Source organism: Salmo salar, chromosome ssa05, assembly GCF_905237065.1.
Source record: "Salmo salar chromosome ssa05, Ssal_v3.1, whole genome shotgun sequence".
NCBI classification, from domain to species: Eukaryota; Metazoa; Chordata; class Actinopteri; order Salmoniformes; family Salmonidae; genus Salmo; species Salmo salar.
Window position 1 is genome coordinate 54,068,661 of NC_059446.1, and position 144,179 is coordinate 54,212,839.

General features: G+C 42.7%; 3 protein-coding genes and 1 long non-coding RNA gene across 4 annotated transcripts; 1 reads left to right on the top strand and 3 right to left on the bottom strand.

Annotated features, from left to right (window-relative positions):
* Nucleotides 1-16,802: 16,802 nt before the first annotated feature.
* On the bottom strand, nt 16,803-50,396 carry LOC106605130 (mitogen-activated protein kinase kinase kinase 5). The gene is made up of 28 exons (XM_014200475.2): nt 49,897-50,396; nt 49,572-49,711; nt 48,645-48,832; nt 48,167-48,335; nt 40,086-40,192; nt 39,600-39,770; nt 39,067-39,179; nt 38,490-38,649; nt 34,934-35,084; nt 34,434-34,538; nt 34,015-34,067; nt 33,168-33,263; nt 32,446-32,530; nt 31,657-31,790; nt 30,686-30,813; nt 25,163-25,299; nt 23,271-23,376; nt 22,940-23,097; nt 22,453-22,645; nt 21,805-21,976; nt 21,274-21,445; nt 20,527-20,712; nt 19,974-20,079; nt 19,495-19,735; nt 19,073-19,185; nt 18,252-18,349; nt 17,854-17,930; nt 16,803-17,551 (listed from the first exon to the last, which is right to left on the bottom strand). Exons 1-28 carry the CDS (start codon nt 50,225-50,227, stop codon nt 17,470-17,472), a joined length of 3,972 nt encoding a protein of 1,323 aa, XP_014055950.1. The 5' UTR covers nt 50,228-50,396; the 3' UTR covers nt 16,803-17,469.
* Nucleotides 50,397-56,351: 5,955 nt separating this feature from the next.
* LOC106605131 (smad nuclear-interacting protein 1) lies at nt 56,352-68,279 on the bottom strand. The gene is made up of 4 exons (XM_014200476.2): nt 67,973-68,279; nt 58,853-58,976; nt 58,065-58,681; nt 56,352-57,614 (listed from the first exon to the last, which is right to left on the bottom strand). Exons 1-4 carry the CDS (start codon nt 68,137-68,139, stop codon nt 57,335-57,337), a joined length of 1,188 nt encoding a protein of 395 aa, XP_014055951.1. The 5' UTR covers nt 68,140-68,279; the 3' UTR covers nt 56,352-57,334.
* Nucleotides 68,280-69,220: 941 nt separating this feature from the next.
* Nucleotides 69,221-73,795, top strand: LOC123743120 (uncharacterized). The gene is made up of 6 exons (XR_006769907.1): nt 69,221-69,301; nt 69,865-69,915; nt 70,627-70,760; nt 70,883-71,069; nt 71,473-71,632; nt 73,691-73,795. It is a non-coding gene; the product is annotated as an uncharacterized lncRNA (long non-coding RNA).
* A 61-nt stretch (nt 73,796-73,856) lies between these two features.
* gnl2 (guanine nucleotide binding protein-like 2 (nucleolar)) lies at nt 73,857-104,730 on the bottom strand. Its single transcript, NM_001140379.1, is given in 16 exon segments — nt 73,857-74,514; nt 74,684-74,766; nt 75,497-75,573; nt 76,063-76,559; nt 77,110-77,217; nt 79,467-79,625; nt 80,387-80,491; nt 84,272-84,400; nt 85,142-85,255; nt 90,555-90,713; nt 94,336-94,402; nt 94,699-94,883; nt 103,258-103,397; nt 103,688-103,782; nt 104,037-104,127; nt 104,582-104,730. Coding segments are annotated over 16 exon segments (2,217 nt in total). The 5' UTR covers nt 104,646-104,730; the 3' UTR covers nt 73,857-74,370.
* Between the last annotated feature and the right edge of the window lie 39,449 nt (nt 104,731-144,179).

Consider the following 144,179-nt stretch of genomic DNA (forward strand, 5'->3'; position numbering starts at 1 on the left):
GCGGAAGGAGGAGGACTTGGAGCAATTGCTCTAGAAGGGACTTGAGAGACAGCTCTGTGAAGGCATAGACTATCTCCCAGTATCCCTCTGTTGACAGCTCCCTCTGGATCTCACCTGTCTGCCTTCTGCTGGGTAGAGCAGATTCAGACTTGAACCTGCAGGTCACTGAAGACAATGGGGTGTGTTCTGCAGAAGGAAGCTGCAAATCGGCTCCACCAGGTGGTCTATGAATGGCCGGAGGATGCCTGTGGATAGAAGGGTCTGAAGGCTTCTCTCAGCTGAAGCTGCATCCTTCCCTGTAGCCAACATATTTGCCATGAGGTTGGATACTGCCATGTTGGCCTTATCTAACACCTCTGACTGTGAGACTGAGCTGGTTGTGTGAACTTCCTGCCCTTTTCTCCAGTGCTTCAATGACCCTAAGGGTTCTATCCGTGAGTGAGGGTCTTCCCTGAGTCGTACAGATGGAGATGTGCTTTAGATAGCCTGGAGAAGGAGCTGAAAGCTGTCTCTACTCATTGTGTGTCACAAAGTCCAACACTAGCTTTCTCTGGCTTAACGGTCAAGCTGCTACTGCCATTTTGAGAATTGACAATGGCCTTCAGGGTACCATCAGAAGAGAAGATAGCAATCGTGGATGTTGGCTGGTCACATGGGATTATGGGCGTGGTAGAAGAGGTTGTACAACTCATGATAGATTTACAAATAAAATCAAATTTATGTATATAGCCCTTCTTACATCAGCTGATATCTCAAAGTGCTGTACAGAAACCCAGACTAAAACCCCAAACAGCAAGCAATGCAGGTGTAGAAGCACGGTGGCTAGGAAAAACTCCCTAGAAAGGCCAAAACCTAGGAAGAAACCTAGAGAGGAACCAGGCTATGAGAGGTGGCCAGTCCTCTTCTGGCTGTGCCGGGTGGAGATTATAACAGCACATGGCCAAGATGTTCAAATGTTCATAAATGACCAGCATGGTCAAATAATAATACTCATAGTAGTTGTCGAGGGTGCTACTAGTCAGTAACACAAGAGTAAGTGTCAGTTGGCTTTTTCATAGCCGATCTTTGAGAGTATCTCTACCGCCCCTGCTGTCTCTAGAGAGTTGAAAACAGCAGGTCTGGGACAGGTAGCACGTCCGGTGAACAGGTCAGGGTTCCATAGCCACAGGCAGAACAGTTGGAACTGGAGCAGCAGCACGGCCAGGTGAACTGGGGACAGCAAGGAGTCATCAAGCCAGGTAGTCCTGAGGCATGGTCCTAGGGCTCAGGTCCTCTGATCGAGAGAAAGAAAGAAAGAGAAAAAGAGAGAATTAGAGAGAGCATATTTAAATTCACACAGGACACCGGAAAAGACAAGAGAAATACTCCAGATGTGACAGACTGACCCTAGCCCCCCGACACATAAACTACTGCAGCATAAATACTGGAGGCTGAGACAGGAGGGGTCAGGAGACACTGTGGCCCCATCCGATGAAACCCCCGGACAGGGCCAAACAGGTAGGATATAACCCCACCCACTTTGCCAAAGCACAGCCCCCACACCACTGGAGGGATATCTCCAACCACCAACATACCATCCCGAGACAAGGCCGAGTATAGCCTACAAAGATCTCACGGCACAAGGGGGGGGCGCCAACCCAGACAGGAAGACCACGTCAGTGACTCAACCCACTCAAGTGACGCACCCCTCCCAGGGACGGCATGGAAGAACACCAGTAAGCCAGTGACTCAGCCCCTGTAATAGGGGTAGAGACAGAGAATCCCAGTGGAAAGAGGGGAAACCGGCCAGGCAGAGACAGCAAGGGCGGTTCGTTGCTCCAGCCTTTCCATTCACCTTCACACCCCTGGGCCAGACTACACTTAATCATAGGACCTACTGAAGAGATGTGTCTTCAGTAAAGACTTAAAGGTTGAGACTACGTCTCTCACATGGGTAGGCAGACTATTCCATAAAAATTGAGCTCTATAGGAGAAAGCCCCGCCTCCAGCTGTTTGCTTAGAAATTCTAGGAACAATTAGGAGGACGCGTCTTGTGATCGTAGCGTACGTGTAGGTATGTATGGCAGGACCAAATCGGAAAGATAGGTAGGAGCAAGCCCATGTAATGCTTTGTAGGTTAGCAGTAAAACCTTGAAATCAGCCCTTGCCTTAACAGGAAGCCAGTGTAGGGAGGCTAGCACTGGAGTAATATGATCAAATCTTTTGGATCTAGTCAGGATTTTAGCAGCCGTATTTAGCACTAACTGAAGTTTATTTAGTGCTTTATCCGGGTAGCCGGAAAGTAGACCATTGCAGTAGTCCAACCTAGAAGTAACAAAGGCATGGATACATTTTTCTGCGTCATTTTTGGACAGAAAGTTTCTGATTTTTGCAATGTTACGTAGATGGAAAAAAGCTGTCCTTGAAACAGTCTTGATATGTTCTTCAAAAGAGAGATCAGGGTCCAGAGTAACGCCGAGGTCCTTCACAGTTTTATTTGAGACAACTGTACAACCATCCAGATTAATTGTCAGATTCAACAGAAGATCTCTTTGTTTCTTGGGACCTAGAACAAGCATCTCTGTTTTGTCCGAGTTTAAAAGTAGAAAGTTTGCAGCCATCCACTTCCTTATGTCTGAGACACAAGGTTCTAGCGAGGGCAATTTTGGGGCTTCACCATGTTTCATTGAAATGTACAGCTGTGTGTCATCCGCATAGCAGTGAAATTTAACATAATGTTTTCGAATGACATCCCCAAGAGGTAAAATATATAGTGAAAACAATAGTGGTCCTAAAACGGAACCTTGAGGAACACCGAAATTTACAATTGATTTGTCAGAGGACAAACAAATCACAAAGACAAACTGATATCTTTCCAACAGATAAGATCTAAACCAGGCCAGAACTTGTCCATGTAGACCAATTTGGGTTTCCAATCTCTCCTAAAGAATGTGGTGATCGATGGTATCAAAAGCAGCACTAAGATCTAGGAGCATGAGGACAGATGCAGAGCCTCGGTCTGACGTCATTAAAAGGTCATTTACCACCTACACAAGTGCAGTCTCAGTGCTATGATGGGGTCTAAAACAAGACTGAAGCGTTTCGTATACATTGTTTATCTTCAGGAAGGCAGTGAGTTGCTGCGCAACAGCTTTTTCTAAACTTTTTGAGAGGAATGGAAGATTCGATATAGGCCGATAGTTTTTTATAATTTCTGGGTCAAGATTTGGCTTTTTCAAGAGAGGCTTTATTACTGCCACTTTTAGTGAGTTTGGTACACATCCGGTGGATAGAGAGTCGTTTATTATGTTCAACATAGGACGGCCAAGCACAGAAAGCAGCTCTTTCAGTGGTTTAGTTGGAATAGGGTCCAGTATGCAGCTTGAAGGTTTAGAGGCCATGATTATTTTAATCATTGTGTCAAGAGATATAGTACTAAAACACTTTAGTTTCTCCCTTGATCCTAGGTCCTGGCAGGGTTGTGCAGACTCAGGACAACGGAGCTTTGGAGGAATACGCAGATTTAAAGAGGAGTCCGTAATTTGCTTTCTAATGATCATGATCTTTTCCTCAAAGAAGTTCATGAATGCATTACTGCTGAAGTGAGAATTCTGAGGCCACTGTGTGATCAGACACACTTCTTGTCTCATTCAGACGAAACACAGGGGAGTTGTTCAGTGGTGCTTTGATGTATTTCTCAACAGAGGCATCATTGTTGAACACCGTTCCAACGCTGTAGAGCATGGAACCCAAACCTCTGTTTGTGAGCAGGGAATGATCTGAATCTCTGCCTTAGTTTGAGGTCAATCTTGTTTTGATCCACTTGTCTTTGTTGGAGGAGAGACTGTAGTTGCATCACTAGTGCATCTCTCCAGACTAGCAGCAGGTGCAACTACCTCCATTGAGTCAAAAGCTGAGGATTTAGGGGGACGGATGAACTTGTCTACCTTGACCCTCACTTTGCTATAAAATCAAGCGGCAGAGCGCAACCTGTCCTTGGGGAACTCAGGCCCAGTCTAGGGGTCAAAACATATTGAGCTCTTGGAAGGAATGAAAGTGCTCTCTGAGATCACAGCTTCACTCTGGTCTGCACTGACAGGTGTGGGGACAGACTTCTTGAGCCTGCGCAGGCTGACTCCTCCCCATGCTGTATGGCCAGTGATGATGGTGTGGCTGACAGAGTATCACTCTGGTCACTAATAAAGAAATCAGAGTCTGTAACTAAAGAGAATTTCGCTTACTGCTCTTATAGCTTTAGCCTGGAAGTTACAGTGATGCAAAATAATAGGGATACTCACTAATAGAGGACCCAGTTCTAGCACTAATAGTGATATCGTCAAAGTACGTCTCCAATCTCACAGAGTACCAATCATTTGTATCAGAGGAGGATTAATCCTTCATGTGGGACAACAAACTGTTTAGAAACATACTGACCTCCATGGAGGTTTCAGATTTTCTCTCCCAAAGATTCCTCTGTTGTATTCTCTGATAAGTAAGAGAGGACAATAGTACTAATAACCTTTTTGGTCCTTGTGTCTACGTGGCCTTGGTATGCCTCCTGGGCATTGGCAGACAAGGAATGAGAACTCTTGCTGAGTTTCTCACAAAGGGCCCAATTCCTTTACCTGGGTCTCTGAAAGTTTATCATTCTTCCTGGATGGAAGTATATAATTGATAGGAACAATGGTAATGGCCTCAGGTGTGGCTGTGTCTTCTTGAACTGGAAAAGGCATCTCTAAGTCCAAGTCTTTATCTAGTCTCAACATTCTGGGTTACTGATGACAACATTTGGAGTTTGGAGTGTCATGGGGCACTGATCTTGGTGGTGAGTAAGGCTTATTGAGGATCAGACAAGGACCTCACTGACACCACTAATGGCCATGGTCAAGTCCTCCATCGATGCCTGTTGTGCAACATGTTGGTCAACAAGGGAGCTGAACAGTGACTACTGCCACTAGCTGAGCAGCTATCTGGGCATTAGCCATTGGGAGTTCTAGCTATGTTGCGCTAATCCCGCTAAGGTTGGCCAGGGTCTGCTGTATACGGTCCGATATAAAAGCATTGATCTGCTTCACCACAGCTATGAGCTGTCTGATCTCCCAAAACAGATCTACTTCAGCTTGGAGAAGTGTTGTACTCACAATCCTGTCCACTATATACTCACGGCCCTGGCCTTTTTAAAGATTAGTCCTTGGTGACTTCGAAAAGCTTGTTTAATGGGTCGGCCAAAGCTCAGATGCAAATTGATTTGCCCTCTGAGATTCCAACATCCTAATTGTGAGCCTGGTCTTCTTCCGTAAGTGGTCTGCAACAGACATTCAAAATCAACATCATATTGTTTTGGAATAGGTTAGGTAGTTTAGACAGCACAATACAGCTCAGTACCACACTCAATTCCCCCAGGGGGCAGGAGCAACCTGGTCCAAGTGCTGAGCCTGGTTGATAAGCACATCAGGTGCTTATCAAAAGACCCCTGGTGGCATGTCTGGTGGGGTGTGTGTGTGTGTGTGTGTGTGTGTGTGTGTGTGTGTGTGTGTGTGTGTGTGTGTGTGTGTGTGTGTGTGTGTGTGTGTGTGTGTGTGTGTGTGTGTGTGTGTGTGTGTGTGTGTGTGTCAGAGCTGTGCGTGAGTTGACTATGCAAACAATTTGGGATTTTCAACACAATGTTTCTTATAAAAAGAAGAAATTATGCAGTCAGTCTCTCCTCAACTCTTAACCAAGAGAGACTGGCATGCATAATATTTATATCAGCCCTCTGATTACAAGGAAGAGCAAGATGTGCTGCTCTGTTCTGGGCCAGCTGCAGCTTATGCTGCAGCTATATGTTTTGACCATGACAGTTCACAATCTAAGGTAACGTCAAGCAATTTAGTCTCCTCAACTTGTTCAACAGCCACACCATTCATTACCAGATTCAGCTGAGGTCTAGAACTAAGGAAATTATTTGTACCAAATACAATGCTCTTAGTTTTAAAGATTTTCAGGACCAGTTAATTACTGGCCACCCATTCCAAAACAGACTGCAACTCTTGGTGATGGAAGATCCTTTACATGGGAAACCGTCCAACATCATCAGGACATCTTCAGACTTGGATCCTCAAGCCTCTACTTAGAATTTGTATTCTGAGCTGCCACTGAGGTACAATAGGACACTATCTGTATAAAGAGCATGATTTATAACTCTTACATTGGTCATTGTCCGTCATTGACTGAGAACACTTTGTTTACTAAAAAAATGATATGTTGGCTTGTATTTCTAATATAGTTATTCACCTGACTCGAAACTTGATGTAAACCCTAGAAACACACCCTAGAGACACTATTGACCTGGACCTATCAGAGAACAGAGGGACATACTTTACCTGTGCAATAACTTCTCAAATATACTCTGTGCGGTCCTTATCTACAGAACACTTTTGGGTAACATAACATGTACAAAAAACTTACTGGGTTTGAGAATAGCCTGATTAGATGTGTTTGCTGAAGGCAAGAACAACTATTCGAATCCAACATGCTTATTATTAGTTTTCCTCAGTCACCTGTAGCGCCAAAACAGTAAAAGCTATCAATACCAAAACAACCTTAAAACATGAAGACGGACACCGGTACTGTCGCTTGAAAAAAAACTCGCTCCCCAAGCACACATCAAAATCCACAAAGAAACGGTTAATTGACCATAAAATCATAACCTTGCAATGGCCATCTCATTCTCCGGACTTGAAACCCATTGAAAACCTGTGGTTTAAAGTGAAGAGGGCATTCTATAAGCGCAGGCAAAGCATATCAAGGATCTGGAAAGATTCTGTATTGAGGAATGATCTAAGATTCCTCCCAATTCTCCAATCTCATCAAACATTTCAGGGAAAGGCTCCGGCCGCTCAGAGCAGTTATCCTTGCAAGGTGAGGTATAGAAAGCTACTGAAAACAGGGGTGCTAATAATTTTGACGCCTATCTTTTTGAGAGAAAAAATATGACTTGTTAGAAAAATCTCTGAGCAATTGTATTAATATAAAATAATACATTTCCCCCATAAAATATAGCGTACAATATAGCTTATTATTTGTATTATTAATTCTATACAGTATTTTTTGCTCATCTTCATCAAGGGTGTCAATAATTCTGGACCTGATTGTACATATTTAGACATTGGGTCATATAATTGATGTCCCACGAGCGCTCTGTGCAACAACCCCTGCACCTTGTTTTCCAGTGATGATGAGTAATTCTATGTACTTATTTCATTTCTTGAGTAAGACTTAGGGTATCATGGGGTTTGCCACGTAATTGGGAGGGAAGCCAAGGGTTAGATGTTGACATCTGAATAACCTGGGGAACCCCAAGATGTGCATGGTGTACAATCCTAAACAATTCAGCACTATGGACTGTGACGCGACAATATACAGTTGAAGTCGGAAGTTTACATACTCCTTAGCCAAATACATTTAAACTCAGTTTTTCACAATTCCTGACATTTAATCCTTGTAAAAATTCCCTGTCTTAGGTCAGTTAGGATCACCACTTAATTTTAAGAATGTGAAATGTCAGAATAATAGTAGAGAGAATTATTTATTTCAGCTTTTATTTCTTTCAACACATTCCCAGTGGGTCACAAGTTTATATACACTCAATTAGTATTTGGTAGCATTGCCTTTAAATTGTTTAACTTGGGTCAAACGTTTCGGGTAGCCTTCCACAAGCTTCCCACAATAAGTTGGGTGAATTTTGGCCCATTCCTCCTGACAGAGCTGGTGTAACTGAGTCAGGTTTGTAGGCCTCCCTGCTCGCACATTTTCTTCAATTCTGCCCACAAATTTTCTATGAGATTGAGGTCAGGGCTGTGTGATGGCCACTCCAATACCTTGACTTTGTTGTCCTTAAGCCATTTTGCCACAACCTTGGAAGTATGCTTGGGGTCATTGTCCATTTGGAAGACCCATTTGCGACCAAGCTTTAACTTCCTGACTGATGTACGAGAAAAAATAAAAAAATAGAAAAAAAAAATGTACGAAATGAAATGCATGCATTCACTACTGTAAGTCGCTCTGGATAAGAGCGTCTGCTAAATGACTAAAATGTAAATGTAAAAAAAATGATGTCTTGAGATGTTGCTTCAATATATCCACATAATTTTCCTCCCTCATGATGCCATCTATTTTGTGAAGTGCACCAGTCCCACCTGCAGAAAAATGCCCCCACAACATGATGATGCCACCCCCGTGCTTCACGGTTGGGATGGTGTTCTTCGGCTTGCAAGCCTCTCCCTTTTTCCGCCAAACATAACGATGGTCATTATGGCCAAACAGTTCTATTTTTGTTTCATCCGACCAGACGACATTTCTCCAAAAAGTACAATCTTTGTCCCCATGTGCAGCTACAAACCGTAGTCTGGCTTTTTTATGGCAGTTTTGGAGCATTGGCTTCTTCCTTGCTGAGCGGCCTTTCAGGTTATGTTGATATAGGACTAGTTTTTCTGTGGATATAGATACTTTTGTACCTGTTTCCTCCAGCATCTTCACAAGGTCCTTTGCTGTTGTTCTGGGATTGATTTGCACATTTCGCACCAAAGTACATTTATCTCTAGGAGACAGAACGCGTCTCCTTCCTGAGTGGTATGACGGCTGCGTGGTCCCATGGTGTTTATACTTGCGTACTATTGCTTGTACATATGAACGTGGTACCTTCAGGCATTTGGAAATTGCTCCCAAGGATGAACCAGACTTGTGGAGGTCTAATCTTGGCTGATTTAAAAAAAAAAATCCCATGATGTCAAGCAAAGAGGCACTGAGTTTGAAGGTAGGCCTTGAAATACATCCATAGGTACACCTCCAATTGACTCAAATTATGTCAATTCGCCTATCAGAAGCTTCTAAAGCCATGACATCATTTTCTGGAATTTTCCAAGCTGTTTATAGGCACAATCAACTTAGTGTATGTAAACTTCTGACCCACTGGAATTGTGATACAGTGAATTATAAGTGAAATAATCTGTCTGTAAACAATTGTTGGAAAAAGTACTTGTGTCATGCACAAAGTAGATGTCCTAACCGACTTGCCAAAACTATAGTTTGTTAACAAGAAATTTGTGGAGTGGTTGAAAAATGAGTTTTAATGACTCCAACCTAAGTGTATGTAAACTTCCGACTTCAACTGTATCACTGATTCAGCTCCACGGTCATAGATAGCGTCGCGTACAGTTTTGCCAAGATGGCTCGCCTCTTTATTGACACTGCTGCCAGTTCCCATTCCCCTTCCACCTAAACTTAGGTTGTAAAATGGCGACACACATCTCTATGTGCCTGGCAGATATCTCAGCTTGGATGTTGGCCCATCACCTCAAGCTCAACCTCGACAAGACGGAGCTGCTCTTCCTACCGGGGAAGGCCTGCCCACACAAAGACCTCTCCATTACGGTTGACAACTCCACAGTGTCGCCCTCCCAGAGTGCGAAGAACCTTGGCGTGACCTTGGACAATCTTCCCAAGTTCTCCCATGTCACCCCGCTCCTCCGCAACCTCCACTGACTTCCAGTCAAAACTCGAATCCACTACAAGACCACCTCTGGTCTCTTGGCCCTCCCACCAGTCCAAGCTCTTCTCTGTCCTGGCACCCCAATGGTGGAACCAGCTTCCCCCTGAAGCAAGGACAGCAGAGTCCCTGCCCATCTTTTGCAAGAACCTAAAACCCTACCTCTTCAAAGAGAATCTTAAATAATAACCCTCCTCACCTCGACCCACCCCAACAAAAACAACTTCCTAAACCAACACTTGCACTTGACTGCCCCCCTTTCTCTAGCTCTGATTTTGCTGACAATTACTTAATTGAGGAAAAGTGTACTTACTGTGCCTGTGATATGTGGTTGTCCCACCTAGCTATCTTAAGATGAACTGTAAGTCGCACTGGATGAAAGCGTCTGCTAATTGACTAAAATGTAAATGTACTATTTTTTATTCTGAACTAATTTCTCGAGATGTTTTTAATTATGTGCTACGTGCAATAGCAATTGGGTAAAACACTCTTATAAAGACAAGAAAGGAGAGGAAATAAACATTTATCTAAATAAAAAACCGACAATACTGATATGCCTTTGTGGGTGTTTTTCATACATTAAAGTGAACCAAGCCCAGTCCCTAAATGACTTCATATCCCTTATGACGCAGTGTTTGAGTAGACTTATACTTCACTAGCCCTCTAATATTTCCAGCACTTATTGTAGTTGAAATAATTGACTTCATTGTCATCTCACCAATTGCATATAGGACCATAGAGAATACTGGGGAATAATTACACAACTAAATGAATGAACCACACACACACACACAGTGTGTAGACATATGGCCTGGGATAACAGGAAGGCCCAAACACTTGTCTCCAAGGTGATGTCAACAGTATGAAAACAGATGGGGAAGCGTGTGTGGAATTTTACAGTGTGGGCACCACTGCATCACTTCTTCCACCAGACTGTGTGTTTCTGTCTGTGTGTGTGCGTGTGTGTGTGTGTGAGAGAGAGAGAGAGAGAGAGCAGGGGCGTGTGTACACTATACACTCACACACAAATATAATCTTTCCTTCTATTAATCTTTCAGCATATGACAGCATGTGGGTCTTTCTATAAACTAGGGTACCAGTGAACATTTCTTGTAGTGGGCAACTGTTTGGAGCTGTTTTTAAAATATTTGAGTTAACCAATGATATTAGGCCATACTTGGCCATGATTACAAACACCTGTGTGTCTCTTGACACTATATAAATGACTCATCTCGCAGTGTTTGATGATACCCTGATGAAGACAGCTTCGCTGTCGAAACGTTGGTTATTACATTTTTGCATCTGAGCTCTTAGAGTGTGCGGCTTTCCTTTATTTTCTAGTGTTCTACTCCGCTAGCCAGCACCTCGCCTTTAAAGGTGTGCGTTTCTTTTTTCTAGATGGAGCTGTTACACAGTCATGAATAATACTCAGCTTTTTCTTCAAGTGAATACATTAAGATATAAAACGGGGAACTTACAATCAGTGGATAGTTTATTAGGTACACCACCCCGTTCACGAAAATAGTTCGCTTCTACAGACAGTGAGTAACGTGGCTTGCAATATAAAGCAGGCAGATGGGCATCGAGGCATTCAGTTACTGTTCGAACGAACGTTAGAATGGGCAAAACTAGTGACCTAAGAGATTTTGAGCGTGGTATGACCACCGGTGCCAGGCGAGCCGGTTCCAGTATCTCAGAAACGTCCGGCCTCGTTGGGTCTCCCGGTCCACGGGCCCATCCTGCCTGGTGCCAACAGTAAAGGCTAGTGCCCGTGGTGTAAAGATGCGGGGAATGTTTTCCTGGCACACCTCTGACAACCACAAACAGTTTTTATCCTATTAGATGGACATGCTTAATACTCAAGGGGTTCTTTTAACTTTCCTCATAGGATAATTGAATGCAATAACTTTGAGATGACAGCTAGTCGATGCAGCCTGCAACAGTGCTAACTGTCATGGCATTATGTGATGGATGTGGAAGTGATCACACATCACAGGAGCTACCTATCAATCTACACTGGTCCCATGTTTCATAAAAGATCCCAGTAATTGTCCAAATGCACAAAAAGCTTTTGTGCACAAATTTATTACATCCCTGTTAGTGAGCATTTCTCCTTTACCAAGATAATCCATCCACCTGAAATGTGCAGTTTTGTCACACAACACAATGCCACATGCAATTGGCATGCTAACAGCAGGAATGTCCACCAGAGCTGTTGGCAGCTAATTGAATGTTAATTTCTCTACCATAAGCTGCCTCAAACATAATTTTAGAGAATTTGGAAGTACGTCCAACCGGCCTCTCAAAACGCAGACCATGTGTAAAGACGCCAGCCCAGGATCTCCACATTCAGCTTCTTCACCTGCAGGATCATCTGAGACCAGCCAACTGGACAGCTGATGAAACTGTGGGTTTGCACAACCGAAGAAACTGTCAGAAACCGTCTCTGGGAATCTCATCTGCATGCTCGTCGTCTTCACCAGAGTCTTGACCTGACTGCCACTTGTCGTCGTAACTGACTTCAGTGGGCAAATGGTCACCTCGATGGCCACTGGCATGCTGGAGAAGTGTACTCTTCATGGATGAATCCCGGTTTGATGGCAGACAGTGTGTATAGCATGATGTGGGCAAGCGGTTTGTGGATGTCAACGTTGTGAACAGAGTGCCCCATGGTGGCGGTGGGGTTATGGTATGGGCAGACATAAGCTACTGACAGGACAACGAACACAATTGCAATTTATCAATGACAATTTTAATCCTCAGAGATACCGTGATGAGATCCTGAGGCCCAATGTCATGCAATTCATCTGCCGCCAACACCTTATGTTTAAGCATGATAATGCACGTCCCCATGTCGCAAGGGTCTGTACAAAATTCCTGGTAGCTGAAAATGTCCTTGTTCTTCTATGGCCTGCATACTCACCCATTGAGCAAGTTTGGGATGCTCTGGATCTATGTTTACGACAGCATGTTCCAGTTCCCGCCAATATCCAGCAACTTCACACAGCCATTGAAGAGGAGTGGAACAACATTCCACAGGCCACAATCAACAGCCTGATCAACTCTATGCAAAAGATATGTGTCGTGCTGCATGAGGCAAATCACACCAGATACTGACTGGTTTTCTGATCCACACCCGTACCTTTTTTTTAAGTATCTGTGACCAACAGATACATACAGTATCTGTATTCCCAGTCATGTGAAATCCATAGATTTGGGCCTAATTTATTCATTTCAATTGACTGATTCCCTTATATGAACTGTTCAGTATAATTCATGAGTAAAATAAAAACCTGTTTAAACCTTCTCTAATATTTGGAATATTCATAGATTTTGCAAAAATTGTGATAAAACACTACTTTTCTTTTTCTTACATTTATAATACTGTTTGTTATATCATATACTAAGCATTTAACAATTTACTTACACATTGAACTTGATCCTGTAAAATTCCTGGATATTGCTGTCGGACACTTTTTTGTATGGAGATCTCAGAAGTGCACTGTGACCTGGTAACATTTTGTATCTCTCTATATTACATTGTGAAACAGTTTTGATGGGCACACATATCCAAAATAATGTATGCGATTGAAAAATCAAATGCATCTAACAAAAAGAGTAACTTTAATATGATTAATAAATAACAAATGTGATACTATCATTAACAGGGTTCTTCAATAATTACAGTGGCAAGAAAAAGAATGTGAACCCTTTGGAATTACCTGGACTTCTGCATAAATTGGTCATAAAATTCTAAGTCACAATAATAGACAAACAGCCTGCTTAAACAAATAACACACAAACAATTCTACGTTTTCATGTCTTTATTGGACACACCGTGTAAACATTCACAGTGCAGGGTGGACAAAGTATGTGAACCCTTGGATTTAATAACTGGTTTGGCAGCAATAACCTCAACCAAAACTTTTCTGTTGTTGCGGATCAGACTAGCACAATGGTCAGGAGGCATTTTAGACCATTCCTCAATACAAAACTGTTTCAGTTCAGCAATATTCTTGGGATGTCTGGTTGAACCGCTCTCTTGAGGTCATACCACAGCATCTCAATCGGGTTAAGGTCAGGACTCTGACTGGGCCACTCCAGAAGGCGTATTTTCTTCTGTTGAAGCCATTCTGTTGTTGATTTACTTTGGTGTTTTGGGTCGTTGTCCTGTTGCATCACCCAACTTCTGTTGAGCTTCAACTGATGGACAGATAGTCTTACATTCTCCTGCAAAATGTCTTAAGAAACTTGGGAATTCATTTTTCTGTCGATGATAGCAAGCTGTCCAGGCCCTGAGGCAGCAAAGCAGCTCCAAACCATGATGCTCCCTTCACCTCGCTTTACAGTGTGGATGAGGTTTTGATGTTGATGTGCTGTTCCTTTTTTTCTCCACACATAGGGTTGTGTGTTCCTTCCAAACAACACAATTTTAGTTTCATCTGTCCACAGAATATTTTACTAGTAGCACTGTGGAACATCCAGATGCTCTTTTGCGAACTTCAGACGTGCAGCAATGGTTTTTTTGGACAGCAGTGGCTTTTTCCATGGTGTCCTGCCATGAACACCATTCTTGTTTAGTGTTTTACGTATCTTGGACTCATCAACAGAGATGTTAGCATGTTCCAGAGATTTCTGTGTCTTTAGCTGACACTCTAGGATTCTTCTTAACCTCATTGAGCATTCTGCGCTGTGCTCTTGCAGTCATCTTTGCAGGGTGGCCACTCCTACGCAGAGTAGCAAGTGTTGAACTTTCTCCATTTATAGACAATTTGTCTTACCATTGACTGATGAACATCAAGGCTTTTAGAGATACTTTTGTAACCCTTTCCAGCTTTATGCAAGTCAACAATTCTTAATCTCGGGTCTTCTGATATCGCTTTTGTTCGAGGCATGGTTCACATCAGGCAATGCTTCTTGTGAATAGCAAACTAACATTTTGTGTGTGTTTTTAATAGGGCAGGGCAGCTCTAACCAACATCTCCAATCTCGTCTCAATGATTGTACTCCAGGTTAGCGGACTCCTGTCATTAGCCTCGGGAGTTCACCTATTGAATGTTTAAATGATGTACTCAATATAGACAAGAATATATTCGTTTAAGCAGCTTGTGATTGTCTGTTGTTGTGACTTAGATGAAGATCAGATCTAAATCCAGATAATTCCAAAGGGTTCACATACCTTTTCTTGCCACTGTATGCACAATAGTTGTTTGATGCGCATTTGATGTCTAGCTGTTTAGTATAAGGGGACATTATCGCACTACATCATCTGATTCTGGATTTTTGTTGTTGTATGACAATCAAGCAATAAAGAGCTCGTTATACCGCATGTGATTGAACAACAGCCAAAATGCAGGAATTACTGTTGATCTACAGGATTGACAGAACATTGTGTCCATTTTGTTACGGCGGTCAAGATAATTAACCTACTTCGTGGTCAGGATTCCTGAGATAAGATTACAGTCAGTGTACATTTTCCTCAAGTTAAAATGGAGTGATCAGGAATGTGAAAACGGCCAATTGTTGTTTTGGAATAAAAATAAAAAACATTTAAAATGACTTTCGATGTTCATGTGTGGGGTTAAATATGGAATGCCTGTCATTGGTCAAGTGCACAGCTAACACTTCCTGTCCTTTCAAAGTAGGAGTTCACCCTTCCAACTCCATTCTATGCATCTATTATTTATGAATTACTCATCAGCTTCACAGAACAGATCAGCCTGATAGGGTGCCGTGGGTGTGTCCAGATTACACCTGTGCAAATCCGTGTGTACAGCAATGGAATTAAACAGCCAACCACGCATCAAGTGTTGTGCTGAAGGTCCACCACAAACCCGAAGGGTTGTGGGGTCCTGTCCAGAAACAACCCCTTCCCCTAGACACGTGGAGATCTGGGCAACAGGTAGTCAAGCGGTTAAGAACGTTTGGGCCAGTAACCGAAAGGTTGCTGGTTTGAATCCCTGAGCCGACTATGTGAAAAATCTGTTGATGTGCCTTTGAGCAAGGCACTTAACCCTCATTACTCCTGTAAGTTGTCTCTGGATAAATGTGTCTGCTTTATGACTATAATGTACAAATGTAAATCTGAGAATATGGGAAAAATTCAACCAAGGTGGATCTCTCACCATGTCACCACCCATGGGTATTATGGTAGCTTAGTCACTCACTGTCACTGTCTAAATCTGTCAAATACTTGCTTCCTCTGTCCTCGGAAGAATCTCAATTGCATTTCCTTGATTTGATTTGTCGCATCCCCTCTCAACTTTTTAATCCAATGGATTTTGAGGCGGCGGCGAGAGGACGTGAGGATGCAATTGAAATTCTCCCCTTGTTTCCTCACCTCCCTTTCAAAGCACAATGTGGGAGAGGAGTGAAGGATCCTCCCCTCGAGCCCCAATGCACTTTCAAAGAGAGGCAAGGAGTGAAGGAAACAAGGACAAAGGAAGCAAGCTGTCACGTCCTGACCATAGAAAGCTGTTATTTTCTATGGTAGAGTAGGTCAGGGCATGACAGGTGGTTTTTCTAGTTTAGATTTTCTATGTTGTTATGTTCTAGTTTTTGTATTTCTATGTTTTTTTGGGGGGATGATCTCCAATTAGAGGCAGCTGGACATCGTTGTCTCTAATTGGAGATCATACCTAAGTAGTTGTTTTTCCCACCTGGGTTTGTGGGAGATTGATTTTGAGTTAGTGTATGTTGCACCTCTTCGTCACAGTTTGTTGTTTTTGTTCTTTAGTTTATTTATGTATCTTGAATAGTTTCACAGTTCAATAAAATATGTGGAACGATACACATGCTGCACTTTGGTCCGCTCCTTCCGACGAACGACGTGACACAAGCATTTGATGGCTAGTTTTCAGACTCAGCCACACAAAATGCTTGATAAGTTTACTGATTATATAGATTTAATTATTGATCATCAATTTTCTTGACAGGACCCATTGTATTTTATAAACCATAAAAACATATAGAAGCTGTTTATCTTTTCCATTCTTCAGAAATGTTTAGCATGGCTATAAATTATGGAGAAGTTGACTAAAGCACAAACAGACCTGGCTACTAGGCATGACAAAGAAACATGCAGTGTCCATGTTTCATGTGACATTTTGAATGACATGTAGATGTTTTGTTGTTGCTAGGTGGCGTTTGTGTCATTATGCCTACCTAGACTTTTATTCCCCGTAACTACCCATGTGAAACTGAAAGAAAATCATATTTAAACATTACATTTTTAACATGAACATTGGCCCCTTTCTTTATCAAAAGACCCACATAAACATCTTACAGACACCACCAGTATGTACACCACTATTCCCGCTTATTTTAATGACCAGTCACTAGTGCACATTCTCGCAAAAGTGTATATTTACCATCAATAACATACCTTTTCTTCAAGCTTTAGGCCCTTCTAAGATCTCAGAAATGGTGTACATTAAAGAGGTACAATAGAAAGTAGTTACTTTGTTTTATACTACACACCAAACTAACAAAGGAATATAAAGTATCCATGAAGGTATGGAGTGTCTGTGAGGTAAAAATGTGACAGCTGTTGGCCCTAAATATTCCCCTTTCCCCTGCATATGTATTTCAAATATCAGAGAATTGTCAATGGTTTAGAACGCCATTTCAGCCAATCAGATTGCAGATTTCTCAGACCCGTTTTTATAACTATAGGTATTCACAATAAGAAATGACAGAAAAACATATCCTTTACTGTTCATCCATCTTTCTGTAACCATTTCAGTTTCAATATAACAACTTGGGGAAATACTAAGGTAGGTCCATTTTTATTGACATGATTATCTTGTTCTCAGAAAACCGCACCTGCGCGCACACACACACTCCTGCATCTTAACTATGAGATACATTCACAGACTCAGTAAATCTGTACCATGTTGTGCTTATAGGACCAGCCTATTCATGGAACATGTGACTACCCATCCGAGAATGTGTCCTCGCTCTCTTCAGTGTGTGCTGAGCTGAGATTTGAGCTGTGACTTCCTCCATGTTGTGATGGCCGCCCAGATACGACACAGCATCCCTCCTCTGTGGAGAAACAGTTACAGTAAAAAAATAAAACATTACAGTACAGACCCTTTGTGTGTGGGTGTGTGTCCATGTGTGTGTGTGTCACATCCATACACCCTCACACTGCACAGATCCTTAGTCACATCCACATGTATCCACATTGACACATCTCAGCGATTCACAGTACTTTCACAGTCCTTTGAATAACAACATAACAACCATCCAAACAGAAAACAGTGGGTTTTCCTCATTAGCGCAGATCAGTTGTTTCCTGTTTCTGCTTTAAGGATGTGTGAACATGATTGGAGGAGGTAGGTCACCTTATGGCACAGTACATCAAGTCATCCCTGCAGGCCATGGTGAGGAGACAGTCCAAGGTGAACTCGTGAGAGAGTAACTAGAAACAAAAGCACAGCATGAATTCTACTTACACAACATCAGTGAGAACAAGCCTCTAGCCTCACGCAAACACTGACTGAAACTGAGCTACATCATAAAGACAATTTTGTCATAATGGATTACTTTCTCTTTTTTCAGATTTTCCGTGGTATAGACTTTTGGGACTTGTCACATTATTATAATGTGAATAAGGCTCACTCTTTTCACCAGTTAGATGGTTTATTCCATGCATGTAGTTACCCATCAATCAATAGTCACACCATATTTTGGTAACCAATCCCACATCATTAAATCGCAAGGTATTTTTGAAGTTCCTTACCTTGTCTATGGTGTCCTGATCTACTGGGATAGCCTTCAGCCAGCAAACCAAGGACTTGACTTCTGGATTCGAACTTATCTGCAGGGACAACTCTGTATCTACAGGAGGATGAGAAGACAAGTCGGCATGATCTGGTCACCAGTTTGCACCATCATGCTACTAAGCTGAACATTATGAGAATTTCAAATGCAGATTTTCAGTAATGGTTAAGGAGTTAGACTGACAGTCACAGGGACTGAGGTTTTGAGTCCCAGTCGGGGCTATTTGCGACATTATCCGTTAACATGGGTAAAGGAGGTAATTAGGTTCTAAAACAAAAACAGTCCAACATTTTCCTATGCCAGTTTCTAATCATTATTATGACTGACACATCTGGTTCGAAGTCTCGAATCTCAGCAGCAATGAGCTATATGCCTTAAACTCAAACCAGTAGAGCTGAAATCCACTGCCTGAGGGTGAGGTGTGGAGAGAGATCTAGAAACACAGGGTGTGAATCACAATGCCTACCAATTTTCTCAATGGCACTACATCTCTCCATTTTAGGAATATTACAGTAGGCAGGCTTTAACTTGTGGGGCTTTGACCTCCTGTATCTACATGTATACAAAAACACACAGGATTTAACAGCTGATATTCATTACTTGTTGGGCAAGGAGTGTTCGGCCTTGCTACATACTAAGGTGTGGCTGAGTGACACAGAATTTGGCTCACCAAGGTACCTCACCCAAACCTACAATCTTTACCAACACACTAGCCTTAAATGTGCTGACATTAGCAATAGTCAGACTGCTTTGGGATGGAGTAGGAGCTGAAAACATTACCTGTGGGTTCTGATGTGTTCCTAGTAGTGTCGATCTGATCCTGTCTACTCTGGACAGAGTTCCTCAGTAGCGCCTGGTATTCCCTCTCTTTCTCACTCAGCTGGGTCAGCAGTCTAAAACACACTTAAGTCATTATGGACCAGGCCTGAAGTAACAGTACATTTCACTATTTACACATCACTTCACTGTCCATTTTGTAACTGGTTGCAATGTAATGCTTGGTGGTGTGCTGGCATTGTTCACTGAATCTGTAGGAATGACCATATTTTCTTTACATTTTAAAGCCCATTATACTAAGAGGTGAAAAAAAAAGGAAACCCCACGTTAAAAGGTGGAATAAAGAATAAAATGACAATACAAATGCATTTTTGTCATGCCAAAAAGCTATTGTAATATAAACAGCTAAGTAAATGGTACAGAACCTGCGCGTCTCCAGTCGTTGATCTCTCAGTTCCTGGCTGAGGGGACAGTTAGTGTTGTACTGGAGGCCATTGGGTAAGCAGGGGCTTTCTGAAACCTCTATGGTCTCCGTGTCGGCTGGCGCCGCCACCTGGTCATCTGAGAAGACTGCAGGCAAAAGCTCTGCTAGCTCACTGGGCTGCTGCTCTCTTTCTGGGCTACTCTCCTCCGTCTCAAAGGAAGACTGCAGCTGGAGCTTGAGCTCTGAAAGTCATCGAGGTGTTTGTGAGCAAGTGTGTGTGTGTGTGTGTGTGTGTGTGTGTGTGTGTGTTGTGTGTGTATATATATAGTGGGGGGGGAGGTGGTGAGGTCTTTGAATGGTGGACTCAATTCCAAATCCCAGAGTCATATCATGAAATTGAACTGTAGTTCTATGAGGAATTTCCATGTCCAATACAACTGATAGAAGTTGATGGAATTAGGCCTGACTGCTGGTTCTTACCTGGTAACAGCACAGTAATGGCGTCCTGTACGGCCTGCCTCAGCAGGTTATCCAGAGCAAACATCCAATGAGGTTTCACCTGCTGCTGCCTCAACACCTTTTTCACCTGCACACACACACACACACACACACACACACACACACACACACACGAGGGAGTGAGAAGAATGAGTTAGCACATTACTATTGGGTGTGACGCAGAGCCTGTGGTCGAGTGGTAAAACTCCTGCCTATTGACACATATACGACTCCCCCTGTTTAATCCCATGTCAACCCTTGCCTTGAGATTACTAACCATCTAATACTTGAGGAACCATGTGTGTGAAATATATGGCCAATCAATGACAGTACGCAATCTTTTACATGCAAGGGAGAAATGGAAACTGGCAGGGCTACTGCCCTCAAGGACTGGCTTTGCAACTCCTGGGTAATGTTCATTATGTACCAAATGAAAAAGAACAGGGAGGGACTACCCGGACTAGTCCAATAAGATGTTTATAATGTTTTCCGTTGCATACCCTAATGAACACAACCGTGACCTCCAGTGACCTACCGCATCCTGGAAGCTGAAGAGCACAGCTCGCAGGTTTTTGAGGGGTACTGCAGTAGCAAGCAGTGTGGAGCGCAACTTCACCAGGCTGTTGGTCAGGTGCCTTCTGTCTGGGGAGCGGATGTTCTCCCGCAGGCAGCCAATCAGCTCAGAGATGTACTCTGAGGTCACGGACCCAACGTCTGTTTGCTTAGAGGCAAGGAGAGAGGAAACGCGATAAAATATTTATAGGCAAAGAAACCTACAAATGTAAAATGTAGACATAAACAATCATTCTTTCACACCTAACATGTACAGCAGACTCCTGATAAGGGGATACTCCGTTTAAGGGCCTTGTGGTCCCGTGTAGCTCAGTTGGTAGAGCATGGTGCTTGTTACACCAGGGTAGTGGGTTCACTTTCCTGGGACCATCCATACGTAAAATGTATGCACACATGACTAAGTCTGCTAAGTGACATATTATTATTATTATTATTATTATATTATTTCACCATACATTGTCTTTAATTGCTCTGGATATATGCATGCTCTGATCGGTTGGGTGCATGCCCTCATAACAATCCTAAGCCATTGCATTTATCAGGAGTTGACTGTATCTCAATTAGGGATAGTCAAAGAGTAGAAGTACTGATCTAAGATCAGGTCCATCCGGTCTTATTCATTATGATCTAAAAGGCAAAACAGATGCTAGATCAGCACTCCTACTCTGACACGCTTGATACATACAGCCCGAGATCTCTCGCTCTCTACCTGAGGTAGTGTGTTCTGGATGTTGTGCACCACGTCGGTGATGTACTCAGTGAGGATCCTGTGCAATGTGGCCCTCCTCTCGCTGTCCTTCCTCAGTAGGAACAGGCCCAGGTTCTCCCCTGACGTGGCTGGACTAGCCGTCATGTCCACAGTACTGGGCTCCTCTGACACCCTGGCCACCACAAGGGGGAGACAGATATACACCAATGTCACATAGATAAAACATTCTGCCATACAAATATGGTCTTTGGCAATATATAGCATGGGCTCTCTCTCTCAATTTCTTGAAAATCTGACCTCTCCTCTACTCCCCCCCCTATCTGCAGTGATTGGAAAATAAGACAGCATGATGGAAGCTCAACATGGAGCAGCTGGATTTTTCAGACAATTTAGGAAAAGCCATAGTCTATCTTGAGGTTATCTATTGCATGATATTGCATTTTCAGTAAGGCAATGATCTACAATGAAGTTGTTTCCCAAATCTGACGTAATCGAATGGGGAACCAGAGGGTATAGGATGTTTTGACCTACGGCAGGAAGCCTCTGGTGCTGGGTGGGCTCTTTGTAATGTCCTTTCCTCTGAGGGGGGAGATGGCCCTCCGGAGGTCCCAGGAGCACGAAAGGTCCATCCTGTCAGTGTCCCTGTCTGTATCTGTCACACGTATAGACACTGGGACAGACATACTCCGCTGGTAGATGTCACCTACAGGACACAAAGCAGGGCAGAGTCATTAATTACCCCAATAATGGTGACGGAATGGCGATGAGCATAGCGTTTCTGAATTAGGAAAACTATACACAGACAAGGGCAATAATAATTAATATTTCAGACAATTATGAAAATAATGAGTGTGGTGATTGAAATTAGGATCCCTTTTGTATTTATATGTATTTTTAAAAGAACACAGACAGACAGACAGACAGACAGACAGACAGACAGACAGACAGACAGACAGACAGACAGACAGACAGACAGACAGACAGACAGACAGACAGACAGACAGACAAGAAAGGGATTGCTTTCTCATCGTCGGGGGGGTATGTGGTCCGTAGCAGGCAGTGCTACCACAAGACCGTACTCTAGCACTGATGATGATGACTATAAAAATGATGATGATTAAAATAACGTTACCTATGATTATGATGATAACTATAACTATGATGATGAAGATGACTCACCAGCATCCGTAGGCAGTGTGTCAGGCTCTGGCTTGGCCTTCCTCCTGGAGGTGGACTTGAGGAAGGAATCCTTGAGCAGCTCAGAGGCCGTGGCCCTGTTGTCTGGGTCCGGTGTGAAGCAGCTCATGATGCAGCCTTTGGCCTCAGCTGACATACACTCCGGCACCTCCGGGTGGATCTTGAACATACCAACCTAGAGGGAGACGGAAAGAGAGTACGTACACTTCAAGGTTGTGTTCAGTAGGGCACGCAACGTAAAACGTTTTGCAATGGAAACTGACAGTTTCTTATTGGACAAGTTCAGGTAGTCCTTCCCTGTTTCAGTATATCTTCAGTTTGATGCTTTATGAAAACAACCCTGGTTTCAGCTGGTACAATTCTTTACAGTCCAGTATTTACCTAGTATTCACAAGTACTAACAAAGTATAGGCTACAATGTAATAACATACTAATTATCAAACCTTTTGGTTTCTAAGAGAAAGATTACCTTGAACATGGCTGCCTGTGGGCTGCCCAGCTCGTGGAAGGGTGGTTTCCCCGTGGCCATCTCTATGATGGTACAACCCAAAGACCAGATGTCTGCAGGCTTCCCATAACCCCGCGGGCCCTGGTCGATGATCTCTGGAGCCATGTACTGCAGGGTCCCTAAAACACCACAGAGACGTTTAGACACCTGCCTACACAAACACGTAGGCAACACATGTAAATAATATTCATACCAACAAAGTCAAATATAATGTTCATATGCAAAAAGCATGGCCACATACCCAACCACACTCATACAAAACCAACATACACACACACACACACACACACACCTGTAAAGGTCTCTGTGCAGGGGTTGATTCCCGCCAGTCGTTTCGAGGTGCCAAAGTCAGAGATCTTGAGAACACCACTGTAGGTGTTAATCAACACGTTGTCACCCTGTGAGGAAATGACTCATTTTTTTACACTGTAGAAGTCGACCGATTAATCGGCATGGCCGATTAATTGGCGCCGATTTCCAGTTAAGTTTTCATTACAATCAATCAGTAATCGACCTTTTTGGACGCCGATTATGGCCGATTACATTGCAATCCACGAGGAAACGGCGTGGCAGGCTGAAACCTGTTACGCGAGTGCAGCGTCAAAAGGACCTTGTGGCTGCAAGGAGTCAAGGATAAGTTGCTAGCTAGCATAAAACTTATCTTATAAAAAACAATCAATCTTCACATAATCACTAGTTAACTACACATGGTTGATGATATTACTAGGTTAACTAGCTTGTCCTGCGTTGCATATAATCAATGTGGTGCGTGTTAATTTATCATCGAATCACAGCCTACTTCAACTTTGCCAAACAGGTGATGATTTAACAAAAGCACATTGTGCTTTTTTTTTCGGCAACCTTTGCACAAATGTACCTAAGCATAAACAGCAATGCCTTTCTTAAAATCAATACACCGAAGTATATATTTTTAAACCTGCATATTTAGTTAAAAGAAATTCATGTTAGCAGGCAATATTAAGTAGAGAAATTGTGTCACTTCTCTTGCGTTCAGTGCAAGCAGAGTCAGGGTATATGCAACAGTTTGGTCCGCCTGGCTCATTGTCAACTGTACACTAATTTGCCAGAATTTTACATAATTATGACACAACATTGAAGGTTGTGCAATGTAACAGCAATATTTAGACTTAGGGATGCCACCCGTTAGATAAAATACGTAACGGTTCCGTATTTCACAGAAAGAATAAACTTTTGTTTTCGAAATGATAGTTTCCATATTTGACCATATTAATGACCAAAGGCTTGTATTTCTGTGTTTATTATATTATAATTAAGTCTATGATTTGATATTTGATAGAGCAGTCTGAGCCGTGGTAGGCAGCAGCAGGCTCGTAAGCATTCATTCAAACAGCACACTACTGCATTTGCCAGCAGCTCTTAGCAATGCTTGAAGCACAGCGCTGTTTATGACTTCATGCCTATCAACTCCCGAGATTAGGCTGGCAATACTAAAGTCCCTATAAGAACATCCAATAGTTAAAGGTATATGAAATACAAATGGTAGAGAGAGAAATAGCCGACGTGCTATAATTCCTATAATAACTACAACCTAAAACTTCTTAACTGGGAATATTGAACCACCAGCTTTCATATGTTCTCATGTTCTGAGCAAGGAACTTAAACTTTTTTTACATGGCACATATTGCACTTTTACTTTCTTCTCCAACACTGTGTTTTTGCATTATTTAAAGCAAATTGAACATGTATCATTATTTATTTGAGACTAAATAGATTTTATTTATGTATTATATTAAGTTAAAATCAAAAAAAGTGTTCATTGTCCATTCAGTATTGTTGTTATTGTCATTATTACAAATGTAATTATAAAATAAATCTAAATAAAAATCGTCCGATTAATCTGTATCGGCTTTGAAAAATCATAATCGGTCGACCTCTATTCCACTGGATACACTTTCCCCATAAAGCATGGTAACACATTAGTAGTTGAGTAAGCAACATACACCAGGTTCATGCTCAGTAGGGCACAAAGCAGCAAAACGTTTTGAAATGGAAATAATAAAGGAGCATTTCTTAAGTCTAGGAAGTCCCTTCCTGTTTCACTCCAACACAACCAGCTCTGACTGTGTGAATTAAAATCTGCTGTGGCATTGGTACTTTTTTAATTAGCAGCAACAACAAACGGTATCCTTGCGGACACCTCACCTTGATGTCTCTGTGGACTATCTGGTGGTCATGGAGATACTTAAGCCCTTCAAGGATCTGCTTGGTGTAGAAAATGACGGTGGCCTCGTTGTCTTTCAGGGGTCCCCATTTGGAACGCAGAAGAGAGGACAAGCTTCCTACATGGGAGAGATGACATTGGAATGGGTTACAGTTAGATATGCAAGGGATTCAATTTAGGATTCGCAACACCTCTGGGCCTCGTTTCCCAGTTGCGATGTAACTTAAGCATTACGATGACGTACCAGACGCATCGTTATTTACGAACCAACTTCTTAAGAGTGTTTCCCAGACAACCACGTAAAGAGAACGTTTGCTTAGTGCGTTGTTATACCACGTATCGACACTGATAGAATCAAAAGAAAAGCAGCGCTGCTTTCAGGTCAGATTTCTCCATTCAAATCTTAACATTAAAATGATTCCACAATACTGACCAAGGATCAGCTCCTAGAGATATTACCACATACGGCTGCAAATAGGTTATTGAGGCAGCTTATTATGCTTGCATTACATCACAGATTGGGCACATTATTGACCACGTTGTCACACATCATGAAACACTTTTAAGCAAAAATAGCCTAGTTGACAATAGCCTAGTTGAAAAATAGAACTCAATTGATGGAAATAGCCCATGTAGGCTATGCATCTTTTAATGCAGTCATCTCGGTTTTCATTCCAAGCATCATTTTATTCTTCACTTGTTGTATTTATAGTCAACTTAGTTCTGAAAATAACAGCCGTCACAGTCAGACAGAAAAAATCTAGATGTTTATGCTGTGTTTAGCGAAGATCTTCGGTGAATAAAATGATGCGAAAGGGCAAAATAAAAGCACCTAATGATGCACTTTGGCTGTGCTACGAGTGGTCTGGATCACTAGATGTGCCACGTTACTAACGAAGGAACTGGGAAACGCCTCGGCTACTAAAGATACATCGTAAGAAGGTTCTAACGATGATCTTAACGCTACGAAGGCTCTGGGAAACAAGGCCCAGAATATTCACAATGATAAAATGTCCGAAGTTGAAATAAAACATTACTTTTTAAAGTATTTTCACTTTCTTTAACACTGGTACATCAGAGACTTGATTGCATTGTGAAATCAATTTTTCCTCTATCGCTGGGATACTGGAAACACCCACACATTCTGTGTGATATCCTGCCTGTAGCTATTGCACTGAGCTACACACACATCTAGACACACACACACAAAAGACCTCCAGACTTCCTGGAAACTAAAATACGATCATTTCGTAATATTCCAGTGGGCTTCACTAAGCCTTCACAACAGTATGTAGCTGAAATTGTAGGGATTTGTACCGTCCTTTTTACAGTGCATTCGGAAAGTATTCAGACCCCTTGACTTTTTTCCACATTTTGTTAAGTTACAGCCTTATTCTAAAATGGATTACATTTTTTCCCCCACATCAATCTACACACAACAATACCCCATAATGACAAAGCGAAAACAGGGTAAGACATGTTTGCAAATGTATTTTAAAAAATACCTTATTGCCATTAGTATTCAGACTCTTTGCTATGAGACTCGAAATTGAGCTCAGGTGCATCTTATTTCCATTAATCATCCTTGAGATGTTTCTACAACTTGACTGGAGTCCACCTGTGGTAAATTCAATTGATTGGACATGATTTGGAAAGGCACAAACCTGTCTAAATAATGTCCCACAGTTGACAGTGCATCAAAAACCAAGCCATGAGGTCAAAGGAATTGTCCGTAGAGCTCTGAGACAGGATTGTGTCGAGGCACAGATCTGGTTAAGGGTATTAAAAAATATCTGCAGCACTGAAAGTCCCCAAGTATACAGTGCCCTCCATCATTCTTAAATGGAAGAAGTCTGGAACCACCAAGACTCTTCCCAGAGCTGGCCGCCCGGCCAAACTGAGCAATCAGGGGAGAAAGGCCTTGGTCTGGGAGGTGACCAAGAACCCAATGGTCACTGACAGAGTTCCACAGTTCCTCTGTGGAGATGGGAGAACTTTCCAGAAGGACAACCATCTCTGCAGCACTCCACCAATCAGGCCTTTATGGTAGAGTGGCCAGACGGAAGCCACTCCTCAGTAAAAGGCACATGACAGCTCTCTTGGAGTTTGCCAAAAGGCACGTAAAGCACTCTCAGACCATGAGAAACAAGATTATCTGGTCTGATGAAACCAAGATTGAACTCTTTGGCCTGAATACCAAGCGTCACGTCTAGAAGAAACCTGCCACCATCCCTACTGTAACAATTGCTTAACACTATGGGCTACTATATGTTTAAGCTTAAACTCTATTGGACCAGTTAGGTTCGCTACTGGAGCAGTAGGGAGAAATGAAAACTGCACAACCGAATAATTTAGGATAAGAATGCCTGCTTGTATTTTGTAAATAAAAATACTTGAGTAAATATTGATATGTGAAATTTGTACAATGAGCTCAATATGAATGAAATACATCAATGGTACTATAGACTTAGATATCGGCCATATATCCGGCCTATAGTTTACTAGGGTGCACCCAACTCTATCTTTATCTGAGAATCTCTCAGATTTCAATGTTCAAAATTCAATAGCAATACAATAAACATGAATCCACAGAAAACACAAACCAATACACAAATACTGACATAACCCACTATGAGATGGAATCAAATGTGAGTAACTGTGCTTATCAATAAACACTAAGATTTTTAAGTGTAGCATGTGCTGAAAACAATCCCACTGCAATGTATGATGCAATGACGTCTTGCAAGAAAAATCCTACCACACCATAGTATGGCAGTGCAAATTCAGTGTTCTCCAAGGAAAATAAATCTTCGCATGCAAATCTTCTTATTTACGTCCTGGATTCGGGTGGCTCGCCATCCTTGGTGGAACTGAATCCATAATCATAAAACCTGACCCGTTTTACAAACAGGATCACACAATATATATATATATATATATATATATATATATATATATATATATATATATATATATATATATATATATATATATATATATATATATATATATATATATACAACATACACACACACCATAAGTACCTTTCATATAACCATTAATATAGTGCTTAGCTTTCATCTCTTACAGGACTAAGAAAATAAAACTTAGTCAAAATACTTTACATTTTTAACTACAGCACCAGGCTCACGTGGATTGAACAATAAACTAGCCCGGGTAAATGAAAAGTACTAGTGTTTACACATCATTTATTATAAAGTAATCTAAAACATAAGTGTACCAAAATGGATTATGATACTAGTTAATCACATTTTATAAAAGTATGAAAACGAAAATAGTTTGCCATGCATGATTAGCATGCTCACTAACGTTTGCTATTTCAATTGATCAATAGCTGAGCAAGCCTACATGTTAAATGCTTGTGCGTATGCACTTAGGTTGGAGTCATTAAAACAAATTTTTCAACCACTCCACAAATGTCTTGATAACAAACTATAGTTTTGGCAAGTCGGTTAGGACATCTACTTTGCGCATGACAAGTCATTTTTCAAACAATTGTTTACAGACACATTTTTCCTTTAAACAGCTTAAAAAATTCCAGAAAAATTATGTCATGGCTTTAGAAGCTTCTGATAGGCTAATTGACATCATTTGAGTCAATTGGAGGTGTACCTGTGGATGTATTTCAAGGCCTACCTTCAATCTCAGTGCCTCTTTGCTTGACATCATGGGAAAAACAAAAGAAATCAGCCAAGACCTCAGAAAAAAAACTGTAGACCTCCACAAGTCTGGTTCATCCTTGGGAACAATTTCCAAACGCCTGAAGGTACCACGTTCATCTGTACAAATGATAGCACACAAGTATAAACACCATGGGACCGTCATACCACTCAGGAAGGAGACGCGTTCTGTCTCCTAGAGATGAACGTACTTTGGTGTAAAAAGTGCAAATCAGTCCCAGAACAACAGCAAAGGACCTTGTGAAGTTGCTGGAGGAAACGGGTACAAAAGTATCTATATCCACAGTAAAATGAGTCCTATATCGACATAACCTGAAAGGCCGCTCAGCAAGGAAGAAGCCACTGCTCCAAAACCGCCATAAAAAAAGCCAGACTACGGGTTGCAACTGCACATGGGGATAAAGATTGTACTTTTTGGAGAAATGTTCTCTGGTCTGATGAAACAAAAATAGAACTGTTTGGCCATAATGACCATCGTTATGTTTGGAGGAAAAAGGGAGAGGCTTGCAAGCCGAAGAACACCATCCCAACCGTGAAGCACGGGGGTGGCAGCATCATGTTGTGGGGGTGCTTTGCTGCAGGAGGGACTGGTGCACTTCACAAAATAGATGGCATCATGAGGCAGGAACATTATGTGGATACATTGAAGCAACATCTCAAGACATCAGTCAGGAAGTTAAAGCTCGGTCGCAAATGGGTCTTCCAAATGGACAATGACCCCAAGCATACTTCCAAAGTTGTGGCAAAATGGCTTAAGGACAACAAAGTCAAGGTATTGGAGTGGCCATCACAAAGCCCTGACCTCAATCCCATAGAAAATTTGTAGGCAGAACTGAAAAAGCGTGTGCGAGCAAGGAGGCCTACAAACCTGACTCAGTTACACCAGCTCTGTCAGGAGGAATGGGACAAAATTCACCCAACTTATTGTGGGAAGCTTGTGGAAGGCTACCCGAAACATTTGACCCAAGTTAAACAATTTAAAGGCAATGCTACCAAATACTAATTGAGTGTATGTAAACTTCTGACCCGCTGGGAATGTGATGAAAGAAATAAAGGCTAAAATAAATAATTCTCTCTACTATTATTCTGACATTTCACATTCTTAAAATAAAGTGGTGATCCTAACTGACCAAAGACAGGGAATTGTTACAAGGATTAAAGGTCAGGAATTGTGAAAAACTGAGTTTAAATGTATGTAAACTTCTGACTTCAACTGTATATAGCCTCATTATTGTTATTTTATTGTGTTAACATTTCCTTTTATGCCATTTCATTGTAATTTTGTATTATTTTTTTAACTCTGCATTGCTGGGAAAAGGTTTGTAATTAAGCATTTCACAGTAAAGTCTACACCTATTGTATTCGGCACAGGTGACAGTTTCATAATTAGGGGAGCAGAGAAAGATGAGCAATACTGAAAGTATTGATGAGAGAATGAGTGAATACAGTAACAGAGTGTGTCAGTGGTAGACAGAGATTGAAGGAAGGAGAATGAGTAGTGGAGAGACACATAAAAACTGAGAAGACTGAAACCATTAGTTATACGGCAGTTTAAAAGTTAAAGCAGGACAGTATAAGATTACCAAAACTTCCGTCAGTGAGAGAATGAATGAATACTGTACATACTGAGTGAAGGAGTGATATAAAGACTTGTCTAAAGACTACTAATTTGTAGTAGACAGGCACAAAAATTTAAATTAGACCACTGAATAAAAGGGTTCTATGTGACCTGGTTTATGGGACCATAGAAACAGAATGAGATTTAATATAGAATTAAATAGAATCTATTTCTATGCTCTGTACCTCCAGGAACCTCCTCCATAAAGATCTTGATGAAGCCGTCCTGACTCATAGAGCCCAGGTACTGAACGATGTTCCTGTGCTTCAGCCTCTTGTGCAGAGCTATCTCCTCATGCAGAGGCTGGGAGTAACTGAGATTCACACACAGATGGGGAGAGAACCAACAGTTAGCATTGGCACTAGATTAGCATAGCATTAGCAAATGGGACAGTGTTCATATGCCGTTATAACAACATTGCTACAAAACATAAACAATGTTAGTGCTAGCTGTGCTGTCATTGAAAAACAACAAAATTCACACTCTAATCTTGCAGTTGTGCTGACATGGTGTAGCTGTGACCCATACATACTGTATGAATATGATGAGAGCTTTACAAGCACCCGTCATGTGCTGCTTTGGCCTATGTGGCCATTAGTTCTGCAGAGGAACTAAGTATTAACATTTCTTGGAACTATGGGGCTAAGCTCTTAGTCGAGGTCGAAGGCTCGTAAACAAGGAATGGGGAAATCTAAATAGACATCCATCTCTTCCGGGAGTAGATTCCGGTGTAGCTATGGGGATACTGGACAAACATTACACATTTGGAATGTTGAGGAAAACATATGCACATTCATTATTCTCATAATTAATCGTGAATCGTTTCGCTCACAATTATATAATATATTATACATAATATATTATACATATTAGGCTCAAAGAATAATTGGGATTTATGGTATAATGTGCAAAGAAAAGTAGCCTGGTCCCAGATCTGTTTCGTCGTGTCAACAAGTATGGTCATTGTTTGACAATACAGCAAAAACAGATCTGGGACCAGGAAAAAAAAAAGAAAGAAAAAAAGGGGGAAATGTAGCCTGGTCCCAGATCTGTTTGTGATGTCGTGTCAACAAGTATGGTCATTGTTTGACAATACAGCAAAAACAGATCTGGGACCATGCAAAAAAAAAAAAAAGGGGAAATGTGTTTTCCATACGTTCTGTCTTTCTCTGGGATCTCCTTGATGGCGATGCGGACTTGGTTGCTCAGGTCCCTCCCAGCATACACCACGCCATAGGTTCCTTTACCCAGAACCACCTTGTCGCCGTTTTCGCTGGTCTCATAGATAAACTGCAGGAGGTAAGGGAGAAGGTTTATTCAACAGGAAGACGGGTGTGAAACTAAATGTGTGTGTGTTTCATAAAAAATGTGTTTTAGAGTGTGTAGGTTAGAAATATTGTAAAGAATTTCACAGGCAACCACAACAGAAAAGGTTGAGTGAGAGCGCGAAGCAATGGAAAAATATGCTAATTTAGAAACCTTCTGCTGTTCTGAACTACAGTGAACTGAAATACTATTTGAAATTATTTCAAATTGTATTTGAACCCAGGTTTGCTGGAGTGACATGCTGGACTGAATCCAATGTTCTGTGAATACCAGGAACTTAACACACACAAAAATGAGGGGTCGGGAATACGTTAACCATTGGGGAGCGGTTAAGGGAAACTTTTCACCTTTTGACCCCATCATGACAGGCCTTGTTTGTGTACTGGTAGGGTAGAAGGGGGGGGTCAAAAACAGAAAAGCAGCCTCGAGAGGGAGGATTCTAGGCTTCTATGGTCCTATCTCAATTTGTCTCTCCGCAATTCCTTGAATCCTTTCCAACCGTATTGGAGGAGAAGGTCCAATGTCTCTCCCCTCAAACCCTGGTTTCCAATGCGTTTTCAGAAGGAAGCAAGAAAAGAGGAAATCGAGGAAAGATGAATTGAGAAAGAGCCTAGCTGACCTCCAGTAATCCTCCAGTGAGCTCGCTGGGGTACTCCACTGGGGATTCTGCCTGGCTTAGGAGAGAATTGACCAGCTCACAGAACCTGACGGAGAAACAGCACACACAAGAAACTAAATCATATGGAAAGACAGTCATATATTCATGGACCTCACAGGCAAATCATAGATAAGACCTGCTGAAACACACGCAAACAAATTCAGTACACAGCACTGTTATCAATCTTATATGTCATGACATATTAAATGGGACCTTTCGATTGCCAGTTATTTGCCTTTCACTGATTGCACAAATACTACTATGAAAACCACTTCCTATTTCCTTCCTTCTCAGAAAGTCTTGGATAACACTGGGTATTTACTGTATCCCAATACACAACACCTAGATAATAATGTACTGTATTAGCACACAATGTAAAATTCATACACCTATCAATCCACACAGAAAGGGGAGAGAGAAGCAGGCTCTATTTCCATATGCCAGAGTAAAATAAACATTAACAGTTGTCATGTCAACACAATCAAATAATGTGATAATGGTTGAATGAACAGGCCCAATCTGTATGTAAGTTTTATGTGGGGAATGAATCATTGGTTGATATGGTTGGTTGTTACACCAGTTCCTGCTAGACAGCTGGGCTAAAGGCTGTCTTTTGGTGTGTGTTTGTGCGTGCGTGAGCGTGTGTCTGTGTATAAGTGTGTTTGTATGCGTGTGGGACTCACCCTTTACAGTGCAGCTCGCTGGGAAAGCAGAGTTGGAAGTCATCCGAGTTCTCCAGGACATACAGGAAGCAGCTACGCTCGTCAAACTTGGAAACACTGAACAGGTCAAAAAGGTTAGAGAGGGGGATTAGGAACTACACAACACTTCAAAGCGAACAGCGGCATCACAACGAAATAACAACAAGTATTCTCAAAATAGCAATGCAGGCAAACAAAGTTTAGGGAATATGAATCAAGACAAGAAAAGCCAATAATAACACATTCAATACGTGGCTCTGCAATTCAGAGAAAAACTTTTTCTTTGTATCTCGTATAGATTGAAATACTGATAAGTTTCAAGCCACCGGGTGATAGTGTTGCAAATACAAACTGAAATAAAATAAATCTATCTACTGCCCTGTAGGCAGTTCGGTAAGCAAAACAAGGGTAAAGTACACAGTGACCTCCACAGCCAAATAGACACGGACTCACACGCACACATATCCAGTCACAGTCTTTTAAAAGAGCACAGACAAAAACACCCTGATGGCCAGTGGCCAAGTCCGCCAGACAGTTAAAGTGTTCAGACTCAGTAGACCGCAACCTGGGTTCAAATACTATTTGAAATCCTTTCAAATACTTTAGCTGGGCTTGACTGAGCACAATGGAACCAATAGAGTAGTCGCAAACCTGCAAACTCCGCCCATCTGGAACTCCAGGCAGGCTAAAGCAAACGCTGAAATATTTCAAATAGTATTTAAACCTAGGTCTGGTAGACTAGCCCTGATGATATGCATCTGCTGCAGTTGTGAACACCACACACCCACACATCAAATGTTAGCACACTCTGTACTGTCTGTTACTGTACCTCACTCCCCGGATTTGCGAGGCTGGGAAAGTCCACTGGGCTTTCTGGCCTTTCTATGGAAGGGAAGACATGGCAGACTGTCAAAATGCTCACTCAACAGTATGCACGTGCCTGCACACACTCGCGAGCACACTTCCTCATTAGGCGTTTAGGCGTGTCTTTCTTTCCCGTCACTGATGTGCTGCCGTTAAGAAAACACTCCACGCCTATTCTAGTTAGTTAAACACACCATTCTGTCTCACACTATTCCTGAACTACCATTTTCAATGTCTTGACAGGTTGAAAACTGTAGACCTGTACAGTATAACTCAGTAGTTAAATATCTACAAGGCGGTAGGGGTCTGTTTACCTGGTCCCAGATCTGCTTGTACTGTATAGCCAACTCTTATGGTCATTATCATGCCAAACATGGTCTGTACCTTCAGGGGTGTGATGTGGTTGAGCTGAACCGTGCAGCTGTCGTCCTCCTCACTCACACATACTATGGTGGGTTGGAGCACTTTGGTCGGCTCCAGGATCAGAACCTGAGGAACGGCAATGGTTAATGGTGATAACAGTTTTTAGCATTAAAAGGTTACTTTTTCTAAATACTTTTGCTGCAGAAAGGCACTGTACATTGTTAATGTGACAAACTATCCCGGCAGGGTGACGCCAAGTGCCAACTTCATTAGCAATTATCTAACCATGACGGTGCAGTTAAAATACATGTTAAAGCAAATATTTTTTACTGCTCTGCATTTGAATGCCCAGAACTGTTATATACTAGACAGAGAGAATCTATTGAGATCTCATAAAGCAATGTGGGTTTGAGGAACTGGGAGTACTGGGAGTGGTGGAGTCTGACAGAGTGTCTTGGCAACGGTCAAGACACTCCAACTAAATAAAGCTGAATGTACTGGGAGCTGTGGTGAGGTCTTACTGGGCAGCGGTCAGTGGAAACAGTGGGCTTGCAGGCTTGCAGCATCAGCTCCATCCAGAAGTCCACAGTCTCCTGTTTAGACAGTTTCACCTCCGGGGGCTTGGTGAATTGACGATACAAGATGAATGTCTCCATGATCGAGCCCACATACCTCAAAAGAAAGATGTGAATAAGTATTTGAAAATCAAAATAAAGTTGACCTTAAAGAGACATTGACATTGACCTTAAAGAGGCCATACCAATATTTTTCTTAGTGGAAAGGGGTCCCCTAAATGGACAGTATCTTTAACATTAAAGGCCCCGCATAAAATCATGTTTTTCATCAAATGGATGATATTTGGATGAAACCAGATCAGAGTTGGATGACCAAAGTATGAAAAATTACTGTTGCTGATACATTGATCAAGTCTGATCATAAAGTTACTGGTCCCCTCCCCGTGTCAAAAACTTGAATTCAGATGGTGGGATTATTTAGGGTTTTGTGTGACATCACATAAAGCCCTAATTTGAATATACCAATGGTAATGTCTTATTCTCTTACCTAATTTAAATAAGTACCGCCTCGTAACCATCAGCGCAGAAAGTGTGTTTGCAGAAGGGTGTGGTTTACATAGCTAGCTAGTCTACTGGTGCCAAAACTTGACTGCAGGGTGACATCAGATTACAGGTTTCTCCTATTCATCTATGGCAAAAAAAAAATATAGGTTTCCCCTTTCATCTGTGTCTGGTGTTTGCTAGTTACTGGCTAGCTAGTTCTTCAGCCATCATGGAACAAAAAGGGGGGAAGGGTCATTCAAAATTCAGACGCAGTTGTCATGTAATATATCTGTCAGTGCTGCTGTAAACTGCAACAGAAGAGACATGCCAAATGGGAGATTTTGACATCATTGATAGTCATGGTTTATGAACATGGTCTGGCAGTCAACATATATATATATTTTATGAGGCATACCCAGACCTCAGCCTGTCCAGTTTCAACTGAAATTGTCCAAGACGAACTAGCTACAAGATGAACAAGCTAACTATCTTCATGATCTCACTGCAACACTGCTGTCATGACGTGGCCCTTTCTGGTTGTAGATCATGGCTTCCCCCTCTCTTTCTCTCACTTTCTCCCAGGTTTTATTGCCCCAGGTCATAAATACCACAGAGACTCTCCCTGACCATGCAATTGAGAGAGAGTTTCACAGTAAGACAAATGGATTCTCCCGCCCAATTCTACTACGTCCCAGAATTTGAGAATGGAACAATATTCCTATTTTGGAGAATGTGTAAACGGTCGGTGGAGAAGCCAGCTACGACCCGGTCCGTTTTGTTTCATGTTTGTGACCTCATGAAAGACAAGTGCCTCAGTTATGAGGTTTGCATCTAATTGTTGTATAAAATGAATAAGTAAAGATGAAACTATTTGTGAAATTATGTAATGTGAGGTTAACCTTTAATTTGAGAGAATTGTATTCCCTGTAACGTTTCATTAGTCAGTGGCCAGGTCCCCATGAGCATGCCTTTTCTATTGTTACGAGTAAAACCCACTCCTGAGGAAATTCACATCAGACCACGCAAACCCTGGTGTAAGCTAAGGTTGCAATGGTTGTTGAATTCCTAACCATACCACGTGGAGCATTGGCTACACGGCTGGAAATGGTTGAACTCTGAGACTATCGATCCCTACAGAATAAGAGCAAATCTTAGATACGAATTACTGGACTGCAGCTAGAAATTATGTAAACCGAGGATGCGAATACCGACAACCGCTGAAACATCTATTCTAAGAACAATGGACGCCTGATGTATCCAATACAACAGACACTATCAGGAGCTGCTGATGAAGCTACCACCATGAAAGACATTATGACTTCTGGGGAAGTAACCAGAGACTCTCTGATGAACTGACTCTCTAGCAGACGGACCGACGATTCCAACAGAGAAGACAACAACGACACCCGGGCGTAAATATATTTATTGCAATTATTCCCGAATGAAAGGCTGTTCATGTGCTAAGGGATTAGTATTTTAATGACTATAATTATCCACTGTGTGTAGTGATCCATTGTGTCTTTCCCACTCCTTTATCAGTCCACACCCCATTTCCTTTGTATACCAAACCGCCGTCATATCGGTTTAGCCCACTGGGGAATCTTCCTTATCATCGTTAGTAACCAATATCTACTGTTCGTTAAGTATTTCTGTGATTATTTAGTTAGTTAGTAAATAAATAATTAAGCCAATTGGTCTATGGATGATTCATGGTGTAGGCTGGGTTCGTGCAGATAACCAATAATTCTACGACGTTTGAAATGCGACTGACATGAGGTAAAGAATAATTCAGTAATTGAAGACTAATTGATCAGATATTAAAATATCTGAAGAGTTATATTTGGAAAATTATAACTTTGTAATCTGAAGATTTTCCGTGGTGCCCTGACTTCCTAGTTAATTAAATGTACATGATTAGTTTGATCACGTAATAATAATTACAGAGAAATGATTTGGTAAAATAACAGTCTTCACCTTTAATGATAGCCAGAGACACGACACTGCTCATTACGTCCAAGTTAAACATAAGTATTTCAAAGAAATGTCAGTCAAGGTGAGCTCCCTCCCACTCAGCCTATTAGCTCCCTCCCCACTCAGCCTGTCTTTTCAGCCTTACTGATAGTTAGACATTAGAGGAAAAGTGAATTTTCTCAAATTCTGAGCATTTTTTAAAAATCGGGAAAAAAATATAAAGTCTATTTTACATGGTAATCCGAATGACTGTGTGGGCCCTTTAACAAGATATTTTGAAATGTGCCCTCTCATTCTGGTTTCTAATCATCTCAATCTCAAAAACAAGGTTCAAATAACATCAGTGTTATTGAGTACATCACTGGGGCCAAGCTTCCTGCCATCCAGGACCTATATAATAGGCGGTGTCAGAGGAAAGCCCATAAAATTGTCAGAGACTATAGTCACCCAAGTTATAGACTGTTTTCTCTGCTACCGCACGGCAAGCGGTATGGAGTGCCAAGTCTAGGACCAAAAGGCTCCTCAACAGCTTCTATCCCCAAGCCATAAGACTACGGAACAATTAATAAAATCGCCACCCGACAATTTACATTGACACCCCCCCTCCCTTTTGTACACGGCTGCTACTGGCAGTTTATTATCTATGCATAGTCACTTCACCCCCACCTACATGTACAAATTACCTCAACTAACCTGTACCCCCACACACTGACTCGGTACCGGTGCCCCCTGTATATAGCCTCGTTATTGTTATTCTTATTGTGTTACTTTTTATTTTAGTCTACTTCGGAAATATTTTCTTAACTCTTCTTGTACTGCACTGTTGGTTAAGGGCTTGTAAGTAAGCATTTCACGGTAAAGTCTACACTTGTTGTATTCGGCGCATGTGACAAATAAAGTTGGCTTTGATTTGAATCTGTTAGAATGATATGCTCATATATTTCACATCAAGAATGCCTGTCTGGTCCCAGATCTGTTTGTCCTGTCTCGAATGTTTGCAGTGACAATGACCATAGGATTTGACAAGATGAACTGTGACTCCTCTCACCACATGGGTGCATTGAGCCGGTAGAGTTTCTCTGAAGCCTCGATGACCTTCCTGTGTTCGTTAGCCAGGATGCTGGCTCCCAGGTAGAAGCCTACGTCCCAGTAGTCCTGCATCTTCTCCAAGCTGCCCTTCCTCCCCAGGAGGCTGCTCAGGGTCACGCCTGGATACACACACACACACACAAACAAACACAGATGGGCGCAGACAGACACACGTTAGATAGTGAGAATATTATATTTATATTTTCAGGCTAACAGTATGGCATCGAAATGTAACAAAAGAAAAAGAGACACATGACATGGCACAGAAGCCCAAATAGAATAACAGTGACATGCATTGATACATAATGTACGGGTGTAATTATTTAGTGTCTTTATGCAGGCTGTTAGCAATGATGATAAGTGATTGGCAGGGATTACGACTGCACCAACAATTAGCCCACACTCGGTTGATCACAGACATGGATAAAAAATAAGGCAATTGTAGTTTACTTAAGCAATTAAACAAAACATGAACACACAAGTTCCATTTGACAGGCTACTGATTCAGGGCAGTGGATTGTCTGAGAACAATGTACCTATTTTCCATAGCTCGATGGAGGTGTCAAATTCGTGGCCGGCAGCAATCAAGAGGACAACGTTGTTGATGCCGGAGTGAAGGGTTGGCTCTGTCTCGAAGGCTTTGCCGTACCTGGGGGAGAATCCGTGAAGGGAGATTAAAACTGATTCATTCATTAATTAATACATATTGCTGCCTAGTCAATGAGCTGACCTAAGCAATGATTTGTTTAATAACAGCGTATCATATAGTATCAGGTGTGTCATGACTGTTTATGCCATCTGCAATGTCTTCATTCTAACAGTGTTATGCATTTTTTATGACAGAGGACTCAAGTAAAGTGTAACTGAAAGGATGGAGGGAACTCAAAGGGATAACATAACATAGACTGATGTAGAGCCCTAGTAAGGAGGACTTGACTGGAGTGAGTGAAGGGATGCTGTGTCTACGGTGTACATATTAGGACAAATTACAAGTCCAAACTGCCTTTGATACAAACTCCTTGTGACTCTAAGGCTGTACTAATATGGACACTGTAATGGTGTGTCTCACCAGTAGCAGGCCTGGTCTCGACTGCGATGGTCTTTAAAGCCAGAGCTCATGAACATGTCTTTGTAGATACGGCCGCAGAGGCAGTGCACGTCCGACGCCACCCTGCCACCTGACTCCACAATGGGCAGAATCACCTCCAGGGCCTTGGCACGGTCACCTGGACGATTCCTCCTGAAGGTCAAAGATTAGGAAAAATTATGACAGATGGAATCCTCAGAATCAACAGCCTGTGTTCTGCTGCAAGTTAAAGTGGCGGGTAAATTTCTTGAAGAAAATCTGTGTGCTTGCTTCAAGCTGTCTAAAATAATAAAGATAGGAGAAAAACAGTAGTGTGCTTTCAGAAAGCCCACTAATTAAGTGTTAAAATGGGGGAAGGCTTTAACCCATTTAGTGTTGTATACACGTTATGTCCTTCTATTATATAATGTGAAAGACTATCGTCAAACAGAATATGTGAGCAATACACAAATGGAGGAACAATGGTACCTGTTTAAAGCAAATATGTAGTGAAATTTGATATTCTGCTGGGCAGCCACCAAGCACATGGGCAAGTTGTTCAGAGTCTCTACCAGTTTGATAATGGCATCGTAGTCCTGAAGTCAGAAAGAGGACTGGATTACAGCAAACCCTTTATCAACATTATAATAACATCTCTGATTTCAATGAATTATAAATTAGGCATGGCTACAGACACCTTTAATATTTTTAAATAGACATACAGAGTGAAGTGTCACGTCCTGACCCTTGTAAGAGGTCATTTTCCATAGTAGAGTGGTCAGGGCATGACAGGTGGGTGTTTTAGTTTTCTGTTTCTATGTGGGGTTTTCTAGATTTCTATTTCTATGTTTTTGTTTTCTATGTTTTGGCCAGGTATGGTTTCAATTCAGAGTCAGCTGTCTATCGTCGTCTCTGATTGGAAGCCGTACTTAGGCAGCCTGTTTTTCATGTGTGGGTAGTTGTTTTCCGTTTTGTCAAAATGTACCTTACGGAACTGTTGTCGGTCGTTTTGTTGTTTTGTGCAAGTGTCTTCATTAAAAGTCAAATATGAGCACTATACACGCTGCGCCTTGGTCTCCTTTAGACGACCTCCGTGACAGTGAAGATCCTCATTCAAATTGATTTACTTTAACCCCTGCAGTACTTGTTAGGGTTGGGCGATGTCAACCTTTGTTCTAACTTGATTTAGTAGCCATAAAAAAAATTGTGACATAAAATGAATATCCCCCCTATTTGCCAAGCCAAAAATATATACAGTGCCAGTCAAAAGTTTGGACACACCTACTCATTCAAGGGTTTTTCTTTATTGTAACTTTTTTCTACATTGTAGAATAATAGTGAAGACATCAAAACTATTAAATGACACATATGGAATCATGTAGTAAACAAAAAAGTGTTAAACAAATCAAAATATATTTTACATTCTTCAAAGTAGCCACCCATTGCCTGGATGACAGCTTTGCACACTCTTGCCATTCTCTCAACCAGCTTCACCTGGAATGCTTGAAGGAGTTCCCACATAGCCTGCTTTTCCTACACTCCGCGGTCCAACTCATCCCAAACCACTTCAATTGTGTTGAGCTCGGGTGATTGTGGAGGCCAGGTCATCTGATGCAGCACTCCATCACTCTTCTTCTTGGTAAAATAGCCCTTACACAGTCTGGAGTTGTGTTGGGTGATTGTCCTGTTGAAAAACAAATGATAGTCCCACTAAGCGCAAACCAGATGGGATGGCATATCGACGCAGAATGCTGTGGTAGCCATGCTGGTTAAGTGTGCCTTGAATTATAAATAAATCACTGACAGTGTCACCAGCAAAGCACCCCCACACCTGCTCCTCCATGCTTCACGGTGGGAACCACACATGTGGAGATCATCTGTTCACCTACTCCGCGTTCAACAAAGACGGTTAGAACCAAAAATCTCAAATTTGGACTCATCAGACCAAAGGACAGATTTCCACCAGTCTAATGTCCATTGCTCGTGTTTCTTGGCCCAAGCAAGTCTATTCTTCTTATTGGTGTCCTTTAGTAGTGGTGTCTTTGCAGCTTGAAGGCCTGATTCATACAGTCTCCGCTGAACAGTTGATGTTGAGATGTGTCTGTTATTTGAACTCGGTGAAGCATTTATTTGGGCTGCAATTTCTGAGGCTGGTAACTCTAATGAACTTATCCTCTGCAGCACACGTAACTCTGGGTCTTCCTTTCCTGTGGCGGTCCTCATGAGAGCAAGTTTCATCATAGCGCTTGATGGTTTTTGCGACTGCACTTGAAGAAACTTTCAAAGTTCTTGACATTTTCCAGATTGACTGACCTTCATGTCTTAAAGTAATGATGGACTGTCATTTCTCTTTGCTTATTTGAGCTGTTCTTGCCATAATATGGAGTTGGTCTTTTACCAAATAGGGCTACAGTGAGGGAAAAAAGTATTTGATCCCCTGCTGATTTTGTATGTTTGCCCACTTACAAAGAAATGATCAGTCTGTAATTTTAATGGTAGGTTTATTGGAACAGTGAAAGACCAAATAACAAAAGAATCCAGAAAAAAGCATGTCAAAAATGTTATAAATTGATTTGCATTTTAAATGAGGGAAATAAGTATTTGACCCCTCTTCAAAACATGACTTAGTACTTGGTGGCAAAACCCTTGTTGGCAATCACAGAGGTCAGACGTTTCTTGTAGTTGGCCACCAGGATTGCACACATCTCAGGAGGGATTTTGTCCCACTCCTCTTCGCAGATCTTCTCCAAGTCATTAAGGTTTCGAGGCTGACGTTTGGCAACTCGAACCTTCAGCTCCCTCCACAGATTTTCTATGGGATTAAGGTCTGGAGACTGGCTAGGCCACTCCAGGACCTTAATGTGCTTCTTCTTGAGCAACTCCTTTGTTGCCTTGGCCGTGTGTTTTGGGTCATTGTCATGCTGGAATACCCATCCACGACCCATTTTCAATGCCCTGGCTGAGGGAAGGAGGTACTCACCCAAGATTTGACGGTACATGGCCCCGTCCATCGTCCCTTTGATGCGGTGAAGTTGTCCTGCCCACTTAGCAGAAAAACACCTCCAAAAGCATAATGTTTCCACCTCCATGTTTGACGGTGGGGATGGTGTTCTTAGGGTCATAGGCAGCATTCCTCGTCCTCCAAACACAGCGAGTTGAGTTGATGCCAAAGAGCTCCATTTTGGTCTCATCTGACCACAACACTTTCACCCAGTTGTCCTCTGAATCATTCAGATGTTCATTGGCAAACTTCAGACGGGCATGTATATGTGCTTTCTTGAGCAGGGGGACCTTGCGTGTGCTGCAGGATTTCAGTCCTTCACGGCGTAGTGTGTTACCAATTGTTTTCTTGGTGACTATGGTCCCAGCTGCCTTGATATCATTGACAAGATCCTCCCGTGTAGTTCTGGGCTGATTCCTCACCGTTCTCATGATCATTGCAACTCCACGAGGTGAGATCTTGCATGGAGCCCCAGGTCAAGGGAGATTGATAGTTATTTTGTGTTTCTTCCATTTGCGAATAAAACTGTTGTCACCTTCTCACCAAGCTGCTTGGCGATGGTCTTGTGGCCCTTTCCAGCCTTGTGTAGGTCTACAATCTTGTCCCTGACATCCTTGGAGAGCTCTTTGGTCTTGGCCATGGTGGAGAGTTTGGAATCTGATTAATTGATTGCTTTTATACAGGTAACAAGCAGCTCGTTACCTGTATAAAAGACACCTGGGAGCCAGAAATCTTTCTGATATAGAGGGGGTCAAATACTTATTTCCCTCATTAAAATGCAAATCAATTTATAACATTTTTTACATGCGTTTTTCTGGATTTTTTGTTGTTGTTATTCTGTCTCTCACTGTTCAAATAAACCTACCATTAAAATTATAGACTGATCATTTCTTTGTCAGTGGGCAAACGTACAAAATCAGCAGGGGATCAAATACTTTTTTCCCCCTCACTGTATCTTTTGTATATCACCCATTCCTTGTCACAACACAACTGATTGGCTCAAACGCATTAAGAAGGAAAGAAATTCCACAAATTAACTTTTAACAAGGCATACCTGTTAATTGAAATGCATTCCAGGTGACTACCTCATGAAGCTGTTTGAGAGAATGCCAAGAGTGTACAAAGCTGTTATCAAGGAAAAGTGTGGCTACTTTGAAGAATCTCAAATATATTTTGATTTGTTGAACACTTATTTTGGTTACTACATGATTCCATATGTGTTATTTCATAGTTTTGATGTCTTCACTATTATTCTACAATGTAGAAAATAGTAAAATAAAGAAAAGCCCAGGAATGAGTAGGTTTCCCCAAACTTGTGACAGGTTCTGTATATTTTCATTTATTTAAAATAAATACAATTATAAAATGGACACTAAAAAGACTGCTAAAAATATATTTTAGTAGCCTTTTCCTCTCCGTTGGAGCTGTGGCATAAAATAAATGTGTGTCTGTGTGTGCCGACACGCATGACAGCCTCGTGGGTTGTGCTTCTGTGATACTCTACTCAAAAAAATAAAGGGAACACTAAAATAACACTTCCTAGATCTGAATGTGTCACGGTTGTCGTCTGGAATGGAGGACCAAAACGCAGCAGGAATGTGGATGCTCATCTTGTATATTTATTTAAATAACAAGAACACCAAAAATGCAACAAAAGAAAACGAACTCACGAACAACGAAACAGTCTTGTCAGGCACATTCAGCAAAACAAGAAACAACCTCCCACAAACACTAAACCAAACACATACCCATATATAGGACTCTCAATCAGAGGCAACGAGAAAGCACCTGCCTCCAATTGAGAGTCCAACCCCCCATTAACCTAAACATAGAAACACAACTAACTAGACTAAACATAGAAATACATAAACAAAGAACAGTGCCCAAAAACCCCGGAATACATAAATCAAATACCCTTCTACAAAAAACACCACCCCGAACCACATAAAACAAATACCCTCTGCCACGTCCTGACCAAACTACAATAACAAATAACCCTTATACTGGTCAGGATGTGACAGAATGAATGAAATAATCTTATTAAATACTTTTTTCTTTACATAGTTGAATGTGCTGACAACAAAATCACACAAAAATAATCAATGGAAATCCAATTTATCAACCCATGGAGGTCTGGATTTGGAGTCACACTCAAAATTAAAGTGGAAAACCACACTACAGGTTGATCCAACTTTGATGTAATGTCCTTAAAACAAGTCAAAATCAGGCTCAGTAGTGTGTGTGACCTCCACGTGCCTGTATGACCTCCCTACAACGCCTGGGCATGCTCCTGATGAGTTGGCGGATGGTCTCCCAAGGGATCTCCTCCCAGACCTGGACTAAAGCATCTGCCAACTCCTGGACAGTCTGTGGTGCAACGTGGCGTTGGTGGATGGAGCGAGACATGATGTCCCAGATGTGCTCAATTGGATTCAGGTCTGGGGAGCGGGCGGGCCAGTCCATAGCATCAATGCCTTCCTCTTGCAGGAACTGCTGACACACTCCAGCCACATGAGGTCTAGCATTGTCTTGCATTAGGAGGAACCCAGGGCCAACCGCACCAGCATATGGTCTCACAAGGGGTCTGAGGATCTCATCTCGGTACCTAATGGCAGTCAGGCTACCTCTGGCGAGCTTATGGAGGGCTGTGCGGCCCCCCAAAGAAATGCCACCCCACACCATGACTGACCCACTGCCAAACCGGTCATGCTGGAGGATGTTGCAGGCAGCAGAACGTCCTCCACGGCGTCTCCAGACTCTGTCACATCTGTCACATGTGCTCAGTGTGAACCTGCTTTCATCTGTGAAGAGCACAGGTCGCCAGTGGCGAATATGCCAATCTTGGTGTTCTCTGGCAAATGCCAAACGTCCTGCACGGTGTTGGGCTGTAAGCACAACCCCCACCTGTGGACGTCGGGCCCTCATACCACCCTCATGGAGTCTGTTTCTGACCGTTTGAGCAGACACATGCACATTTGTGGCCTGCTGGAGGTCATTTTGCAGGGCTCTGGCAGTGCTCCTCCTGCTCCTCCTTGCACAAAGGCGGAGGTAGCGGTCCTGCTGCTGGGTTGTTGCCCTCCTACGGCCTCCTCCATGTCTCCTGATGTACTGGCCTGTCTCCTGGTAGCGCCTCCATGCTCTGGACACTACGCTGACAGACACAGCAAACCTTCTTGCCACAGCTCGCATTCATGTGCCATCCTGGTTGAGCTGCACTACCTGAGCCACTTGTGTGGGTTGTAGACTCCATCTCATGCTACCACTAGAGTGAAAGCACCGCCAGCATTCAAAAGTGACCAAAACATCAGCCAGGAAGCATAGGAACTGAGAAGTGGTCTGCGGTCACCACCTGCAGAACCACTCCTTTATTGGGGGTGTCTTGCTAATTGCCTATAATTTCCACCTGTTGTCTATTCCATTTGCACAAAAGCATGTGAAATTTATCGTCAATCAGTGTTGCTTCCTAAGTGGACAGTTTGATTTCACAGAAGTGTGATTGACTTGGAGTTACATTGTGTTGTTTAAGTGTTCCCTTTATTTTTTTGAGCAGTGTGTGTATAATATATATATATATATATATATATATATATATATATATATATATATATATATTATGGTTTGTAAATAATGAAGGGCCTAGCTGCAGAGCACGCAACTCTGCTGTCCCCAGAACTGGATAATTATTCAACGATTCGCATTTTTGACTAATCTTCCTCTCTTATTAGGCTAGTCTTCTATACGTTGTAGGTAGGTTCTGTACATTGTTAATAATAGGCTATTGAAATAGGCCTACTCTACACATCATTTCTTTCATAAGCTTGGCTCAGCTGTAAGTTTCCTTTTGACTTCATTTTTCCACCAAAAATATTGTTTGCACAATTTCACTTCTTGTTGCCTGTAATAGTTTCCATTCAAAATAAATCTGTATTAGAAAATCACCTATAGATTCTGACTTTCACAATTGTTTCCATTTGAAAGCTGCAACTTTAGGACATTAAACACTTTATTAAAATGGCCTACTTGGGAAATATTTTTTATAATGTTAACTTGTCTTAATGCTTTTGATAATCTTTTTTAATTAGTAGGATTTGGCTTTTGGTCATTTGGTTCGCAACAGCAAGTAGGAGGGATGACTCATTTATTTCAGACTAAGCATTGCTTAACTGTAAGGTTTGTTCAAACTACTCATTCTATTTTTCTATCTTGCTATTGTTTGTTCTACCTCTCATTATTACATTAGGCCTATCATGTTAAGTTATTCAAAAACAACTTGAAACTGTCTGAGAACTCTGTTAAATAAATGTATTGTTTGATCAGGAAGTAGTACAGCGGGAGGAGGCGGGAGAAAGCCAGCATGCATAAAAACGGATGTCATATTCATGTCAAATGGAGAGAAAATACAAAATTAGGCTTTTAAAATAAATTAGACACCGGATTGTCCGCTATAAAAAAAAATTATGGATAGGCTTCGGCTATATGCCCAGATCACCCGACACTGAGAGAAAAAAAATATGTTTCTGACTGGACATTTTGCGCTGCTTTGGTGAAAATCTTAGCTTTGTCTACATTGTTCTTTTGCATTCTATAAATTTTTTATAACATATTTATTGAAATAGGTTATGTAGGCTATAGCAAAGAAATAGGCCACTTGGCATGGCCCTGCTGTGGGTTGCCCGGGCAGCTCTTTACTGCGTGGTGCCAATCAAGTTGAAATAGGCTATACATTGTCTGTCACGTCACGATGTCATCACCATCAACGATGGCTGTCAATCAGCTTCGATATCCAATACTATCATTATATCAGCCAACCTCTACTAGACAGTGTTCTTGCCTACAACTGAGACCCCCGATAAGATGAGTTTATTTTTACTCAGAATGACCATGGAGGTTTGCCATCTAATCATTGTTAGCATTCAATCCCCTTTCTATTGGTCTTTGTGTTCGCAGACAAAGAGCATTAATGTTTCAATGAAGGAAACCGTCATGCAAAAACAGGCAACCATCATGCAAAAACAGGCAACCGTCATGCAGACTGTAGATCCGCCACACCAACGCACAGGTTTTAAAGGTAGATTCAGCGATGCATGTAGTAAACTGCAGAGTTGGGCCAATTTCCACAACAACAAAGTATGAGCACGAGGCTAAACTTCTCAGCTATTGTGGTCCTGCAGCTATCACATTGCAGCAGTTACACTGTGTGAGTGAACTGTCTTGCATCACGCTTATCTTCAACATGTGTGGTTCATTCCTCTGCTCGTGGTAACGTCACATTGCCGATTCTCTGTTTAAAAACACCACAAAAGCATTCCACAGCCATAAAAGTGAGCCCATGCCCAAAAATCTACTGCCCAAACACAACAGCCAGCATAACATAAATAAGGGCAGTCTTGACACTGGCAAACACAGTACCACTGAGCCCTCGGTCATGTTCATTAGGCACCAAATAGTAGGAACTACCTGGACTTGTTCAATAAGAAGCGCTCATTTTCATTTTCCATTACACAAAGCTTTGCTACAGTGTAACCTAATAAACATGATCCAGGTCCCTCGCTCCCATAGCTAAGCCCACCTGGACATCCCGGTACGACAGCAGTAGGTTCATGATGATGTCTGGGCTGAGCAGCTCCACCGTGTCAAGGCGCTTCTGGATGCGGCTCAGCTCCTGACTCAAATCCTGGCCACTGAAGCGCTCCCGGGCTGTGCGGATCTCATGCCGGATGGACTCCCGGAAGTACTCACTAATAAGAGAGACAGTTGTACCCTTAAGCAAGGCACTTAGCCCCTGAAACTGCTCTTGATCCAGAGGCATATATTGTATATAGCACGAATGACTGATAATAGCTCATGTCTAACTGAAAGACATTTGCAGTTGGGCAGTCTAGACATTTCCAAGCTTAACCTTGTACTTTATTTGCTGCTATTCTCCCACCCAACCAATCTATCAAACCAAGCAGTTTGGTTGAGCAAAACTAAGTGAAAAACACAACGACGGAGTGAGTCATAAGGGAATAATTAGACATGCAGTGTGGGTAGCATGACATGCTGACCTGGCATGAACGTGCACATTATCCAGCAGTTGGATGAGCCTCTCTACCAGTGGGGTGAGGAGGGGTTCCAGTTGGAAGCTTGGCTGCATCAGTTCTTTGATGCCGTTTAAGAGGGTTGCGTCGCAGGCAAACACCTTGCCCTGTGGCAACACTACATACGGGATGAACGTGTAGCTCCCACACTGCTCCTGAGGGAAGACAAACATACGGGCATTAACATACAAGCTCTCACACACAAGCGTTATCTATATGCAGCATACATAAACATTATGACCAAACCCCAGCACACTATTAGCAAACAGAAACATATAGAATTTTCACTTTGGTACCACTGTATTAACATGTGTTCAAATATTAGGAAATGTTTTTGCTTAATCACATCTCGGCAAAAGCTTAATAAACATAAATGAGGTTACGAACACTGTTCCACTGTCATATGCCTGCTTGAGGACTTATGATAATGGAGAATTCCCCTTGGTACCTTTTCCATACCAGAGTGGTATCATGCTCTAATAGCGGTGCTGCTTTAAACACACATATCTACTAAACACACACATCCACTTGATAGACTGAAGGAAATCCATTGACCTATAAACCCATAAAAGACTGCAATTCAACCTTTGTTCAACAATCCAGAGAAAACAACCCTAGGATCAACTTATATCAGAGAAATCAGGGCAAAAAAATATGTCACAAATGTTTGTTTTTTTAAGTACAGCAGTGGTTATTGCTAATATTACGCAACTGGTGGTGGGATTGTTGTGGCAATGGAGGGGAGATCTTTATGGCACTGTAGCCTACTTCTTCCAAAATGTCACACCCTGTTTACAACCCAACTATCCCCCAAAGTGAGCTGGCAAAAGGCAAACTTGGTCCCTTCGTCAATCCTTCGTCAATCATTTAATAATTGTAAACTCTCACGTGTACCTTGAGTGCTTGAAGGTCACTGTCCTGCTTGTAACAATACAGGATGACGTTATTGGTCATGCTGAAGCTCTCTCTTACGCCCAGGTGATAGAAGAGGGACTGCTGGCAGTAAGTATCACTCATTTCTACCACTGCCACATCTGTCAAAAGAGAAGGGTCAAATTGGGTGTCGAAATTCGAAAACACCCGTGCAGCGCAGGTACGCACTTAAAATACCTGGGTGTGCAGAACACACACACTAACTTTTTGGCCAACAACACTTCAGAAGAATGAAGTAGTGTGCTTTGGCCAATGCCTTAATGACAGTCGGCATGACTATACTTGCCTGCATTGTAGAAGATATCAAGAATGTCAGTCGTCCCAAGCGATATCCTCTCGAAAGGAATGGTTTTGAACACCGCGTGCGTTTCCGCGCAGGCTTCTTTCACGGACTTCAGTGACAAGTTCTCTTCTGTCTGTGGTAGGGATGCATCCTCAGTGACAATGTATGCAACAGCAACAGCCCTAGTCCGGCTCCGGGGGGAAATAATGTGTTTATTCGAGGTGCTGAGTTCAATAGCCAAAGGGTCCTGCCATAAACTTCCAGCTGATACCCAAACAGGATCCTTTCTCTTAACCTCGTGCAGGCTCATACGCCTGCGTTCCGTGGTATACATTTCCCCAAATATTCAAGAACGCATATTCCAGTATTGAATACCTTTTTTAGACAATGCAGCTCTGTTCCTGCAAATTCCACAGGTGCGTCTCGAATCGCCCCCGTTTCCAGTGACATTCCGCGAACTATTCCATAATCTCTACACGCCTTCAACCCCTCCCATATCCCTGGTTGCAATGCGCGATTTCGTTTTGCGTGGCCCGGTGCAGCCGGTCGGCGTAGTCTTTACATTTTAGACCATTCCATTGGTCCTTAAATTACATCTCTACTCACCAGGGGCACCGGGCCATGCGAAACGAACTCGCCCAATGTCTAGCCCAGATTAACAGTTGGATTTAGAGAGGCTCTTTTACGACCTCTGCTGACTATGTAGTGGCGTAGCCAGAAATTCGTTGGTGGGTGAGCCTGTAGAAATGTTGCTTTGTGGTAGAGATACATTTGTCGTTTTATAGCTAATCTTATGCTATTCTACACATTTTGCTATGAGACTGATAGAAAATGTTGCTGTTTTAAAGCTAATTTCCTGTAATTCCACACATTTTCCCATGGGGCAGAGGAAAATGTGCAGTTTTATAGCTCATCTCATGCTATTCTACACATTTTGCAATGAGGCTGAGAGAACATAATTCAGTTTATGTTACAAAAAAAAAACATAAAATCTTACTAACGAAGGGCAATGCTTGCTATGAATTCTACCTCATGGTGTTTGCATGTTTAGGTAAAAAGACAAATAATGTCCTGTTTGGAACACTGACAAGTAAAGAGCGTAAGAATATGTTTGGGTGATTGGGTGGGTCTGGCTCCCCAGTGGGTGGGGTATGCTGATGATTCAACCATATACGCATCAGCAACCATAGCTAATGAAGTCACTGAAACCCTTAACAAAGAGTTGCAGTCTGTTTTGGAATGGGTGGCTTTAATAAACTGGTCCTGAACATCTCTAAAACTAAGAGCATTGTATTCGGTACAAAGCATTCCCTTAGTTCTAGACCTCAGCTGAATCTGGTAATGAATGGTGTGGATGTTAAACAAGTTGAGGAGACTTAGATTGTGAACTGTCATGGTAAAAACATATAGATTCAATGGTTGAAGGACGGGGAGAGGTCTGGCCGTAATAAAGAGATGCTCTGCTTTTTTGACACCACATTCCAAAAAGCAAGATCTGCAGCCTCTAGTTTTGTCTGATCTTGATTATTGTCTAGTCGTGTGGTCCAGTAATGCAAGGGAAGACCTAGTTAAGGTGCAGCTGGCCCAGAACTGAGCGGCACGTTTTGCTCTTAATTGTAATCAGAGGGCTGATATAAATACAATGCATGGCAGTCTCTCTTGGCTAAGAGTTGAGGAGAGACTGACTGCATAATTTCTTCTTTTTATAAGAAACAATGTGTTGAAAATCCTAAATTGTTTGCATAGTCAACTTACACACAGCTCTGACACACACACTTATCCCACCAGACATGCCATCGGGGGTCTTTTCAGTCTCCAAATCCAGAACAAATTCAATAAGGTGTACAGTATTATATAGAGCCCTTATTGCATGGAACTTCATTCCATCTCATATTGCCAAAATAAACAGCAAACCTGGTCTCAAAAAACAGATAAAGCAACACCTCGTGGCACAACGCCTCTCCCCTATTTGACCTAGATAGTTTGTGTGTATCCACTGATGTGTAGGCTACGTGTGCCTTTTAAAATGTTTTATGTAGTTCTGTCCTTGAGCTGTTCTTGTCTATTTATGTTCTGTATTATGTCATTCTGTATTATGTTTCATGTTTTGTGTGGACCCTAGGAAGAGTAGCTGCTGCTTTTGCAACAGCTAATGGGGATTCTAATAAAATACCAAATAAACTCAGCAAAAAAAGAAACGTCCTCACATTGTCAACTGTGTTTATTTTCAGCAAACTTAACATGTGTAAATATTTGTATGAACATAACAAGATTCGACAACTGAGACATGAACTGAACAAGTTCCACAGACATGTGACTAACAGAAATTGAATAATGTGTCCCTGAACACATGGACTGCACCAGATTTTTCAGTTCTTGCTGTGAGATGTTACCCCACTCTTCCACCAAGGCACCTGCAAGTTCCCAGACATTTCTGGGGGGAATGGCCCTAGCCCTCACCCTCCGATCCAACAGGTCCCAAACATGCTCAATGGGATTGAGATCTGTGCTCTTCGCTGGCCATGGCAGAACACTGACATTTCTGTCTTGCAGGAAATCACGCACAGAACGAGCAGTATGGCTGGTGGCATTGTCATGCTGGAGGGTCATGTCAGGATGAGCCTGCAGGAAGGGTACCACATGAGGGAGGAGGATGTCTTCCCTGTAACGCACAGTGTTGAGACTGCATGCAAAGACAACAAGCTCAGTCTGATGATGCTGTGACACACTGCCCCAGACCATGAAGGACCCTCCACCTCCAAATCAATCCCACTCCAGGGAACAGGCCTCGGTGTAACGCTAATTCCTTAGACGATAAACGCAAATCCAACCATCACCCCTGGTGAGACAAAACCGCAACTCGTCAGTGAAGAACACTTTTTGCCAATCCTGTCTGGTCCAGCGACAGTGGGTTTGTGCCCTTAGGCGATGTTGTTGCCGGTTATGTCTGGTGAGGACCTGCCTTACAACAGGCCTATAAGCCCTCAGTCCAGCCTCTCTCAGTCTATTGCTGACAGTCTGAGCACTGATGGAGGGATTGTGTGTTCCTGGTGTAACTTGGGCAGTTGTTGTTGCCATCCTGTACCTGTCCTGCAGGTGTGATGTTCGGATGTACCGATCCTGTGCAGGTGTTGTTACACGTGGTCTGCCACTGTGAGGACGATCAACTGTCCATCCTGTCTCCCTGTAGCGCTGTCTTAGGCGTCTCACAGTACGGACATTGCAATTTATTGCCCTGGCCACATCTGCAGTCCTCATGCTTCCTTGCAGCATGCCTAAGGCACGTTCACGCAGATGAGCAGGGACCCTGGGCATCTTTCTTTTGGTGTTTTTCAGAGTCATGAGAAAGGCCTCTTTAGTGTCCTATGTTTTCATAACTGTGACCATAGTTGCCTACCGTCTCTGCAAGCTGTTAGTGTCTTAACGACCGTTCCACAGGTGCATGTTCATTAATTGTTTATGGTTCATTGAACAAGCATGAGAAACAGAGTTTAAACCCTTTACAATGAAGATCTGTTAAGTTATTTGAATTTTTAAGAATTATCTTTGAAAGACAGGGTCCTGAAAAAGGGACGTGTCTTTTTTTGCTGAGTTTAGGATACAATGTTTATGTCCACATGAACACTTGCTACACTAATGAGAAAGTTTATTTCCATTTTGTAATGTGTCCTGTGTTTGAAGTTTGCTGTCTCAGAGCACCATGTCTTATCTGTCATGCCCGTGCGTAATGGGAGCGCGTGCGACTGCGTGCCTCCATAAGTAATGCTTTTGCCACCTATTGGCCTGCAGAACTATTGTTATGAAACATGTATTCATTAAACTGGTACCGGGGAACATCAGATAAGTCTTGTGAGGCTTGTGTGCCTCTCGAGCAAAACAACCGACATGAACGTATTCATGAGAGACTCCGTGTGTAGCCCAATCTGTTCGGATGCTACAGACAGAGTCCCGTTAAGGGGGGGGGGGTCATAAAGCAAAATGGAGAACACCATGTTTGTGAAAGTCTCATCTTTCCATAATAGTTTGTAGGCCAAACCATTCGGACGCTTTAGAAGTAGCGCTGCCACCTTCACCACAGATGCGGAAGGGTGATATCTTCGGAGCCGGTGGATTAAGACGCAGCCCATGCAAAAATATATATTTTTAAACATTAGGATTTTGATGGGGATTTTTATATTATGTTAATTTGGTTTCCGCAGGGCCGTGGTAATTGTATAAGGGTTAATATGCCATATGTGGGCAAAGGGCTCCATGTTTAATGGTATAGTCCACAGGGAGGGGCCATAGGTATAAAGGTACCTGTGAGCTGGAGTTATGTTCTGGCTCTGTTATGTGAGCTGTGTGGGAGGCTGTCTATAGCCTGGTATACCCCAACCTGCTATAGTTGGTTTAGTAGGGTAGGCCTGATTAAGGCTTAAGTTTTCGATTTCGATTTAAATCTGTATTTTGAGAGTCTGATCATATTGTAAATATGTAAATAAGTACATTGTGTAAATATTCATTCATTGGATTTCGTCATTCACCGGGAACCACCTTTCACTGTTAATAAACTGGACACTCTTTTGCACCTGATCCTGCTGCCTCCTGCTACTTATGGCATAAAAGGCTGCTTCAACATACAGTCTCTATAATAGCATCAGAGAGAAAATGTGTCATTCTTCAAGCTAATATCCTTCAATTCGACACATTTTGCCACGAGGCAGATAACAAAATTCAGTTTATGTTCCAAAAACATTTTAAAGGGAATACAAGAAGTACTGAGCACTATGGAGCCTCCAAGACCCATGTTGCCCAGGGTTAAGAACATACATTGTAGAATAAAGGCGCTAGGCTATATGTTATATTTTTCATTGTTATTTCTAAAAATGTTCTTAATGTCGACAGTAATAGTGAAATGATAGTGTTTCACAATATTATTTTCCAAAAAATGTATTAGGTCCACACAAAATAGCATTTAATGGTAGAGCATTGTTATTGGTCAACAAAAGACTATCTCGTGGTCAAATTGACTGAGTTTCCTTTAGCTTCAATAGACAGGTTAGTTGACGTCGCAAAAACGATGTGCACGCTTACAAGGGGCAGAAGGCCGTGTGTTATGGTTCTTGATGGCCAGATAGCTTGCAACAATGACAAGAAACTGCCATTTGGTGAATCTTTAGTGGCTCGTTTCAGCTCATTTGATCTCGTTCTTAATACCATGTCTTATTTGTAAGTGTTTTGACTGTCACATCTATGCTAATATGGCAAAAACATTGCTAGCTATCTAATGTAAACCTAACGATGTATTTGAGAAACAAGTGCTCATTGTTCAACTTGGTGTTTTCAATAAACATTGGAGATGGAATATGTTAACAAATGTCAAAAATCTACGCCAACCCCGTTTTGTCCCATAGTTGCGCACTTGACGGTATTTTTGCTAAACAATCAACCCCTACTATATCCCCAAAGTAAGATTCCACAGCCACAAAGTCGAAATTGGCTACAAAAAAAATAGGTTAGGGTTTAATTAAAGGTTAGGCATAAGGTTAGCATTGCGGTTGTTAGGGTTAGGTTTAAATTAAAATGTTAGAGAATTGTAGAAATAGGCGGGGTTTATGACTTTGTAGTTATAGAAACGAGTGACGACCAATTGACTGGGGCCAGCAAATCTCGTCAAATTGACTGGGTCTGAGCGATTTCTACATGTTTAACATTTGCTGACCACAGTCAATTTGACAAGAGATTTGCTGGCCCCAGTCAAATTTGACAAGACGTTCGCCTTTTGTTGACCAATAAGGCTGCACCATTAGAATGCAGTTGTGTCCGCCCCCAATAACATTTTTTGGGAAAAAAATACTATCACTGTATATATTAAGGACGTTTAAGGACTTCTATGAAATCACAATACAAAAATATTACATCTAGCTCCTTTAATATTATTACATTGTATTGCATTACACCCTCTAAACTTATTCGACAGATACCAGTCTTTGGCCAAAATGCGTTTTTGTAATATTAATGCAATTTTTATCTTGCAGTACTTCTGTGGCCCACACTGAGAACCACCAGGGGTACTCAACTCTTAACCTACGAGTTCCAGAGCCAGCTCGTTTTCTGTTCTACCTGATAATTAATTGCACACACCTGGTGTCCCAGGTCTAAATCAGTACCTGAAAAAATGCAGTGTGGTCCAGAGTTAAGTTTGAGGGGTCTACGCGATACTATTACTAATGATATGACAGAAATGTATGAGAAAATGTTACTCACAATGCAGGCGAGGGTAATAAAACTGAAATAACCGTGGTTATCAGAATTTTGGGTACATTAGAGTTTGTAGAAGTTGCAACATTTACCTCTGGTTTATCACTTGATGCATGTGGCTTACTGTAAGGTTACAATGATTTACTTGACCATACAGTAAACCATCAAAGGAATGGCAGATGTAAACCTGAACTACGAACAAACATCAACAAAACTAATAGTCTTTCACAACCTTTATGTACAATACAAAACATCTAAAATGGAACTACAATGTAGATGGTGTCTGAAAAAGTAAAAAACAAAATTGTCTTTGTAGTAGGAATAGTCATGCTTAACAGTGTGGTATGATCTTTCTCCAGAAACCTCCATAGGCTAGTCAATTTGGTGGTAAAGACCGGACAAACGAGAATACACTGCGATACACACGTTTTTCCTACATCACAAGAAACACACATTTAAAGCAGATACATATACGCCTATGCTTTCTTTACTCCTTGTTGCAACGCTCAAACCCAAATACAGTACACCATACGATGAATCCAGCGTTCACACTCAATACATCCAGTGTATTTACAGTTAAGGTCTGGACATAATCTATTGCTGAAGGCTAGCCTTACTTTGTATTCAATGTTGTATTCCAAAAATATAATAACAAAATATTTATTTTGTCAAGGAACTTCTTTCTGGCATTGAGCACTTGTGTTGAACGTATGCAGTCGGGGGGGGGGTAAATCAACCACACTACTGATCTTATACTAATGTCCTGAGAATAGGGAGTACTGAGACTGGTTACTGCAGGTTAAAGCAGGCTTATATGACCGCCAAATAGAGACCACACAGACTTCTCCTACCACTTTTTTTATTTGTTCCATTAACCCTGAAAGATGCTTAACCCAACACGCCATCATGTCAGGTCATTGTTCCATTTGTGTTAAGGAGATGGCCAACAGGTGGTAGGCATCGGTGAGAACATTATTTTCCCACAATACACTTGATGGGATAATCCATGGCCCTGTCAGAATACTTGAAAGAATGCGCATTTCCTTCCTTGTTTCCCCTGAGGTAAGCACATATTTATAAGTGACTGAATAGGTTTAACTAAGCAAAATCCTATTACTTTCAACAATCCAACCAATTAAGATCTGTGATTACTTAAAAGGAAAGTAGGATGGAAGGACGCAAGTCAACTATTCGAAAAGGCTCAGAGGTCTTGCATTCCCTCGTCCAGGCCCTCGTCCAGGCCCTCGTCATCTTCCTCCGCCCTGGCGTCCACCTCAGCCGTGTCGGAGAACTCATGCAGCAGGACGTACTCGCGGCTACTGAAGCCAAACTTGAGCACGTCCTTCTCCTTGAGCTCGTAGTAGCGCTGCGCCTCGATGCGCTGGTTGTTCAGGTAGGTGCCATTGCCCGAACCTAGGTCAATGATGTAGGGCTTCACCCGCCGCCCGCCAGTTCCATCCGAACGCGTGAACTCCACCAGCCTGGAAATCAGCAGACACAGAACTACATTACCCAGAGGTTGAAAGTGTCCCAACTCAGAACTACATAGCCTAGAGCAGGCCTGTCCAGGCCTATCCAACACTGTTCCTGGAGAGCTACCGTCATGGAGGCTTTTGCTAATCATCTGATTCTAGTTATTAGCTGGTTGATAAGCTGAATCAGGCTAGTTACAACTGGGGTTGAAACAAAAACCTACAGGTGGGCAGCTCACCAGGAACAGGGATGGAGAGCCCTGACCTAGAGATTGAAATCACAAACCCAACAGAACTACATTAACCAGATGTTAAGTGTCAGACTTCAAGAAAATGTTGGGAAGATGGGAAAATGGCATAATTTCAAAACATAGAGAGATGATTTTCGAAGGATTAGCAGCTAAAATAACGTCATCCCGAGGGCCTGATTTGAGCAACCAAGTGATTGTCAGATCTCACCTGTACTGGAACACTGCGTGCTGTTTGGAGCAGGAGGGGTGGTCGATGGGGATATCAGCAATCTTCCTCTGCCGCCCCATAAGGTAGGCACTCTGCCTGTGGACGTACATGACCGGGAGCTGCTCATCGTTCTTGAAGGGGTAGAGTCGCCACCTGCGCTTAGGGATGCGAGCCTCGGGGGGCTCGTTGTACTTGATCACTTCCCCCCTGAACGTGTTGGTATCTTCCGTGAGTGCGCCAGAGAGTTCAAAGTTGGGCTTCTCTTTATCAACTGGGGGGCTGTCTTTGCCCTCGCCCCCCTCTTGGGTACCTTGTCCGAAAGCTTGTCCCTCACCGTTGTTCTCCTCAAAGCGGTGCCGGTTGTCCCGTCGTTGATTGTCATGTTGCTGTCTCTCAGCCTGCTGCTCCTGGAAGGAGCAGGATTCGCGCTCTCTGGGCCTGTCCCCACCTCCACCCCGCTCTCTCTCACCTCGTTTTCTCTCCCTGGGTCTGTCAGAATCTCTGGGTCCGTCAGCCTGCTCCCACCTACTTCGCCGCACTGGTGGCTCCGAGGGCTCTGGCTTGTCGTTGCGGTCACGCCTTCTACGGTCATCGGCACCGCGGTGGTCATCCTGCTCCTGTAGGGGAGACAGTGGGACAGGAGAATTAGCCTGATTCCAGAGTCAAGCATAGGGCCAAAATTAGTAGGTAAAGTGTTACTATTTAAAGAAGATATTTGCTGAATTAAAATTTTACATGAATGCATTTCCCCAATTGTTACATTTACTCATAAGTAGTGGCAGAATCACCCGCTTTATTTTGACATCGGCACTGCGGGGAGGGCTTCGGCTCCTGCCGGTGTTTTTGGGCGATCTGTCTCGTCTTCCCAACGCCCTTCTACCTGGCGAATGACCTTTTGTCCTGGGTGGCGATCTAGTCAATCAAATCAACAGGGAAAGGCTTTAAGTCCAATAGTTGAGTAATTTAACACCAAGGATAGCTAGCTACAACGGACAGCTCCTACTGGATTATTCTCTGAGCGACATCTGACAAATAATTCGTAATACAGGCTGGCCTAGGGAGTCAATCATCCCTGTCAATGGCCTGCTTGGGCCAGTGAGATTTTTTGTTGTTGTAATAATGCTATTTTCAATCTGGGCTATATAATTGATGAAAAACAAAAATTCCCAAAGCTGTTACTTCTTTATGTACATTATTTATTACACGCACCGCACACATAGCCTTTGAGAGGAATATAATCTGTCGGGCAGCAAGAGGATGCAGCTCTCAACTCGTTGTCACGTAGAGCAGCTCACAGAAGAACGACAGCAGTAGGGAAGACGTTCAATTTATGACAACTACCAGTAAAAGCTAAGGCAACAAATGGGTATGCAAACCAGGTATTTAAAAAGTTTGGTCCGAAGTCATGGTTAAATCCCTGCGATGCGCAATTCAGTCATGATGATTTGTTTGAATGAACATTTCTGAATGCTTTCCAAAAAAATTAAAAAATATCAAATTACAATTAGGACTGCTATGTAGATCAACCTGGCAGAATGATATCAATTCTGATTTTGATCAATTGGGCCAGCATTTGTTTTGCAAACTCTGGCATCAAATTTAGGCTACACTGTACAGTACAGAAACACCACTAGCCAAACAACTGTCTCTTGGCTAGGTGCGCAATTGAATTGAAAGGCAACTACTCCCCTCCCCCAACATCACTTATGAGGTCTGGAAAAAAATGTAGTCCCCTGATGTGGTTTATGCGTTGTTCCGGACGTAGAACGTCATATTTTTATGCTTTTCTATAAAAATTTGAAAATGTGTGATTTTGAGAGTGAAACCCTGACAAAAATAGGAAACTCAGAAACCGGGAATAACAAAACTGGGAAAATGGAATTTAGCAAAAGATAAAACTGATTTTATAGGGTCCTATAGTAGCCTGCTGAATGTTCAAAATCGCTAACAATAATCTTTTTGAGATTACGGTAAGATTCTTTCCCTCTAAACAATCAATGTAAACATTAAATTGTCAAGTTAAAATGCAATTATTAGTGTATGGAGGGTAGGTTATTATAGGCTACTTGCTCAGCCCGCAAAATATGTATACAATTACGTGATATTGAAATTATGCGCACATTATCCTTTTCACGTGAGATCTTGGCCCGGGACAGTATATAATTTTTCCCATTTGTGCCAGCTTTCAGCTGGCACTGGGCCGGTGTGCCACTGGCAAATGTACCATTTATAGCTAGTCTGATTTAATCAGGCTGTAATACAGAATTAATTGGTATATACAGCCTGAAACTAATGACTGCAAAATCATGTAAAGGTTCCTTAAAACTAACTTTACCTCGTTCCGAACCATATACCTACCGGCTCTCTAAAAAGTTGGGTAAACTATACCTTCCTGTGGATATTTTCTCAAATTTGGAGAAAATGAAGAACAAACCACTCAGGCAACCAGTAATGTTTAAATGTAATTTTATTAAACATTCTGGAGACATTAGTTTCGGGCTCTGTACCAATTAACTGTATTACTGCCTGATTAATCAGACTAAACACATACAAGGCCCTCCCTCGTCCTCCCTTGGGCAAATCCGACCATGACTCCATTCTCCTGCTTCCTGTTAACAAACCAAAGCTCAAAAAGGAGCACTAGTGATGTGCTCAATACAGAAGTGGTGGGAGCTGGCGCAAGGCTACAAGACTGTTTTGCTAGTACAGACGCCCGTGATGTGGCAGGGCTTGCAGACGATAAAGGATTACAAAGGGAAACCCAGAGTAGCCCAGCGATGCAGAACTCCCAAACAAGCTAAATACCTTTCATGCTCGCTTCAAAGAATAGAGCACTGTGCCTTGCTTGAAAATCCATTTTTACAGATGACTGTGATATAGCTCTCTGTGGCCGATGTGAGCAGAATGTTTAAAACAGGTTAACAATCACAAGGCCAGAATACCAGGGCACGTTCTCAAAGCATGCGTAGACTACCTGGCAGTGTCTTCACAGACATTTTCAATATCTCCTTGTCCCAGTCTGTAACCCCAACATGTTTCAAGCGGAATACCATTGCCCCTGTTCCCAAGAGATTCAAGGTATCCTGCCTAAATGACTGTAGCAATCACATCTGTAATTATGAAGTGCTTTGAAATGCTGGTCATGACACACATCAACCCCATCATTCCACACACCCTAGACCCACTCCAATTCGCATACCGCCCCAACAGATCCACAGACCGCGTAATCTCAATTGCATTTCACACTGCCCTCTCCCACCTGGACAAGAGCGGAAATAATTATGCGAGAATGCTTTTCATAGACTACAGCTCAGCGTTCAACACCATAGTCCCCTCCTTGCTCATAACCAAGCTAGGGGACCCAGTGACTGAACCCCTCCCTCTGCAACTGGATCCTGGGTAGGCAACAACAATTCTGCCACGCTAACCCTCAACACGGGGGCCCCTCAGGGGTGTTTGCTTAGTCCTCTCCTGTACTCCCTGTTCACCCACACAGCTGCATGACCGTGCACGACTGCAACACCATTATCAAGTTTGCTGACAACAACGCTGGTAGGCCTGATCACCGACGAGTCAGCCTACAGGGAGGTCGGAGTCTTAGCAGAGTGTGGTGCCAGGAAAACAACCTCAACATCAGTAAGATCAATGAACTGATTGTGGACTATAGGAGAAAGAGGGGAGAGCATGCGTAGTTCCTTGGTGTCCACATCACTAAGGACTTAACACGGTCCACACTAGAGGTCAACCGATTAATTGGAATGGCCGATTAATTAGGGCCTAGTTCACGTTTTCATAACAATCGGAAATCGTTATTTTTGGACGCCGATTTAAAAAAAATAAAAGTCTAAAAAATGTAGTTAACTTGGCAAGTCAGTTAAGAACACATTCTTATTTTCAATGACGGCCTAGGAACGGTGGGTTAACTGCCTTGTTCAGGGGCAGAATGACAGATTTTTACCTTGTCAGCTCAGGGATTCAATCTTGCAACTGTGGAAGGACCACCAGAGGGCAGGCTGGGCTCACGGATAGTAGCCCAACAAGGCATGTGAGACAAGGTAACCAGAGGCAATTAAGCACAGCTGACCGTACTAATGAGATATTCACATTCCTCTACAAGAGAGAGGATGGAACCAGCAACAAGGGAGGAAGATAAACTATCTCTGGAGAATGGCTACGGAGAGAGGTGCTATCCAAGAAGATCCATTAAGACGGTGACGAATATGTGATTGTTGTTATAGTTTGAAGATAATCGTAATGTGATCCTGTGTCATCTAAAGAAGAAGATGCATGTTGTTCCTTTGGAGATTCTCAATTGACTGTGTCGGAGTGTTTATTGTTAGGAATCCCTCAATAGAGAACTGTGTTGAATCAAGAAAACCTACTCTTGACTCGTTTATTCCACCTTTCCGCTTTAGAGTGACACCAAATGACTTGGTCCGCTCACACAACCTTACGTTAACTAGTCCAACGCTCTAACCACCTGCTTTACATTGCACTCCACGAGGAGCCTGCCTGTTACGCGAATGCAGTAAGAACCCAAGGTAAGTTGCTAGCTAGCATTAAACTTATCTTTTGAAAAACAATCAATCATAATCACTAGGTAACCACACATGGTTGATATTACTAGTTTATCTAGCCTGTCCTGCGTTGCATATAATCGCTTAGGTACACGTTGCTCCAACCATAAACATCAACGCCTTTCTTAAAATCAATACACAAGTATATATTTTTAAACCTGCATATTTAGTTAACCTGTTAGGGCTAGGGGGCAGTATTTACACGGCCGGATAAAAAAACGCACCCGATTTAATCTGGTTACTACTCCTGCCCAGTAACTAGAATATGCATATAATTATTGGCTTTGGATAGAAAACACCCTAAAGTTTCAAACTGTTTGAATGGTGTCTGAGTATAACAGAACTCATATGGCAGGCATAAACCTGAGATTTCATGCAGGTAGTGGCCTGTCTGACAAGGTGTTGTTGTTCTTGCCTCTGTTTATTGAAGAGTCAGGATCTTAGCTGTAACGTGACACTTCCTACGGCTCCAATAGGCTCTCAGAGCCCGGGAAAAAGCTGAACGATGTCGAGGCAGCCCCAGGCTGAAACACATAATCGCCTTTGCCAAGTGGCCGATCAGAGGACAAAGGAATTAGGCGCGTGCCCGAGTCGACCCCATGCTGTATTATCTTTCGGCTGTTTACCTAATTGCAGATTCCCGGTCAGAATATTATCGCTTTTTTACGAGAAAAATGGCATAAAAATTTATTTTAAACAGCGGTTGACATGCTTCGAAGTACGGTAATGAAATATTTAGAAATCTTTTGTCATGAAATGCGCCGTGCGCGTGACCCTTATTTACCATTCGGATAGTGTCTAGAACGCACGAACAAAACGCCGCTGTTGGAACATAACTATGGATTATTTTGGACCAAACCAACATTTGTTATTGAAGTAGAAATCCTGGGAGTGCATTCTGACGAAGAACAGTAAAGGTAATAACATTTTTCTTATAGTAAATCTGACTTTGGTCAGGGCTGAACTTGGTGGGTGTCTAAATAGCTAGCCCTGTGATGCCGGGCTATTTACTTAGAATATTGCAAAATGTGCTTTCGCCGAAAAGCTATTTTAAAATCGGACAGAGTGCATAGAGGAGTTCTGTATCTATAATTCTTAAAATAATTGTTATGCTTTTTGTGAACGTTTATCGTGAGTAATTTAGTAAATTGTTAGTGAATTCGCCGGTAGTTTGCGGGGGGTATGCTAGTTCTGAACGTCACATGCTAATGTAAAAAGCTGGTTTTTGATATAAATATGAACTTGATTGAACAAAACATGCATGTATTGTATAACAATGTCCTAGGTGTGTCATCTGATGAAGATCATCAAAGGTTAGTGCTGCATTTAGCTGTCTTCTGGGTTTTTGTGACATTATATGCTAGCTTGAAAAATGGGTGTGATTATTTCTGGCTGGGTACTCTGCTGACATAATCTAATGTTTTGCTTTCGTTGTAAAGCCTTTTTGAAATCGGACAGTGTGGTTAGATTAACGAGAGTCTTGTCTTTAAATAGCTGTAAAATAGTCATATGTTTGATAAATTGAAGTAATAGCATTTCTAAGGTATTTGAAAATCGCGCCACAGGATTCAACTGGCTGTTATGTAGGTGGGACGATTTGGTGCCACCTAGCCCAGAGAGGTTAATATTGCCTGCTAACATGAATTTCTTTTAACTAGGGAAAATGTGTCACTTCTCTTGCAAACAGAGTCAGGGTATATGCAGCAGTTTGGGCCGCCTGGCTCGTTGCGAACTGTGAAGACTTTCTTCCTAACAAAGACAGCCGACTTGGCCAAACGGGGATGATTTAACAAAAGCGCATTTGCGAAAACACCACAATCGTTGCACGACTGTACCTAACCATAAACATCAATGCCTTAAAATCAATACACAGAAGTATATATTTTTAAACCTGCATATTTAGCTAAAAGAAATCCAGGTTAGCAGGCAATATTAACCAGGTGAAATTGTGTCATTTTGCGTTCATTGCACGCAGTCAGGGTATATGCAACAGTTTGGGCCGCCTGGCTCATTGCGAACTAATTTGCCAGAATTTTATGTAATTATGACATAACATTGAAGGTTGTGCAATGTAACAGGAATAACGTTTTGTTTTCGCGATGATAGTTTCCGGATTCGACCATATTAATGACCTAAGGCTCGTATTTGTGTGTTATAATTAAGTCTATGATTTGATAGAGCAGTCTGAGCGATGGTAGGCCGCAGCAGGCTCGTAAGCATTCATTCAAACAGCCCTTCGCAATGCATTGCGCTGTTTATGACTTCAAGCCTGTCAACTCCCAAGATGAGGCAGTGTAACCGATGTGAAATGGCTAGCTAGTTAGCCGGGTGCGCGCTAATAGCGTTTCAAACGTCACTCGCTCTGAGACTTGGAGTAGTTTTTCCCCTTGCTCTACATGGGTAACGCTGCTTCGAGGGTGGCTGTCGATGTGTTCCTGGTTCGAGCCCAGGTAGGAGCGAGGAGAGGGACGGAAGTTATACTGGCAACACTAAAGTGCCTATAAGAACATCCAATAGTCAAAGGTATATGAAATACAAATCGTATAGGGAGAAAGTCCTATAATTCCTATAATAACTACAACCTAAAACATCTTACCTGGGAATATTGAAGACTCATGTTAAAAGGAACCACCAGCTTTCATATGTTCTCATGTTCTGAGCAAGGAACTTAAAGTTAGCTTTCTTACATGGACATATTGCACTTTTACTTTCTTCAACACTGTTTTTGCATTATTTAAACCAAATTGAACATGTTTCATTTAGAGGCTAAATTGATTTTGATGTGTTAAAATAAGTGTTCATTCAGTATTGTTGCAATTGTCATTATTATAAATAATAACATTTTTTATTATTATTTTTTTTAAATCGGCATCGGCTTTTTTTGGGGGGTCCTCCAATAATCGGTATTGGCGTTGAAAAATCATAATCGGTCGACCTCTAGTCCACACGCACACCCACAGTCGTGAAGAGGGCACGGCAGCATCTCTTCCCCCTCAGGAGGCTGAAAAGATTTGGCATGGGCCCTCTGATCCTCAAAGTTATACAGCTGCACCATCGAGAGCATCTTGACAGGCGGCAGCACCTCTTGGTATGGCAAATGCACCGACCCGTGAGCGCAAAGCACTTCAGAGGGTGGTGCGGACAGCCCAGTACATCAGTCAGAGGAAGGCCTGAAAAATTGCCAAAGACTCCAGCCACCCAAGCCAAAGACTATTCACTCTGCTGCCGGACGATCGGCTCTCAGACGGCTCTGAGACAGCTTCTACCCCCAAGCCATAAGACTGCTCAATAGCCAGTTAATGGTACCAGAACTGTCTTGCACTGACCCTATGCACACTCACTAGACTACATACACATTACACTGACACTCCCACAGACATTCACACAGACAATACAAACACACACCTCTACACTAATTTGCTGCTGCTGCGCTGTTCTTTATTTTACTCTTATTATCAATCTTGATGCCTAGTGACTTTACCGTCTTCATGTGCATATCTACCTCATAGCTCGCACCTATGCACAATGACCTGGTACTCGCTGTACATACTGTGAAATAAAATAAAATGTTATTCCTCACATGCGCCGAATACAACAGGTGTAGACCTTACCATGAAATGCTTACTTACAAGCCCTTAACCAACAATGCAGTTAAGAAAATCTCCTAAATAAACTAAAGTATATATTAACAATATCAGATAACAAAAATGAGACTTTATACAGGGGGTACAGGTACCGAGTCAATGTGCAGCAGGGGCACAGGTTAGTCAATGTGCAGCAGGGGCACAGGTTAGTCAATGTGCAGCAGGGGCACAGGTTAGTCAATGTGCAGCAGGGGCACAGGTTAGTCAATGTGCAGCAGGGGCACAGGTTAGTCAATGTGCAGCAGGGGCACAGGTTAGTCAATGTGCAGCAGGGGCACAGGTTAGTCAATGTGCAGCAGGGGCACAGGTTAGTCAATGTGCAGCAGGGGCACAGGTTAGTCAATGTGCAGCAGGGGCACAGGTTAGTCAATGTGCAGCAGGGGCACAGGTTAGTCAATGTGCAGCAGGGGCACAGGTTAGTCAATGTGCAGCAGGGGCACAGGTTAGTCAATGTGCAGCAGGGGCACAGGTTAGTCAATGTGCAGCAGGGGCACAGGTTAGTCAATGTGCAGCAGGGGCACAGGTTAGTCAATGTGCAGCAGGGGCACAGGTTAGTCAATGTGCAGCAGGGGCACAGGTTAGTCAATGTGCAGCAGGGGCACAGGTTAGTCAATGTGCAGCAGGGGCACAGGTTAGTCAATGTGCAGCAGGGGCATAGGTTAGTCAATGTGCAGCAGGGGCACAGGTTAGTCAATGTGCAGCAGGGGCACAGGTTAGTCAATGTGCAGCAGGGGCACAGGTTAGTCAATGTGCAGCAGGGGCACAGGTTAGTCAATGTGCAGCGCTATTCTATTTTATTCCTCCTTACCATTTAATTTTTAAACCCTGCATCAATGGAAAGGCTCATAAGCAAGCATTTCACGGTAAAGTCTCCAGTGCTTGTGACAATTTTATTTTAATTCTAGCTAGCTCTCACGGTTTCCAGTCAACTAACATTAAATGAGACTTAGCTAGCTAATTGAGGGGAAACTAGGCAGCATTCTGCTTTGACCCCACAGTTCAGTCATTTACTTTGCCCACTACCACCTCATGTGAACTAGGTACAATCCTGACACCGTTTTAACGTTTAGAAACGTCAATAATCATCACTTCCCATACGTCTCTCAAAACATTTGGCATTTATCCATCAGCGAGAGAGAAAAAAACACTTAATCTAACAGTTTTGCAGATCCATTCGGCTTTGGTAGCCTCCACCAGATGAAACTACACTTCAGCTACACTTCCCGAGTTATGCTTACACACAGGTGTTGGGATGGAGCATGCTAGCTAGATAGCACAGGTGGTCGGTCGCCTCGTCTTCCGTAAACAAGCACTTTAACATGGAGATATTTCAGTGTGGGTACACTAACCTTAACCCTATCAAGGCGTGTATCAATTTAACATTTTGTTTTTTGAAATTATATGATACTAAAAATAAGGTCCTTATACTTCCGCCAGCGATGCGTTCCAAAAGACGCCTTTGTCCAATGACTTGTGTAATACTCCAAACTGAGTCAAGATCAAGGGCTAATTGAGGACTGACGTTAACGTTCCAAGACTAACGCATAACAATAACGCCTACTAGTTAGCTAAATTGTTAACTAGTTGCTATTATTGATATTGTGTAAAATCATGGGCTTGCAACCCCACTGTGTAATTTGTGCTCGCTAACTACAATACCATACACCCATGAAATCAGGCTAGCTACCTGCTCGTTCGTCTCCTCTGCGGCGGTGGGCTTGGACTGCCGTTGGACCCCGAACTCGAGCGGCGTGATCTCTGGGGCCTAGCAGGGCTCAGTTTCTCTTGTTTGATTTTCGGTTTTGAGTCCCGCACAGGGGATTCCACTCTTTTATGCCGTCTCTCTTTATTCATTATGAAACTCAACCAATCGTTGTTAATCGACGAAATAAAGTTCACAGCGAATACATATGTATAAAACGTGAACAACAAACTCAACTGCAAACGCTGAGAAAGTTTCCTATTGTGCGCAAGGAAACGCGTTTCCGCCTCCGGCAGAACGCTATATATATTTTTCACCGTGGCTATAGACTACTTCACTTTAGTTCCGTTGTAATATTGCAGACCTATTCTACCATATTTTCAATGAGGTCATGCACCTACAAATGTTATAATTAAATGTACTTAATTTTCCTTTCCCAATTCATAGCATCAAAGGTTTGAAACAACTCTGAATCATGCCTTCGAGCCGCTCCGAGAGGTTAGTGAGTCGCGCATGGAATTAAGTTGCCATGGTAGAAATAAACAAATAAGTTATCAATTCACATTTCAACAACACATACATACATTCCTCGAGACATTACTTGCTACAACAAACCACGTTTTTATGTGTAGTGTAATCAATGTATCACAATGATTCCTCTAGCTGATTCTCTGCTGAAATATGACAACCCAGTCTTGGTGAGCAGAAACACAGATAATAAGTCACCAAAGGTAGAGTAACGTTAACAAAAAAACGTGTTTAATGCTGGCTGCTAACGTTAGTTACAGTAGCTGGGTGATTCTGCAACTACGGGCACTTCCATGTCCTCTGGTCAATTTTGGGGATTCTATAGAAAATATTTGTATGTTAAGTTCACACTGGAATCACCCCATACTTTTTTAAACACCTCTCTATCAAGTATCTTAGCTACTTTTCAAATACATTTTATACCTCAATTTCCCTATTTTGCCCTTGTTCCTGACCCAGACTTTTAAGCTTCTACTATGTTTTTCTATGAGAAAATATTAATAATTACACATCATATAATGTTATGTACTGCAGAAAGAGTCAATTAAATAAAATCTATTATCAATATTTATTGTTAGTATGCCCTTTATATTGTTTTTTTACACAAAATATACCTGTCCTTTGGGAGTGGTGTCATTTCCACCACTGAGGACAAATTCCTCATTAATAAAGTTTTTTCAAGAGAATGTTAATGTAGTTACCATGGAAACATATTGACACTGAAGCGCATGGCTGCAGTGGACAGTTGTTCCAGATGTGATGTCCAGAAATTGAAGAAAAATCGAGGTAAATATTGCTTGTGTAGAAAAACAAAGAGGGAACATGGAGAAGTTCACTGTACATTTGACAGTAAAAGAAAAGGTATGTGGCACACTCCAGATTCTATTGGAGGACTTTTCCAAAGGATTGAAAGAGAAGTTGGGGAAACACATGTACAAAATTCGACACCAATACTCCAAACTGAGAAAATTAAGAGAATCTGGGGAAAGAGGTGATCATTGTGCATATTGACTTTGCAGAGAACTACCTGTGTAAATACACCAGTGAAATCCAGGCAGTTCACTTTGGTGATTCTCACAAGCAGGTGACCCTCCACACCTGTGTTGGATATACCACAAATGATACAGTTTCACTTGCTCACTGAGCTCTTCTATGCGGCATGACCCCTCTGCTATCTTGGCCCATCTCGCAAAAACACTGACCTACTTCCTTGAGCTCTGCCCATCAGCTACTGCTGTACACTTTGTGAGGGATGGGCCTACAACCCAGAATAGGTCTGAAATGTTTAATGGTTGTTGTTCAAAATGTTTGCAATAAAATATTGTTATCATTCATTCTTTTTTACATAGATGTCATTTCCACCACTCCTCGTCATTTCCATCACAACCCATATTTTTGAGGTAAATGAGTATATTATGTATAATGTACATACATTTATTTGTTTTAGATATGGAAATCATATGGTTGTTATCATAATCTCTCAAAAAGGTTGGGTGGAAATATCTTATTTTTGATGATAAATAAATGTTTTCAGCTGTCACCAAGGCAAGTTTATACATTCAGGCGACATGTTGAATTATTAATATTAGGAAAGCCTTAAAAAAATCACTTTAAATAATATTCAATACAAGTTCATGTACAAATGTATAAGAAATCCATTATAAATCAATTGTATGATATTTCATTTTCAACTAAAATGGATGTTTAATGACGTGATGGAAATTACATTTGTCTATGGCTGTCTGGGGAAAAATGACAAATATATAAATTCCTGAATAGTACAATCGCAGCTATTATCAGATATAGGTTCTAGACAAATCAAAGACAAGTACAATACTGGTAAAATGGTGTTTGAATAAGTTTTAATTTCTGAAAGTTTGCACTGCCAAAGTGTCTGAAGTTGCATAATCACCCAGCTACAGGTAGCTAACTGAATCCATATAGTGGTATCTAACATACATTACATCCACGGGCATTATTTTGAAATCAATGTCATGCCAATGTTCCTAGTGAGCGGTGAGAGATGTCAAACAATTATCTTAGCTTTTTTTCAACATCAAATTAGCTGAAGATGGATGTTCTTCTAATCTAAATGTGTACTGCAAATTCAGGCACGGACTCTGAAAGTGGCCCCACAACAGCCTGCCACGACTGGCCCTGTGCCACCTCTACCCAAACCCAACACCTCCTCAGCCGATGCCAACAAAGAGCAAACCGAGATCCTCAATGCCATCCTACCACCCCGGTATGACATGACACACATCTTTACTGATTAACACCCTTCTCCCTATTTTTCCCCTTAGGGAAATTAACCAATATTCCCGGTTTTGTAAAACCTGAAATCTGGCAACCCTGTGTTAATCTCAGCTCTACCAGTGTTACAGGGAATGGATGGAGACCAACCAGCTGTGGGTGTAGCAGGTGTCTAGCACGCCGTGTACCCGCATGGACGTGGTGCACCTATAGGAGCAGCTGGATCTGAAGCTGCAGCAGAGACAGACCAGGGAGACTGGCATCTGCCCAGTCCTCAGGGAGCTCTACTCCCAGTGCTTCGGTAAGGAGAGAGAGAGGAAGAAAAGATGAGATGAGATGCATGGACGGTAGTAATATTGGAAAAGTGTGTTGGATGCAAATTCTAAAGCCGGGCCAATTTCCAAGAGGACTAGATTAGGCTAGCATAATCCTGGTTCTGAACTAAAAAGCAATTTCAGTGGGTTTAATCTGTGTCCGAGTTAAACTGATTGGTTAAAATATCAAATTAGTGAAAAGAAATATGAGAATTAGGTTGCCTGTCTAAACCCAGCCCATGACGTCAGAGAACACTCATCCTTTACCACTTCATCTTACAGATAAAGCTAAAGATAATGAATGAGGATAAACAATCCAAGTGAATGGACTGCTGTGCCATTGAATGATTAAAAACCTTTGTTACCCCAAAGTGAATTTGATTTGTGTAGATCTCCGATTTGGAGAACAAGAAGCGGGACCTGGCGAGACAGGTTAACGAGCAGAAGGCCAAGTGTGAGGCCATCGAGAAGAGAGAGACAGAGACGGCAGGTGGAGAAGAAACACACAGAGGAGATTCAGTTCCTGAAGAGAACCAACCAGCAGCTTAAGGTAAAGGCACCCAGTCACCATCCCTGTGCAGTCTTGCCAACTCCTATGGGCATTTTCGCGCCAAGGCAGGATTTTCCTAACTCCAAGAAAGTCTTTGAAAGGAAATCAATCACTTTAAGTCATATAAAATATACTTAACAAAAATAAACACAACATCAAAAGTGTTGGTACCAGTTTAAATAAATTAGCCCGGAAACTTTCCACACGCACAAAAAGCTTATTTCTCAATGTTGTGCACACATTTTTTTTACATCCCTGTTAGTGAGCATTTCTCCTTTGCCAAGATAATCCATCCACCTGACAGCTGTGGCATATCAAGAAGTTGATTAAACAGGATCATTACACATGTGCACCTTGTGCTGGGGACAATAAGACCACTCTAAAATGTACAGTTTTGTCACACAACAATGCCACAGATGTCAACATTTTTGAGAGAACGTGCAATTGGCATGCTGACTGCAAGAATGTCCACCAGAGCTGTTGCCAGAGAATAGAATGTATATTGCTCTACCATAAGCTACCTCCGTCATTTTAGAGAATTTGGCAGTATGTCCAACCTGCCTCACAACCGCAGACACACATGTAACTACGCCAGCCCAGGTCCTCCACATCCACCTTCTTCACCTGCGGGATCTTCTGAAACCAGCAAACCGGACAGCTGATGAAACTGTGGGTTTGCACAACTGAAGAATTTCTGCACAAACTTTCAGCTTATCTACATGCTTGTTGTCCACACCATGGTCTTGACCTGACTGCAGTTCAGCGTTGTAACAGACTTCAGTGTGCAAATGCTCACCTTTGATGGGCACTGGCACGGTGAAGAAGGGTGCGCTTCACGGATGAATCCCAGTTTCAACTGTATCCGTGACCAACAGATGCATATCTGTTTTCCCAGTCATGTGAAATCCATAGATTAGGGCCTAATGAATTTATTTTAAATGACTGATTTCCTTATATGCACAATAACTCTGTAAATATTAGAAATTGTTACATATTGCGTTTATACTTTCGTTCAGTGCCTTCATTAAGTATTCAGAACCCTTGACTTTTTCCATTTTATTAGGTTACAGCTTTATTCAAAAATATTTTTTCCCCCTCATCTACACACAATACCCCATAATGACAAAGAAAAAACAGGTTTTTAGAAATGTTTGCTAATTTATATTAAAAAAACAATTTACATGGGTATTCAGAGCCTTTACTCAGTACTTTGTTGCAGCACCTTTGGCAGTGATTACAGCCTCGAGTTTTCTTGGGTATGACACTACAAGCTTGGCACACCGGTATTTGGAGTTTCTCCCATTCTTCTCTGCAGATCCTCTCAAGCTCTGTCAGGTTGGATGGGGAGCATTGCTGCACAGCTATTTTCAGGTCTCTCCAGAGATGTTCGATCAGGCTCAAGTCCGGGCCCCTCAATGACATTCAGAGACTTGTTTGGCATTCGCCAAATCCAGGTTTGTCTGTTGAAGCGTGATTCAACACTCCAGAGAACACGTTTCCACTGCTCGAGAGTCCAATGGCAGCGAGCTTTACACCACTCCAGCCAACGCTTGGCATTGCTTGTGTGCAGCTACTCGGCCACGGAAAACCCATTTCATGAAGCTCCCGATGAACAGTTCTTGTGCTGACGTTGCTTCCAGAGGCAGTTTGGAACTCGGTAGGGAGTTCCAAACTAAGCGCGTCAGCACTCTGCGGTCCCGTTCTGTGAGCTTATGTCCTACCACTTCGCGGCTGAGCCGTTGTTGCTCCTGGATGTTCCCACTTCACAATAACAGCACTTACAGTTGACCGTGGCAACTCTAGCAGGGCAGAAATTTGACTTCTTGGAAAGGTGGCATCCTATGACAGTGCCAAGTTGAAAGTGACTGAGCTCTGGCAGTAGAATGCCCTTAATTAAATGTTTGTATTGAGATTGCATGGCTGTGTACTCAAATGTATACACCTGTCAGCAACGAGTATGGCTGAACACACTCATTTCAAGAGGTGTCCACATACTTGTGTATATATAGTGTATATTTGATAGATATTTTTAACATTTCAATTTCTTGTCCTTTACAGGCACAGCTGGAGGGGTTCATTGCCCCCAAAAAGGTGACCCCTTCATTCCACAAGTGATCTATAACCGGCAGATTTCAGATGGTCCAACACAGCATTATGTAATAAACGTCTACTTCATAACCATAAAGCCTTGCGTTACTAAAGCAGAATAAAAAAATTCAAGTAATTTGTTCGTAATCTTTATTTTATGGTATGACATGTATATTTCAAGAAGAATAATGTCACTTGATGTTTTTTCCAAAAGTGCAGTACATAACCTGGGTGCCAGTGTGTTTCTGCTCTCTAGCCAACTCCTTATGGAATTGTCATGCCAAATTTGACAGTTCCATAAGGAGTTAGCAAAAGAATGAAAACAGACTGGCATCCAGGCTATGCAGTACAAGTGTACTTTTTTTTGGATGACAGACTCATCCTTTCACTTCGCAGTGAAGCTCCTTATGAGTTTAAGTAATAGTTTGAAGAAACATTGACGTTGTCACTTCGTTGAAGGTCACTCAGGATTAGGTTAATGCGTCAAGCGATTAGGTTCATCAAAACCTAATGCACCCTAACCCAAATCACTTTCCATCAAGATACCAAGGGTAGGTACCAAGACACCTTAAAACAATTCATTACAATGACAGGGTCATTAAAATAAATATTTATTAGAAATGTCCCAATTTGGTGTCTTGGACCCCAGACTAGCGCTTCGATCTCTTGGCTTTCTTGCCCTCGCTGGGCGCTGTAGGCATCTTTCTGTTCTTGTTTTTGTTCTTGACGTTGTGGGTTTCGTAATAGCGTGTTCCAACTTTCTTCACCTTCTGAGCACGATCCGCTGCTCTCCTCTGCAGAGGGGGAGAGAGAGACAAATGAGTGAGATTTAAGCTCGAGGAAGAACACTGCCTTCATTCCATTAACAATAGCGGTAGGGGAGTGGCTATGCATCAGAGGCGTCCAGTCAAGATAGATGGGCCTGTTTGATGTCAAACCGCAGGGTAAGTGAACATGCAGTACCTGCTTGGATGTTAAACTTCTGTGTGGACGCGTGAGCTCCTCTGCCTCCTCGATTTTCCTCTTCTTGCCGACCTGTGTTACGGCTGAAGAACAAAAGGCATGGAATTACTAAACCAGTTAATAGGACATTCCCATTGGGGCGGCAGGTAGCCTAGTGGTTAGAGCGTTGGGCCAGTAACCGAAAGGTTGCTGAATCGAATCCCAGAGCTGACAAGGTAAAAATCTGTCGTTCTGCCCCTGAGCAAGGCAGTTAACCCACTGTTCCCCAGGCGCCGAAGTCGTGGATGTCAATTTAAGGCTGTGGGGTTGGGTTAAATGCAGAAGACATTTCAGTTGAAGGCATTCAGTTGTACAACTGACTAGGTATGCCCCTTTATTGCTTGTTTAGTGGTCTTTGGCCAAATACCTACTCTAATTATACATTTTATCCACTGCCATCCATGAAGACTTGCATATTTTGCGAGAAGAAAGAATCAAAATGATTTGATGCAATACATTTGGCAGGTTAAAGGAAAATAAATCAGATTACTGAAACTTAAGTTGATCTCAGATCGAATGTCTGTGGAGGGAAGTTAACCTCCCCTTTCATGTAACAAAAAGTAATGACCATCATGCTTTTAGGGAAAGAGGATAATTTTGTAAATGTATTAAACTACAAGTTTGACCAATTCCAGTCCTTTTCAATTGGAAATATAACAAAAAAAGAATCCATATGACAGAAATCCGTCAGTGACAGAACTTTAACCCCTGCATTTGGCATGTCAGGTAAGCCAACAAAGGAAAATCACAAATAAGTTGAAATGAAGTTGTTACCTTTAGGTTGTGGTTTATTCGCCGCCTGCTTCACTTTCATGTCTGTGAGCACTTTGTCAGAGAGCGCCTTCGGAATCCTGTACAAAAAAGAAAAGTAGAAAGAGACGTCACATATAACCTCATTACTCCCTACACATCCAGACGGTTTAGTCCCGTTGGAATTCGCTGAGCCGACAATGGAAAGCAAATTGGCCGCAGACGACTCTTATTTGACGTTGAGCGCGGGGGCGTGAGCTGAAGTTCTCCAGCGAGAGAGACGGTGGATGAGTGGGTGGAACAAATCAACAAATGATAAACCCCATCGATCAGACAGAACAGTATGAGCAGCTGCCAATCATGTTTCACCTCAAAGGACCCAGGCACCCTTCATCTCTCTCTCCCTATGGCTTTGTCCCAAATGGCATCCTACATAGAGCACTACTTTTGGAGTGCACTATATTGGGAATAGGGTGCCACTTGGGATAGAGCTATGCCCGTCTTTTGGACAAGCTCTGGGGTTGATGTGGGCTTAATTAAGCACATATTCAAAACAAGTGGTGGGGAGAACTGAGAAGAATAAGACAAACCGGATGCCGGAGAAGCGCTTGAGTCTGGCCCGGTCCAGGAACTGCTTGTACTTCGCAATCTTCCCGTCCAGCTCGCGGATCGTCTCACGCGAACTCTTTTTTCCCCCCACCTTGGCAGGCTGACTGGTTGGGGTGGTGGTGGCCTCAGTGGTGGCCTCAGCCTCTGTCTCCCCCTCCCCCTCATCTCCATTTTCCTCTTCCTCGCTATCCTTCTCCACGTCCGAGCCGGACAGGTCAGAGAAAGCGAGGTCGTCGGTCTGCACGGGTGCCAGGTCTTCGTCGTTGAACTCGGGCGCCACGTTGATCTTGCCGAAGTTCTGCCGGACATTGGAGAGGATCTTCTGCACCTGCTCATGTTTGCGTTTCTGCTGTTGCTGGGCCTCCTGCTCAGGCGACACTGCAGCCACCATCTCCTCGCTCTGCTCCTCTGTTGCTCTTTCTTCCTGTACACACTCTGTAGCTTCTGGTGCCCCCTCCACTGGCAGTTTCTCCTTGCCCTGAAAACAACACACCAGTCAGTACAGCTTTCATAATCATGGCTAGGTTTCGATTCTCCTGAAGTGTGCACTTGCACTCATTCGCATGGACTTAAAAATGATGGAAACTACCTCCAGCCAATGCTTACACCAATCCAATTAAATCCACAATGGGGAGTGTGTGAAAGTGCACACTTCAGGAGAAAGGTAGATAATCGGGATGCATGCAGACCATGTGTACATTTCAGATTGAGTGGACAATCTTGTTGCTCACCTGAGAGGACCACAACGGAAATAAGATTGGGTTTTAGCCTCAATCATTTTAATGTATGCATTGTTGTCCCTGGCTGGAGCATCTTTATATGTATTTTTACTTGTCAAATAAAAAGAAACTTCAGCAAAGAAAGTCAATGTGACCATGCATGCACTCTTGGCAAGTCCTGTGATGATATTTTACATTTAGCCAGAGGGTGGCAGACTATAACCAGAGTATGTGCTAACATTACTGTTGGGAATGTCTCTGTGTGTGCGAGACAGAAGGTTTTAGTCCAGCCGTTCGTCCACCTCTCACCTCATGCTCTTCCTCACAGCCAGGGGGTTTTACGAAGAAGGGGATGCGTCCTCTCTGCCAGTCGTTCAGCACCATTTTGGAGACACAGGTAAGGTCTGGCTCGCCCCCCTGCAACAGATCATACATTAGGGAAACATGAGAAGAAAATAAAGTAGGAATAAATGGAGCATCCTTATATAGACCTTATGTGCCACTTGGATCGATGAGTTCCAAATAAGCGTTAGGGTCAAGTGTAGAATTTCAAACTGATCAAGAAAAGGCCCATACAAAAACATAGTGTATGTTTAGGGAAGATCATTTTTACCACTGACCTACAGCTTGTCAAATTCACAAAGATAAATCCTGAACATGCACCTTTCAGGACTAATATATACTGATCAAAAAAATAAAGGGAACACTTAAACAACACATCGTAGATCTGAATGAAAGAAATAATCTTAAATACTTTTTTCTTTACATAGTTGAATGTGCTGACAACCAAATCACACAAAAATAATCAATGGAAATCCAATTTAATCAACCCATGGAGGTCTGGATTTGGAGTCACACTCAAAATTAAAGTGGAAAACCACACTACAGGCTGATCCAACTTTGATGTAATGTCCTTAAAACAAGTCAAAATGAGGCTCAGTAGTGTGTGTGGCCTCCACGTGCCTGTATGACCTCCCTACAACGCCTGGGCATGCTCCTGATGAGGTGGCGGATGGTCTCCTGAGGGATCTCCTCCCAGACCTGGACTAAAGCATCCGCCAACTCCTGGACAGTCTGTGGTGCAACGTGGCGTTGGTGGATGCGAGACATGATGTCCCAGATGTGCTCAATTGGATTCAGGTCTGGGGAACGGGCGGGCCAGTCCATAGCATCAATGCCTTCCTCTTGCAGGAACTGCTGACACACTCCAGCCACATGAGGTCTAGCATTGTCTTGCATTAGGAGGAACCCAGGGCCAACCGCACCAGCATATGGTCTCACAAGGGGTCTGAGGATCTCATCTCGGTACCTAATGGCAGTCAGGCGACCTCTGGCGAGCACATGGAGGGCTGTGCGGCCCCCCAAAGAAATGCCACCCCACACCATGACTGACCCACCGCCAAACCCGGTCATGCTGGAGGATGTTGCAGGCAGCAGAACGTTCTCCACGGTGTCTCCAGACTCTGTCACGTATGTCACGTGCTCAGTGTGAACCTGCTTTCATCTGTGAAGAGCACAGGGCGCCAGTGGCGAATTTGCCAATCTTGGTGTTATCTGGCAAATGCCAAACGTCCTGCACGGTGTTGGGCTGTAAGCACAACCCCCACCTGTGGACGTGGGGCCCTCATACCACCCTCATGGAGTCTGTTTCTGACCGTTTGAGCAGACACATGCACATTTGTGGCCTGCTGGAGGTCATTTTGCAGGGCTCTGGCAGTGCTTCTCCTGCTCCTCCTTGCACAAAGGCGGAGGTAGCGGTCCTGCTGCTGGGTTGTTGCCCTCCTACGGCCTCCTCCACGTCTCCTGATGTACTGACCTGCCTCCTGGTAGCGCCTCCATGCTCTGGACACTACGCTGACAGACACAGCAAACCTTGCCACAGCTCGCATTGATGTGCCATCCTGGATGAGCTGCACTACCTGAGCCACTTGTGTGGGTTGTAGACTCCGTCTCATGCTACCACTAGAATGAAAGCACCGCCAGCATTCAAAAGTGACCAAAACATCAGCCAGGAAGCATAGGAACTGAGAAGTGGTCTGTGGTCACCACCTGCAGAACCACTCCTTTATTGGGGGTGTCTTGCTAATTGCCTATAATTTCCACCTGTTGTCTATTCCATTTGCACAACAGCATGCGAAATGTATTGTCAATCAGTGTTGCTTCCTAAGTGGACAGTTTGATTTCACAGAAGTGTGATTGACTTGGAGTTACATTGTGTTGTTTAAGTGTTCCCTTTATTTTTTTGAGCAGTGTATATTGTGACATTCAAATTCCATTGACCACAAAGAGTTATAAAGCTAATTCAGACAGATGAAAGATGGTCAGAAATGAAGACAAGCAGCCCAGACAATGTAGCCTGGTGGTCTTAGATCTGTGCTGTCTTGCCAATCCCTATGGTCATTAGCATGCCAAACAACAACCATAGGAGTTGGCTATGAAGCACAAACAGATCTGGATCGACCAACAGCCTACAGTCAATGACCCTGAAACGGTGACTTCAGCCCCCATTCATACACTCCAGGGTGATGTTAATTAAGTACCAAACAAGAGACAACTGACTGGAACAGGGAGGGACTATCTGGGCTTGTCCAATAAGAAACACTTTTTGTTTTCCATTAAAATGTTTTGCTATGGTGCGCGCTAAATAATATGACCCAGGCCCTGACCTTGAGGAGTTTGCCCATGCGCATCGCCAGTTTCTCCAGGAAGTCCTCTGGGGAGCTCCAGGTGGGGATGCGGTACGTCTTCTGGATGTACTCTGGTTTGGCCCGCTCTAGCACCGCCGGGATATGCTCCTCCGGGTTACGGATCTTCTCCACTTGCACCTGGGAAACAGCAGTGAAGCGTACAATGATACAATTGTTAGGTTAGAAATGGTACAGGTTTAGACATGGAAGTATACAAAATTATCAGTGAAAAAGTTACACACAAATATTATACCCCCAAAACATGCTAACCTCTCACCATTACAATAACAGGGGAGGTTAGCATTTTTGGGAGGGGAGGGTGGTATGCTATTTGTTCATCTAACTTTCTCACCCATCATTAGTCACTATTCATTAAGGACTATCTGTAATCGTGGTAGCATCCACATTAATATGCAAGTGTTCAGAAACATTCTATTCACCATGAAAGTAACGCTCATTTCTATTGGGTACAAAATTATCTGAAACGCAACTAAAACAAACAACAAATGCATCCAACAAGTTTGGCGTCACCAGCTTGATGAAATCCTTTAATGCTAGGAATATGGGACCAAATACTAAACGTTTGACTACTTTAATACACAAGTCAAGTTGTCTCAATATTTTTGTTCCTCTAAAATGGGGAGGACCAGGCACAAAAAGTACATTTCCAAACAGTTTACCCAACATGGATGAAAATACCCTCAAATGAAAGCCGACCATCTGCACTTTAACCATTTCAAATCCAATGTGCTGGAGTACAGAGCCAAAACAAACTATTTTCCACCGTCCCAATACATTGAGCTCACTGTATAGCCCTGCCTGCTCAAATAAAATATAAATGTTTACTACAAAACAAAAACAACCATATAGATTATTGATGGAGAAAAATAGTAACATACCACTCCTTTCAACACGATGTCGCTCTCGCTGTCTTCAGAGGGGTAAACGACACCCGGGCAGTCGATGAGGAAGATGCGTCGCATCAGGGTGATGTACTGCCACACCTGAAAGAAGAGACCGGGCCCAAGATCAGCTAAGTCACAGGGTCTAATGATTTTATACTCAGAGCCTATTCACAACATTTCACCGGTTTGAGACAATCACATTTGATAATGTAGCAGAAATGAAGACCCTACTGCATCCAACATAAACAAAACAGATCTTAAAAGAGGACAGACCATTCAGAGCACACCTCAGAACTGTCCACATGTACTTTGTCAGCCAAAAAGGTGAGTAGGACTAGCGAACAGCAAAAGCACTAGGCTTATGTCAATCGACTATCCCCCATAGTACAAAAGTTTAACTATTGTATTCGGTGCGACCAGTCAGGATCTAATTTAGGTTGTTTATCTACTTGCCCAGAGTCAGACGAACTCACAAATACCATTTTTATATGGCAGCGTGCAGTTTGAAGTTAGCTTAGCGCAATTGCTGGAAATCTCCCGGTACAGTAGCCAGCTCCTCTCAAAAGCAGGGAAATAGACCTAACTACACCAAAACTGGGTGGTTGGTCATTTATAGTCTTACAAATCTATACATAGTAATCAATATCTTATACATTTGTTAATTCCAATGACAATCATGAAATTAGATTTTATCCACTTCCTCATTCTCTGACCAGTTGTTGCATAGAGATCGCAATGTTGTATTGGCCTCAATGGCGCTGCCTGTGTGCTTACAGACGCCATAATGGGACAGAAAACATTACTAGCTCTATAGATCTCTATGCAACAACGGGGACATAAAGAGGAAGTGGATAGACTCTCGTTTCTTATGATTATCAGTGAAATGAACAATATTTTTTAAATCCATGCTAGTTAAGGATACTATTGTTATCACGTTTCACATTGAATTTAGTAACTACAAAAAGGTAAGACGGTTGAATTTTAATTCTGGTGCCACCCTGCACATAAGCTTGTTAGCTAGCTAGCTCTGGTCTAGCTCTCAAACTCTAGGTGGCATTATGTGTAATGTAATGGAATAGTCATGATTAAGGCCTAGCTCTGGTCCAACGTTAGTTAAGCCAAATCTCTGAAATTCAAAAGACATTCAAAGTTCCTTCATAGAAGCCACTCTTCTGTAGGTATAATTCTGTAGGCCTAATTCAGATAATGCATGTCATAAGAACAAGATTCCCAATTTCAGTCGCATCGCGCACCCTACACTACACTTGTCTGTCCAATGCATGTACATAGCTTGCCTGCTCCATAGCAAGCAGTTCTATCCATTGGTGAAGTAATTTAATGTTGAGGTAAATGAAAAAAAAAAAAGTAGCGATTTCAGAGGTTTGAAAAGGAACAGAATGAGAAGAAAAAAATGGACGAAACGATTGGAAAATAATGTCAGTTCCAACCCTTTGTAAGAAGGTCTATTCCCCTGCTTTTGAGAGGAGCTGGCTACTGTACTGAGAATCACATTGCTTTTCTCTTCTGCCTGAAAACCAATACTCATATCCCCATTTGGACGACGGAAGGAAATATTTGACAAGCTTTTTTTTTTTTTAACACAGAAACACAAAAACGCATTGCACATCCATTCAAACAACCAGGGCGAGCGAGAGCGAGGAGGGCCAGCCCAATGCTGAACAACCTTGTTTGGTCACAGACAAAGGCAGACAGACAGACGCTAGCAGCCTCTGGCAAGAGCCACCTTGCATTGGGCGATAAACTCTTGCTGGTTACACGCCGATCTGATAGATCCCAAAGGGGAGAAGAAAAAAAACTGATCTCTTTTGCACGCTCACAGCTCTGGCAACAGACGGCCAACTCCGATAGTATCACCCTCAGTGGGGTTTCCAGACCTCCAGATCCACCGTTTTGTTCCAAACAGGATAAACAGGTCCAGAGAGAGGAAATGAAGGATGAGGGTTATTGTTTTCCTTGCTTTTTGGCCACGTCTCTGCCAGGTATCAGACGTACACTACCGTTCAAAAGTTTGGGGTCACTTAGAAATGTCCTTGTTTTTGAAAGAAAAGCAATTTTTTTGTCCATTAAAGTAACATCAACTTGATCAGAAATACAGTGAAGACATTAATGTTGTAAATGACTATTGTAGCTGGAAATGGTAGATTTTTTATGGAATATCTACATAGGCGTACAGAGGCCCATTATCAGCAACCATCACTCCTGTGTTCCAATGGCACGTTGTGTTAGCTAATCCAAGTTTATAATTTTAAAAGGCTAATTGATCATTAAAAAACCCTTTTGCAATTATGTTAGCACAGCTGAAAACTGTCGTTCTGATTAAAGAAGCAATAAAACTGGCCTTCTTTAGACTAGTTGAGTATCTGGAGCATCAGCATTTGTGGGTTCGATTACAGGCTCAAAATGGGCAGAAACAAAGATCTTTCTTCTGAAACTCATCAGTCTATTCTTGTTCTGAGAAATGAAGGCTATTCCATGCGAGAAATTGCCAAGACACTGAAGATCTCATACAACACTGTGTACTACTCCCTTCACAGAACAGATCAAACTGGCTCTAACCAGAATAGAAAGAGGAGTGGGAGGCCCCGGTGCACAACTGAGCAAGAGGACAAGTACATTAGAGTGTCTAGTTTGAGAAACCGACACCTCATAAGTCCTCAAATGGCAGCTTCATTAAATAGTACCTGCAAAACACCAGTCTCAACATCAACAGTGAAGAGGCGACTCCGGGATGCTGGCCTTCTAGGCAGAGTAGCAAAAAAAATTCTCAGACTGGCCAATAAAAAAAAAAGATTAAGATGGGCAAAATAACACAGACACTGGACAGAAGAAGATTGGAAAAAAGTGTTATGGACAGAAATCTAAGTTCGAGGTTTTCGGATCACAATGAAGAACATTCGTGAGACGCAGAAAAAATGAAAATATGCTGGAGGAGTGCTTGACGCCATCTGTCAAGCATGGTGGAGGCAATGTGATGCTCTGGGGTGCTTTGGTGGTGGTAAAGTGGGAGATTTGAACAGGGTAAAAGGGACCTTGAAGAAGGAAGGCTATCAATCCATTTTGCAACGCCATGCCATACCCTGTTGACGGCGCTTAATTGGAGCCAATTTCCTTCTACAACAGCTCCAAACTATGCAAGAACTATTTAGGGAAGAAGCAGTCAGCTGGTATTCTGTCTATAATGGAGTGGCCAGCACAGTCACCGGATCGCAACCCTATTGAGCTGTTGTGGGAGCAGCTTGACTGTAAGGTACGTAAGAAATGCCCATCAAGCCAATCCAACTTGTGGGAGGTGCTTCAGGAAGCACGGGGTGAAATATCTTCAGATTACCTCAACAAACTGACAACTAGAATGCCAAAGGTCTGCAAGGCTGTAATTGCTGAAAATGTAGGATTCTTTGACGAAAGCAAAGTTTGAAGAACACAATTATTATTTCAATTAATAATCATTATTTATAACCTTGTCAACGTCTTGACTATATTTCCTATTCATTTTGCAACTAATTTCATATATGTTTTCATGGAAAACAAAGACATTTCTAAGTGACCCCAAACTTTTGAACGATAGTGTATATAGTCGAGGCGAAGGGTTTAAATACATATACTTCAGCACATCGTTGGGAAGTTACTTAGGCTATGAGTAGCACATTGATACACAAATAGTGCTGCATGCAACATTCCATTTTGTGTTTTCTCTTAGCAATCAAGGGAATAGCGTGAGATTGTCCCCCCTGCATTGGCCTTTATTGAGATTACATGGACGTATGTAAATTGCTCATCATGACACCTCAGGTATCAATATGGGATTATGTTCAAGTGTTTTTATTTTGAAGGTATTTTTTTAGGGGAATGATACCATACCTTAGTCTCACCGGCGAGGGGTGCCACGTTGCAGACCTTCTTGGAGCGTAGCGTGTTGATGACAGAGCTCTTTCCCACGTTGGGGTAGCCGATGAATCCAACGCTGATCTGCTTCTTGTCTGTGTGGAGCTGAAGAGGCAAAACAAGTTAAAATAGCAGTTTCCTTGAACAATAGTCTAAACTTAACCTGTCTTCAATTCCGGACAGCCACAACTCTAGACAGCACTTTGACGGAGGCCAATACTAATAAAACATGTGACCATGTAATTTAAAAAAGCTTGTTTTCACCGGAGAAAAATAGCTACAGGATGCAGATAAGTCTACACCATGGATGAAAAATCTGTCAAAACCAAGAGGTAGGTATAAATATTAGTCTCTCCACTTTGTCCCGAAAGGTCAATTCTAACAGCCATTTATTTGAACCGTTTCTTTGCCTCGTTATCTCTCTGACATGTCTGTGAGCCGAGGCCAACAACTTAAACCCCTGGAGTGAGGCAAATGCCTAAAGAACCTCAGTTCACATACACAGATCATGGAAACCTTAGTATGTTTATGACTCAACACGGTCATCTTAAACCCAAGAGAGAAAGTGTCAGCGATATACCTTTCAACTTGATTTATGTTAACTAAGCCTCCTCTGAGCATCCAAGGCCCTGTTTTATGGCCTGTGCATACCAAAAATAGCTTGGCAGCAGATGGGAGGACCTTGTGTGGAGCCATACGCTCATAAGGGTGGTTAGAGTAGGGTGCCATGACAAGAGTTGGCCATTTGTACCAACATCTGCCCCTTAGGGACCTACTTTTGACCAAATGGGGAGTTTAGTTCGGTCCGTTTGGAGTGGGTGACTCATGTGAGAAGGCGGTACCTACCTTGCCAAACTGCCTGAGGAGTTGGATGAGGGAGCCCTTGCCGAACGAGTTGGTGAGGCTGGCATGGAAGGCCAGGGTGGGGTACTCTGCGGAGAGCACGGCTACCCAGCGTTTCTGATTTGAATACAAAACAGACAGACCTAAGTCAGACAGACATGGACATACATTTACTCTATGTGAAATTGTAGTTAGTTTGCACTGCACGTGTGTCCGTATGAAAGGAAAGTGTGTAGATTGTAGCCTACAAACCAGGCGAATGTCAAACCCATCAAATATCCTGAAAGTACTCACAATTCAGTTGGCCATTGAAAAATGTATGTCTAGAAATGTATCATTAGGGTAAGGCAGCATCTTCTCTGATGCTGATGGAGTAAATAATATACTTCTGAGTGGGAATGAGGGGTGGTTACACAAGATTAGCACTGAAGAATGAACCCATTTAATGACACAGGCACAATGTGTCATTTCAATTTAAGTCTGATATTCATTCATAATGTGTGCTTTACAGTGCACCTCTAGTGTATTCTAATGGCACTACAGCAAAATCCTGCAGCACATTATGAAAACGGTTGGCGCTGACACCATCCTTCCTGTTTTGGTGACCCCTGAATCCACACACACACACGTTATTTGAGGCCACAGGCTATCATTTGTCAAGGTAGATCAAGCATGATCCGGGATTGAAAAAAAAGTTGACGATAACTACTTACATAAAACTCCTGAGAACATCAACTCCCTCCAGAAAACAATTGACATAGAAGGCATTGCCAGTCTTGATCCTATATTAGTCTTTTGATCACACATTCACAGTTTTAGGGATTTCCACACTAGTGAGCCAAACCAAACTGGACTGAGCTGGTTTGTTTTCCACCCACCATAGTTCCAGGAACCGTGTTGTAAAAGACAATGTGAAAAGAAACTCAGCTCAGTTTGGGCCGGCAAAATAGTGTGAATGGGGTACATCTGTAGGCTTGGCCAGAGGTGTGGACTCAAGTCACATGACTTGGACTCGAGACAGACTCAAACCACAAATTTGATGACTTGACAGAAAATAAAACTTGAAACTTGACTTCGACCCTTAAGACTTGGGACTCGACTTAGACTTGAGACTGATTACTTTTTATTTATGACTTTTTAATTATCTGGGCAGGTTTTGTAACGTTTTGTCACTACTCTCCATGCAGCCAGAGACCGCGTTGCACTTGCAAAAAACTGATTGGCTAGTGAAACGCACTCGGCCCTCTGATTGGACCAGCAAACGGTCAATCAACACAGGTCGGGTGAGCTACAGTTGCGCAGTGTTTTAATTTGGGGGAGGGTCATGAGTGTGAAATTAAAATGGGGAAAATACATGAATTCATACATATTTCAATAGGAATTTTTGTATTTATACCTTTGCTTATTCGATCTGGTCACTAACCTAGGCCTACGGAACTGCACCATATTATTGTAAACATTTTGAAAATGCATAACGTGAGCGCGCGTGCACGTGGGAGCATGAAGCAACAATTACTAGCATAGCTGGTCTTTCGGCATGTCAAAATTGCTTGGAATTGATAATTGAGTTATGAAGCGTGCATTAGGAATGTGTTGCTAAATTAATTATTACATAATCAAAATAATGAAAAGGGCTGTCTGGTAGCCTCACTAGATAGACAAACGATTTTGTGACCATAGGACTATTAAAAAAGGTTCTATCTGCACAAAGCATAGTTCTGAGATATTGAGCATCAATTTTCACATCCCAGATATCAGAACTGTTTTGTAGTGAATCATGTTGTCAAACCCATTAAGGTCCTCACCATAAAAGGTATCAAAATCCTGCAACATTTGTTAATTCATTTCTTTTTTTAGGGGGGGTGCAATTGCAGATAGAACCTTATGGCTCTGAAATGTCAATCTGGGTTCAGCCATAAGTTTGACACTTCTATGTTCAGTTTTTAAGAAGCCTTCAGCTATTTGAATACATAAATTATAGAATAACACTGTTTTACCAAAATAGAAAACAAATACATTTCTTAATGTATTATGATCAGACAAATTACTGTTATCACTGAACAACGATGTGAAATATAATTAAAAGATTTGACACAGTTTTTTGCTTACGTGCCATTATTGCTGGTTAGACTAGCCTAAATCATACTTAGAGGGAGATGGCAAAGACATGTGTTCTGATTGGTCTGCATTTGTTCAGGCTTGTGATTGGATTGCAGATAAAATTTACTTTTTCAAAAATCCTACTAAACAAACATGAAAAAAAAACATCTAAAAGATTATTATTATTTTTTTTTTTTTAAATAAAAAATATGAGTCAGATATAACCTTATGTCCCAAGGTCTCGATTTGTAGTTAAACAAGTCATTGCATGTAAAAAAAAATGTTTTTAAACTTGACTTGCTCAGAATGCATGACTTGGATTTGAGACTCGGCCCTTGTGACTTGAGATTTGCTTGCGACTCGAATAATAGTGACTTGGTCTCACCTCTGGGCTCGGCCCTAATTGATGTGCTCTCCGTCACCTGGAGCTGGAGGATAACTGATGCATGATCTGTGTTTTTATTTTTTTTTACCTTTATTTAACTAGGCCAGTCAGTTAAGAACAAATTCTTATTTACAATGATAGCCAAACCCGGACGACGCTGGGCCACTTGCCTTATTGGACTCCCAATCACGGCCAGTTGTGATAAAGTCTGGAATCGAACCAGGGTCTGTAGTGATGCTTCTAGCACTCAGATGCATGGCCTTGGACCGCTGCGCCACTCGGGAGCCCCCAAAAAATGGTGTCAGAAGTGGGAAGTGAGTCAGAAGTGGTAACTCATATCTGTACAGGGTGAACACTGAATTACTCTCTACAAAAGGGGTTATTGTCTTCCGGAATTCTGTCTTACTTACAATGGTCTCATACCCCACACGAGCATTTAAATGCTGTGACATCCTGTGGAGATTGGGCCTTGGTGATCAGGTTACTATAAACCTGGTATCGTTTGATTGGTCAATGGAAGTTGTTTTTAGGTTGCACAGGTTGCACCTCAGAGGGTATCAATGGAATCGAGGTCTGTTTGCTCTCTGATCCTGTATCCAGTCCATGGAGCAAGGTTGTATGATCAATTCTCATTTCCTAGGCTTATTTGTTCATGCTTTGTCTTGAAAGCTAAGGTTAAGATCTATATGCTTGGAATAATGCCTTGTAATGCTTGCAACTTAAGCTTCATGCCTCATTTTACAAAGTCATTAAATACACTTCTATTTAGAACTCCATTATCAGACATTTCTTGATCGCCTATTACTTTAACTCAAATGTAGTCTCATGCATATTGCCATTTATCTTTTGGAGACAGAAACATATTTTAATAGGCTAATTGCTTAGTCTTATGAGACGTACGGGAGGTGTATACACACACAGAACACAAATATCACCGAAACATGCAACAATTTCAAAGATTTTACTGAGTTACAGTTCCTACAAGGAAATCAGTCATTTTAAATACATTCATTAGGCCCTAATCTATGGATTTCACATGACTGGGAATACAGATATGCATCTGCTGGTCACAGATACCTTCAAAAAATGTAGGGGGAGTGGATCAGAAAAACAGTCAGTATCTGGTGTGGTCACCATGTGCCTCATGCAGCGCGACACATCTCCTTAGCATAGAGTTGATCAGACTGTTGATTGTGGCCTGTAGAATGTTGTTCCACTCCTCTTCAATGGCTGTAAGAAGCTGCTGGATATTGGCGGGAACTGGAACACTCTGTTGTACACGTCGATCCAGAGCATCCCAAACATTCTCAATTGGTGACATGTCTGGTGAGTATGCAGGCCTTGGAAGAACTGGGACATTTTCAGCTTCCAGGAATTGTGTACAGATCCTTGCGACATGGGGCCGTGCATTATCATGCTGAAACATGAGATGGCGGCGGATGAATTCCACGACAACGGACCTCAGGATCTTGTCATGGTATCTCCGCGCATTCAAATTACCATCAATAAAATGCAATTGTGAAGGCCTCCCGAGTGGCGCAGTGGTCTAAGGCGCTGTGCCACAAGAGATTCTGGGTTCGAGTCCAGGCTCTGTCGCAGCCAGACGCGGCCGGGAGGCCCATGGGGCGGCGCACAATTGGCCCAGCATCGTCCGGTTTACGGAGGGTTTGGCCTGCAGAGATATCCTTGTCTCATCTCACACTAGCGACTGCTGTGGCGGGCCGGGCGCAGTGCACGCTGACACGGTCGCCAAGTGTACGGTGTTTCCTCCGACACATTGGTGCGGCTGGCTTCCAGGTTGGATGGGCATTGTGTCAAGAAGCAGTGCGGCTTGGTTGGGTTGTGTTTCGGAGGACGCACGGCTCTCGACCTTCGCCTCTCCCGAGTCCGTATGGGAGTTGCAGCAATGAGACAAGTCTAACTACTACCAATTGGATACCAAGAAATTGGGGAGAAAAAAAGATTGGTGAAAAATACAAAAAATGCAATCGTGTTCGTTGTCCGTAGCTTATGCCTTGCCCATACCACAACCCCACCACGGGGCACTCTGTTCACAACGTTGACATCAGCAAACCACTCGCTCAAACACGCTGTCTGCCATCTGCCTGGTACAGTTGAAACCGGGATTAATCCCTGAAGAGCACACTTTTCCATCGTGCCAGTGGCCATCAATGGTAAGCATTTGCCCATTGAAGTCGGTTACGACACCGAAAAGCAGTCAGATCAAGACCCTGGTGAGGACGACGAGCACGCAGAGGAGCTTTCCTGAGACGGTTTCTGATAGTTTGTGCAGAAATTCTTTGGTTGTGCAAACCCAGTTTCATCAGCTGTCCGGGTGTCTCAGACGATCGCGCAGTTGAAAAAGCCAGATGTGGAGGTCCTCGGCTGGCGTGGTTACACATGGTATGTGGTTGTGAGGCCAGTTGGACTTACTGCTAAATTCGCAAATGATTTGAGGTGGCTTATGGTAGAGAAATTGACATTCAATGCTCTGGCAACAGCTCTGGTGGACATTCCTGCATTCAGCATGCCAATTCATATCTCCCTCAAAACTTGAGACAACTGTAGCATTGTGTTGTGTAACAAAACTGCACATTTAAGATGGGCCTTTAACAGTGTGCTTTGTATTGTCCCCAGCACAAGGTGCACCTGTGTAATGATCATGCCGTTTAATCAGCTTCTAGATATGCCACACCTGTCAGGAGGATGGATTATCTTGGCAAAAAATAAATGCTAACAGGGATGTAAACACATTTGTGCACAAAATCTGAGCGTATAGAACATTTCTGGGCTCTTATTTCAGCTCATGAAACATGGGACCAACACTTTACATATTGCATTGATATTTTTGTTCAGTGTAATACTCATACCATAATTATTACCCCACTACACGTGTATTTGTCTCAGGATAAAGTAAAAGGGGTCTCTTACCGTGACCCAGGTGGGGATGAGGTCGCACTTGTTGAGCACGAAGATCAGGTGCTTCCAAGGCTTCTCCTTCCTCATGTAGGTCTCGATGCTCTGCGAGCGCGTACCCATGGGGTCGCGGGCATCCAGCACCTGTATGATGACGTCTGACGAGTCTATCACCTGTGGGTTAAGGAGTGAGATTGAGAGAGGAAGCAAAGTCATGGTTTGAGAGTTCTTAGTTGATCTAAAATCACTATACTTCAGGGATGCAAACTGATGAGGGCCCAAAAATGTGCCTATTTTCAGAACGAGGTTGTTACAATACCAACATTTTACAAACACTTCTACTCAATACAACACAATTTCAACTTCATACTTCATACGGTATAATAGAAAAGGTTAAGGCAAAAAACAGCTGATTTGCTCATATTTAAAGGCCTCAATGTTATAAGGAATATAAATGCATAATGATCCTCTTTCCCGCTCACTCATTCACACATCCCTCTCACACACTCCTCCCAAAAGTTGGGCACCAAACAAAATTTAACTTCTTATGGCTTGAGGGCGCCATTTTCACATCCGGATGAAAAGTGTGCCCAAAGTATACTGCCTGCTACTCAGGCCCAGAAGCTAGGATATGCATATAATTGGTAGATTTGGATAGAAAACACTAAGGTTTCTAAATCTAAACTGTTTGAATGATGTCTGTGAGTATAACAGAACTTATTTGGCAGGCGAAAGCCCGAGGACAAACCATGCAGGAGTTCTCTTTTTTTTAGGTCACTCTTTTCAATGGGTTTTCATTGAGAATCCATAATTCTAAGGCAGTTGCTTGCAGTTCATATAGCTTCCACTGGATGTCAACAGTCTTTAGAAATTGGTTGATGTTTTTCCTTTGTGTAATGAAGAAGTAGCCCTGTTCAGAATGAGGCTCGAGGGAAGTGTACTGTTTGATAGAGGCGCGTGACCTGAAAAGCACTTTGTTTTCCTCCGGTATTGAACGCAGTTTATCCCGTCTTAAATTTTATCGATTATTTCCGTTAAAAAAATACCTAAAGTTGTATTAGGAAAGTTGTTTGAAATGTTTGGACAAAGATTACAGGTAACTTGAGATATTTTGTAGTCATGTTGCGCGAGTTGGAACCAGTGGCTTTCTGGATCAAACGCGCCAATTAAAATGGACATTTTGGATATATAACGACGGAATTAATCGAACAAAAGGACCATTTGTGATGTTTATGGGACATATTGGAGTGCCAACAGAAGAAGCCCGTCAAAGGTAAGGCATGAATTATATCGTTATTTCTGAGTTTTGTGTCGTGCCTGGCGGGATGAAATATGATTGTCTGTGTTGTTTGATGGGGTGCTGTCCTCACATGATAGCATTGTTTGCTTTCACCGTAAAGCCTTTTTGAAATCTGACACCGTGGCTAGATTAACAAGAAGTTCAGCTTTAATTTGGTGTATTGCACTTGTGAATGTATGAATGTTAAATATTTGTTATAATTTTTTTGGAATTTGGCGCTCTGCCATTTCACCGGATGTTGTCAAATCGATCCCGTTAACGGGATTTCAGCCATAAGAAGTTAAGGAACACCAGAAAAATACATTTATTCAGATTTAGCTTAGAATTACACTGATTAGGCATATGCAGCTTACCTTTGAAGCATCTCTTTGAGTGGGCCATCTATCCCTATTCCGTTATCCCTGTGCCAGCCAAATGTTTGCATAACCATGAAACCATGAAACCATGTTGTTAGCTAACATGACTAAACAAGGTTGCTTGTTATCAAACCAAAAACTTGAGGCCCAGGAGTAGTTTAAAAACAGCCCACGACATGGTTTATAAAATTATATAACATTAGCGCCAATTTGCAGTAGAAAGTGGTTTGGGTTTGAAACTTTATTTTCAGTGATGTAAAGGTACAAGCATGACTGTCACTGTGCTCCATTTGTCCTCTATGGCAGTGACTCGGAGGCTGCATGACAATAAAGCTTAGTCAGACTGGCATGCTTACAGGTGAAATGAAAAATCCACATCGCTCGCGTGTTCAACCCCATCACTGCCTGCACACCCCAGCTCGCCATCAAGGCTAAATAACATTTTTTTAAAACTGATAGAGATGAACAGAAAGAACGGAGGGAGAAAAGCAGCTGAGTAGACTAATGGCTAGGTAGGGGATGCAGATAGCTGCTCACAGCTGTCACACGTCAGGGATGTCATTAACCTGTTATGGCTAGGGGGCAGTATTTTCACAGCCGGATAAAAAAACGTACCCGATTTAATCTGATTATTACTCCTGCCCAGAAACTAGAATATGCATATAATTATTAGCTTTGGATAGAAAACACTCCAAAGTTTCTAAAACTGTTTGAATGGTGTCTGTGAGTATAACAGAACTCATTTGGCAGGCCAAAACCTGAGAAGATTCCTTACAGGAAGTGCCCTGTCTGACCATTTCTTGCCCTTCTTGATTATCTCTATCCATTACAGGGGATCTCTGCTGTTACGTGACACTTCCTACGGCTCCCATGGGCTCTCAGAAGGCGGCAAAAAGCTGAATCGTGGCTTTGCAGGCTCTGGCTGAAAAAAAGTAGCGCGTTTGGATAGTGGCTGGTCACAGTACTGTGAGACTCAGGCTCGTGCACGAGGGGATCCCATGCTTTTATTATTTTCTCTCTCTTTGTACGTATACACGCTTTCCCGGTCGGAATATTATCGCTTTTTTTACGAGAAAAATGGCATAAAAATTGATTTTAAACAGCGGTTGACATGCTTCGAAGTACGGTAATGGAATATTTAGAAATCTTTTGTCACGAAATGCGTCGTGCTCGTGACCCTTATTTACACTTCAGATAGTGTCTTGAACGCACGAACAAAACGCCGCTATTTGGATATAAGAATGGATTATTTTGAACCAAACCAACATTTGTTATTGAAGTAGCAGTCCTAGGAGTGCATTCTGACGAAGAACACCAAAGGTAATCAAACGTTTCTAATAGTAAATCGGAGATTGGTCAGGGCTAAACTTGGTGGGTGTCTAAATAGCTAGCCGTGATGGCTGGGCTATCTACTCAGAATATTGCAAAATGTGCTTTCACCGAAAAGCTATTTTAAAATCGGACACCTCAATTGCACAAAGGAGTTCTGTATATATAATTCTTAAAATAATTGTTATGTTTTTTGTGAACATTTATCGTGAGTAATTTAGTAAATTCACAGGAGGTTTGCGGGTTCTGAACGTCACATGCTAATGTAAAAAGCTGGTTTTTGATATAAATATGAACTTGACTGAACAAAACATGCATGTATTGTATAACATAATGTCCTAGGTGTGTCATCTGATGAAGATCAAAGATTAGTGCTGCATTTAGCTGTGGTTTTGTTTTTTCTGACATTATATGCAGCTTGAAAAATGGGTGTCTGATTATTTCTGGCTGGGTACTCTGCTGACATAATCTAATGTTTTGCTTTCGCTGTAAAGCCTTTTTGAAATCGGACAGTGTGGTTAGATAAAGGAGAGTCTTGTCTTTAAAATGCTGTAAAATAGTCATATGTTTGAAAAATGGAAGTTCTTGTATTTTTGAGGAATTTGTAATTCGCGCCACGCCTATCATTGGATATTGGAGCAGGTGTTCCGCTAGCGGAACGTCTAGATGTAAGAGGTTAACTTCGATATGAGAAACATACAGCGGCAAGTTCGCGTCCCTGATACCTGCACCGTACGCAGTCTCTATTAGGAAAGATCAAGGTGAACTACAATAAACATTCCTATATCAATCCGATAGAAAGATGCTGTACCTTGTAGAGTTCTCCCCAAATCCTCTTCGACTGGCCCTTCTTGAAGATCTCCTCACGAGCTTCCTCTCTGTGTGTAGATAACATACAGTTCAACAGGTGCCACACCCTAACAATAACCATAGACTGGAACCGCTCATGTGGTCCGACATACAGTCAAAACCTAGGCTATATTATCAAAACAAAGAAAATGATGGAGTATCCATCATGGAATTGGGGTAGTAGTAAATAGAAAATGGTTAGTAGTTATTGGTAGACATCGAATACATGAAAAAGCAAAGTACTGTTTGAAGGCATTGTCACTGTCAGTCAGTGACATCAGTGACAGTAGCCAGTGACAGAATTAACAGGAGCTACTGCACTTACCTGACCCCGTCGTCCTCTGTGACCAGGTCGCGATCCTTCTCAGCGCTGTAGGTCTGTGCCGAGACCTCGGCCTGTTCTGCCAGGTCCTTCATGTCTCCCACCATCAGGTTGGGTCGTTTACGCTGCGCCTTGGGCCCGAACGTGGTCTCAAAGCCCTCGGTGTCCAGGATGTGTACCTTAGAGTTCTGCAGAAGATGGTGGCCAAGGGGAGGGGATGGGGAGAGAATTTAGACAACATTGCTTGACAGACTGCATTGGTTAGAAGACAGGAGGAGATAACAGGAGGAGAAAAAAGGGACTTTTGCAACCTATTTAAGAGGCCATTCTATCACAGCTGCTTCCAAAGGAGAGAAGCAGCAGGAGGGAGACATTCGGAAGACAGACAAGGGGAAGACTTTACGATAGATGTGAAAGACGGATGTGGAAATGTGGGACGATGGATGCAATTACGTCTGTGCTGTACTCTCTTATTATGGTTTTCAATGGGTGTCTGAGCTCTAACCACAAGTGTCCTCAAAACGTAATGTCTGCAAGTTGTTCAGCTGCCTTACAGACAAACCACAACCGGGGGGGCTGGAGGAGAGCAGCTCTGTGCTCACACAACAGATTTATGGCCGCCTGCATTGTATAGTGTGGCTTTGTAATGGTGCATGCAATGCAAAATAAATGCTTCCACTAAAGCAACAGCTTATTTCTCTCACTGCGAAGAAACAAGCAGAATAAAAACCCAACGGCTTGGAGGTGGTTAGAGCTGGAACAAAACTCTTGGCTGGAACAGTAGTGGAGAGAAAGAACAGTGATGTAGAATTCCATGTGTGTTCCGTGTGAGGTATATGTTAAGTTATAATTAGTTGGTGCAAACCGCAAAGCTTTATGCGATGGAGCTGATGTCCATGTTCCAGGGGTTCCACCAATAAACAACGGTGGAGAACAAACACAACACACAGAACCCCAAGTATGCAGTGAAACTGTCAATAAACTGCATTGCCTGAGCCAGATCTGATTAGGAGTTAAATTACCCTCCAACACAGCCGTAAAAGGAAGCCTTAGTCCTATTCCAACACGGAGAGAGAGAGAAAACAAACAGTTTATGGATCTTGTCAAAAGCAATGATGTTTAAGATTTCAGCTTCACTTTGACCATCCGCCAGGATGTTTTGGAGGTTGTTCTTTGTAAAACTATGCATCTATCACCTCCCGTTTCATTCTTCCACCCCTTCTGGTCTTTTTTTGCAGTATTCTAACGCTAACCCTGGCTTTTAAAATTAAAATCTAACAGTAAGTTACAATCTTTTTCTTTATGCTTGAAGGGGGGGGAGCAAAAACTCCAAATACATGTTACCGACTGAACACCGAAACTATGGTGAAAACATCACCATAAAATAGAATGAGAGGCCTGACAAAGACCTTGGTGAGAACACTGCCAACAAACAGTGAAGATCAGGAACAGATCAAAAGATAGAGAACCAAAATTGACATCCAATTAAAAATAATTTATGCAACATATCTGGACTTGCTCACATTGATTTGGCATGGGGCTCAATTCCCTAAATGGCTTAAGACATAAAATGGCAAGAGAAGGAAGGAGGAGGAGTGGGGAAAGGAGGGAGAGTAAAAAAGAAAGAAGGAAAAGGCCATTCATCTCCAACAGCTTTGAGCGTCTTGAAAGGTCTTACACGCATATGGAGCTATTTAGAGGGAAAAGAACACTGAAACTCAGTCAACAACAATGTTCAGAGAGAACATGAAGAACTGAACAGAAGTGTTGCTTGGAGACTTTTGGGGTGTTTTTTTTTTTAGCTGGGCGAAATGGACAATAAGTCAAATTGTGATAAATTTGACCATGTTGCTCGATAACAAATACAAGGACATTCACTGCACATTAGTGGCAGGGCTCTGGACAATTATCCAGTGCCAAGTAAGACAGAGATTATAGCCTTTGATTAAAAAAGCTATTATTTCATCTAACTGTCAAAATAGAATCCAGAATTATCAGATATATTTTTTGCTCTTCAGAGAATTTGACATCTTTGTGCATATTGGCCTATAAGTTCTAATACTCACATCTTAAGGAAGAGGGAACTCAAAACATTTAGCTAGATTGATAACTATAAATATGATAGTGTTTCTATATAGCCATGTAGGATAATTGATTAATCCATCAGTAAAATGTGGGTTAATGTCCTACAATATATATATTTTTTAATACATACAGTTGAAGTCGGAAGTTTACATACACTTAGGTTGAAGTCATTAAAACTCATTTTTCAACCACTCCACACATTTCTTGTTAACAAACTAGTTTTGGCAAGTCGGTTAAGACATCTACTTTGCGCATGAAAAGTAATTTTCTAACAATTGTTTACAGACAGATTATTTCACTGTATCACAATTCCAGTGGGTCAGACGCTTGTCTCAAAGATTAAGCCATGCAAGTCTAAGTACACACGGCCGGTACAGTGAAACTGCGAATGGCTCATTAAACACATTTGTTTAAGTTGACCGTGCCTTTAAACAGCTTGGAAAATTCCAGAAAATGATGTCATGGCTTTAGAAGCTTCTGATAGGCTAATTGACATAATTTGAGTCAATTGGAGGTGTACCTGTGGATGTACACTGCTCAAAAAAATAAAGGGAACACTTAAACAACACATCCTAGATCCGAATGAAATAAATAATCTTATTAAATACTTTTTTCTTTACATAGTTGAATGTGCTGACAACAAAATCACACAAAAATAATCAATGGAAATCCAATTTATCAACCCATGGAGGTCTGGATTTGGAGTCACACTCAAAATTAAAGTGGAAAACCACACTACAGGCTGATCCAACTTTGATGTAATGTCCTTAAAACAAGTCAAAATGAGGCTCAGTAGTGTGTGTGGCCTCCACGTGCCTGTATGACCTCCCTACAACGCCTGGGCATGCTCCTGATGAGGTGGCGGATGGTCTCCTGAGGGATCTCCTCCCAGACCTGGACTAAAGCATCCGCCAACTCCTGGACAGTCTGTGGTGCAAGTCTGTGGCGTTGGTGGATGGAGCGAGACATGATGTCCCAGATGTGCTCAATTGGATTCAGGTCTGGGGAACGGGCGGGCCAGGCCATAGGATCAATGCCTTCCTCTTGCAGGAACTGCTGACACACTCCAGCCACACGAGGTCTAGCATTGTCTTGCATTAGGAGGAACCCAGGGCCAACCGCACCAGCATATGGTCTCACAAGGGGTCTGAGGATCTCATCTCGGTACCTAATGGCAGTCAGGCTACCTCTGGCGAGCACATGGAGGGCTGTGCGGCCCCCCAAAGAAATGCCACCCCACACCATGACTGACCCACCGCCAAACCAGTCATGCTGGAGGATGTTGCAGGCAGCAGAACGTTCTCCACGGCGTCTCCAGACTCTGTCACGTCTGTCACGTGCTCAGTGTGAACCTGCTTTCATCTGTGAAGAGCACAGGGCGCCAGTGGCGAATTTGCCAATCTTGGTGTTCTCTGGCAAATGCGAAACGTCCTGCACGGTGTTGGGCTGTAAGCACAACCCACACCTGTGGACGTGGGGCCCTCTGACCGTTTGAGCAAACACATGCACATTTGTGGCCTGCTGGAGGTCATTTTGCAGGGCTCTGGCAGTGCTTATCCTGCTCCTCCTTGCACAAAGGCGGAGGTAGCGGTCCTGCTGCTGGGTTGTTGCCCTCCTACGGCCTCCTCCACATCTCCTGATGTACTGGCCTGTCTCCTGGTAGCGCCTCCATTCTCTGGACACTATGCTGACAGACACAGCAAACCTTCTTGCCACAGCTCGCATTCATGTGCCATCCTGGATGAGCTGCACTACCTGAGCCACTTGTGTGGGTTGTAGACTCCGTCTCATGCTACCACTACAGTGAAAGCCCCGCCAGCATTCAAAAGTGACCAAAACATCAGCCAGGAAGCATAGGAACTGAGAAGTGGTCTGTGGTCCCCACCTGCAGAACCACTCCTTCATTGGGGGTGTCTTGCTAATTGCCTATAATTTCCACCTGTTGTCTATTCCATTTGCACAATAGCATGTGAAATGAATTGTCAATCAGTGTTGCTTCCTAAGTGGACAGTTTGATTTCACAGAAGTGTGATTGACTTGGAGTTACATTGTGTTGTTTAAGTGTTCCCTTTATTTTTTGGAGCAGTGTATTTCAAGGCCTATCTACAAACTCAGCGCCTCTTTGCTTGACATCATGGGAAAAATCAAAAGAAATCAGCCTCAGAAAAAATAAATAAATTGTAGACCTCCACAAGTCTGGTTCATCCTTGGGAGCAATTTCCAAATGCCTGAAGGTACATTTAACTTATTTATTTTTTGTACATTTTAGTCATTTAGCAGACGCTCTTATTCAGAGCGACTTACAGTAGTGAATGCATACATTTCATACATTTTTTTTTTTCTGTGCTGGCCCCCCGTGGGAATCGAACCCACAACCCTGATGTTGCAAACACCATGCTCTACCAACTGAGCTACATGGGACCATGCAGCCGTCACACTGGGAATGTGAAAAAGCTGAAATAAATAATTCTCTGTACTATAATTCTGACATTTCACATTCTTAAAATAAAGTGGTGATCCTAACTGACTTAAGACTGGGAATTTTTACAGGGATTAAATGTCAGGATTTTTTTTTTTTAAACTGAGTTTAAATGTATTTGGCTAAGGTGTATGTAAACTTCCGACTTCAACTGTACCATACATAACATTTCCAGCTCTAGGCGAAGGCTACTTGATGTAACTAAAAAGAGTAGAAGCTTTGAAAACTACATTTTCCTGTAGTAGCGTTTTGAGCTTCTCAAAATGCCTCTCTCCCTCCACCATGCGCACAGTTAGGAGAGGGAGTGAGAGTGGCTCGCACACACAGCAGCCGGCCACAAAACAGGAACAGGCAGATACTTTCATAGCAGGAATCCTCATAATGCATAGGCTATTACAGTTGACAAAATAATGGTTTTAGAACAAACTACAGGAACGTTGTGTAGCAAAACCACCGGTGGCAGGGGTGCAAAGTTGGCCAACTGCATCAAACTCTTTCTTGCAAAACAACACGATACAGGCAGGTTGGTTCAAGGTTGAAGCGAAGCAAAACAAGCGGGAATAGGCCAATAGGTCACAAATATAGCCTGGTTAAACCCGAATGAACGCTCAGTCTGGTGTAACCAGGCTCTAAGAAATCGGCTACCTGAGGTAATGATTTTACAATAAGTTAACTACTGACTTTCAGCAAAAATAAAGAGAAGGGCACTCAACTTGTACTGCACTGACTCAGATGACTGATGGTTAAAATAAGTGGATAATAAAATGATAGGTGGAGCTGTATTGTTAGATTTCAGTGAAGCCTTTAATTTTATTGATCATAAATTGAAAAAATAAATAAATAGAAAAACCTCACTTGCTATGGCTTTACATCACAACATGGCAACAGTTTGGGGAAGGCCCTTCCCTGCTTCAGCATGACAATGCCCCGGTGCACGAAGCCAGGTCCATACAGAAATGGTTTGTTGAGATCGATATGGAAGAACTTGACTGGCCTGCACAGAGCCCTGACCTCAACCCCATCAAATACAGTTGGAATGAATTGGAACGCCGACTGTGAGCCAGGCCTAATCGGCCAACATTAGCGCCTGATCTCACTAATGCTCGAAGCAAGTCCCCGCAGAAATGTTCCAACATCTAAGAGGAAAGCCTCCCCAGAAGCGTGGAGGATGTCATAGCAGCAAAGCGGGGACCAACTCCATATTAATTCCCATGATTTTGGGATGAGCTGTTCACTTACACTACATGACCAAAAGTATATTCAGTGTCCCTCAGGGCAGTTGTCTTGGGCCGTTAATCACCTATTATTTTTTACAAACGATTTTCCACAAAGCTATAATGACTATGTATGCGGATGAGTCCACACGCTACATTTCAGCAACCAAAGCCAGAAAGCTCACTGAAATTCTAAAAAAGGAGTTAGTCAGCATCAGAATGGGTGATTCATAATAAACTGGTCTTAAATACATTAAAACTAAAAGCATTGTATTTGGTTCCAAACATTTTCTAAGACCGAAACCTCAACTGGATTTGTACATAAAGGTGTGACCATTGAGCAAGTCGAGGACACTTGTTCGAAGCATTGTTCACATCAGACAATGCTTCTTGTGAATAGCAAACTAAAAATGTTTGAGTATTTTTTATGGGGCGGGGCAGGGCAGCTCTAACCAAAATCTCCCATCTCGTCTCATTGATTCGACTCTAGGTTAGTTGACTCGTGACTCCAATTGGCTTTTGGAGAAGTAATTAGCCTTGGGGTTCACACTTTTTCCCAAACTACACTGTGAATGTTTAAATGGTGTATTCAATATAGACAAGAAAAATACAATAATTTGTGTGTTATTAGTTTAAGCACACAGAGTTTGGATATTGTTGTGACTTAGATGAAGATCTGATCAAATTATGTCAAATTTATGCAGAAAATCCAGATAATTCCAAAGGGTTCACATACTTTTTCTTACCACTGTTCACAGAACATTTGCATTGTAACTTTTTCTTGCCACTGTTCACAGAACATTTGCATTGTAACGTTATTCTACTAGCAACTACATTTGAATGATTTGAATGACAATGACGAACATACAGTACCAGTCAAAGTTGACACACCTACTCATTCCAGGGTTTTTCCCTTTACTTTTACTACTTTCTACATTGTAAAATAATAGTGAAGACCTCAACACGGGTGATTGTGGAGGCCAGGTCATCTGGCGTATGTGATACTGTATGCGTCAAGAAATAAATAATAACCCTTGAATGAGTAGGGGTGTCCAAACTTTTGACTGGTACTGTATATTCAGCATGCCATTCATATGAGCATTATAATATGAATACAACCCAAAAGTAATGTGAAATGCACTCATAACTTAAGAACGAAGTCAATATATTTAGACTATTTTGCGTTTGTCTGGGCTTGCTAGCATCAGCCAGCAAGCAGCCCTGGGTGAGACATTACACCCTGGGAGTTAAAATGCACTCTGGGAATTGTAGTATGCTATGTAAATTCCATTGTATTCCTATGGTGTGTACTGCGTAGACCAGGGGTATTCAACTCTTACCATACGAGGTTCGGAGCCTGCTGGTTTGCTGTTCTACCTGAAAATGTATTATACCCACCTGGTCTGCCGGGTCTAAATCGGTGCCTGATTAGAGGGGAACAATGAAAACAAGCAGTGGAACTGGCTTCGAGGTCCAGGGTTGAGTTTGAGGGGTGTAGACTATTGCGGTATAGAAGCTTCAGAAATTACCTTCAAAGAGTTTTTTTTACATTGTTTTGGAACTTTTAAATGATTTAGCTGTAATGAAAAATGGATTATAGGTCTAATGAATGTCATTTGACCCAATATTATGGCCAACGATGATTACCGTAATTTCCGGACTATTAAGCGCACCTGAATATAAGCCACACCCACTGAATTTAAAAAAAAATATTATTTTGAACATAAATAAGCCGCACATGTCTATAAGCCGCAGGTGCCTACCGGTACATTGAAACAAATGAACCTTACACAGGCTTTAACGAAACACAGCTTGTAACAAAAAATTAAAGATTAGCAGTAAGCTTTAGTTGTCTTTTTGCACTGAGTCAATTCCTCACGCTGCTGTTTCCAACGTCTTATCATCGACTCATTAAGACCAAGCTCCCGTGCAGCAGCTCTATTTCCTTTTTCAACAGCCAGATCAATCGCCTTTAGCTTGAAAGCTGCATCATATGCATTTCTCCGTGTCTTTGCCATGATGAGGGTGACAAAATGACTACCGTAATCAGAATGATGGGAAGTTTGAGAGCGCTCGATTTAATCTAAACAGTAAACAAAAAAGTTGTTTCACCTTAACCCATTCGGGAATTTCATTGGTCTAATGAAAGCTTCATGCCGCCAAAAAACTGAGCACGTCACAGAATGTGTTTTTTAATTTTTTAATTTTGAAAGCGGGAAAAATCCATATATTAGCCGCGTCATTGTTTAAGCCGCAGGGTTCAAAGCGTGGGAAAAAAGTTGCAGCTTATAGTCCAGAATTTACGGTATATTAACCCTGATACTGTATATGTCAAATTACATTTTAAAAGAGATATTCTTCTGTTATTTAATGCTTAAGAGTATAAACATTTGATAACATATTGAATTTGGCCTTTACTACTATAGTCCATAGTAACAAATTGAATAGCACATTCACAAAATGGCAAAAATGACAGTAAAATAAATAAAGAACATTTTGAAGTTTGTCATATCTAGGATATATATGTCTCACATACATCACATTTAATATGGTGTTTTATTTTTTGAAAGAAATTGAATATATTATTTTAGATGTTGTACTAAATGAAGGTTGAATAAAAAAAACTAATTATCAACATATGTTAAAAAAAATTAAGGCCAGTGGTTACGCTGTGACGGTATTGTTTCCGTATCATGATACTAAACCTGCAATCGAGGTCAAAATGCTGGTATCGTGACCACACTATAGTGTGCCCAAATTAATGCGACCCTGTTTGGTACTCACGTGTGCCTTGACTCTGTCGTGCAGGAGTGACATGGGCAGCCTGCTCTGTTTCATCACCACGCGGTATGGGTCCTTCTTCACCGCACCCATCTCATCCTGGAACTTCTGTAGGGACGACTGCTTGATGACCCGAGTGTTTGCTGAGACAGAGGAGACCAGAGGGGAAGAATTATCCAGTGTGTGTGTGTTGAGGCTGCCATCTTATCTCTCCGTACACAGATATTAAAAAAAGGCATAAAACAGATGTATTCTTAAATCAAGGGTTTGCCAGTCATTATTGACAAGAACTTCACCATTCTGTATACAGTTTGAACTTGCTCAGAGCCGATCAATTGTTAGAGAAATTGCCATTATACCTGTCCAATCAATAATAAAAACAGACAAGAGAAGTTGTGGCAGTGTGGCAATTGCTGTTAACAGCACAACTCACCAAACCATTTGATGTTGGGCTCCACTCTGGCCTGTGTCCCATCAGCCACAGTGGACTGGTACGACAAACGCTTGATCACCTGGCCTCTGTTGTTGCTAATGGCAGAGGAAATAGTCAGTGGTCACGAAAGCAGGTGCATGGAAATGATGTTACAGTCAAATATATTACAAAACAATCATTTTAAACAAGAAAGAATGAAGATGAGCTAACTGTGGAATACCAGGAACTGTGGGCTCTATCTGGGTAATGTGTCAACCCCTGACCTGAGCGTTACACTAGCATTAAAATAAATAGTTAATATGTAAGTCACAGGGGAAGTGTCACATTTTTCCCCCCACCCATCATTTACCATCTCTGCTTTTGTCTGTACATATTCAGACGCCTGACAGTTGCGCGGTCCCTCATGCTGTTGCCTGAACCTGCAGGAGTCTTGGGTCGGTCTGTAAAAGGTAGTCATAAGGTATAGTTATGGTGATATAGCAATTTCATGTCACACAGTGTTGGAGATTATAGGTGGTGGTATTTTGGGTTAATTCATTGTCAGTGTCAGAACAATATTGGAAATCCATATAACGTGTAGTTCTCAATGTTGTTATGGAAGTTATGTTGTGTTTTTGGCATAACGTTAGACATAATGTGTAACGATAACTAAATTAGCTAGTTACTGTAGCGAACTAATTATGTCAGTGCCAAACATATTGTATATTTTTCCATTTGTAGCTAATACGAATGTCACATATGGACCAAATGTTTCTGTATAGATAGTTAGGTATGGTTAGATTTGTCTGTTTCTTTTCAGAGAGAAAGTCTATCGGCTTAGCCAACTAACGTTAGCTAGCTAACATTAGCTGTAAACAAACAGTAACGTTACATCGCGCATGGACTGTAACTTACCAGGATTACTGCTGGCCGCCGAGGTGTTTATCGTGCTTTTCCCCTTGAACCGTGGCTTCACCATCTTGGCAGGTTATCTGACACACACGTAGACGATGACCAATAAACGAAAACACTCAAAATGTAAAGTTATATCTTCAACTTATTCTTTGTACCCGAACCACGTGTTTTAACTCAGAGTCCCGCACGTTCCGGAAAGACGTCATCAGAGAGCGACAGTACGTGTATTTATTTTTTTGTGGATATATATTTTATTTGTATATTTTTTAAATTGTATTTATTGCAGACAAACCAGTATACATACAAGAAGTATACAAACAGACAATGATAACATATACTAGGGGGTACAACAAATTACAGATTATACTAAGACCTTAAAAATATACACACATATTGTTTTAGCAGCTTTCTTATTGGAAGAATGTAGAATGTACTGTTCGAATTCCTTATAGAAAACACGGAAGAGTGTTTTTTTTATTAATGAATTTACATTTATGAATATGAATTTTACATTTGCACAATTCGATTTGATGAGGTAAAATTCTGTATCTTTATCCCTATTATAGTTAAGGAAACCCGAGCAGCACACTCTCCCATAAAAAAACAAAAGTCATCAAGAATATTAACAATTATAAAACTACAAATATACATACAAACAAATAATTTCTTTACATGTAGACAATGCCAAAATAAATGCAAAACTCTTTCTGGATGCTCAACACAAAAAGTACAGTTAATGTTAATGTCTTTTTTGAGTTTCTTCAGGTAATGATTCACAGGGTACTACTTATGGGTCATTCTGAAAGAGACCTCTTTGACCTTGTTAACAAGCAGGTATTTGTGTGGTAATAACCAGACTTTTTTTCCCAACAGATATTATTGACAAATGTATTCCAGTAAGTTGTGACATAAGGAATGGATACAATATCCATTTGAAATAAAGCACGTATAGATCTGTTGTTCTGAGGGAGCAAGGAGAGACACATTATTCCTATTGGAGAGTCAACTGGATTAAGTGAGGGTAGTTCAAGAAGGTGAGGTCTGGTTACAACTCTAAACAACATGAGAGTTCCAGATGGAATAGCATCAAAAACTATGGCAAACTCTCCATGTGTAACAGGGATATTGTAACGAGATAAAAATTCCTCATGATTAAGTAACAATCCTTCTGCATTAAAAAGTTGACGCACCAGCAGGATATGATTATCTAACCAGTTCTTTAAAAAATAAAGACTTGTTTCTATACAAAATATCCGTCCAAATAAAATACCTTTGCGGGGGAAAGAATGATGTTTATATATTAACGATCACGCTAAGAATACTTGTCTATGAAAAGCAGATAATTTTGTAGGAATCTTATCAATGTTATAGTTGCAAAGTAACATAAAATTGAAGCCACCAAAATGGGAGAAGATGTAATGAGGGATGAAATTCCAAATTAAAGTTGGATTCTTTAAGAAATGTTTAGTCCAATTTATCTTAAAAGTATTATTCAAAGAAGGAAAATCAAAAAAATGCAGACCACCATATTCATATGTGTTCATAATGAGAGATTTCCTAATATAATGTGTAAGATTTTTCCAGATGAAGTTGAAAAGCATCTGGTCAACTGCTTTACCTATTTTGTTGTCAAGATGCAGGGACTGGGCTGCATAAGTAAGTCTGGAGATACCTTCAGCTTTAGAAAGCAATACTCAACCTTTCAAGGATAAATCACTTTGCAACCAATGGTTCAACTTCTTTCAGTTTTTTTCTATAATATAACATTTAATGAGTATCTTTCCTGTTGATCCTTAGAAATGGTAATCCCAAGGTATGTTACTTTTTTCTTTACTGTAATATTGCATATAGAGGGTATCACACAGTCTTTAACAGCAAACAATTCACACTTATTAAGGATTAGGCAAATACCAGATGATTTGGAAAAATATTTATCGACTGCTCTAGGAATCTGGTCAGCATCTTTGAAAAAGAAGGTGGTGTCATCTGCAAGCTGACTTATGATAATATCTCTGTCAGCAACAGAGATTCCTTTTATATCGCTGGATTTAACAAAACTTGTAAGAAGTTGGGTTGCAAGCAGGAAAAGGTAAGGTGAAAATGGGCAACCTTGCCTAATTCCTCTTTTCAAATCAAATCTGGGAGAAGTGCCATGCTTTAATTTAATGGAACTGTTCCCATTCATATTAAGAGTTTTAATAGTACTACAAAATAATTCCCCAAAACCAAATTTCTCAAGGGAGAGAAATATAAACTTATGTTCCACTGTATCGAAGACTTTATAAAAGTCTAAGAAGACAATAAAACTATCTTCAAAGATTAGATCAGAATAGTCAATAAGGCTAACACCAGTCGGATATTATTAGATATATGTATATTCCTCATGAAGCCAGATTGGGTCTCTTCTATAATTGAGTCCAATACTGCCTTCATTCTTTTTTCAAATATAGAGGCTAATATTTTGTAGTTGTTATTGAGCAGACAGATTGGATGCCAATTATCTAGGAGAAGCAAGTATTTCTTGGGCTTAGGGATTAATGTAATCAGACCTTGAGTCAAACTGGGAGGGAGAGCCTTATTTGCAATGCTTTCAGAAAAGACCTCCAACAGAAATGGGGCTAAATGTTGAGAAAATGTTTTGTAAAACTCAGCAGATATACCATCAGTCTCAGGAGACGTATTATTTTTAAGGTGTTCAATAGAATAAATGATCTCTTCAACTATAATAGGGTCATCACACTGTTCCCTCTCAGCCTCCCCAATTGATTTCACATCCCCCAGAGAGTCAAAAAAAAGAGTTGAGGAAACCTCACAATACTTAGAACTATAACTAAAGTTAGAGATTAATTTGGGATCATCTGTGATGAGACCATTAGTATTTAATTGTTGAATTGTGTTATTTTTAGAGTAGTATTTTTCTAACCTGAGAAAATGAGATTCATTTTGGTCACCCTCCTCTAGCCACTTCTTCCTAGATCTGACAAAGGCTCCCTCTGCTTTCAGTTTATACATATCATCCAACTTGTGTTGTAGCTCAAACAGAACAGATTTGTCCTCCTCTGAGAGACTTTCAACAGGCTTTTGAACAAGAGAGGTGATCTTTGTAATTATACTTTCTTCTTCAGCTCTCCTCGTCTTGGCAAGAATACTCCTATATTTTCTTGAATATTTTCCAACCTCATATTTAAAAAGCTCCCAGTTATTACTGTATGAATTGTCATTTATAGCTTTGTTCCAGAAGTTTGTAATTAAATTGGTTATCTCCATCTTGACCAACTCATGTTTTAATATAGAGCTATCAAGCTTCCAGTAGAATGCTCTGCCAAGGCCATTATCAGAGATAAAATGTTTAATGTCAATATAAATAGCTCTATGATCAGTAAGGGGAGTGGCAAGGATGTTAACAGAAATATCCTGTTTATCAAAACATTTAGACACTAGCCAAAAATATATGCATGATTGTCTGGAGCGTGCCTTATTACTCCAAGTGAAAGACTGGTCATAAAGAAACTTCACTCTCCAAATATCTATAATATCAAACCTTTCCATAAACTGCCTTAAACTTGAATTCATAGAAGTGGACTGTCCCGGAGGCCATCCATCTATCAATTAAATTATTCGGAGAAATATTAAATTCCCACCTACTATAAGTTAAGCATTAGTGAACTTGGTTAGCCAATGGGGAATACACTTTTCCAAAGATTCAAGTAACTGATCATTTTCAAGTTTGGAATTGTACCCATAAATGTTGTTAATAATAATAGTAACGATGTTGTTACAGTTGATAACAAGACAAAGAAAGTGACCAAAAGGGTCACATCGACAAGACATGTACCAAAACACTGATCTGGAGCTCTAGAAAGATGGCAGTTTTCGACTTGGAATTCCAAGTTGGATGCCGTTCAAAACAATTTTTCCCAGTCGGAGCTCGTTTTTACCTAGAGTTCCCAGTTGTCTTGAATGCACTGAAGTCGGAAATCTGAGATTTCCAAGTTCCGAGTTCCCAGTGGTTTTGAACGCTGTATTATTTGGACAGATTTTAGCGATAGTGATGGTGCGTTGAAGACAACTGGGAACTCTGGGAAAAAAACAAGCTGAAATCATGACGTCAGTGATCTTTAGGCCGGAAAATCGGAGCTCTAGAACGATGGCAGAGTTTCTGACTTGGAAATCTGAGTTGGAGGACCGTTCAAAATTATTTTTCCCAGTCGGAGCTCGTTTTTTCCCCAGAGTTCCCAGTTGTTTTGAACGCTGCATGAAATCTCTCACTTCACCTCTTCCTCTCTGACCATGTGATGCTCAAGTAAGGGTCAGGGCTATCCGGGATCATTAGGACTTCTCCACCCTTACCTTAACCATAACCCTTTACTCATAGCCATATTGTTCCGCTAATAAAGGACTTTTAAAAGCGCAGTGCACTACTTTTATGAAAAATGCAATTTTTTTATTCAGATTTTTCAGGGGGTGCTGTAGCGCCCTCAGCACCCCAACTTCAAGCGGCTATGCAGGGGTTACTGTTCCCACACAGCCATATATCCATGTTACAGCATGTATTTACAGAAGACAGAGGGACCACCTGTGCTAATTAGTTATCTAGCATGCTCCACCTGTGTGTGATGGATGAAGGCCATCAGAAACGTGTTGTCAGTGTCCATGTTTACATGCACACCAAAATCCCGTTATTATTCGGGATACTCAAGTATTCTGTTTTTGAGTTGACACATACTGTGTAAACCTCATATCTCGTTTACAATCACCCGAAAAAGCTTGTATCCCGGTTATGAAAAACCTGGATAAGATGCTTGGGATATGCTAATCTAAAACAGGATACTGTTGCATGTAAACATCTTATCCTGTTTACTGTTGTTATTGCGGTCTGTGCAGGCTCATTTTCACATATCATGGATGTTGTGTGATGACGTTTTCATCTGATTGTCAAACAAATCCCTTCAAAAAGCAGGTTACCTGCGCAGTTCAATCCAACATAATAATTTTTCTTACTATAATTAATTTACTATAATTTACTACTGGCTACTTTCACCCCTAATTTAGACAACTTTCTACTTATAATTTCCAACATTTGCTAGGCCATATTATAATTTCCGATATTTGGTAGGCCATTTCTTTGTCAACTATAGTTTGATACATGTACATTTAAGTCATTTAGCAGATGCTCTTATCCAGAGCGACTTACAAATTGGTGGATTCACCTTATGATATCATGTAGCTTCTCTATCATAACTTGTTCCCACAGAAGACTAAATAAAGTAGTGCTCACCAGAATGTCTTACATCGATAGAATTAATGCATTAGTAATCTATACTGAACAAAAATATAAACGCAACATGCAACAATTTTAAAGATTTTACTTAGTTACAGTTCATATAAGGAAATCAGTCAATTGAAAAAAACGTATTAGGCCCTAATATATGGATTTGGCGTAGTCACACGTGGTCTGCGGTTGTGAGGCCGGTTGGACGTACTGCCAAATGCTCTAAAATGATGTTGGAGGCAGTTTATGGTAGAGCAATTAACATAGAATTATCTGGCAACAGCTCTGGTGGACATTCCTGCAGTCAGCATGCCAATTGCACACTCCCTCAAAACTTACAAGATACAGTATGTGACATTGGGTTGTGTGACAAAACTGCAAATTTTAAAGTGGCCTTTTATTTTCCCCAGCACAAGGTGCATCTGTGTAATGACCATGCTGTTTAATCAGCTTCTTGACATGCCACACCTGTCACGGCTGTCGAAAGGATCGGACCAAAGTGCAGCGTGGTTGTAGTTCCACATTTTATTAAATCCGTGAAACTTTGCAAAACATAAATAACAGAATTTACAAAACAACAAACTGTGACGCAGAGAGAAACAAACACTACTCAAAAGATAATCACCCACAAAACCCAGGAAGAAAAACCCCTACTTAAATATGATCTCCAATCAGAGGTAACGAGGACCAGCTGCCTCCAATTGGAGATCAACCCCAAAAAAACAACATAGAAATAGAAAAACTAGAACTTAAACATAGAAATAGAAAACATCGAAAAACACAAAACACCCCCTGTCACGCCCTGACCTACTCTACCATAGAAAATCACATCTTACTATGGTCAGGACGTGACAGTACCCCCGCTGGAGGCTCCGGGCTGCAGGGCGCGTCGCTGGAGGCTCCGGGCTGCAGGGCACGTCGCTGGAGGCTCCGGGCTGCAGGGCGCGTCGCTGGAGGCTCCGGGCTGCGTCGCTGGAGGCTCCGGGCTGCAGGGAGCGTCGCTGGAGGCTCCGGGCTGCAGGGAGCGTCGACGCTCGCTGGAGGCTCCGGGCTGCAGGGAGCGTCGCTGGAGGCTCCGGACTGGGGAATGTCGCTGGAGGCTTCGTACCATGGATCATCTCTACAGGCTCCGGGCCATGGATCATTCCTACAGGCTTCTTGCCATGGATCATCCCTACAGGCTCCGGACCATGGATAATCCCTACAGGCTTCTTGCCATGGATTATTTCTACAGGCTCTGGGCCATGGATTACCTCTGGAGGCTTCGTGCCATGGAACATCCCTACAGGTTCCGGGCCATGGATCATCACTACAGGCTTCATGCCATGGATCATCTCTACAGGCTTCGGACCATAGATTATCACTGGAGGCTTTTCTCGTGGAGCTGGAACAGGTCTCACCGGACTGGAGAGACGCACTGAGGACCGGGTGTGCAGAGCAGGCACCGGACGTACTGGGCTATGGAGGCGCACTGGAGGGAGAGTGCGAGGAGCAGGCACCGGACGTACTGGGCTATGGAGGTGCACTGGACAGAGAGTGCGAGGAGCAGGCACAGGACGTACTGGGCTATGGAGGCGCACTGGAGGAAGAGTGTGAGGAGCAGGCACAGGACGTACTGGGCTGTGGAGGCGCACTGGAGGGAGAGTGCGAGAGGCAGGCACATGTTCACCACAATAAGCACAGGAAGTTGGCTCAGGTCTCACCCCTGGCCCAGCCAAACTACCTGTGTGCCCCCCAAATTTTTTGGGAGGGGCTGCCTCTCGTTCTTCCGTTGTTGCGCTCTTGCTGCCTCCACCCGTTCCCCGGGAAGGCGCTCTTCTCCTGCCCCTAAATGCTCCAAAGCCCTAGATATACCGCTCCTTATCTCCTCAAATGTCCAAAGGTCCATATCACGCTGCTTGGTCCCTTGGTGGTGGGTGATTCTGTCACGGCTGTCGAAAGGATCGGACCAAAGTGCGCGTTGTTGTAGTTCCACATTTTATTGAATCCGGGAAACTTTGCAAAACATAAATAACTGAATTTACAAAACAACAAACCGTGACACAGAGAGAAACAAACACTACTCAAAAGATTATCACCCATAAAACCCAGGAAGAAAAACCTCTACTTAAATATGATCTCCAATCAGAGGTAACGAGGACCAGCTGCCTCCAATTAGAGATCAACCCCCCCCCAAAAAACATAGAAATAGAAAAACTAGAACTTAAACATAGAAATAGAAAACATAGAAAAACACAAAACACCCCCTGTCATGCCCTGACCTACTCTACCATAGAAAATCACATCTTACTATGGTCAGGACATGACAACACCTGTCAGGTGGATGGATTATCTTGGCAAAGGAGAAATGCTCACTAAGAGGGATATAAATACATTTGTGCACAACATTTGTGATAAATTAGCTTTTTGTGTGTATGGAACATTTATGGGATTTTTTTTTCAGCTCATGAAACATGGGATCAACACTTTACATGTTGCGTTCATATTTTTGTTCAGTGTAGTTAACACTGGTTAAGTTTAGTATTTCAATTAAGGAGCAGGGAGAAAACACAATAACTCCAAAACAGTGCAAAGATTGGTCCTGTGCAAAATGACAACGTCTCATCAGTTTGAACAGTTTTAAGGAAATGAAAAGCTGAGAAAACAATGAAACATGTATGGGTGCATATTTTATGTGGTTGCAATACTGTCTGCTTGCTTAACAGTGTCAAAGACAACACATTACATGTGCATTTGCATTTTCTCAAGAGATGCCAAAAAATAAAAAAATATTTATTCACTCCTGTTCCTGAAACAAAATTAACATTTGTTGTATAATTTCATAGAAAAAAATGCATAATTCCGCAGGAATTCATTTTATACAATACAAAAACATAAATGCAACATGTAACAATTTCCAAGACTTTACCGAGTAACAGTTTATTTCAGAAAATCTGTCAATTGAAATAAATTCATTAGGCCCTAATCTATGGATTTCACAGACATGCATCTGTTGGTCACAGATACCATAAAAAAATTGGCCTCACAATGGGCCTCAGGATGTCGTCACGCTATCTGCATTGAAATTTCCATCGATAAAATGCAATTGTGTTTGTTGTCCGTCGTTTATGCCTGCCCATACCATAACCCCACCGCCACATTGGGGCACTCTGTTCACAACGTTGACATCAGCAAACCGCTTGTACACATGACGTCATGCACGTGGTCAACGGTTGTGAGCTGGCTGGACGTACTGCAACATTTTCTAAAACAATGTTGGAAGCGGCTGTCACGTCCTGACCATAGTAAGTTGTTATTTTCTATAGTAGAGTGGTCAGGGCGTGACAGGGGGTGTTTTTGGGTGGTTGTTCTATGTTTTCTATTTCTATGTTGGGATTGTTTGGGTTGATCTCTAATTGGAGGCAGCTGATCCTCGTTGCCTCTGATTAGAGATCATATCTAAGTAGGGGTTTTTCTCTTCCTGTTCTGTTGGTTATTATCTTTTGAGTAGTGTGTTTTTCTCTCTGTGTCACGGTTTGTTGTTTTTGTGTTTCAAGTAATTTATGTATTGCATTTAGTTTCACGAAATAAATAAATATGTGGAACAACGAACACGCTGCATTTTGGTCCGATCCTTCAAACAGCCGTGGCAGAATAACCCACCAAAAACGGACCAAGCAGCGTGGTGGGGATCAGCTGGAGGTATGGACTTGGGAGGACATTTTGGCCGGGGAAGGACCCTGGAGTCATGCTGGGGAGTATCGACACCCGAAGGAGGAAATCGAAGCAGCAAAAAGGGAGCGACGATACTACGAGGCTCTATATGCACCGAGAGACAAGTAGTTTTTTTTTGGGGGGGGGGTACACGGGGAGTTTGGCGATGTCAGGGAGTCAAGCGCGGAGCTCGACACAAGATTCCGAAGAGAGGTACTGGCAGAAAGAGCACTACGGAGCGGGTGTGCTGAGGAGCGAGTGGATGGACGAGCAATGGGTTATGGTGTGATGCACAATATCTCGCCCATATGCACTCACAGCCCGGTGCGCTCGGTGCCAGCTTCTCACCGGTGTAGGGCAAAGATGGTCATTCAGCCAGGAAGGAGTAGGCCTGCTCAGCATGCCTGGTCTCCAGTTCGACTCCATAGTCCGGTACATCCTGTGCCTCCTTCCCACACTCGCCCTGAGGTGCGTGTTACCAGTCTGGCGCCACCTAGGCCAGTTCCACGCATCAGACCTCCAGTGTGCATGCCCAGTCTGGAGTGTCCTGTTCCTGCTCCCTGCACTCACCCTGAGGTGCGTGTTACCAGTCTGGTGCCACCTAGGCCAGTCCCACGCATCAGACCTCCAATGCGCATGCCCAGTCCGGAGTGTCCTGTTCCTGCTCCCCGCACTCGCCCTGAGGTGTGTGTTACCAGTCTGGCGCCACCCATGCCAGTACCACGCATCAGGATTCCGGCGACAGTCCCCCGTCCAGAGCTTCCGGCGACAGTCCCCCGTCCAGAGCTTCCGGCGACAGTCCCCCGCCCAGAGCTTCCGGCGACAGTCCCCCGTCCAGAGCTTCCGGCGACAGTTCCCCGTCCAGAGCTTCCGGCGACAGTTCCCCGTCCAGAGCTTCCGGCGACAGTTCCCCGTCCAGAGCTTCCGGCGACAGTTCCCCGTCCAGAGCTTCCGGCGACAGTTCCCCGTCCGGAACCTACTGAGACGGCCTACAGTCCGGTGCCTACTGAGACGGCCTACAGTCCGGTGCCTACTGAGACGGCCTACAGTCCGGTGCCTACTGAGACGGCCTACAGTCCGGTGCCTACTGAGACGGCCTACAGTCCGGAGTCTACTGAGACGGCCTACAGTCCGGAGCCTACTGAGAAGGATCTCAGCCCGGAGCCTCCAGCGGCGCTCCGCAGCCCGGAGCCTTCAGCGGCGCTCCGCAGCCCGGAACCATCAGTGGCGGCCCGCAGCCCAGAACCTCTAGCAATGATCTACAGTCCGGTTCTTTCGACGACGATCCATGGTCAGGTGGTAAAGAAGCAGAGGGATCAGTGGGTGGAGTGGGGGTTACGCCCCGATTCCGAACCGCCTCCATGGGGGGAGGCGCTAGATAAGAATTTTCTGGGTACTGCATATGAGCCGCCATAGACATTAGTCGCCCACCCTACCCTCCTTTTGTGTTTTGTTGTGTGGGGGGGGGGGGGTTATTTTTATTTTTTTAGGTACGGTCGGAGTCCGCACCTTTGGGGGGGGTACTGTCACGTCCTGACCATAGTAAGTTGTTATTTTCTATAGTAGAGTGGTCAGGGCGTGACAGGGGGTGTTTTGGGTGGTTGTTCTGTTTTCTATTTCTATGTTGGGATTGTTTGGGTTGATCTCTAATTGGAGGCAGCTGATCCTCGTTGCCTCTGATTAGAGATCATATCTAAGTAGGGGTTTTTCTCTTCCTGTTTTGTGGGTTATTATCTTTTGAGTAGTGTGTTTTCCTCTCTGCGTCACGGTTTGTTGTTTTTGTGTTTCAAGTAATTTATGTAATTTTTGTATTGCATTTAGTTTCACGGAATAAATAAATATGTGGAACTTCGAACATGCTGCATTCTGGTCCGATCCTTCAAACAGCCGTGACAGCGGCTTATGGTAGAGAAATTAACATTCAATTCTCTGGCCACAGCTCTGGTGGACATTCCTGCAGTCACCATGCCAATTGCACACTCTTTCAAAACTTGATTAATCTGTGGCATTGTGTTGTGTGACAAACTGCACATTTTAGAATAGCCTTTTATTGTCCCTAGCACAAGGTGCACCAGTGTAATGGTCATGCTCTTTAATCAGCTTCTTGATATGCCACACCTGTCAGGTGGATGAATTATCTTGGCAAAGGAGAAATGCTCACTAACAGGGATGTAAACAAATGTGTGCACAAAATTTGAGAGAAATTAGCTTTTTGCGCTCATGGAACATTTCTGGGATCTTTTATTTCCGCTCATGAAACATGGGACCAACACTTTACTTGTTTCATTCAGTGTATATTACACAACAGGTGAGCAGTTATAGGCCTTCAGTCAGAGTTCATATTTCAGTTATTCCATTTAACCCATCTATTTAAATGAGGAACATTCTGTTTATTCATAGATACAGGGATATTTATGAGTGGGTTATCAAAGGTGCATGTAAACAGCTCCCGAATAACACCTTAAGCGGGGTATGAGTTACTATCTGGAATACTGTGCGCTTATAAACTTGATCATTGAAAAATACTGTCTGCTGCAACTGTGATGAAGTCGGTTAAAACAGTGCTTTTTGTGCGCATGTATATTTTGCATTTGTGAAATTATTTTGATGAGACATGAAAGTAAAGGGCTTTATGTTTCTAGAACCGTATAGCAATTGGGAATAAATTCACGTTTAGATGGAGCTTTTGGCTGTTTTGGCTGGCAGAGCCAGTTGCCTATGAATATAATAAATATCATCCTTGGATCTTAAAGAGTAACGGTAGGCTCCTTAAGAGTAGACCTACATTTTGGGGAATGTCCTAAAATTGTTTAGCTGGTGGTCTCAGGTCTTCTGCTTCTTTTACATTCCCAAACAAATTCCCAAACGGGCGCTGTTTAGCCAAGCGAAATACTAACAATGTAAACTACGTCCCAAAACGACCAATAAAATACATGTTCTGTGTTTTTCGAGGTGACCTCCCTCAATCCCCAAACTAAATGTTCTGCTCTTTCATTTGTTTTTGTAGAATTTGTATTTTTTTATCACCAACTGAGAAAGCAGTTTTTTTTATGTAGACCCTATTTATATAGTTAGTAGTTTGTAGTAGCTTGTACTGGTGATACTAGCTACTAAATGCTATAATTCTGCACATTGCTGCTTTTTCCAGAAGAGGGTGCTACACAGTTGCATTGGTTTGCTTGCCTGGGTCATGGAGGATTATGCACAGAAGTGTACATTAAGCCTTTTACTGTCAATCCTATACATCTATTCCTATTGCAACTGTTCTGTCAGGTTATAAATTTGGATTATAAATAGCCTTCCTATTTTAGTTTTACAGTTGCACTTTATTCAACCACATAACATGTATTTTACACCCTACCGACGTGTGCAGTTTATAGGCATACACAACTATTTATATAGGCCTAACTACCAACTTTGGACTGTTTGTCATACATCCTACCTGTCTTTTTGCTGTTTCCATTCAGCATTCCTAACTGAAAACACTGTCATTCTGATTACTTGTCCACTAATTTATTAAAAAGTTAGCTTAAATGCATCAGTTTCAGCTCAAATGCAAATGTTGGTTAGATTACATTGTTATTCTGCAACAATCTGTGCTCATAGAGGATAAGTTGATGAAAATGTGATCTTAAAGGTATTTTTGTGTGTGACGGTACAGCCCTGGCAAATATAATAAATGTGTTTAGCCTACGGTATATAGGCTAATACATTTGAAACCTGTGCAGATAGCTTGTGGAATGCGTAGATAATGGCATCAAAGGCCTTGCACGTTGCCAATAAGAAACAGGCATACCCAGCTTAATAATGCCCTCTATATCTATTTTATGAGGTTTAAATGAATTTTGAAACGTTTTACCTTGACTGTGTATTTAGAGGCATTTTACCCTGTCGGAAGAGACATGTAAAGTACCACTTTAACAGCCTATTAAGCGTGTTTTACTTTCATCATCAAGGTATATGACGCAAGAACATAAATTGCACTCAATTCAACACTTCATAGAAGTAAAGATAAGATTGTGTTGAGTTGAGTTGGCTACTGTGGTAGTACTACACTATATGGCACAGTGCCATGCCGTAGAACCAATTTTCACTGCCTCTGAAGGTGGATCTGCCAGTGTTCAACTACAGTTGCCCTCATATCATAAAGCTGCATTTTCCCCTCAATGTATTGAAATGTCAAGCAAAGGCTGGGGTCTTGTTAGGACAAACAAAGAGAACAGACAAATGCTCTTAAATTATTTTCAGGTTTTATACCTTTTGCCTTTTTGAGCTCATCTGTCTTTTTAACATTAGAGCTGTAAGGCAATGTCTTGCCTTTTTGCTTCAAGACCACTTCACATTTTCCTAACCATTTAGATTAGAGTGGGAGTTCAATTTAGGGTAATTTCGGAGTATTACTCTGATCATATCATACGTCATAGATAATACCCTATTCCTGTTTATCTGTTTAACATTTTGTTCTTTGAGCAATAAAGTGTTGTAAATTAATGTTGCAAAGTGAAACCAGTCATTACTACCATATGGAACCAGCCATCTACAACATACGGAAAACGTTTTGACTAAGATTTGTTTTCGTTGTAATTGTAACTATCTAACAGAAGTAGAACACAGGCTAAACTGAATAGACAACAAAGACAGAATGCAATATGAAATTTTATTGAATAGTTTGGGGTATACTCATCGGAGCCAGATGCTGATGACAGCCCAATGCTAGGCAGCTGGCATCAAAACTCCCTCACTGGGGGAAAGGAGTTCCAATGACGGGGCTTAAGGTTATTATGCTGGTGGTGATGGGGAAGTGAACGGTTGTCGACAACTGTTGCTGAAAAACGGCAAGTGAGAGAACATGGGTAAGTTGACAAAAATACCTCCCAAGATTTACACCCATTGGTTGAGAGAGATGGTGAAAATTGCAAGAGTGAGCCCATAGGTTGAACAGCAAGCATGAGGGAATGTACATCACGGTGCCGTGCTTATAGGCTATGAGGTAAATAGGTGTATGACATTTCGCACATGACTAATAGGAAAGAGAAAAAGCAAGACGCTATGCTGATGATATGTTTGTATTCATTCCCACCATTCCCATTTAATAGGAAACAAAGTAAATTATGTTCTGCTTACTTGATGAATTTAAACAAGCATTCAGACCAGCCTTCTTGATTGAACTTTCGTAAACTATATACTATGTCACTTTGTATCATAGGGGTTTTGCAAAGTATTTTACATTTTCAGTAGGTTGACTTTAAACAGACAAAGTGTACATCCCAAATGGAACCCTATTGCCTATTTAGTGCTCTAGTTTTAACCAGGCCCCATAGGGCTCTGGTCAAAAGTAGAGCACTATATAGGGAGTAGGGTGCCATTTAGGACGAAGTCAAAGTGATCCTGATGATGTTTGCCATGTGAGATGGGTCTATTTTCTCCTCCACTTGTGTGGTAAGGTTATTTATGCCCTACTCTTCAGGCAGGTTTACAAAAGCATGTATCAGTGCTCCCAGACTCTGGAGCGTCTAAGCCATGTCTTGGAGGGAGGAGTGAGGTCACAGTGCTCTCGTGCAGACAGAGCAAGTTGTGGCAGACACAGCTAAATTACACCACTGCAATAAATTGCAGATTTACCAAGCAATCTTGTATTAAAATACAGGATTCTGCATGTATTGGTTTTTATAGAACTATATAAACAAGTGGGCTAGCAAGTAGGGGAGCCCCATGTGCTCTGGCCACTCATCCAGGAGCCAGTGTGATAAATATTTGACAGATGACTTGCAGAGTGCTTCTCTTCCCTTTCTTCTTTTTGGGTCCTCTTCTGGAGCCTCACGGGAAGGAGAGCTTGTTTATTTCGTTTCTGCCTCTGCCCAGGGCCAACGAGCGAGGTCATGGCATCCCTCTGGCGGGTTGGTATTCACTCGATCAAGTTCTTGGATGGATGCGGACCTCCTCCGTGGAGCGTGTTCGTGACTGACATCACAGAAGTAGGACGTGAGATCCAGGCAACACCGTTTCCCATCAGAGCTATCAGAGCTGATCATATGTTTTATAACACCGGACCTCATATTGTTCTAAGAGTCAAGGCGTCTCATAATTTGACTGTATTGTTTGGTAACACTTTACGTTAAGTTGCTCTTACACCTGTGGATACTGTAAACGTTGTCGTTAGGACACCATTGCTTTGGTTTGAGATTGCATAGTAATGGAGTTGAGAGATTATTCAGTTACAGTATGTCTTAAATAACACTGCAGGGCTAATTATGTAGCTAACCTAAGTACATGAGGGTTCAGAAAGGCTGGTGCAGTTTAATGAATGAGAACCAATTCCCCTTGATGGCTTACCTGTGCCTGGTAACATAGATGATATAAGACAGAGAAACCTGAGCTGTTCTATGGCTGTACTATGGTTGTTGATGGAATGCAGGTCAAAATCAGGTCAGCGTTGTTACCATTCAGTGAGAGGATTAGGTGTTCATCACAGGAACATGTAGTGTGTGGCCTCGGTCTTGATTTTGTCAGAGCAAAACAAATCACAGAACTTCTTCAAAATCTGTAACCGAGGAGAGATTTTGGCCTACAGGAAAATGTAATTCCAAAACACAAATCCAGGCGTTAAAAGCCCCCCTCTGTACAGTGAAGCCCTGAAAAATCTCAAAAGGCCACAGCAGCATCAAATTAAAGCTGGTATAAAACCGCAGTGCCCGAAAAGCACAATGATTCGTCATAAGCAATGCAATTAGGCGATTCCTCCCTCACTATTGTTTGGCTGTGCACTAATACACTGTGGCAGGAATTATAAACATTTTCTTTTCGTTTAAATGTATTTTTTCTCCCTATCCACTAGCTAGACAAATGCCAGATGCAGAGGATGCAACGAGGCTAAAAGGTACAGTTGCTTTTTTTAAATCGACAGCATGCAGCAAGAGGGGATAATCAAAACAGCCGTGGCGTCGCATTGAAGTAAGCTCCTAATTGACTGTCTATGTACATTTGTAGATAATATCTCAGTGTGGTTAATTAGAAGGGTCTCGAAGCAGCTCTGCTTTGAGTCAAAATTGGATAGGTGGCCCTGGTGAGGGAGTACAGCTTTCTACCGGCCTGACTAAACAAAAAGAGATGAATTGCTGACGGTCTAAGCTCTCTCTCACACTCCAGAGCGCTGTGCTGTGGAGACCCTGCTGTAGAAAACCTGCTCTCATGACAAGGGGGTTTCAGAGCTTAACTGAAGTGCTACCGAAGTGCTGACGGAGCCACTGCTGCTTTGAGCCATTTCAATCAAAATAACCCAGAGGTTTGTGTAACGTGGGTCGTCTAAAGGGGACCAAGGCGCAGCGTGTATAGTGCTCATATTTACTTTTAATGAATACACTTTAACAAAACAACTGTTCCGTCAGGTGACATACACTAAACAGAAAACAACTACCCACAAAACCCAGGAAGAAAAACCCCTACTTAAATATAATCTCTAATCAGAGGCAACAAGGATCAGCTGCCTCCAATTAGAGATCAACCCAAACAATCCCAACATAGAAATACTAGAACTTAAACATAGAAATAGAAAACATAGAACAACCCAAAACACCCCCTGTCACGCCCTGACCTACTTTACTATAGAAAATTACATCTTACTAGGATCAGTACGTGACAGTACCCCCCAAAGGTGCAGACTCCGATTGCAACATAATCAAAACCCAACAAAACAACCACAAAACACAAAGGGAGGTAGGGAGGGTGATAAAAGTCTATGGCGGCTCAAATGCAGGCCACATAACTTCCAGCATAGGAAGCGGCTCCGGTTCTGGGCGTACTCCCCGCTCCACCCGCTGATCCCTCTGCTTTATTACCACCTGACCGTGGATCGTCATCGAAGGAACCGGACTGTAGATCATTGCTGGAGGTTCTGGGCTGCGGGCCGCCGCTGAAGACTCCGGGCTGCGGGCCGCCGCTGAAGACTCCGGGCTGCGGACCGCCGCTGGAGGCTCCGGGCTGCGGAGCGCCGCTGGAGGCTCCGGGCTGCGGAGCGCCGCTGGAGGCTCCGGGACTGGGGAGCGTCGCTGGAGGCTCCGGACTGGGGAGCGTCGCTGGAGGCTCCGGACTGAGGAGCGTCGCTGGAGGCTCCGGACTGAGGATGCACACTGGAGGCCTGATGCGTGGGGCTGGCATAGGAGGCGCCAGACTAGTAACACGCACCTCAGGGCGAGTGCGGGGAGCAGGAACAGGACACCCCGGACTGGGCAGGCGCACTGGAGGCCTGATGTGTGGGGCAGGCACAGGATATACTGGGCCGTGGAGGTGCACTGGAGATCTCGAGCGTAGAGCTGGCACAACCCGTTCTGGCTGGATGCTCAACCTAGCTCGAGTAATGCAGGGCGCGGGCACAGATCGCACCGGCCAGTGAGTGCGCCCTGATGACACAGTGCGCATCACCGCATAACACGGTGCTTTCCCCGTCACTCGCTCCCCACGGTAAGCACGGGGAGTTGGCTCAGGTCTCAATCCTGACTTTTGTGGGGGATGCCTCTCGTGCTTCCTTTGTTGGGCTAGCTCCTCGTAATGTCGCCATTCCTCCCTCGCTGTCTCCACCTGCTTCCATGGCAGGGTCTTGTCCCCTGCCATTACCTCCTCCCATGTCCAGGACGTCCTCCATTCTCTCCTTTCCCTGGCCCAGGATCCCTGCTCCTCCTGGGCACGCTGCTTGGTCCTTTTTTGGTGGGTGATTCTGTCACGGCTGTCTGAAGGATCGGACCAAAATGCAGCGTGTTCGTAGTTCCACATATTTATTTATTCCGTGAAACTAAATGCAATACATTAAATACTTGAAACACAAAAACAACAAACCGTGATGCAGAGAGGAAAACACACTACTCAAAAGATAATCACCCACAAACACAGGTGGGACAAACATCAACATAAATATGACCTCCAATTAGAGGTAACGAGGATCAGCTGCCTCCAATTAGAGATCAACCCAAACAATCCCAACATAGAAATAGAAAAACTAGAACTTAAACATAGAAATAGAAAACATAGAACAACCCAAAACACCCCCTGTCACGCCCTGACAGACTCTACTATAGAAAATGACATCTTACTAGGATCAGGACGTGACAGTTTGCCACCACATTCGAATGGGATCCCCCATCGTTGGAGAGAAGTTGTGGGTTGGTGTCACGTCCTGACCAGTAGAGGATGTAGTTGGGTCAGGACGTGGCAGAAGGGAGTAAGTGTTTTATTGTTTCATTTAATTTTGGCCGTGTGACTTCCAATCAAGCACAGCTGTAGAGGGTTGTGGTTGATTGGGAGTCACACATAAGTTGCCTACGTTTCCGTTGTGTGGTGTGGGTAATTGTGCTTGTCACTGTTGTTGCACCTGACAGGACTGTGTTGGCTGTCAGTTTTGTTGTTTTGTTAATTGCATAGTGTTCGTAACATTAAAAATGACGAACCCTAACTCCGCCGCATTTTGGTCCACTTCTTCCGTAGACAACCATTACAGAATTACCCACCAAACCAGGACCAAGCGGCGGAAGAGGAAGGAGCAGCAGGACTACTGCGTTATGGACAAATGGACATGGGAACAGATCCTGGACGGAGAGGGACCATGGACTCAGGCTGGGGATTATCGCCTCCCGCAGTGGGAGATTGAAGCGGCGAGAGCGGAGAGGCGATACTACGAGGAGAGAGAGCGCAACGAGCGCGAGAGGCAGCCCCAATATTTTTTTGGGGGGCACACGGGACAGTCGGTGGAGCTGAGGTCGGAACCAGAGCCAGTCGGGATGACATTGGAGGTGAGCGAGGGCTATGAGACAGAGACTGTGACGGGGTTAATGGGAAAATTAGGAGAGAGAGAGATGAGAGAGCTGCTAGTGTGGTGCATAAAGTACGGCATTCGCCCTAATGAGCGTGTCGTGGGTATGATGTCACCTGAGGCAGCTCTCCATACTCGTCCTGAGGTGCGTGCTGGTTGTCTGGTAAAGACTGTGCCTGCGCCCAGAAACAGGCCTCCTCCATGTCTTCCCAGCCCTGCACATCCTGTACCTACGCCCAGAACCAAGCCTCCTGCATGTCTTCCTATCCTGCTCAAGCCCGTGCCTCCTCCACGGACCAGTACTCCAGTGGGTCTCTCTATCCTGGTCAAGCCCGTGTCTCCTCCACGGACCAGTCCTCCAGTGGGTCTCCCTATCCTGGTCAAACCCGTGTCTCCTCCACAGACCAGTCCTCCAGTGGGTCTCCCTATCCTGGTCAAGCCCGTGCCTCCTCCACGGACCAGTACTCCAGTGGGTCTCTCTATCCTGGTCAAGCCCGTGTCTCCTCCACGGACCAGTCCTCCAGTGGATCTCCCTATCCTGGTCAAGCCCGTGTCTCCTCCACGGACCGGTCCTCCAGTGGGTCTCTCCACCCTGGTCTCTCCTGTGCCACCTCCTCAAGCCAGGCCTCCGTTATGTCTCCCCAGCCTGGTGAATCCTGAGTCGGAGCTGCCCGCCAGTCAACAGTCGTCGGAGCTGCCCGCCAGTCAACAGTCGTCGGAGCTGCCCGCCAGTCAACAGTCGTCGGAGCTGCCCGCCAGTCAACAGTCGTCAGAGCTGCCCGCCAGTCAACAGTCGCCAGAGCCTCCCAGCGTCAGAGCTGCCCGCTGAACAGTCGCCAGAGAGGCCAGACTGCCCTGAACTGCCAGAGTGGCCGGACTGCCCTGTACTGCCAGAGTGGCCGGACTGCCCTGAACTGCCAGAGTGGCCGGACTGCCCTGTTCTGCCAGAGTGGCCGGACTGCCCTGTTCTGCCGGAGTGGCCGGACTGCCCTGTTCTGCCGGAGTGGCCGGACTGCCCTGTTCTGCCGGAGTGGCCGGACTGCCCTGTTCTGCCGGAGTGGCCGGACTGCCCTGTTCTGCCGGAGTGGCCGGACTGCCCTGTTCTGCCGGAGTGGCCGGACTGCCCTGTTCTGCCGGAGTGGCCGGACTGCCCTGTTCTGCCAGAGTGGCCGGACTGCCCTGTTCTGCCAGAGTGGCCGGACTGCCCGGTTCTGCCAGAGGTGCCCGCCTGCCCTGATCTGCCAGGGTGCCCGGTCTGTCAGGATCAGCCCGAGTGGTCCTCCTGCCCTCCGGTCCAGCCCGAGTGGTCCTCCTGCCCTCCGGCCCAGCCCGAGTGGCCCTCCTGCCCTCCGGCCCAGCCCGAGTGGCCCGCATGCCTTCCGGCCCAGCCCGAGTGGCCCGCATGCCTTCCGGCCCAGCCCGAGTGGCCCGCATGCCTTCCGGCCCAGCCCGAGTGGCCCGCATGCCTTCCGACCCAGCCCGAGTGGTCCATCTGCCAGGGTCAGCCCGAGTGGCCCGTCTGCCCGGCGCAGCGATCGGCGCCAACAGAGTGGGCGACGCCGAAGGTGGAGCGAGGTCCACGTCCTGCACCTGAGCCACCTCCAGGATAGGTGGGTTGGGGAGGGAGGGTGTAGCACAGTGCCGTCGGTGACGGCAGCCACCCTCCCTTCCCTCCCTTATTGTTTAGGTGTTCCTTTTTGTTGGGGATTTTTTTGTGTTTTCCTTTTTTTAGGTGCATCCCGGGGTCTGCACCTTGAGGGGGTACTGTCACGTCCTGACCAGTAGAGGGTGTAGTTGGGTCAGGACGTGGCAGAAGGGAGTAAGTGTTTTATTGTTTCATTTAATTTTGGCCGTGTGACTTCCAATCAAGCACAGCTGTAGAGGGTTGTGGTTGATTGGGAGTCACACATAAGTTGCCTACGTTTCCGTTGTGTGGTGTGGGTAATTGTGCTTGTCACTGTTGTTGCACCTGACAGGACTGTGTTGGCTGTCAGTTTTGTTGTTTTGTTAATTGCATAGTGTTCGTAACATTAAAAATGACGAACCCTAACTCCGCCGCATTTTGGTCCACTTCTTCCGTAGACAACCATTACAGTTGGGAACATAGAGAAACGAGATTCCATCTTCTTTAGGTGGTAGTATGTTCAGCAGAGCCAAACCCAGTTGTTAAGGTGGTTCCAACATTCCCACTTTGTGTCGTTATATAGCATTTGAAGATCCTCTTGACGGCTTGTGGTTTTTGCTATGAGGCAGCGGCAATCTCAGCTCCTCGATCTCCGTCTATCCACACTCTGCGAACAGGCCAAAGCAGCTACCCAGCAGCACTGTCTACAGATAACTCATACCCGCCTACACCTCATTAAATATGTGGACAGACTATTGCCAGTTTAATGTGGGATTAGAACGGTTTGGAATTTACGGTAGGGGATCGAACGAGAGAAAGATGGAAAGACGGGAACAAACGGTGAATCACCAAAACTAATGAAAACCATGTTGGAAAAGCCCAGCTGGGATGGAATTATGGTGCTTATTGTATTTTCTTCTTTAAGGGGATATGTTTGACTAATGTGTTTTATCCTCTGTTTATTTTTGCCCCACTTCCCCAAAACCTTCCACTTGTTTACTTCTCTAGCTTGCCGTGGACACGATAATCACACCACATAAATCATGGCTGTGTGAGGTGTTCTCTGTGCCCACTCTTTTAATGAATGGTGTTTATGGGGCCTAATCTGCGGCATGTAAACCACTGTTTGGTCTATATGTCTCCATCAATAGGGTTAGGCCAAGTGTATGTAGTACACTAGCTGAACCTTTCCCTAGATTGCATGTAGGATCAAAACTGCTAGCCTGACTAGAATCCAAACAGATATACTCAGTTTCACCATTGCTTGACTTCATATCAGTTAATTCCAGGCTACCAATTTACAGTCGTTCAGTGACTTTTCCTCTGCGTTGGAATCATATTGGGAGCAACCCACTGGGCAAAAACGGGTTGAATCAACGTTGTTTCCACGCCATATCAACAAAAACATTTAATGTGACGACGTTGAATCAATGGGGAAAACTGATTGGATATGCAAAAAGTCATCAACGCAAGGGAATTTCATATTTTCTTTTCACCCAACTTTTAACCTAAATCCAATGAAAGGGTGACAGTTCTTGAACTGACGTATGTGCCCAATGGGAAGTGATGTAGGCCTCACAGTAGAGAGGAAAACCCGGCATCATTCTCATAATGGGCGCTAATTCGCCACCTACATACTCTCTCTTTGCCACAAATCACAAGTAAGCATCATAGTTAAAGGAAATTCGTGCATGGTCACTGAGAGTAAAACAGCCCCTGCCCTCATAACATTGGAAATACAGGCAGCTTTGAGCTGAGACAATCAAACTGTCACCTCTGATTTAAGTGGAAAGAAGAAATTGTCTTCGCATTGAGCCAGTGATTGAATGTGTTTTATAGCGAGTCAGGGGCTTTACAAGTCATTTTTTACATTGAAAGGCATTTTATGAAAATAGTTTTCCACTTTTGTTTAGTGTTTTATCTGATCAGATAGCGATCTCCAATGAAACATGTGGGAGCATTTACGAGCAAAGCCCAAAAAGTCTAAATAACTATACTTTCAAGGGTCTTTTGATGGAACAATATCAAGGACTACAAAATCTGTAAAACAGGGTGCATGACTGAACTAACACAGAGAAACTTGTGTCTTGGAGCGACCAAGGCAACAGGACATCAAGGAAACTGCTCTCCCACAGCCCTTTTAGGACCAAAAAGGTTCAAAGCTTGCTCTCCTTTATTATTTCTACACAGCTTGTTTCTTTATGTGACTGAAAACACACTCATCTGTTTCTTACAGGCCTAGTATTTCAAATGAAACACACTAAGGAAGGCAAGTATGCAAACTATCCCAAAGTAACAATAAAATAATTACCTTCTGATAAGAAAAATATGTGCAGCCGAGGGTTTCTCGGAAACCCGACGCTAATCTGAAGTGAAACGCGAAAACGATTCCCCGCCCGCAATCTCAGATTCCCGAACCATTTGCTCTCTGCCAGAGCACTTGCTCAGAGAAGCTGGCAGATGTAGGTCTGTCTATAGTCGGTCCAAAACAAACACGCTCAGATGCTCCTCACTCTCCAAAGTCCAACGATGAGCTGTCATGGAGTTCAGGCCTCTCCTTCGCACCACGTCTGTGCATCTGGGGTGTTCGTGCAAACGTACAGAGCTTGGACTGCAGGCTATAGTTTGAATGTCAGTAACTGGATTGCGGTCAGGCTGTGATGTAAAACTGGAGGGGAAGGCTAAAAATATGTTTTGCACGGTAAGTTTAAAGAGGGCTTTATACCATGCTTGCCCCGCTGCCAATAGTTCTCTCCAGTTGAATCGAAACAGTGTTGTGTTCCCCATTGGGCACCTCCACCCCTCTCTCCTATTCCTCTTGTTGTTCTGTGGCGGGCGCTACCCGCTGTGCCACCTTGTCTCCACTGTTTATCTGGTGCCCTTTGCATTAGATAGAGACAACAGAGGAGACCATTGTGCCCAAGGTTTGTGGCACCCGGAAACTTTGAGGGGGGAACCACTGAGGTCATGCAGTGAGATGTATTTGTAGCACAGATGATTACAACTCTCTGCCCTCTCCAAAGAGTCATGGACCGGTGTGGATCAAAGAGAACCAAGAAACCACTACCTCTCACTTCTCTTGCCAGGAGAGAGGGCCTGGGGAGGAAGGGAAAGGGTCTGGTACTCTGGGCAGAGGGACTATGCACCATACCTCACATTTCCACCTTGAACTTTGTGAGAACAGTGAAACGCCTGTGATACTAAAAACCACAAGATGCTTCAATTAGAGGCTCTTTAGTTTGTTTATCTTGTGCCTTTTACCCAGTAAAACAAATGGTTGGCTGATACCTCAATCTATGAGGTAAAATATTAAGTGAGACCAATGGGTAAAGTAATACCTCTCCTGCCCAAGCCATTTGCAGAACTTTCTATGCGATAAGGAGACCTTTCAGTAATTACCTACTGGGCACAAGCTGCGCAAATCAATGTTGTTTTAACAAACTTTGTCAATGTATTGTGTCATGGAATCTATGTGGAAAATACATTGGATTTGAAAAAGTCAGCAACTGTTGTTTTGAGGGTAAAATTTAAACCACAAGATTAAGTCATCATGGTAACCAGTTTTCTATTGGATAATGATAACGGAAGCCCATGAGTTTGTATTTTGAATTTCGTGGTCACACATTGAGATTCGTGGCTGCAAGTACGATTCCCAAATGTGTAATTTAATTTTGCAAGCTTGTATCATGATGTGTGAAAAATAGAACAATGGTCGTAAACTTGTAACTTGACATTTAAATACATTCAATAAGATTTTTTTGTCCATTTACGAATTCTGCTGTGAATCAAAAATACACCTTCAGATTTTGAATCTGTGCACGCTCAGAGTTCTATCACTTTACTAAAAGATTTGTAAGCTTGTTGAATGTTTTTTGAGTATGTATAAAGAGATTCGCAAGTAAAAACGAGGTTTGAGCAGCTCTAGCGGCAGGACCTTTTACTCCTGACCATTCAGCCAAAAACATAACTTCCTATTGCTGCAACTATTGCTAGATTGATCCATCAATCAAATCTCAGGAAGTAGCTTGAAAAGGAGAAGATATTAGCGTTACTCCTCGGCCTTAAGTACTAGAATAAATACTCTACTTGAAGGTAATCATCTCTTTTATATGTGTACATCGATTTTTGGTGAAAAGGCATGACAGTAGTTTGTTTATCATGTGAAATATAATGGTACATTTCAGATTAACTCCATTGACATCAGCTAACGTTAGCTAGCTAGCTGGCGTCTGACATTCATCCTAGCTTTACTATCAACTGGCTAGCTCAATCAGCCAGGTTTAGTTGCGAGGGGAAAACATATATATTGTTGTTAACCATCTGATTGATAAAGTTGATATGAATACCATTATTTGTATTTGTTTATTTGGATCTCCATTAGCTTTTGCAGAAGCAGCAGCTACTCTTCCGGGGATCCACAAAAAAATATATATATACAATACAAGTAACACAAAACAAACCACTGATAAAACAGGATATACAAATACAAACAATACAACAAAATAGTGTGTTAGTGTGTCCCCTCACAGTCCCCACTGTTCAATGTTTAATCTGTTTTTAAAGGTAATTTTGCTGGAGATGGAAGTTCCATGTGATCATGGCTCTGTATAATACTGTGCATTGTACTTGGACTTGGGGACTGTGAAGAGACCCCTGGTAGCATGTCTTATAGGGTATGTAGGAGTGTCTGAGCTAAATGTTATTTGGTTATGCAGACAATCTGGAATTTTCACTGTAATATTTCTCGAAAATAAGCAGTTAATCTCTCGTCAATCCTCAACCAGGAAAGACTGTCATGCATGTTGTTAGTTCTGTATGTGCAGTTAAGGGAAAGGAGTGCTGCTCTGTTTTGAGCTAGCTGCAGCTTTTCTAGGTCTTTCTTTGTTGCACTTGACCATATTAATCGGACAAGACCAGAGCCTGAACAAGTAGTACAGTTGATTTCTGTAAAAAACACAGAACATATTGTTTTTATAACATACATACCCCTCCCCATCTTCACAAGAACTTTGTTATTGACTTGACCATGGCAATTGACCATCCCATGTTATACCTAGGAGTTTAGCTTCCTCTACTTGCTCAATGGTCACACCCTTTATGTACAACTCCAGTTGAGTTTTAGGTCTTAAGAGAATGGTTTGAACCAAATACTGTTGCCCAGGGCGGAGCAGATGAACCCAAATGCAGACTCAGATGAGGAGACAAGGATAGGTAACCAATGTATTTATTGAAAAGCGGGAGAGGAGATGTGGTGCAGTCCAGGGAAATTTTGGGCTGGTAGTAGGGAATCCAGACTGAGGCTGAGGGCAAGGAGATTAGGAACCGGGTAAGCAGGTCTGGAGTGGAATCCAATGAAGCAGTAGAGCGGGGATCCAGGGCAGCGAAGCAGGACTGAGGAGACGAGGGACTGGAGACAGGTACCAGAGCAGACAGGGCTGTAGCGGAGAGAAAAAGCAGTGTGAGACATGGGGGAAACAGGCACAACAGGATAACACAATCTATGCATGACCAAACAGCTATCAATGCAAACTGACTGAGTAGAGGCTACAATCTGGCAGTGTGGAAGTGGCAGGGCTGAGAATTTGTAGGGTTCTTGATTATGGAACAGGTTGCAGCTGATGGGAATCTGCTCTGCTTCCAACACACCTGTCTCCACTCACACAGTCACATACACACATGGAGAGAGAGAGAGAGAGAGAGGGAGAGAGCACTGGGGGAGTGGTCGCAGGTTTAGGGAGGTCCAGGATGAGAAGTAGAGGGTGTGGCAGGAGCAGTTGTAACAAATACAATACTTTTAGTTTTAGATGTATAAAACGAAGATATAAATGCAACATGTAAAGTGTTGGTCCCATGTTTCATGAGCTGAAATAAAAGATCCCAAAACTTTTCCATACGTATTAAAAGCGTATTTCTCTCAAATAATGTGCAGAAATTAGTTTACATCACTGTTAGTGAGCATTTCTCCGTTGCCAAGATAATCCATCCACCTGAAAGGTGTGGCATATCAAGAAGCTAATTAAACAGTATGATCATTACACAGGTGCACCTTGTGCTGAGTACAATAAAAGGCCACTCGAAAATGTGCAGTTTGTCACACAATGTAGCAGATGTCTCAAATTTTGAGGGAGTGTGCAATTGGCATGCTGACTGCAGGAATGTCCACCAGAGCTGTTACCAGATCATTTAATGTTAATTTCTCTACCATAAGCCGCATCCAACGTCGTTTTAGAGAATGTGGCAGTACGTCCAACCGGCCTCACAACTGCAGACCACGTTTAACCATGGCAGCCCAGGACCTCCACATCCGGCTTCTTCATCTGCGGGATCGTCTGAGATCAGCCAGAATTTCTGCACAAATTGTCAGAAAACATCTCAGGGAAGCTCATCTGTGTGCTCATCGTCCTCATCAGGGCCTTGACCAGACCGCAGTTCGGCGTTGTAACCGACTTCAGTGGGCAACAGCTATTGTTTAAATTCAGCCCAGGATTCAACAAAAATACACAATACATATACAGTAGGCATAGAGTTTCAAGCTTTGGTTGATTTGTAATGGAATCTGCAAGTTAATATTAAATATGTGTCCATCTCAACCAAAAATCTTGGAATATTAATATCGTGGACTATTAAAGAATATGATTAAATCAAATCAAACTGTATTTAAAGTGCATTTAAAGTTTTGGATTTGATATAGTCCTATTCTTTAACTTCAATTTTTGGTTGAAATGGAGACATGAATCCAACAAATCGATTGTCTACAAATTAATAAACTGGAATTAAAGCTAGACTCATTGGCACAGGTGGAGCTATCCAAGCAGAAGAAACATCTCCTTCAAATATTGATATTTGGTTGCGTTGACAACCAAACACCATTCAGTATCACTTTTGCAATAAGGTAAATAGCCTATTAACTTGTCGACAAGTTAACAAATGATATGTGGATTCACGTCTCCATCTCAACCAAAAATAAATGTTAAAGAAATAACAGAACAGGATTAAGCCAGTGGCTCAGATCGAACTATCCAAGCAGTAGAAACAGAGTATTCGGAAAGTATTCAGACCCCTTCCCTTTTTCCACATTTTGTTACGTTACAGCTTTATTCTAAAATTGATCAAATTACATGTTTCCTCATCAATCTACACACAATACCCCATAATGACAAAGTGAAAAAATATTTTTTGAAAATGTTGCAAATGTATTCAATATAAAAAAACTGAAATACCTTATTTCCATATGTATTCAGACCGTTTGCTATGAGACTCGAAATTGAGCAAAGATGCATCCTGTTTCCATTGATCGTCCTTGAGATGTTTCAACAATTTGATTGGAGTCCACTTGTGGTAAATTCAATTGATTGGACATGATTTGGAAAAGCAGTTGACCATGCATGTCAGAGCAAAAACCAAGCCATGAGCTCAAATGAATTGTCCGTAGAGCTCCGAGACAGGATTGTGTAGAGGCACATCTGGGAAAGGGTACCAAAACATTTCTGCAGCATTGAAGGTCCCCAAGAACACAGTGGCTTCCACCATTCTTAAATGGAAGAAGTTTGGAACCACCAAGACTCTTCTTAGAGCTGGCCGCCTGTCCAAACTGAGCAATCCGGGGAGAAGGGCCTTGGTCAGGGAGGTGACCAAGAAACCCAAAGGTCACTCTGACAGAGCTGCAGAGTTCCTCTGTGGAGATGGGAGAACCTTCCAGAAGGACAACCATCTCTGCAGCACTCCACCAATCAGGCCTTTATGGTAGAGTGGCCAGACTGAAGCCACTCCTAAGTAAAATGCACATGACAGTCCGCATGGAGTTTATCAAAAGGCACCTAAAGGATTCTCAGACCATAAGAAACAAGATTCTCTGGTCTGATGAAACCAAGATTGAAATCTTTGGCCTGAATGCCAAGCATCATGTCTGGAGGAAACCTGGCACCATCCCTACGGTGAACCATGGTGGCAGCATCATGCTGTTGGGATGATTTTTAGCGGCTGGGACTGGGAGACTAGTCATGATCGAGGGAAAGATGAACAGAGCAAATTACAGAGAGATTCTTGATGAAAACCTGCTCCAGAGCGCTCAGGAACTCAGACTGGGACGAAGGTTCCCTTTCCAACAGGACAATGCCCCTAAGCACGCAGCCAAGACAATGCAGGAGTGGCTTTGGGACATGTCCTTGAGTGGCCCAGCCAGAGCCTGGACTTGAACCCAATCTAACATCTCTGGAGAGACCTGAAAATAGCTGTGCAGCGACGCTCCCCATCCAACCTGACAGGGCTTGAGAGTATCTGCAGAGTAGAATGGGAGAAACACCCCAAAATACAGGTGTGCCTAGATGTTGTCTCATACCCAAGAAGACTCAAGGCTGTAATCGCTGCCGAAGGTGCTTCAACAAAGTACTGAGTAAAGGGTCTGAATACTTATGTAAATGTGATATTCTATAGTTGTTTTGTATAATTTATTTTTCTAAAAACTTGTTTTTGCTTTGTCATTATGGGGTACTGTGTGTAGATTGACGAGGATTATTATTTTTTTAATCCATTTTAGAACAAGGCTGTAATGTAACAATGTGTAAAAAGTCAAGGGGTCTGAATACTTTCTGAATGCACTGTACATCTCCTTTAAATGTTGATATCTGGTTGCATTGTCAAACAAACACAATTCAATATTGCTTTTGTAAGACAATAAATAGTGTAATGTTAAGGCTATCTTTTAAACTAATGTAACAGTAATTATTCAAATTTGTAACACATGTACAGTTGAAGTCGAAAGTTTACATACACTTAGGTTGGAGTCATTAAAACTTGTTTTTCAACCACTCCACAAACTTCTTGTTAACAAACTATCGTTTTTGCAAGTCGGTTAGGACATCTACTTTGTGCATGACACAAGTAATTTTTCCAACAATTGTTTACAGACAGATTATTTAACTTATAATTCACTGCATCACAATTTTAGTGGGTCAGAAGTTTACATACACTAAGTTTAAACAGCTTAGTGTATGTAAGCCTTATGTGCCTTTAAACAGCTTAGAAAATTCCAGAAAATTATGTCATGGCTTTAGAAGCTTCTGATAGGCTAATTGACATAGTTTGAGTCAATTGTAGGTGTACCTGTGGATGTATTTCAAGGCCTACCTTCAAACTCAGTGCTTCTTTGCTTGACATCATGGGAAAATCAAAATAAATTAGCCAAAACCTCAGAAAAAATATTGTAGACCTCCACAAGTCTGGTTCATCTTTGGGAGCAATTTCCAAATGCCTGATGTATCTGTACAAACAATAGTACGCAAGTATAAACACCATGGGACCACGCAGCTGTCATACCGCTCAGGAAGAAGACGTGTTCTGTCTCCTAGAGATGAACGTACTTTTGTGTGAAAAGTGTAAATCAATCCCAGAACAACAGCAAAGGACCTTGTGAAGACGCTGGAGGAAACAGGTACAAAAGTATCTATATCCACAGCAAAACGAGTCCTATATTGACATAACCTGAAAGGCTGCTCAGCAAGGAAGAAGCCACTGCTCCAAAACTGCCATAAAAAAGACAGACTACGGTGTGCAACTGCACATAGGGACAAAGATCGTACTCTTTGGAGAAATGTCCTCTGGTCTGATGAAACAAATATAGAACTGTTTGGCCATAATGACCATCGTTATGTTTGGAGGAAAAAGGGTGACGCTTGCAAGCCGAAGAACACCATCCCAACCATGAAGCACGGGAGTGGCATCATCATGTTGTGGGGGTGCTTTGCGGCAGGAGGGACTGGTGCACTTCACAAAATAGATGGCATCATGAGGCAGGACAATTATGTGGATATATTGAAGCAACATTTCAAGACATCAGTCAGGAAGTTAAAGCTTGGTCGTAAATGGATCTTCCAAATGGACAATGACCCCAAGCATACTTCCAAAGTTGTGGCAAAATAGCTTAAGGACAACAAAGTCAAGGTATTGGAGTGGCCATCACAAAGCCCTGACCTCAATCCTATAGAAAATTTGTGGGCAGAACTGAAAAAGTGTGTGCGAGCAAGGAGGCCTACAAACCTGACTCAGTTACACCAGCTCTGTCAGGAGGAATGGGGCAAAATTCACCCAACTTATTGTGGGAAGCTTGTGGAAGGCAACCTGAAATGTTTGACCCAAGTTAAACAATTTAAACGCAATGCTACTGTAACAGTGTAGGTTCCGTCCCTCTCTTCGCCCCAACCTGGGCTCGAACCAGGGACCCTTGCACACATCAACAACTGACACCCACGAAGCATCGTTACCCATCGCGCCATAAAAGCCGCGGCCCTTGCAACGCAAGGGAAACAACCACTTCAGGTCTCAGACCGAGTGACGTCACTGATTGAAACGCTATTAGCGCGCACCACCGCTAACTAACTAGGCATTTCACATCGGTTACACTACCAAATACTAATTGAGTGTATGTAAACTTTTGACCCACTGGGAATGTGATGAAAGAAATAAAAGCTGAAATAAATCATTCTCTCTACTATTATTCTGACATTTCACATTCTTAAAATAAAGTGGTGATCCTAACTGACCTAAGACATGGCATTTTTACTAGGATTAAATGTCTGGAATTGTGAAAAACTGAGTTTAAATGTATTAGGCTAAGGTGTATGTAAACTTCGACTTCAACTGTAATCATAGAAAGTGTGCATGTTCGGATTCGCAGGTCTGTGTAAATCTTCACAATTGCTATAATAATCTGCACTGAATCTCAAACGACATTGCACCATGTATTTTATTGTAATCTCAACTGCAATCCAGGTAATTTGGTTGTGTTATAAGATGATGGGATAACAGGGATAGCACATTGAGTTGTTGTATAAATACCCCAAATAACTGACATCGTATTCCCATTTGAACTGTGTTGTGCTTTAAATGGTTGAAACATAGGGAACATACAACAGGTGTAGTCCTTACAGTGAAATGTTTAATTACAAGCCCTTAACCAACAATGCAGTTTTAAGAAAAAATAAGTGTTAAGTAAAAAATAATTAAAGAGCAGCAGTAAAATAACAATAGCGAGGCTATATTCAGGGGGTACAGGTACAGAGTCAATGTGCGGGGGCACCGGTTAGTCGAGGTAATTGAGGTAATATGTACATTTCGGTAGAGTTAAAGTGACTATGCATAGAAAATAAACAGAGAGTAGCAGCAGCGTAAAAGGTGTGTGTGTGGGTGGGGGGGGCAGGCAATGTAAATAGTCTGGGTAGCCATTTGATTAGCTGTTCAGGAGTATTATGGCTTGGGGGTAGAAGCTGTTAAGAATCCTTTTGGACCTACACTTGGCGCTCCGGTACCGCTTGCCGTGTGGTAGCAGAGAGAACAGTCTGACTAGGGTGGCTGGAGTCTTTGACAATTTTTAGGGCCTTCCTCCTTCCTGATACTGCCTGGTATAGAGGTCATGGATGGCAGGAAGCTTGGCCCCAGTGATGTACTGGGCCGTACGCACTACCATCTGTAGTGCCTTGAGGCCGAGCAGTTGCCATACCAAGCAGTGACGCAACCAGTCAGGATGCTCTCGATGGTGCAGCTGTATAACTTTTTGAGGATCTGAGGACCCATGCCAAATCTTTTCAGTCTCCTGAGGGGGAATAGGCTTTGTTTTGCTCTCTTCACGACTGTCTTGGTGTGTTTGGACCATGATAGCTTGTTGATGTGGACACCAAGGAACTTGGAGCTCTCAACCTGCTCCACTTAAGCCCCATCGATGAGAATGGGGGTGTGCTCAGTCCTCCTTTTCCTGTAGTCCACAATCATCTCCTTTGTCTTGATCACGTTGAGGAAGAGGTTGTTATCCTGGTACCACACGGCCAGGTCTCTGACCTCCTCCCTATAGGCTGTCTCATCGTTGTCGGTGATCTCAGGCCTACCACTGTTGCGTCATCAGCAAACTTAATGATGGTGTTGGAGGCGTGCCTGGCCGTGCAGTCATGAGTGAACAGGGAGTACAGGAGGGGACTGAGCACGCACCCCTGAGGGGCCCCCGTGTTGAGGATCAGCGTGGTGGATGTGTTGTTACCTACCCTTACCACCTGGTGGCGGCCCGTCAGGAAGTCCAGGATCCAGTTGCAGAAGGAGGTGCCTTGGTAAAACACAGATTTCTTCTGTAACAACATGGGAGAGGATGTCAGGTGAAGAGGGGTAGCACAGAAGGAAACAATCCCTTCTCCGACTCCCAGCATGCCTCTGCTGTTTGTCCTGAACCTCCCTAAGCACTGCATGTGTAAAGCTTTCTGTCTGACAGGGCCAGTCACAGCAAGGGCACCACCAGTCAGACACCACACAGAGAACAACTCCCGCGGAGACACAGACACTTTCCTTTCCAATATTTTGTTTAGAAAAAAGGGATCCAAAAGGGTTATTCGGCTGTCCCCATAGGAGAGCCATTTTTGGTTCTAGGTAAAACCCCTTTCAGTTACATGTAGAACCCTCTGTGGAACAGGTTCTACATGGAAACGAAAAGGGTTCTACCTGGAACCAAAAGGGTTCTACCTGGAATCAAAAGGGTTCCTCAAAGGGTTCTCTGATCGGGACAGCTGAATAACCCTTTTAGGTTCTAGGTAGCACCTTTTTTTCTAAGAGAGGAGATAGCAATGCAGAAGTGAAGCTTAAAAAAAACTATTATATATTGCAATTAGAGTTGACGTAGAGATAAATAATTATGCTTTTAACAAACAATCACCCTGATTAAATAAGTTAATAAAGAAAGTTGTGTGAATGTAATATCATTATATTCTAACATAATCATGGTTGCTTGTAGTTTGCATGGATAAAAGTGCCTGAGTGTATAAAAATGCAATGAAAAGGACGGAAGAATTTACAAATTCTGAAATTCGCAGAGGGACATAACAATAGACAGTGAAGTGTTGGACAGTTTTGTTCCTGAATTCCTATCTGTGGGCCAGTATTGTATGTGGTTTGGCAGATACACTACCCCTTTTTCTACCCCCTGACAAACGTACCCAAATATATACTCAGAGCCCAAGAGAAGAAAGGATACCTTTGGTATTGAATCACATGGTGGCCTGTGCAAATGGGTGACCAAGTTCATAGTCTTTACATAGAAGTCCAACTCTGAAAAGAGAGAGAGAGAGAGAGAGAGAGAGAGAGAGAGAGAGAGAGACCGAGACCGAGACCGAGAGAGAGACTGAGAGAGAGACCGAGAGAGAGACCGAGAGAGAGACCAGAAGCAGTCCTTGACGACTGAAATAAATTCCCCACATTGGCATGGATGCAGACAGGCAATATTCTCTACATATGGTGTGGCGGTCATACTCTATACATGACTGGGAAAAATCTATTTTGTGTGTCATACAGGGGTCGTATCAAACCGCCAAACTGCATGTGTATCATATTGGTGCTTTTAAAATGTGGGTTGCTGTTTCACTTCAATATAATTGAGAATGGCTTGAGTTTTGCATCATTTTGACCTGAGCTCCAATTCAACCACAATTGCTAGAAGGACCCCATGAGAGGTCTTTAATCTCTGTGCCGTATGCACAAGTCTCACAGTAGAAATGCTGATATAGGATCAGTTTTGCCTTTTAGATCATAATCAATAACATCATATGGACAGCGGGGACCTGATCCTTGGTCAGCACTCCCACTCTGAAACGCTTTTTGAATTCAACTTGAGGACAATGCCCGATAGAAACCTTTTAGAGATCACAGTAAATAGGGAAATTTGATTGGACAATTCTGCAACAGGCCTGTAATGACTCATGCGAGATCAGTCTGGGAAGATTGTGGAGATTGTCTGGGAAGATTGTCATGTTGTCATGTTAAATGTTCATTAAACACAAATCTCATCAGACCGTTCTGACCTCCTGCGTTTGTTAGCTTCTGTTTTCATCAAGCTCATGAGACTATGTTGGTGTTCATCCAGACCACTTATGACAATCCCTCCTCAGTGGCCAGGTGAAGCTATCGTATCTGTCTCACTTTAAATATTTTCGGAAGTGAACACTTACAGCGCCTTTAAGTGGTTCTCTGGAAGGGACAAATGGATGAAATCAGTTTCTTTCTAGGTATCATGATGCAACATTTTGGGTGCTTACAAGATGGGGACCATCACAACTATGTGTCCCGGGGGGAACAACAACAGAGTATCAATATGGTGCAAGTGTTACCTTTAAAGGACAGAGATAGAGACAGTGACACCCTTGGCAGCCGTGTGTGTTTCTTTGTGTCTGTGTTTCCACCCAACCTCTTCCAGACACTGTTCTCCATATCCAACCCGCAAGGACCTCCGCCAGAGAACATTAAAAAACAGCTCTGGTTTAACGGCGCCCTTCTACGTTGCTTCAAGACATGTTTACCTAAGGTCTGTTCTGGTCCCCACAAACCACAATGCTTCTGGCTTATTTTAATGACCCCGGCAAAGGTGGTTATAAAATGGGTGAAAATCATCCCCTTATCCTTTGTGGAGTGCATTTCCTTTTTTCTTCTCTAACGCTACTGGAGTGCCTCTTCTCCCCTCTTCTTCCAGCTGATCAAATAACAAGATTTATAGTAGTTGTTATCCCCCCCCCCACACACACACTTTGACCTCTCTATGTCTATTTTCTCCGTTTTTAGATTTTGGCCAGATGTGTATAATGTGGAATGAGCACGGATTGCTTTGTCAGGGAAAGGCTGGAAGAACAAATACAGCACAGAATTGTGGAATGGCAGTCTATCAATAACCAGTATTCAGTGTGCACATACTGGAGTGTGAAGACTAAGGACACACACAGACACCGGTTGTGGAATGTCCATCTCTGTTGAAACCTCTTGCTGTCACATACAGAGGAACAGATCTTTTAAGGAGCTTTATTTACGTCAAATGCTGACTGAGGCAATGCTGACAAAGTAGTCTAGGGGGAAGCGCGAGGGAATAGAGATGTTGGCTGCTGCTGCTTTCCAGGCCTGATGAGGTTCTCTCTCTCTCTCTGTGTATATGTGCGATGAAACAGAAGCATCGCTGTAAATTAAGTTTCACTTTGCCAAGATGGAATTCACATCACCCCTGGCTAGCACTAGCTGTGGAATGGCTGCTAAAGCTTGATGCTATCCGGGCCTCGAGTCAGTGATGCCACAGTTACTCCCCAGCCTCCTCCTTTCATTACAGACCACGATGGGAGAGGGAGGGGTGACTTTACATATAAAACATCATAAACAATCTCTTAGCATGCTTCAGCTAGAGCTCCAAGTATGTCCACCAATATGCAAAAACAATGATGTATATGATTTACATACCTTTGAATTGGAACCAGGATCCAAAAAGTATTTCTGGCAGTCACAGAGGTTGGGAGGGCTGTAACAAGACAGAGTAGTATGATTGACATGCCATGGCACATATTACTGTGTATGCCTATGTGGCATTTTTCACTCCATAGAGAGAGATTATAGACTAAAATGAATCAGTAGTCAAAGACAAATCAAATGGATTTTCTGTAACAATTCTTTAAGTTTTGTAGCTATTACAGTGATGCAGAGTCTGACCTTGATGCTTAAAAAGCTATTACAAAGAGGCATGAAGGGTATGAGTCAGAAGTTTTTCCCTCCGACTCCCAACCTTGTGCTACATGGACCCGGGGAAAGATCAGAGATATTGGCTTCTACGGGGGAGTGGGAAAAAGACCCAACGTGAGTGCCGTTTCCCGGAGGAACTAAACCTGGGTCGGGAAGAATGTGCGGGACCAGGGAGAGCCACCATGGTGCGGATCAGAACCTTCCTTCCTGGGGCTATTGTGTAGGGATTATTAGCTGCTAGATAATTAGTTCCCATGTAGTCTGTCTGCACTACTACTCTCTTCTCTCTCTTTCTCTTTCTGTCTCACGCTGTCTTTCCCCTCGTCTTTGTACCCCTTGTCTGCTCGCTCGGCTTTTCCGAGGTGGGAAATGTTCAAGAAAAGCCACATCATATAGCCACCTGACTCAGCACCTATGGGTTTAGTGACTGGGAGCTTGCTAATTTCAGAGACATAGAGTTCTATATATTTTCTATTTCTTTGTGTCAGCAACTTTTAGAGTTGAGTTTGTCTTATTCAATCTTTTTCTGAGGGCTGTTCTGCCACGAGGGCAGAAACAAATGTGATTGGTTAAGTTTAGGGAAGATTGGTTAAAGACGTTCTCCAGCAAAATGTTGTACCTTTACTGTTGAAAAGCGACATTCCAAGTATAAATACAGTAAAGTACACACACTAAAAGGTTAAAAAACAAAAAAATCGCAAACATCAAGGAGTTCAGTAGGGCTTTCAAGGAGTTGGTCTGATGGGAACCCGTGATGTCATCTGCCTCCCCCTGTGCTTGAGGAACATTAGAGGAGCATACAGAACAATAGAGAATTTGTGCTATGCTATGACTAACCTGAACCACCTATTGAGATGTGCCTTTTGTTAATCAAATCAGCTGTTAAATGAGGTGAAAAGGAGACTGGAGTGCCACTTTTTAAATTTAGGCAAGTAATCCTAATTGGTTAGGGTTAGAGATTGGGCTAAATTTAGGCAAGACGTGATTGGTTAAGTGGAGGGTAAGGTGTTGGGGTAGGATTCAAATCAGCGACCATGTGTATGACAACCTGCTTGTTACCGTTATTCACAATACATAGCACATTCATATTCTGTAGTCATACATATGAAGTGCTACCAAATCATCTTGTCTAAACAGCACAATCCTCATCTTATGACTTGTTTCTTCTAGTCCATAAAAAGAAACGGGTAACATTTTACTAATAGCCTGCGGGTATAATGCTTTATAAACTTCTTATAAGCATGTACTGTTTGAGCCTTTATACAGTAACAACCCTTTGCCCTTCTCCTTTAATGGTTTCTCTCTGACCTGACTGACTCGAGGACTAGTTCTGGCGCTGTTGCACTGGCATCCTTGGCAAACCACAACACTCCCTTCACAGTGGACCCGAGGACCTGTAAATTAGAACCAAGGTTCCCCCAAGCTCCCTTTTGATAAATGGGTTGCGGCGGCTAACAGTGTTTTTCAACCGGGCAGTGCAGAGCGTTTGGCATCACCACGGCCGTCTCGCTGTGCTGGACCCCAAACGCAGGGCGTTTTGGTGTTACTGAGGTCGTTCAGCCCTAGTTCTCTCCCTGTCTGGAGAAGAAGAGCGAGAACGAGAGAGAGAGGGAAGAGAAGAGAGGCAGAGGGATGCCCTGCTTCACCCTGAGATGTGTTTATCAGACCTGGGTTCAAGTATTATTTGAAATATTTAAAATACTTTTGAGCGTTTGCTTTGGTCTGCTTGGAGTGCCAGGTGGGCGTGGTCTGCACCTTTGGGATGGGCAAGCAGGCAAGCACAATCAAGCACAGCTGAAGTATTTGAAATTATTTAAAATAGTATTTCAACCCAGGTCTGGTGCTTATTCTACAGAACGTTGTGACGGAGCCATATTGTGTTGAACTTCAGCAAAGCCCAGGGCCTGGTAGCCTATTCATGGTCTCTTTCATGCCTCACCTACTTTCTCAAACATTCCATAATTTTTGCACTATTAACTTTGGTGGTGGAGGTGGATGCGAGCTCCCTTAGATCACTCTTTCCAGTCGCTCAAACTTGGACACCATTTTGAAACTTGTCGCGTCATACCCAAGAAGACTTGAATCTGTAATCGCTGCCAAAGGTGCTTCAACAATGTACTGAGTTAAGGGTCTGAATACTTATGTAAATGTGTTATTACATTTAATATATATTTTTTGTCATTATGGGGTATTGTGAGTAGATTGATGGGGGAAAAACACTTCAATACATTTTAGAATAAGGCTGCAATGTAACAACATTTGGAAAAGGTCAAGGGGTCTGAATACTTTCCAAATGCACAGTATATTATATGGCATTAATCTCGATATAGCTGCCAGTCAGTTCTTCCTGGTGGCTTGCTTGGCTATGGGCTTAAACAGAATTGGAGGACAAATCTCTTCATCATATTATAGTGATCATAACCAACACCTACCTACTGACCTCATCAAAAGGTTTGGATCACTTGGCGTAACAGCTAAGGAGTTGGGTTGACAGCGGGAAGATCCCAGGTTCAAGACCCAGTTGAGTACCGCCTGGCTTCGTAACAATGTCGAACACCTCACCGACCATGAAGTCCTTCATTACTATGCTTCATCAATAAAATCTCTTACTTTCACTCTGAAGGTTAAATATGGTGATTAGCACAGAAATTGACCAACGCTCCAAGTTTGTGCTTTGATAACCTGCACCAATCAGTAGATACTCCTTGGTGTGGTCTTCTTCTCCTTGGCAATAGGTATAGTTCCAGCTCCACCATGACCAGATTGATGTTACACTGATTTCTATTGCTTCATCTAGATTCATACCCACTAAATAAACAGTCCACCAAAAATACATCTCAGAATTGTTGGCCTATATGTTAGTGTGTCAAGTACTGTTATAATTTAATTGTGCAAACATTTAAATTGATGCTTTCTAAAATATTGTATTGTAGATTTTGATATATTTAGCACGGCCACAAAATCTACATTTCAAGCAAAGTTGCATTTAACACTAAATAATCTATGCATCAATCATAGGCAATGTTATTTATCACTTGACAAAGTAAAGTCTGTTCTGTAAAGCGCCAGAATGATTGCCATGGATGATCAAATAGGTTTGACATCACTCTTGTTTCTAATGAATTGTTTCAGCCATTCTGTTCTATCCTCTTTGCTCTTCAAAAGAGGTCTTCTTTGGTCTTCCCTCTGTAGCTGTGAAGTCATGTGGCTATCTCTGTCAGAAGAGGTCACGATTGTGATAATCAACATGGCAGCCCAATGAAAACAACTCTGGACTTATTTGAAGCCCATGAGTGTGTAGCTGCTGTGTAGCTGCTGGTTCCTAACTTCTTACCATACCCTGTACACAAATAGGGCTCATTGGAAGACCATTTGGAACTAAATGTTTTTCTCACTCTGTTCTGGAGTATGTCTGGTCTTTTTTGTGATTGGTCCAGATATGGCCTGTCTGCATTTGTCCTGACAGTGATTGGCCCAACAGCCTGTGGTTAATTGCTTGCTGTAAGAAACATTTTCTTATTTAAATTTTGTGCTTTTTAATCAAGTTTATCTTTGACTCCCACAAAATTATCAACAAAGCGATCTACCCACAGAAAAAAACATCTACATTCAAATTCTTGTGAATAGTTTTTTCCATTTCCCACAACCATGCAATGTTTTCTTGTAATGCCTGTTATCCATTGGAAATACT

Excerpts from the sequence above, each read along its gene's own strand:
- LOC106605130 (XM_014200475.2), bottom strand. The coding sequence starts at position 50,227 with ATGTATACCACGGAACGCAGGCGTATGAGCCTGCACGAGGTTAAGAGA. Across the intron at positions 21,446-21,804 it reads AGCACCAGAGGCTTCCTGCC|GGTGTCAGAGGAGCCCAGTA; the intron begins GTAGGTCAAAAC and ends TGTGGTGGCCAG. Across the intron at positions 18,350-19,072 it reads GAACACATCAGAACCCACAG|ATACAGAGTTGTCCCTGCAG; the intron begins GTAATGTTTTCA and ends ATCCTCCTGTAG.
- LOC106605131 (XM_014200476.2), bottom strand. The coding sequence starts at position 68,139 with ATGAATAAAGAGAGACGGCATAAAAGAGTGGAATCCCCTGTGCGGGAC. Across the intron at positions 58,977-67,972 it reads CAGAGGAGACGAACGAGCAG|ATCGCCACCCAGGACAAAAG; the intron begins GTAGCTAGCCTG and ends TTGATTGACTAG. Across the intron at positions 57,615-58,064 it reads CACGCAGTGTTCCAGTACAG|GCTGGTGGAGTTCACGCGTT; the intron begins GTGAGATCTGAC and ends GCTGATTTCCAG.